At 45.0% G+C, this 143165-nt stretch overlaps 4 protein-coding genes across 14 annotated transcripts; 1 reads left to right on the top strand and 3 right to left on the bottom strand.

The window, feature by feature from the left end:
* Positions 1-3551: 3551 nt before the first annotated feature.
* Positions 3552-12449, bottom strand: LOC111838104 (exocyst complex component 3-like protein 4). Of its 2 annotated transcripts, none has more exons than XM_023800713.2 (13): positions 12327-12449; positions 10484-10561; positions 10015-10155; positions 9134-9755; positions 8804-8921; positions 8597-8716; positions 8325-8425; positions 7917-8012; positions 7443-7566; positions 6839-6958; positions 6586-6738; positions 6357-6478; positions 3552-4978 (listed from the first exon to the last, which is right to left on the bottom strand). In XM_023800713.2, the coding sequence occupies exons 2-13, from the start codon at positions 10503-10505 to the stop codon at positions 4792-4794; spliced, it is 1926 nt and encodes a 641-aa protein (XP_023656481.2). In that variant the 5' UTR covers positions 10506-10561; positions 12327-12449; the 3' UTR covers positions 3552-4791. The 2 variants fall into 2 exon arrangements, with proteins under 2 accessions (XP_023656481.2, XP_023656479.2); XM_023800711.2 differs by having other exon boundaries at positions 10015-10158.
* A 1139-nt stretch (positions 12450-13588) lies between these two features.
* Positions 13589-35148, bottom strand: LOC111838105 (exocyst complex component 3-like protein 4). Of its 5 annotated transcripts, XM_023800715.2 has the most exons (15): positions 35030-35148; positions 34661-34819; positions 28419-29130; positions 27831-27893; positions 27299-27409; positions 25597-26218; positions 23718-23835; positions 23308-23433; positions 22151-22251; positions 21007-21105; positions 19155-19278; positions 18719-18841; positions 15834-15986; positions 15395-15516; positions 13589-14120 (listed from the first exon to the last, which is right to left on the bottom strand). In XM_023800715.2, exons 3-15 carry the CDS (start codon positions 29119-29121, stop codon positions 13952-13954), a joined length of 2634 nt encoding a protein of 877 aa, XP_023656483.1. In that variant the 5' UTR covers positions 29122-29130; positions 34661-34819; positions 35030-35148; the 3' UTR covers positions 13589-13951. The 5 variants fall into 5 exon arrangements, with proteins under 5 accessions (XP_023656483.1, XP_023656482.1, XP_072555271.1 ...); XM_023800714.2 differs by lacking the exon at positions 35030-35148 and having other exon boundaries at positions 34661-34906; XM_072699170.1 differs by lacking the exons at positions 34661-34819; positions 35030-35148 and adding an exon at positions 34321-34339.
* A 12031-nt stretch (positions 35149-47179) lies between these two features.
* LOC111838102 (protein LBH) lies at positions 47180-64304 on the bottom strand. 2 transcript variants are annotated; one of them, XM_023800708.2, is made up of 4 exons: positions 64200-64304; positions 51120-51207; positions 49885-50068; positions 47180-48660 (listed from the first exon to the last, which is right to left on the bottom strand). In XM_023800708.2, the coding sequence occupies exons 1-4, from the start codon at positions 64259-64261 to the stop codon at positions 48590-48592; spliced, it is 405 nt and encodes a 134-aa protein (XP_023656476.1). In that variant the 5' UTR covers positions 64262-64304; the 3' UTR covers positions 47180-48589. The 2 variants fall into 2 exon arrangements, with proteins under 2 accessions (XP_023656476.1, XP_023656477.1); XM_023800709.2 differs by lacking the exon at positions 64200-64304 and adding an exon at positions 55799-56143.
* A 3977-nt stretch (positions 64305-68281) lies between these two features.
* cdc42bpb (CDC42 binding protein kinase beta (DMPK-like)) lies at positions 68282-115067 on the top strand. 5 transcript variants are annotated; one of them, XM_023800719.2, is made up of 37 exons: positions 68282-69082; positions 85343-85434; positions 90069-90152; positions 91938-92033; positions 93007-93155; positions 93328-93421; positions 94766-94966; positions 95503-95751; positions 95886-96126; positions 96204-96323; positions 96571-96704; positions 97015-97257; positions 97941-98051; positions 98690-98937; positions 99132-99237; positions 99333-99457; positions 99565-99670; positions 101427-101575; positions 102320-102417; positions 102703-102782; positions 104528-104608; positions 105017-105094; positions 105341-105446; positions 105709-105845; positions 107523-107662; positions 108042-108123; positions 108237-108453; positions 108992-109054; positions 109310-109906; positions 110269-110366; positions 110473-110557; positions 110673-110793; positions 110876-110993; positions 111359-111550; positions 112055-112160; positions 112262-112332; positions 113217-115067. In XM_023800719.2, the coding sequence occupies exons 1-37, from the start codon at positions 68908-68910 to the stop codon at positions 113346-113348; spliced, it is 5325 nt and encodes a 1774-aa protein (XP_023656487.2). In that variant the 5' UTR covers positions 68282-68907; the 3' UTR covers positions 113349-115067. The 5 variants fall into 5 exon arrangements, with proteins under 5 accessions (XP_023656487.2, XP_023656490.2, XP_023656488.2 ...); XM_023800722.2 differs by having other exon boundaries at positions 112076-112160; XM_023800720.2 differs by having other exon boundaries at positions 111362-111550.
* Positions 115068-143165: the final 28098 nt, after the last annotated feature.

The raw sequence follows: 143165 nt of genomic DNA on the forward strand, positions 1-143165 counted from the left end.
CACAGGCGGGAGTCGGGGAAGCGGGGAGGAGCGGGACAAACACGGGAGGACTGGGCTAGGGCTGCAAAGGAGACAAAGAGATAAACGCTCAGTATGTCGCATAGAGATCAACAGTACCTCGCGCCGAGGAGTGCGAGGTGAAGCCGCTGGCAGAGGTGGACGTGGTTCCGCAGATTAGGAATTGCGCTCCCTCCGTCGGGGACGTGGTTGGGATGTGACACCATGGATGACTGTACGTCACTCTTGTCTATTATTGCCCAAGCGCATTGCATCATGGCTGCTAACCCGAAGAGAGGACTTCTTCTGCCTGTTTTGGTTCTGCTATCAGGACTCGATTTTCCCAGCTGACCACCAGTGTCCCTGCCAACAGCAGTCCCCAAAAATCCCCGAGACCAACCTACACCAGGCCTCCGAGGTTGGGCAATCATATACTCTATTCTCTAATTTTTCAGCTTCCAAGGGGCTCCTCGCACGTTACAGAATGCTGTAGGTGCAAAGCTTATTGCAGGCGACTTCTATGCAAACAAGGAAACAATTCACACTTGAATTTTGTCAAGTGGAATTTTGCTATTTTTTTGCCATTGATTAATCAGTTATAGGGATCCGCATCCATATAATCATTTATTATTATTATTATTATTATTATTAATAATAATTTATAATAATCAAAAAAACAACTGGCATCCACTGAGTACAAAGAATAAATCCTTCACAGTGTTCTTAAATAATCCTTATCCTTATGATTGTGTTTGGGCTTCAGCTGTGCCAATAAGGGCACAGGGGAAACTTGATTGTTTAATGCATACAGTATATGAGACTGAACAGTCAGTGAGCATTGAGGAGCTATAGCCTGTGCTGGTTTGCCATGTGGGTGTGGAATATAATGGATTATCAAACAGTCTCTATGGAAGGACATCACAGACAACATCTGAACATTTGAGGTCTTATAGTCTAGTACTGTGATATGGAGCAGCGGTCTTTCCTCTTAGATATGTGGAAAAGTGGGTTGGATGGTTTTTGTCACAAAGGAAAAGGGTAATAAAGAGAAAAGTAATCAAGCTGGACAGATATTTTGACTAAATATAACCAAGGCCCTCAAGTTTCCCCAAAAGCTTGGAGTGAGATTCCATTAGGAGCAAAACGTGTGTCTCATGGTTAATGCGAGAGTCTAGAGAGAACAATCTGCTGCATTCATCCGATCCTGCTCTGCCGTTCCCATCTCACCTTCACTCCATCTGTGCGTGTATACATGTTATAACATGCTTGCTAATGACTTGCAGTTCATGAATGAAACGTTCTTTTGAACTGGTTCTTTTCAGTGAATTGGTCAAACTGGTTTACAGATCTAAAAGAACCGGTTAGTAAGTGCGGATGCCAATAGCCTTTGCGAACAGCGTTTGTTGTATTCTGTGTGTTGTGGCTTTGGTGTCGGTCTTTATCCTTTAAAGCATTTTAGACTGCATGTTTGCACATTTCTTAAGGCTCTCAATAGAGATGCGCGGATGGCGGTTATATCCACAGGCGCTGCGGATAATCCGCGGGTTGGGTGAGTCGGGTAATAAAAAAATACATTTTAATTAATTGTGGGTGGGTCGCGGGTGGATGAGATCAATCATTAATGATGCAAATATCAACTACATTCTCTAAAATACGAACATATTTTAAATGCATTTTTCATCAGGCAGACAGTCGCTAATTTGCGCTCTCGTTTTAAAAAAATACGTGCATGGCGGGAGGAGGGGGGTCCATTTCTTAAAGCAGAAATGGAGGCGAAACAGATCCGAGAGAGACTAAAAAAGGGAGAATTAAAAACAAAACAAAAGGAAGGAAAGAAAAGTGCTGTGTGGGAGCGGTTTAGCGAAGTGCCTATCTCCTGTTACTGTACCTATCGTCTGTATAAGTGCCTACGAGTTTTTTTTGGGAAAAAAAGTTCTTAATTGTTCTCTCTCTCTTTTTTTAAATGTATTTGGAAAGCATAATATTCTGTATTATTTGAATAGATAGGGCTAATAAATTTGCCGTTATCCAGTCATTGTGTGTTTATGTGTTGCAGCGACAGAAACGGTGATATTCCCATTATGAATGGAGTAGGCCTTGTTTATTTTATTGAGAAAATGTTGGTTAATCTGGCTAAAGTTTATAGGGTGACCAGATAATCCATGTCAGGGAGGACACTTTGAGCTACTTCAGGTTTTACAAACTACTTTCAAATTGAAAGGCTCCTGTGCTCGGCTAATTAGTTCAGCTCTTCTTGTGCTTTGACTGGTTTATTTCCTTGACTGAAAGACTCATCCAGCTGTTTCACATTAACATTAGTGACACATGCATGATTATAGGAGACTGACCAATCAGCACACAGCAAGAACTCAGTGCTCAAGTGAAATCCAGGTCCGTTTAATTGAAATGGTAATTTACAATTCCTGTCCTAGCTCAGAGTGTCCTCCCTGACATGGATTATCTGGTCACCCTAGCTAAAGACAAAATTTGTTTTATGAATAAATGTTCATTTAAAGCAGCATACGATACGCGTATTATTTTACTATCAGAGATGCGCAGATTAGCTCTAAAGTCACTGAATCTGCTGTTAAAAACGAAGAAGCGGGTGCAGATATCTATATCAGAGAAAATTATAGGTGCGGGCGGGTGGATGATTTGTTTAAAGCCGCGGATTCGGGTGACATTTTAGCTGATCCGCGCATCTCTAGCTCTCAAGTTTTTATCAGGCTTTGGAGGCTGACTGTTCATTTATATTTAAAACACTAAAGCCTGCTTACATGAGTGTGTTTCATTTTAATTTGGCCTTAGGCAATCAATGTATAGTACATTCAAAAGACTTGGAGATGATCGATATTTTAATAAACATGCAGTTTCAAGTAACTGAGCAAAGTGTAGCAGCATGTCCTCACCCCCCGCCCTTGAATCAAACTTTCAATTCATTTAAATGATTCATTTTGATAGGATCGGTTCTGTAAATTGAACCGAACTTCTCATCACTAGTGCTTGCAGCAGGATCCCATCTAACCTATTTTGGAATTAATTTTAAAATAACAAATTCTATTTTCTGATTGCCTGGAAGGTGGCTTGGTCAGTGCATGAGACCTGAGAGCCCTGTATGGCACATACCAAACAAGGTTAATCTCAAAATTAGTAGAAGTGTGGGCACATACAACAATGCCATGGTAATGCCATGACTTCACAGCACGGGAGGACAAGGCAAATGAAGCATGAAGCTATAAAGGCATTTTTTACATTTGAGGCCAATTCTAGGTATGTGGAGTTTGCATGTTCATCCTATGTTGCACAGCTTTCCTCTAGGACATGCAATTAGGCTAACTGGCATCATGATTCTGTACATGTGTAAGTCCTACAATGTAATATCTAGACTGTACCCTTGTGCTCTACCCCCTACCCTGACCAGGATAAAAGCAATGGGAAGATGGATGGTTATCTTTAGCTTTAAGGCTCGAGATTAGCTTTGAACCCTTCAGAGAAATGGAAGAACAAAATGAACAGCAAAGATCTGTTTTGAAGAATTTATAAAGGCTGGAAAAATGTAGGAGCTTGAGTGGGGATTTCCAGATGTTATCAAAGAACAAACAGTGTGATGAGTAAAGTCAGGGGTCCATGGCTTACAGTTGTCTGTGAGCATAATCTGGGATCAGATGTTATTCTTACAAAAATTGCTTCCTATTTGTTGACGATATTTGTGACTAGGGCTGTCAATCCAGCAACTAAACACAGTTGATTGTCCATTGTTGTGACAGTACATTTCTTCATATCATCAGGTTTCCTGTTAAATACTAAAATCTGAACAAGAAGAATAATATTACCAATGAGAAAACAATTAATATATATGTAATTTTTGGCATCAAACAGAAACTATGAAACTTTTGTGCTTTTTTTTATTGTTGGAAAATGTGGAGAATCTCTCTAAATTTCTGTTTTGCATGTGGTGGCTAATATGATGACCACATATATCATTTAGTGTGTAGAATTATTACAGTGGGAAACTACACCATCTATTTTAACCTAAAAGACTAAAGCAACTGAAAATTGTGACAAATGATGACAATAGTATAAAATCATTTGCATATATGTACAAAACGTTTTGGAAATTTGTGTGAAGCAATGAGAAATTATGTTCTGGTATGCAGAAGTGACATTGTGGTGCGGGGATTACACTTGTTGGTTTGCAAACATTGTCACTTGAGAAATGCTTCCAAGTAATCGAGAAAAAAACGGAATATAAGGGAACTATGCAATAGCAGAACAAATACATTAAAACTGAAAGTATAAATCACCAGCAAAGTTCTTCAAAGTAAATGAGTAGCTTCTGTGTTGTATTTCACTTTCACAAAATTTCCTCTTCCTCTAGCTTAGAAAAGCTAGAATTTATTTTTTGATAATGTTTTTTTTTGTCTTGAAGGATATACCATGTGTTCATATCTCTTCTTCAAGAAGGTTGCTAAGTAATCATCTCCAGATATTGGTTCAAAGAAACTTTGACTAACTGTGCATATAGAAAGTCAGCAAAAACCATGAGATGCATTTTCACTGACCCGGTTTCACACATAAACAGGATGGGACACAGATAGCTGAATTTGTTTATCATCAAAAGGAAAACAATTGCTTAACTCTCTCTACAGAGACATGTTTGGAGGTCATGATAGTAAAATTTTAATAACGCTTCAGATAGATAAGATGTTGATGGCATCATACAATAAGCCAGCTCATAAGGCAAATTATTAAATGCTCATATTTGTAAAAAAAGAAATATATCATAATACAGTGTTAGTGCCCAGAAACGCAGCAGAAGCAATGGATTTTCTTGATGGGGATTTCGCTGAAGAACTTCTGATTCTGGCTCTCAGCGTGTACTGGATTCTGATGCAGATTATCCAGGTGGTTCAGGATGGCCCATTTCTGTAGGCAGTTAAGTTTGCCACTGAAGTCCAACACAGCTCTGAGATGTTTCCTACTGCAAAGCCAACGAGAAAGTTTTTGTCCATGAGAAGAACTTGCCTGAATGCATCAGCCAAACCTTTTTTTTTATATATATATAGCTGTGGATTAAGATTTTGACAACCTGTATTTTTTATTCTATCAAAGGTATCCAATTATTGACCACACAATTTTTTTTTCTGTAACCGTTACGTGAATAAATCGATCCACACTGGTTTGATTTGTTTATTATGAGTAGTGCAAATTGTTATTAAGATAAATGCTTGAAATGCTACTAGGAAGCAGGGCTATTCAGTAATATCTGAATGATTATTAAGCATTGGGATAACAGGATAAAAAAATTAATATTGTGCTACAATAAAGGTATCTAATACAAATAGGGTAACTATGACCTGAGTTCAGTTTTTCACTGAGTTGGAAAACAGTGTCCAATTTTTTGGCATCATTTCTGGCACTGGGTTCTGTCATTTTATATCCTTTTTTGAAGCCTGGCTTTGTTCATTTTGAGACAGGGAAAGAATTTTCTTTTGTGTGGGATTTACAGCAGACGCTGACCTGGCCGCGTGGTTTTCAATCTGTTCCCACTGAAAGGTCAACTTTTTTGTGTTATTTTACTGTGTCCTCAACAGCTCAGGAGAGTGTTTCCTATGTGTCCAGATTTTGGTGGACTCTGGTATCAAACGCCTAATGCAGGGGTGTCAAACTCCAGTCCTGGGGGGCCGGAGCCCTGTGTAGCTTAGTTCTTTCCCTGTTCCACCACAAATGATTCAGCTCAAGAGCTGTGTGGTAATTAGTACAAGGAGGTGCAAGGACTTGAATCAGGTGTGTTAAATGAGGGGAAACCCAAAAATGTGTTGGGCTCCGGCCCCCCAGGACTGGAGATTGACATCCCTGGCTTAATGGAATGAAGCCGTGTTATAAGAATAATTAAGCCTTTAGGGGAAATTTTGGTGTACTTCTTTGGGGAAGCTAATGCAGCAAGAGGCTGCGCAATGACAAAGATCAAAGCTTTGTTGAAAAGAAGTGCAACTGCGGAAGAAAATGGTTTTGCAATCGCAAGTTCAACACCAGAAAGAAACATTGGCAATCTATTGCCCTTTAAATACTTTTGCTTCCTGAATCTGTTCACTATGTGGCTTTCCCAAGTTTATCTTTTCTTTAATTTCTCAGTATCTTAATGTCTTTGATGTGCATGCTCAACTTCCCTTAAAATCACGCCCGACAACCTTTCATATGACAATGCCCAAGGCCTCTGTAGTTTCTGACTGCATTGCTGGTATGTTAATGCAGCAGGTAAAAAAAGACAAACTCAGGGATATTTTATGTACCCAACCAATGTCACCCAACATTTTCTGATAGGTTAGGGTGCTGGTGAGGTGAGGGAGAATCCAAACCTGATATCTGGGTAATCCTTCACCAATGACTGTAAGACAATCTTAATATCCTCAGATTTCTTCTTTTCAATAATATCAACAAGGTGTTCTCCAGCTGGGTAAACCCAGTTCATGCTGGATGACTGTGAATGGGATAAAAACCAGCTGTCAGACATACAAGGGTCCCAGATAGATTACTTCATGTAGAGCTGTGCAGGAGATTGTATAGGAGCTGAAGACGAGCACTAACCATATTCTCAAAGTTTTCATAAAGCACTCCCCACTGCCTTCTGAGTGTAAACACTATCCTCTCATGGTCCCTCCGTCCGCAGGACCAGCGGCTCGTCATCATTTGAGAGATGTACTGCTTTGCCACGAAATAATGCATCTCGTCCACAAATTTCTGCCATACAAGTGCAATTAATGTCATGTTTTGCAATTCAGTTTATGTTCAGTTATTCACACGACAGAAACCCTGTCCCCTGCTTCCTTACCCATCTCACCTGCTTATATGGAGGCCTCATATGCTGGCAGAGCTCGGAAAGCACCTCTATATCATTCATAATTTCTCGAAACGGTTCATCACTGATCCACCTTCCCCTCATCAAGTTCTTGAAGTTCGGCTTCACGTAAAGTAGAAGATTTCAGATTTTAAATGAGAAAAATGAACATTATGTAAAACTCGCCTTTACATCCTGAGTGTGTTTGAGCCACCTGAACTGAATACATTAACATCAAGCTTAATAAATGAGTAAATGATAAGATGCTGTCCAGGCTGTTCATGCTTCTGTGCAATTTGTCACAGGACGATGGAGAGGATTTGAGGTCTGTGACATGGTGTAATATGTAAAACTGGTGGAGAAGCATACATGGGTAGGAGGGATGAATAATGGGGACATTTGAACTGATTGCATGTGGTGGGTGATTTTAACGAGTGTGATCATTTTTCATTTCTTAAATGTAAGCGTTTCATTCGCTAGTGGAGCTGCAGGCCCCAAATGGCAGCTTTTCATTCGCTAGTATAGCTGGAGGCCCCTGATGGAAGCGTTTCATTCGCTAGTGGAGCTAAAGGCCTCATGCCATTATGATATCCTCCTATCCCCTCACCTCTGTCTTTTCCTTGAACTTCTCCATCAGAGTCTGGCCTAGCTTGTTGACTTCAGCATCCATCTTTTGCACCACCTTCTCCACCTGCTCTGCACTCGTAGCTCTGTGCTTCTCCAGGTACTCCCTGAGAGGAGCAGACTTTAGGGACTGATGGAAAAACATCTATGTTTCCTCTGTGATGCATGAGGATAGGTTATAAATATGTTTCATAAAACCATTACCTAAGCATTAAGTCCTTAGAGAAAGTGAGTACATGACTAAGAATATACTTCATGGGATGTACATTTTAAATGACAAATTATAAATACATCCATCCATCCATATTCCAACCCGCTTATCCTTCTGGGTTGCGGGGGGTCCGGAGTCTATCCCAGAAGCTACGGGCACGAGGCAGGGAACAACCCAGGACCGGGGGCCAGCCCATCGCAAGGCATTAAATACATTTAAAATTCCATTATTATGACTTGCACCTACTGTATGGATATGAAACTGTTGATGTGAGCAATCTGATACTGTGCACACAAGGGCTCAGACATGTCGGTGTACCATTGCTCAAAGTCATTCCCAAACCTGCACCTCAAACAATGAACAAACAACAAACACAAATTAATGTTACAGCACACATCGCCGGGCTATTGCTGAATTGCCTAAACAGATTACCTTTCCAATCTACAAATGAATAGCATTGCTGTAATTAAGGCATTATGACTTTAAAATCTAAAATGTGAAAAAGAAATGTGTACCCCCATTGCTTCTCCTTTGAAAGAGCAGAATTATTATTTTCTTTCATTCTCTCTTTAAAGAACAAAGCAGATGGAACTGAAAGGTAAATGAGCATTTTAATAATCTCTATATATTTTATGCCTGCTTTCATTTCCGCACCGTTCTGCAAAGCACTGTAGCTCATCCAAGAAGATGCACAGAAGTTTTCCCTCCAGGTTTGCATTCATTTCTTGGATTCTGGTCATGTATTCATCTAAGGCCTAACACATAAGAAAGAAAAGGTTGATTGCTGATATAAGGTGTCCCTTACTTAGTTTATTACTATAAGCTGCTAGCTAAGGTGTTTAATGTCTCATCGTAAGAGCCACACAGCCTCACTGGTCCACTATTAACTAATTAAAACTACATCAGAGAGCAGTTATGTAGAGTACCTTACAGATATCGTGGTGCATTTCAGAGTGATACCAATCCAGGATTTCAGGCTCTTTCTTTTCAATCATGTTGTTTTGCTCAGTGTTGATTATTCCTCTAAAGATGTTCATAAATACTTCCTAAAAGTACAACAAACAACATGATTTTTTCGATTACTAAGGCTACTTTGCGCATGGCTATTCTGATTAGCCTGTAGGAACTCTCACCTTTAGCTGCTGCCAGTATTTCTCTTTGATCTGGTTCAAAAAGTCATCCTCCAGGGGAAGGACCATAATGTTATCACACATATCTGGCTGGAGAGTGGGGCTTCCCATCAATTCCTCGCTGTCGGCCAATGCAACTTGATCAGCACAATCAAATACTTGAAATCACAGAATGGTAATCAAATCATATGGGTTAAGTGAACTGTGAGTTGCAGATTTTGATCCAGATTCCAGTTATTGCATTATTCCAGCTACATTACAAGCTGCATAATGCAAAGTATGAACTAACGTTATTTTTTACAAAATTTTACTCTCTACACAACAGCAATTTACCTTTTGTAATCGTTCAGAATCCACTTCAGCAGAGCATAGGAATCTTTGGTTTCTATCTCCTTCTGGTAGATTTCCTTGAGGTGTTGGGCAATGGCCTGATGGTAGCTGTCCACGTAGGTGTTAAAGACATTGAAGCTGGGATGGTAGCACTTTTTTAGGTTGTTCTTCACGTTCTCCAAGTCCTCCACCACAGCCTTGCCTAGTTGGCCAAGGTGAACAGCCAGCCATGCTCTGTTCTGCTCCTTGGTGTCCAGGGTCACACTCTGGATCTTAGCCTTAACCCCATCCCTCACTGCCTCCTTCCAGGAGTCCCTCCAGCTCCACTCCCCACTGCCTGGGTCCTTCTCCCTCTTCTCCTCCTCCTGGATGATCTGAGCCACTTTAACCAACAGCTCTGTGTCACAGGGCTGCTCATTGTTTGAGTCTCGGACGACGCTCATCATCTTGTCTCGGAGGGCTTTATAGAGAAGATTAAGGTCCTTCTCCTTGTTTTTAAGGTGCATGGAAGGTGTTTTGGAGCCATTTTCCTCTAGTTGTCTCTTGAGCTCCTGCCGTTCAAAGATAAAACTCCGGTATGCCTTTTCAAGTCTCGTGCTCTGGATGAGATCGTGGATCTCCATAGCTACAACCATTAGTACAAAAAAGTCAAATACCACTACCCTTCTTCATAACATGCCGTACCAGCACATTTAATACAGGATGTTTGCTGTAATCATACTTGCCACAAAGAGCACTGCAATGATATATTTTTTAATGAATTGTCTATGATACAAATTGATAATGGTATCATTAGTCGACCAATGATGGGGCAGGGAAACCAATCACATAACTGCAAGCAAATTATAACAACGTGTGTTAATATATTATATATGTAACCTTACCAGAAAGCGATGAAGACTCCGCTGGGCATGTGTTACCCTCACCAGCTCGTAGTAGGAGGGGCTCATTTTCTCTATTATCATTTTTGTGAACTTTCTGAAATTTCGTCAGGTCAATATTGCTGGAATCTCCCTTTGTGTCCCCTGCTATATCAGCGACAAATCAAAACTTGACATCTTCAGCTGAAACCTCTTAAGAATACTCAACATTAGCGTCCGGTGCTTCTTTTGTACTTGCTCCTAAATAAGTGGGCTCTTTTTATAAAAAGATATTAAATTTTTTTAAAATGACAGTTGCCTTGGCATTTATAAGGCTGCAAATAATAATGAATCAATAATTTGTGACATATCCATGGAGACAAATTTACAAAATAAGATTTCAGGCAAGCCTCAAATAATAATTGAAAAAACTAACAAAGGAATGTGAAATGATTATCCATCCAGAGGATCAACATACAGTACAGTAACGTACCATTTGAAGATGAATTTCCCATCAGGCAATGTGGCTTTTTAAAGTGTTTACTTTTAACGTCAGCCAACCAGTTTCAACCTGAAGAAGAAACAAATAATACTGTGGGGGGGGGGGGGGACTCTTTATGGCAGGCATGGCGAAGGAGAGAATATCCACGTAGCAACTCCAATATACCAGGATTTTATTACATGAAACACAAAGGGAGAAGCAAAAAACAAGGGGACCTTGAGGGATCAAAGTTAAAGTAAGACAGGGAGCAACACCAGGAACAACAATACCAAAGGAAGGGAGGAATACAGGAAGCTACAATGACAAACACAGGGTAACTGTAACTGAGAAACACACAGGAACACAAGGAAACATAATGACCCACTGAGGAAAAAACATAGGAACTTAAATATACAACTAACAAGACACTACACAGGACAGGTGAGAACCATAACCAATCAAACCATCACTAAGGATTCAGGCCAACAAGGAACAGGTTAGGTAAATTACAACTAACAGGCACTAAAGACTAGGAAATCCTAACAAAGACTGAGGGCTACCTACAATAGGAGAGACTAGGGACACAAGTACAGCAGAACATAACTAAATGAGGCATGGGCAGGGTAGACCATAAACAGGGACACAAAGTACAGACATAGATTAACAATGCCAGACCTATAGGGATTAAATAAAACCAATATATTAAACAAAAGATGACAGAAAGGATGTCTGCTTCTGAGAAGGGGCTGAGATTAAAATCTGGGTCCCAGTGGTGTGAGACGACAGTGCTAACCACTGCACCACCCACGTTTTGCGCAAAGTAACTGTCAAAAATACAACATGGTGCACAAGACAGGAGTATAAACCACCTCATATTGTGTGTGTGGGGCATTTGTGAATGAGTGCTGAGAGAGGAGGCCGTGTGAAGCTGGGCCTGATGGGACAGGCAGACTCAGATAAGAGCAAAGCTTTGATCGCTGAAGGTAAAACCAGTGGCCAGTGTGGTTACCAGGTGCAATCTGAGCTCCTCCTGAGGCATAAAGGGGAGCCACGGCAAAGGGAGTATCTGCAACTGCCAAATGTGCACCAAAGTGATAACAGACCCTGAGAGTCGTGTTTTGAATTATATAAACATTCGAAGCAAGTGTTCCTTGGCATATTAATCTCCAGAACCACTGGGGTGCTATATGTATAAGGACTTTGTTCACGTCAGTCTGATTGGAGCCTTTCTCAAAGAGAATTTCCTCAAAGTCAATGCCCATTGGCGTCCCATTCAGGGTGTCCCTTTGTCTTGTGCTTCCTGGAATAGGCTCTAAACTCACCTGAACCTTGTACTGGAAAAGCAATTATGCGAGATGGATGGATGGATGGATGGAACAATGACATATGGGCCTAAAATGTTTGTACAGGGGGCGTGGATGCCTTGGGGTGAGGTGAAGTCAGGGATATACTCCTTCACCTCACCTCTGCTATACCCAGTCATCACACTGGATTTTCTCACAGGCAAATGACTCACTCGCAGGATTTTCTATGACCCAGTTCTGTGCATGTTTTCTTGCATGCTTCCTTATGTGCTGAAGCTCAGACACCTGACTTCGGGTTTCTAACCTGTCTCCGCCTTTGTCAAACCATCTCCACTCCCGTCTCAGAGTCCATACTCCTTCCCGAGTCAATGCCATTATACCCACAGCAGCTCTTACAGCAAGTTATAAATTCCCAGCACAAGTGTATTTGCTGCTTTGCTCTTCTGAACTTATATCTATAACATGATGTTTATTGTGTACTTACATCTGCAACTGAAGTTTAGTTTCTGGTAGAGAAGACAGGTATTAATACATAACAAAACTTGACTCACCACGTCTTTCACTATGAGGATGGATGCTTCTTTACGGGTCTGCTTGGGCTCCTGTTTCCTCGGAGTGGTATCATAGTGATTGTCACCCCAGGCTCTTCAGCTCAGTAAACCACAAGTGCAGTATCTCATGCAGCCGACATCCTGTTCTACTCTCGGTGTGCCTCCACATGACTTTAGCATAACAAGACCATGACAACCTGCATGGTTGAGGCTGCAGCTCCAAGAATGGGCTCATTATTGAACGAATCAAAATGTAATGATGTGGATGTGGACGAGGCGTGGATGTGTCAAAAATCATGTAAAGAGGTCTAGTTGGCGCGAGCTTCTGTGTGTGTTCTTTTGTATTTTAGCTTTTTTTTTTCCAAAATAGTGAAGGAGGCTGACCTTTACGGTCTTCAGGCCTGGGCTCCTGCTCAGTTCTGGCTATGCTATGGCATCATTTCTTATTAGCACTAGATGAAATTCAGAGGTGGAAAGTTCAGGTGCTGAAAGAAAAATCCAGACCAAGATTTTATTTCAACCAACCAGTTGCGTATAAAGAGTCACAGTCACAGAGTACTCAACTGGTTGGTTGAAACAAAATCTTGGTCTGGATTTTTACTTTCTGTACCTGAACTATCCACCTCTGATCAATGCAGTGGCATGTTACCGAAGCCACGCGATCAGTTATAGTTTACGAGAAAGAAGAAACTGCCTGAAAGTGAAATATTGCAGGCCAGACCCGGCCGAGTTTGGCTTCATGATTTTCAAACTGCTGGTAAATTTTGTTTCTATGCGTTGTGTTGCCATTACATTGTTTGCAAAAAACAAAAGAAAAAGCACGCACACATTCAATGAACAATATGTGAAAAAAGCACTAAGTCACACAAAGCATTCATGCACAGTAGAAACTGTACTTTAATGTACAGTATATTGATCGAGCAGGGCTTCCACTGAATGCCAGCCTACACTGAAACGCTGGCATTTGTCTCAATGAGAAATTTGAGAAAGTTGTTTTCAGCAGTGTCTGCAGCAGTGAAACCTTTGCGGAAATCGGAGATCTTTTTTTGTTTGTTTTGCATCTAATTTGTTTAAAACCACGACTTCCTTTCAGCGGAAGCGTACAGGTAATGTAAGTCACTGATTCCACCACACGGCTTTCAGAGTAAAACATGCAAAAAAGTGAATCTCTTACAAGTGTAGTCACACAAATTTCACGCATTTTTCAAATCAAATTCAGAATGGAATAACAGTTAACCAAAATATAACCACTGAGAGCATGGTTTAATATACCATAGTCTGGTGACTATATTTATTCAAATTCTTTTTCAATTAAATGAATAATTTAACATTTTTTTTTAAATAATGCTAAGCTACAGGACACAAGGCAGATGGAGACTAAAGGAAACTGGCCTATATTTTCTATGTTACTCACAGCAACCAAACAAGTCAGCGCGCTACACTGAACAAAAATTCACAGGGCATTTGGGGTCCTTTTACAGAGCACCGTATGAAGCTTACATGGGTATATATTTAAAAATCACAGTATAATATGATAAGGGTGACATTTGAGTTCATCTGTGCCCTGGCGTTTGTAGCTAACGCCCAGGGAGGGACAGGGATGCTCAGACCAGCGGCAGACTGGCCTAGCAGCACTTTCTGGCTTCTGTGTGGATGTTGCTGAAAAGTGCCTGGTCCTTGAAGCCCCCATCTCCCGTGGTCTTCTTCAGCTCCACCAGCTTCCGAAGGATGAGCTTCCGCTCCTGACCCTGTGTCACGCCTCGGAAGTCCAGGACGGCCGCGAGGTGCTGCTGACTGGGAGACGGGAAAGAGACTGCATGAGAGATAATGCAAAGTGAAACTGCAAATAAAGCAGGAGTCATCTAGCAGTTTTCACAGAGGATTTGGAAGCACCATTGGAAACATCGGTACTTCCCTCCCCCCGCCCCCCAACACTCTGGCCTATTTCCATTTCTTTTCCGTAATGGAAAATACTGTGGTTTCATTCAGAACCAACACAAAATTCCTGTCCCGCGAGTTACGTCAGTTACCACAACCCCATACAAATCCTGTTCTATCAGCCACAATAAAAAAAACCTCTAGAAATAAAAAATTTATGGCAGGCAGTTTCACAACAACCGGCTTCAGACACAGTTTCATCTCCGCCTGCAAAGTTTCTTAATACATTCCTTAAGTAATAACTTAAAGGAATGCAAAAAACCAAACAGTGCAGGAAAACTCTCCCAAGAAAATTATCTCTCGTCCTTTCAAGCAGTGTTTACTGGAGGATTACTGCTTTCTTCTTTGACCGAGAAACAAAAAAAATGACCCTGTTGCATATAAGGTCAACGGGATGAAGTTTAGTGCAGGGCCAACTCCCGGTGGACTGCCAGGAAAAAAATTAATTGCCTCTGACGGGGAAATTCCAGCTGCAAGACTCACGAAATGTGGGGAAGTACAGGAGGAAAACTAAGAGGCTGATAGGAAGGGCATCTTTAGGGGCCCTGGCAACTTTTTTTTTTAACAGTGCCTCTGAGTCAGCTGACACTGGCCCCAAAGACAATTAGATTTCTCTGGACCCCTCCATGGCATGAAAGGCGGTCTCTACAGGTCAGTCTTGACCACTGCCTTTGGAAGAAGTCTCGCTTTCACAGATGCCAAACTCACAGCCAGGGACTGGCAAGGGGGATTCCCTTTCATGCGACTACAACAGCCGTGCTGAACTTCAATGCCGAAGCACTTTTATCGTGCTGATACTCTATCCTGCTGGGAGTTTTTGCAGATATGGGAGAGACTGTAAACATGTCATCTAATATGACCAGTCTCAACTACACAGATTGTTTACTGAAGCTTGTTACACGGGGCTTGAGGTTTGGTGAGCAGGAGGGAACGGGAATTAGGGACTTTAATTGCTATTTTTGGTTGTTTTCGATGAAACGGAAGACAGTCGAGGAAGAGCTAGGCCTGGGACTCGGGTGCTTGTTAGTAATTTATGAAGAAAGGAGTGTCCTTATCTAAGGTCACTGCAGCCTGACTTCCAAACAGCTTCAGAATGCGGTAATGTGATGACTGACCAGGGCAGACAGTACCTTATATCAGGGTAGTCCCTGACCAGAGGCTCAAGGCTGTTCTTGATGTTTTTTTTATTGCTCTCTCCAATTATGTCGCTCAGGTACTTCCCAACGGGGTACAGCCAAACCGCGGTGGATTTCTGCAGGCCAGAACAGCAACAGTCTTTCAGAACAATAGAACAGTCGTTTCAGAACAGTAGGTGGTTTTCAAAGAAGTAGCGGAATGCAATTGTGAGGACAAATTCTGGTGTGTTTTTACAAAATTCCATGTTTGTCACTCAAACTGCAAACATGTCAACATGTGTTGGGAGATATCCTTATATATGGTCCTGTTCTTTTTGTTAGACATTTTGGGGCATAATACATTCATATATATTATTGAAATGCAGAGCAATTAAGTATTTGTTATAATAAACAAAACCGAATTCAGCGTGTTGATTTGCCGAGCCGGGTTCACCGTGTCCTCAAAGATCTCCTCCAGGCTGCTCCACTGCAGGCTCATCTTTTCGGCTGCTCTCTCGTGCTTCCTGCTCTTGCACGAGTAGTCGTTCTTCATCAGCTGGGAGATGTACTCTCTCACCACGTGGTAGTGCACCTTGGCCACAAACGTCTGCCACAAAAAGCAAGCGTGATGTTTCAGAGGATACCCACCAAAAGCCAGCCCTAGATGAAATGAAACTGGAGACATCCATCATCTGCTGCACTGAAAATGAAAGCCTGGTCCTTTCCATTAGTAACTCTTTCCATTTAGTCAAGGCTGTTTACAGCTTGGACTCATCTGATGTTAGTGTTTTAGCAATGTGAAAAGGCCAGGAGTTTATTACATTTACAGTAAACTGGAATAGAATAAATATGGCTCACTCTGTAGTGGGAATCACCAAATACACTCTTTATGGTAACACTTTACTTTAAGCAGCCATCATAATGCATTATAAATACCTTCATAATGCATTATAATGCATTCATAAAGCATTATAAACATGGCTATAACTATTTATAAAAAGGCACAACACATTATAGCCATGTTTATTATTCATTATGAAAGCTCTATGAAGCTCTCATCTATAACGCACTGATCATCTATACTGCACCTTCATAATGTATTATAATGGTAAGTAGAAGAATTAAGAATGTATTGTACTGCATTATGAAGGTATTTTTAGTGCATTATAGATGCATTCATAATGCATAATAAACATGCCTATAATGGATTATTGTCATGCCCCACTCATCCGCTCCTTCCATGTGCCACGTCCCCTCGTTAACCCCATGTGGATTCCCTGTGTTTACCAGCTGTTTCTGATTGTTGTCATTAGTCCAATGTATTTAGTTTCAGTTTGTTTCCCTAGTACGGTCATTCTGTCGTGCACTAAGGCACCCGGAGCACAGAAGGAAGCGCAGGATGACAGGGGTCCGGTCGTTGTATTGTCAGCATGAGTTTGCCTGCCAAGCCGTCTGTTAAACCCTGTGTTTTCCCCGACTCCTGGCGTCCTTCGCTTCTGTCTGACAATTATGCCATTTTATAAATAGTTATAGCTATGTTTATAACATTTTATGAATGCATTATACTTCATTATGAAGGTATCTATAATGCATTATTACATGACTGAAATTTTACCCTCTTCACTACATTACAATTAAGCAAATTACATTTGCTTACAAAACTGATGTAACAGATTATCTCACAACACTGTAACTTAAATCCATCCATATGTTATACTCCAGAGAGACAGTCCAAAATTATGCAGGAAAATAAAATGGTCAGATGGCTGAGTGGAGAGAAGATCATCCTAACAACTCATGAGTTTGTGCCCATGATTAGGAAACAGATGGGGGCCTTGCCCAGCACTCGGGACCTCCCCCATGACTTCTGCTTAGGGTGGCACTCTTCCTGTTATGCCTATTTGATCTCACGATGTTCCTACCACCCAGTATTAACCAAACAAGCCCTATCAGTTTTCAATTCCCTTTTAATAACAGAAAAAAAATGTTAGGTCAGGTTCCAAAGCTTTTCAAGATAAATGTTGCAAAAGACCTCATTGAGTTGTTCCCATTTTGTCACATGCATCAGTTTGCTTTGCTCAAGGAAAAAAACTGACATCCATAGATTCGAAAATGACATTTGAATAACTTGCAAGCTGCTGCAATACTGGAGTTACTGTACTCCAGTGTACTCCGGTGTTGAGCTAAGAGGTACTTCCCTAAATTGCCACTATACAAAGGGGAGGTGTTGGTTGATGAAACCTGAAATGAGTCTATTTCATCATTGTGGAAGTCCTGAGGAACCAGGAAGGGCTCAATTCTGTCAACATACAGGCCATGTGATAATCCCAGTTAAGATGTTACCAACAAACCCTGCTCACTTTCCATACATTCTCATGAATATCAGGCCAAGCTTCGAGAGAGGGCTAGACCTGCGGCACTGTCCATTCTTTTTAAGTTTTATGCAGTGAGTTTACAAGAAGCCATCCTAGAAAAGACAGATAATAAGGCAATCCAACTGCTTATCCAATAACTGGAACAGATATTGATTTAACTGGACGTTGGTGACTTTTACGCACTGTGGGCCACAGCTCTCGGTGACCTGCTGTGTTTTTTTGTTTGTTTTTTTTTTCACTTTCATCATCATGCATCTTATTGCCTCTGTACTTTAAGTCATTATTATGTTCATAGTTTATTGTGTGTCTGTGTGTCATCTGTTGTGTCTAATGTTACTACTGTTATTTGTGTTATTGCTCCTCTATGCCTTTTAAATTGCCCCTCGGGGACAAATAAAGTTTTTTGAAATTGAAATTGAAATTACTTTACGTGGTCTGTTACCATTCTGTGGCTGAGTTTGTTCTTCCTAAACGCTTCCACTTTGTAATAATACCACTTATAGTTAACCATGGAATATCTAGCAGGGAAGAAATTTTACAATCTAACTTATTGCAGTGGTGGCATCCTATGACAGTACCATGCCTGAATTGACTGAGCTCCTCAGAATGACCCATTCGTTCACAAATGATTGTAAACCTGATTGCATGACTAGATGCTTGATTTTATACACCTGTGGCAATAGGTTTGAATGAAACACCTGAGTGAACACCAGTATTCTGTTTTTCAGGATATCCTACTGCGTACTGTGTACCTTTTAATATGTTTGCACCATATCTTGTTGTTTGCAATGTTTCTGGTCATCTGTACTCGCTGCTGTATGCACAAGAATTTCCCCCTGGGGTCAATAAAGTTGATCTCAATCTAAATTACATCCACAGGGGTCTGTCTTTTTGTGAATGAACAAAAGCTGTACGATGCTTCGTTAGACAGTCGATGACCACCTTGCACATTCCTTGAACTAACCGTTACGTAGGGTGGTTTCATTCTCCTGCAGTGCGTGGAAATCTCCTGAACTCTGCACAGGATCTTCTGGAAGTCGGTGTCTGTGGAGAGCCACTTCCTGGTCATCATCCTCCTAAAGTATGGCTGCCAGCGGATGCATATGTGTCAGTAAAACAATGGGCGAGGCCAAGGGACCTGCTGCTGATTCCCGCTCATCCTGTGGAGGTTTGGTGTAGAGTCTCATAACCCAGAAACAATAGTGCCACGATATCCGGTATTAATCAGCCTTACGGAAAAAGAGTATCTTCACACATCAGCTTGCCCATGTGTTAAAATATCTGAGCAGGAAAGAACCAACATCATAGTGTGATACCAGCCACACAGCCAAGGACACACATGCAACAAACTCTCATTCCCAAGCAGGTCTTAAGTGCCAGTAATCAAAACAACGTCTTACCTCTAAGTCAGCCTTGAACTGGTCCATCAGCATCTGACCCAGACTTTGGACCACAGTCTCAATATTCCTCTCCAGATTTGTCACCTGCTTTGGGCTCATCTCTTTGCTCTCCTCTAGGTATTCCCTGGAGCAGCGCAAAAGGACAAAAAAATGAAGCAAGCGAATCTTTATGTTCCTTGATGTGTTAAGACCGGACATACCGTGATCACAGAAAAAATTGGGATGCTTGCTTAATCCTGCAAAAATATAGCAAATTTATTGCTTTCATAACTAAAGTCCATTGACCATCAATGTTTAACATATCTGCACATATCTTATGCACAGACAGACATTTTCTTTTGAAGTTTCATTATTTTTTTGACTGACTAATTCAGCTCTGTTCTTGTCATTTTGTAAGTAATTGCAATTGTAGTCATTGGCTCCTAAAGTGATACTAAACACAAATGCTACTACAAAGGTGTTACTAACTAAAAAGCACCCAGTGATACTTGTCAATAAACTTCAACTCAGAACAATTGTTTCAGAACTACAATTTGGAATTGAATGTATTACTACTTGACATTAATGTTTTACTTTACTTATCTACCGGTTGTTTGTGACACAGTACCAGTCAAAGGCTTGGACAGGCCAAGCTGCCTATGAAAGATACTGAGAGTGTCACATCACACAACCTGGCCACCTAAGATGGTTTTGGAGGATTTTGATCAGAGAGTGGAGGAAAAGTAGCCAATGAGAGCTCAGCATATATGTAGGACCTCCTTCAGGACAGCAGGAAAAGCATCCAAGGAGGTCACCTCAGGAAACTGGCATAGAGGAGAAATTAGGATCAGCCAGTCCCTGGAGCAATTGGGGTTAAGGGTCTTGCTCAAGGGTCCAATGGTGGGATCACTCTGCCGACCACGGGATTTGAGCTGGCAACCTTTGACTTCCAAGCCACAGAGCTGCCCCCCAAAACAAATGATTGTTTTTAAATGCTTCTTTGGTCAGTGCATAATTCCATATTTGTTATTTTATCGTTTTGATATCTTTACAATCATTCTGAGCAGTACAAATACACTTTTCTATGGGTATGTGTCTAAACTTTTGACTGGTACTGTATATATTTTGTAAACAGATGAATAAAGTAATGATTTTTGTTATAAAACCAATACATCTGCATTCTTTTTATTTAATTAAACAAGACTATCTGTGATCACTGTATGTCAGTTACTTTTGTTGCTATACCTTTAACAGATACTTTGGGGCAACATTTGGGCAATTTATTTTTATGAAAATAAAATTACATTTATTTATGAACGCAAAACAAATATTGGCAAACAGACAAAAAAAGTGAAGTGGCCTCTCTTCATATCTCGTGATGCATTACGGACCCAAACATCTTTGTGCCCATTACTGCAAACAAACACATCTCATCCCATCCTCAGTGAAATGAAATACTGGCTTCTCCTTGGCTGTCCGCCCAAGTGAAGTGGCATGTTTGGTGGTTTTCTTACCAGCTGGTTGAAGTTCAAGAAGAATTATCAAATTTCAATAATTAGCCAAAGATAAAGAATAAACCACATCAGCTTATAGTCAAAATAAGGGCAGACTCTCCTAAATTATACTGTCTGACCATTTACACCCTTCCTTCCAGTTAGATACTTATCCAGTAGGGGAATTTTAAAGAATTCTAGGCTGCCAGTGTGACCACTCTGGACGACTGGGGGCGGGAGTCTGTGGGCTGAGTGTGTGGGTGTGTGACCTTCTAACCCCACACAGAGGAGCAGGAGATCTGCAATGCTGCTGCTTTTTCCCAGTATATTCACAGGAATCTATCTTTCCACAATGTCTGAACCTCCTAATTGGGACGTACTTTAGGACAGTGAAACTGTTGATGTAGGCGACCTGATACTGAGCTCCAAGAGAGGACACCATATTGGTTTTTCTCCACTCACTGAACCGGGTTTCAAACCTGTATGAAAAAAGACGACAGGAAAACACAGGAGACAGATTTCTCATGATCTCACTTAACAAACTGTAAAATATAAATAATACAAATATTTTATATTTCATCATACGATGGACCTTAAAACTAAGCATGATATATCTCTCATATGTATATCATTTCATGTCAAGTATATAATCTGCTTTATATTTTTAGTCATGGTATTTCAAGTGTTTGGCATTGTCCACAAGACACTCTTTTTTTCTAATTGGGTTCCTGAACTCAAGGGGAAGCTCTGGCTATTTCATAACACAAAATGCCAGCAGACGTTCCATGCGACATACACATCATCTCGATACACATTATCTGGATACGCATTATCTGGATACGCATTATCTGGCTTGCAGTTTAGCTGAACGGGTGACTGTTAATCACACTACCCTGGGGATGTATATATGTGCAGAACTGGGCAGTATTTCTGATAAATATATTTACATATTTTAAATACAAATTTGGTATTTTGTAATAACTATTTGATCTGCTATATACATGTGAAGTGTGTTTGTTTCAGTACCACTTTATAAAAAGACTACCCTTAAAAAGGGTTTATGAATGGTTTATAATCAGGTTACTAATTAGGTTGTAACACTTTGTGAATCATTAATAGGCAATTACAAACAAGTTATAATACAGTTTTCTTTTTATTAATGACTTACTACCGTTCATAAGTGGCAAAGGGAGCCTTATTGTAAAGTGGTGCCATTTCTTTCTACTGAATATAGCAAAAACTATGTTTGTTAGTTATTAATAGGATAAATTCCCTTTTACCATTTTGGCGTGTCCATAGCGATGGATTACTAATTTTTATCATTATTTTACCAAAGAAAATCTGTCTGATCCTTCTGTTTGTGTTCTTTTTTGATACTGTATTAGGTCATTTATTTCAATACACTTACAATTAGACTATTTGTATCAAAATACAATATTTGTATGTATTTTTGCTCATCTATGGGCGTGTGCCTTATACTGAACTGGGACAATGGATTCATGGATTCATTGATGTGCCGATTACCATTTAGGAAAATGCATTAGTTCCTCCATACAGACATGCGCAACTTTCTCTTGCAGGTGTATGTCAAAATCTCTGGAACATGTAATGTATCCCATGACGGCCTTGGAGACAACATCAAAAACAAGTATTCAGTCACATTTTCAGGTTGGAAATAATGGAAATGTATTTGTCTCCCTCTAGTGGTTAAACAAAGAAAATAATATAAAAAAAAGTTACACTCACACCAGTATACAGTACATACACCGATCAGCCATAACAATAAAATTGCCTGCCTAATATTGTGTAGGTCCCCCTTATGCCCCTAAAACAGCTCTGATCTGACGAGACATGGACTCTACAAGACCTCTCAAGGTGTCTTGTGGTATCTGGGACTAAGACGGTAGCAGCAGATCCTTGAATTACTGTTAGCTAGAAGGCGGGGTCTCCATACATCAGACTTATTTGTATAGCACATCTCACAGATGGTCATTTAGATTAAAACCTTGGGAATTTTGAGGCCAAAGCAACACCTTGAACTCTTTTGTCCCTCAAATCATCCATTTTCTATATGGCCATCAGTGATGTAACAGAAAACATGACTCATTAGACCAGGCTACCTTCTTTCATTCCAGTTCTGATGCTCACATGCCCATTGAAGGCACTTTGGGTGGTGGACAGGGGTCAGCATGGACACTCTGACTGGTCTGCTCCATATGCAGCAAGCTGAGATGCATAGAGTGTTCTGACACCTTTCTATCATAGCCAGCATTATGTTTTTCAGCAATTTATGCTACATTAGCGCTCCTGCGGGATTGGACTGGGCAGGCTATTTTTCGCTCCCCACACACATCAATGAGCCTTGGTCACCCATGACCCCATCCCAGTTCACCGGTTGGCCTTCCTTGGACCACTTTTGGTAGGTTCTGACCACTGCATACGCAGAACACCCCACAAGACCAGCCGTTTTGGAGATGCTCTGACCCAGTCACCTTGCCATCACAATCTGGCCCTTGTCAAAGTCGCTCACATAATAAACAAGATAATCAATGTTATTCACGTCACCTGTCAGTTGTCTTGATGTTAAGGCTGATCGGTGTATATATCACTTTCAAATATTCATTTGCTTCCTATAATATCCATATAAACAGATTAAAGATTAAATAATAAAACTGCAATACCGTCCAGATATCTATGTGAATTTCAGAATGATAGAATCCGTCTTCTGTGTCAGGTTCTTTCTTCTCAGTCCAACATTCTCTCTCTTGAAGCTGTATTATGTTTTCCAGATTTATTTTCAAATTACCCTGAAAAGTGAGAATTTCTGTAACTGTAGCTCATCTAAACAGAGGAAACTGGCCTAATTCCGATAAACACCTTGCTGGTCCCTTGCAAATACTTGATAGAATTGCAGACACCTATCTCCCATGTGTTTAGCCAGATTGAAAAGAAGCTTGCGGAGTAATTCAATAGGGAATGAGACGGGTTGTGCTTTTGAAAGTGTTATGTAATGGAAACTGCGTAAAATGTGATCTTTTGAATAAAAATCGTCTCGTCTCTGGCTGGCATATTTCATTGCGGAGATCTTCACCTTTATCTGATCACAGTATGTTTCCTTGATCTGATGCAGAAAGCTGTCCTCAAGGGGGAGGGTCATGTTATCGTTCATCATGTCTGGTTGGAGGGTTGGGCTCCCCATCATCGTCTCGCTGTCTCATTGGTTTAGGCAATATTAGCAGTAAAGATAGCAAAGCAGACAAAATAAAAACATGTTCTCCAATTAATAACATGCAGGCATCCTGTTATCCAGTCATGTGATAACCTAGAAAGTCCCTGTTGTACTGGAGATAATCTTCTTACCAACAGCAGGTGAACAGTTTATTTTCTACAACATTCTTGGGAAGACAGCATCTCAAATAAAGCGAGTAATTTCCAAATTTACCAGCACGTTGATTAGATCACTGTTTCTCAAACTGGTCCTTAGAGACCAGTCCATGTTTTTGCTCCCTCCCAGCTCCCCGAGGACCAATTTGATAAACAATGGACTGGATTGTACAGATATACTCAAATAAATAGTTTAATAATACACTACAATCAAAACTTCGCTGCCCTTCCCATCCAAGGGGAACAAAAAAACTACAAAGCCTGTTTCATATTTCCGTTAAATAACCAGCAGTAACTGTCCCAGCTCAGAACTATCCTGGCATCAGAACAGGGAAACCAGTAGGGCTGCAACTAACGATTATTTTGATAATCGATTAATCTGTTGGTTTTTTTTTCTCCCTTCTTCAATTAATCGGTTATTTTTTTAGACAGCATAGTATGAGTATGCACGGAAGCACAGTAAATAAAACATACATAATCTTTTTAAGTAAATGACTGCTGATCTAACAAAGTACAATGAAATTAAATAAATGGACATTGGGTGATGATCCCAAGTGCTGAGAATAAAAGGGAAGTGCAATTAATATATTATTTGTCCAGATATTAAGTACTAGAGTTGTAGTCAAGACCACCTAAACCGAGACCAAGTCCTGACTGAGACCAGAGTGTGTCGAGACCGAGACAAGACCAAGACTCTGAAGGGCCGAGAGCAAAATCAGGGCAGGGACAAAAACTGGTCTTGAGTACTACAACATTTGTTATTACTATAAATTTCTATCATTAAGAAATGAAGCAGTGGTGTAGTGGTAACAAGAAATTTAAGGTGAGTAAACTATATGCACAGCAGTAAAAACGGTGGGTAACTATTCATATCCTTAACATTAGTGATCTCAAAAAAGGTGAGTAAACGCTGTTTTGTAAATTTAAAAGGTGCGTAAACGGCGTCTATGTGCATTTACCCTCCACTACACCACTGAATGAAGGATTTGCGTCTCCTTTTTCTTTTACGGCGGTCGGCATACAGCATAATAGTGCTTTACTGCCACCGTGGTTTTGGTTAGCTTACTGCTCCCAAATTAGGGGGTGGCTACTGTACTTATGTGTATAATAACATAGACCCAACTAATCGATTATTAAATTAGTTGGCAACTATTTTAATAGTCGATTTTAATCAATTTAATCGATTAGTATTGCAGCCCTCGAAACCAGTTTTTCTGTCAAATTCCATAGCTGCAAAGATCTCTTCCCAGTCTCAAACCATGTCTCAGTCTATCTTTGCACTTTGGCCCTCTGGCTTAAGTCTCTTCTGTACATACAGTATCTAATTGTCTGATTTTTGTAATTCCGTTTTTTGCTATCCTGTTTAAGTATACCGACAAAAAAAAATGAGACAAATGCCTTGTATGTGTAAATAAAGCTGATTCTGATTCTTTGCAACATGCATGCTACATAATTCCTATCTAAACGACAGTCAGACCCAAGTATCTGAATGTGTAATATATGATTTGAAAAATAAAAGGTATTATTTATGGGATTCCACACTGCTAGGCAACTTCCTAAAATAGGCGGCACTACAGGAAACTCACCTTTTGTAATCATTCAGAATCCACTTCAGCAGAGCATGGGAATCTTTGGTTTCTGTCTCCTTCTGGTGAATTTCCTTGAGGTGTTGGGCAATGGCCTGATGGTAGCTGTCCACGTAGGTGTTAAAGACATTGAAGCTGGGGGGGTAGCACTTTTTTAGGTTGTTCTTCACGTTCTCCAAGTCCTCCACCACAGCCTTGCCTAGTTGGCCAAGGTGAACAGCCAGCCATGCTCTGTTCTGCTCCTTGGTGTCCAGGGTCACACTCTGGATCTTAGCCTTAACCCCATCCCTCACTGCCTCCTTCCAGGAGTCCCTCCAGCTCCACTCCCCACTGCCTGGGTCCTTCTCCCTCTTCTCCTCCTCCTGGATGATCTGAGCCACTTTAACCAACAGCTCTGTGTCACAGGGCTGCTCATTGTTTGAGTCTCTGACGACGCTCATCATCTTCTCTAGGAGGGCTCTATAGAGAAGATTAAGGTCCTTCTCCTTCTTGGCCATCTCCTTGGAGAGGTACTCTGCGCTATTCTCCTGCAGCTCCCTCTTATGCTCCTGCCGCATGGAGAGCAGATTCACATGGGCCTCCTCGAGATGTTTCTTCTCAATCTCACAGTTGATCTGCATAACTGAGACACCAGTAAAATATGCAGCTCCTCATATGACTGTGCACACTGATGTATTAATAGCCAGCCCTCTATCATGGTCCTCCAACTCTATTACACTGTCTGTGAAATATGATCTTCTAGACACCAGCACTCACTGATCTTTTTATCCGCTACCCCCACCTTAGGAGTGAGAACCACTTTAAGAGTAAATGAGTTACATGTTCAGAGAAGCCTTTCTGCACACCACTATTGTACTGAGCTGTTATTGTTGCACTTGAATGTGACTTTGGCCACAGAAATGCCATTGACTGGATGTTTTGTGTAGTGCGCCATTCTCGGTAAACTTTAAGTATTGCTATGTGTGAAAATCCCAGGATGGTGGCTGTTTCAGTGATGCTGGGAACACCACAAGGCTCACCAACAATCACACCATGTCGAAAATCAAATAGATCACACATCTTAGCTGTTCTAATGCTTAGTCGAACAAGTGAACGTCTTGGGCTGTATATAGTGCAGCCATGCGATTCAAGCAGGCTGTTTGCAACAACAAATACTTAGACCTAATAAACTGGCCACCTAATGTATCTCTGTTTGAAACAATTAAACACTTATAAACCTGACGAGGCGAATCGAAAGTGTGGCCTGAGGTGGCCTTGGCTCCCCCTAGTAAATACGCGGCCACCCCAGTTGCTGCCCCTCACCAAAAAATAAAAACAAAACACGAAGCAATTAGTTCTGTAAACCAGAGCTGCCCAAAAGCAATCAGGAGATGATTAATGGATGATGCTCAGTTTCATCACTAGTGGTCTTCTGGTCGATCACGAGGGGGTCACCAGGAGCCCACCCCCCCACCCTGGTTGGCCACACATGGTGTGGCTTGGTCACCCCCAAAACTATAACTGATCCCTGATGACCACTGAAAACAGGTTGATTTTGATTAATTAAAAAACACTGAAAACAACCAATCTGGTTATCTTTCTCTAGCAGAGAAACCAGACTGGCGCAAAAACTGACAGAAACCAGACTGGTGACAAAACTGACAGAAACCAGACTGGTGAATGGAAAATAGATGTCCTGTGGCAGGTTAGGTACGGTGCTTACCTGACAGAGGCGTGTCTGGAATCTCCAAAGGTGGGTATTCTTCACATAAGATCACCAGCTTGGAAGGTTCATCCTGTAAGTTTCTCTTCACCAGTAAGAATTCTGTGGGGTCTTTTTGTAGAAAAGAACCTTATTTTAATTCCATCCATCCATCTATCCATTCATCCATCAAACCTTATTTTAATTCCATCCATCCATCCATTTTCTGTAACCATATGTCCTATTCAGGGTCGCAGGGGGTCTGGAGCCTATCCTGGAAGCTGCGGATGCAAGGCAGGGAACATACTAGGATGGGGCACCAACCCATCGCAGCCTATTTCAATTATATTATATAATCATGTGAAGACATGCTCTCTCAGTAAAAAACTGAAGGAATACTACAGAAAAAGGATAGAAACATGCCCTTTTTCTCTGTAATGAACTGTAACAGCACCAGTCAGAGACTGCAATACCACCAGAATCTGGCAGCAAGAGAAATTTTTCACTGAGCTACCCAACATACACGGGCCCTGCAGGCTTTATGAAACCTTACCAGAAAGCGTCCTGGAAAGACATTTTCTTCTGTTCTTGGTTGCAGGAAAATTGGTACTCAGACCTGGCAGAGAAAACAGAGCAACCTTCTGCATCACAGCAGGACCTCGCATGAACTCTCACGATTACCAAGGTAATGTGCCCACTTCTGTATCTGTCCCACACTGACCCAACAGGTGTGTCCAGTGCTCCAGCATCACAGATACTTTTGGCTCAGAGAAGCACAGACTGGGAAGTTCCCAAGGAAAAATATCGGAATGTTAAGATCAAAGTAGTGGACGTCTGTTTCTCATTAAGTTTAACACTGTGCTGGTGGCAAATATAGTTGCGATTGAACTAATGAGCAGTTTTTGACAGAAAATGGGCTGAAATACACAAAATGCATTCTGTACATTACAGTGCTGCAAAATATGGAAATCCACAAAAAAAGCGATCAGTGTACATTGAATAATCTTTAATTCACGCCGTTTATGATGTCGTGGCATGAGTAAGCATTAAGCTACTAGCCGCGGTGACCTTGAGAAAGCAGTTTGACTGGTCTGCGGTCAGATTAATTACATTTAACAAGTAGCCTGTTTGTGAGACTTACCTGGCAGTGGTGATTTAAGGTCTTCCTCTCCATCCATCTCTCCTCCGAAGAATTTTTCCTGCTTTATTCGCAGGGATTTTGCCTGCTTTCTTATCTTCCTGAAGGATGAAAGCATATTATTCCTCTTGAGTGACTTCATCTGGCCTTTACACTGGGCACTGCTGCTGGAAGATTGGTCATTCGTATCCAGATGAGGAGAGTCAGCAGCCTGACTCGGAGAATCGGTAGTTGGGGTCTGAGTTTTGGGGACGTTTTCAGTCTTCAATTCCTTTTCTTCCATTTCAGTATGGTGATTCTCGCCCGATTTGCTCTGGCTGAAGCTCCCCCTCTCCTCACTGAGGGACATATCTATTTCAGGTTTCTCCGTCCTCACCTGGTCATTGCACTGTGGGTCGCTGCCATCCGATTTGCTGTTCTCATCTGACACAAAAATACTTGCAGCTGTATTTGAAGAATCAAGCTTAAGAGTTTGGGTTTCGATAGAAATTTCGCCCTTTTGCCCATCTTCTGTTTCTGACAAGGAAGGCAACTTTCTTTCACGTTCATTTATCTTTTTCTTAAAGGAAGGGAATGACCCAAACTTCTTCTTGCTCTTCACCGGGCTATTGTCCTGTTTGTTGTCCTTTTCTACTGTCTCCTGCCTCCTTTCCACCTCCTGAATGTTATCTTGCCTTTGGTCAGCCTTTGCAACCACACCTGTCATCCTGTTTTCCTGTTGGTAGCAGAAATAAATGCTAAAATGACACTGCTGCCAAGGGATAAGTCTCTAGGGTCTGGATCCTCAGGAGTCTACTAGCAAAAACTACATTGGACTACTATTTACAGAAAACACAGGACAGTAAACTGTTGGGAGGAGCATAGCATTAAGAGTATAAGTTTGGCGTGTCCCCCCTGACCTTCTAAAAGGAAAAACACTGCAAGCAAAAAAGGGAGTAAGATCATAGAAGCGGTTTATTCTAATAAGACAAAGTCACATTGACTTCATGGGTGATTATACAAGGTGGATAGAGCCTCTCAGGCTCTCAAGTTTCATCAACAGTGTGGAGTGAGATAATATCTCTTAGGAGCAGAGCGGGTGTTTCACGTCAATGCCTGAGGTTCGAGAGCCCTGCTTGCCGCAATCTGATCTTGCTGTTTCACGTCCACCTTGTCTGCTCCAGTGGTAGGAAGTTCGGTTCAGTTCAGTTCACAGAACCGATTCTATCAAACTTTTTTTTTTTTTTTTTTTTTAAAAGAATCGAACGTTCGATTCAAAGTGTTGGTGGAGGGCAGTAGACGCTGCGGCACTCTGTTCAATTACTTTTAATCAAATTGTGTTTATTGAAATCTTATTTTTATTAAAATATTGGTCATCTCTGAGTCTTGTGAATGTATATCGATCCCCTCAGGTCTAATCAACATGAAAAACAATCATGTAAGCAGGCTTTAATGTTTTTAGTATAAACATTCAGCCTCCAAAGCCTGATAAAATCTTGAGTACCTTAAGAAATGTGCAAACATACTGTCTAAAATGCTTTAATGAATAAAAACCAACACCAATGTCACAACATACACAACAAACGCTGTTTGCAAAGGGAATTGAGATCTGTGGCCTGTACTACGAAGCTGGGTTACTGGCTTATCGGGGTTGGATTTAAGGTAGTCTGGGCAAAATGTAAGTGAACAAATATGAAGTCCATTTAAACTGTGGTACCTTAAATCCGTCAACTTACCCCAATAAGCCAGTAACCCTGCTTCGTAGTACAGGCCCCCCCACTTTTACTAACCGGTTCTTTTATATTAGAAAACCAGTTAGACCGATTCACTGAAAAGAACCAGTTCAGAAGAACGATTGGACTCATGAACCCTAGAGACTCATGAGATCACTAGTCTGCACTCCATGTCTGTGTGCCTGCATTTAATGATGTGCCTGCAGCGGCATCACATATAAGTCATTTTGGACTTTATCCAGAAACAACAAATACTATATTCTGATCGGCTGGTAGGAGTTACTAAGTCGGTCTTTGGTTGGCGTGTCTCGAGGTGAGACACAAGGTGTGGTGTGTGAGTGTGCGAACTGGTTGAAATGCATGTGTCTCATGGTCATCGAGTCTTGAGTGCCCTACACTAGTGCACTCCCTAGTGTTATACCATTGCATTTTCAAGGCCAGTTGCGGGGGGTCACACAATTAATGGGGTCACACATGGAGTCCACTGTGGACTCTCAAGCATGCAGTGATCAAAAGGTTATCGGTTGATAAGCCACTGTAAAATTACAGTTACAGTTTCGCTATTTAATTGCCATTAAAATCATGATCGATTACTGTGCTTTGAAGTATTAAGTACAGTGGTACCTCAGATCTCGAACTTAATCCGTTCAGAACTCGGGTTCGAATCCTAAAAAGTTCGAGTTCTGATCAAATTCTCCCCATAAAAAATAATGGAAAACCAATTAATTAGATCCCTGCCCCCAAAAATTACACCTAAATATGGTTTTTAGCATTGTTTTAGACTGTACGTGTGAGATAATTACTGTAAGTCTGCAATTAAATTCATATCAGAAAAGCAAAGTCCCTAATTGTCACGCCCAGCGTTATAATTTTATCACGGTAATAATTATTAAGATCGGGCAAGTTAAGCAAACATGTTGTTGTTACTAAATATATGGTAATAAATAACACATGACTCTATGGAGCAAAATATATGGGTAATAATCAATACATCATATCTCTGTGAGCTAAAAATACCATTATAATCAATAATACATGTCGTTATCTAGCAAAACATGCATTATTAATCTAATAAAACATCAGCAAAACAATTCTTGGCTATTGAGCTGAATTTACATTAATAATGTAATAAAAACATGTCAGTTATACTATCAAGCTAAATGTCAATGACTTTTTGAAAAAGTCAGTTTATGAAAAGCTACTATTACATATGAATAAACTCTCACTTTTTTAATGACATTTTTAATATGCGGAAAGTAATTTCCCCTACAATACTGACCAAAGGGAAGACTCTGAGTTTTTATTTTGCACTTTTTTGTATTGACAATATTGTTTTTTCTGTTAGGAAACTACTTGATAGGAACAAAATGATGCATGAAAAGGAATGAAGTGGAAGTTGGCGCGAGAACAGGTTGCCCCCATGGCATGTGATGCCACCATCAAGGCTGACTGGGCATGCTTACAGTAAGTCTCTCTTTTTAATCTTTTTTATTTTAGCTTGAAAAATGTAACCTTACTGAAGGTAAGCCTATGTTTTCCATTTTTCTCCAAAATTTCGTCAGCAGGATATAAAAAGCCTACACACCCCTGTTAAAATGCCAGGTTTTTGTGATGTAAAAAATTAGACCACAGTAAATCATTTCAAAAGTTTGACCCACCTCTAATGTAACCTATAACCTGTACAATTCAATTGGAAAACAAGCAAATCTGTTAGGGGGAAAAAAAAGTAAAATAACCTGGTTGCTTAAGTGTGCATAACCTAAAACTAAAACGTTGAAGCAACTTTTGATTTAATTTCAGCATTCAGTCTTTTTGGCTACACACCCGGCATCAATTACAGTGACTCTGATTAACTCCAAATAAAGTTCAGCTGTCCAAGTAGGATTTTCCTGACATTTACTCAGTTGCATCCTACAGTAAAAGCCAAGGTTTGCAGACAGCTTATCAAAGCATCAAAGCGATCTCATTGTTGAAAGGTATCAGTCAGGAGAAGGGTACAAAAAGAATTCCATGGCATTAGATACACCATGGAACGCAGTGAAGACAGTCATCAAGAAGTGGAGGAAATATGGGACAACAGTGACGTTACCAGGAACTGGATGTCCCTCCAAAACTGATGAAAGGCAAGACAAACTGGTCAGGGAGGCTGCCGAAAGGCCTACAGCATCGCCATAGGCCACTGTTTTCACATCACAAAAACAAGGCATTTTAATTTAGGTGTGAACACATTTTATATCCACTATAGTACAATATAAAACGATTGTTTCATAATCAGAAAAGTTTACAAATGTTGTAGGACGTGTACAGTTTTAATGATTTATATAAATCCGAAAGCATCACGAGCAGAAGGTAGCCAGAAATGGTGTTTTACCAGTCTAAGATGTTAAGACTTAAATAAATTAAAACAACTAGAAACAGCTGATAACAACAGGATTCCACACGAGGTAAACGAGGGGTCGTGGTACACAGGAGGATCGGAACAGTCAGGGCATGACACCATTGAAATTCTGAGCATTGAAGTTTGTGTTTCCATTCATCACGGACAGAGACAGCCTGCATAAGAACTACTTATGATCCAAGAAGAGCAATGTCTGGTCAGTTTCACTTACCTTTTGTTTTATGTTATCCTCACATCTTCGAAAATTTACATTATCAAATATTTCTCACCACAAGAGGAGGAAGGAACTTAACACAAACACAACATGCTGGCTGGTATGGGCTTGTTAATACATAGCACAGCTGCAGATTTGAACTTTGATCGGCTGTATATCTGCTCTCCACATAGAAAAATGATAAGCCCAGCTCAGCCATTCTGGGTTACACAAAGCCATCTGTAATAAACACATACCCTTTGTAGATTGAAGCTACCAGAAAGCCACCAGATACTGATCCCTGTTGCGTATCCCTTTAACTCCTCAGCTGCAGGACACGATCAGCTGAGATTTGCTCGTTATGTACTCATGCAATGCATAAACTTGTTGGACAGGAACTGCTAATTGTTTTTTTTATGCAGTGCTGCTTTGCTTTCAATATGAGCTTGAAAACCTAGGGACTTTTGCTGTCATTCTTTTGGGGGGGGTAGGCAGTTTTTTTTCCATTTGGTGCTCTGTTGCATTTTGCTTTCAGCTGTGTCCCTTACTATACAACAGGAAACTGGGTGGTCTGCACTTGATGATTGACAGAATAGTGTAATTCACATCATGAGCTGAGACTGTACCCTTGAGTAGTTCATGGCAACGTTTTGATCATCTCTGAAATTAGTCAATCAGCTTCTTAATTCACTAATTCACATAAGCATTCTTCCACTCAGCTTTCACAGATGGTGCTTTTCCACTGTCATACAGGAATCGACCCGTACCTGAGCCATGCCCTGAGTACAGCACGGTTCCAGTTCACTCCGGTTTTCCACTGCAGAAGGGTCAGCTCAGTGAAAGCATTGCCAAGTTTGGAGAGTGACAGTAACGTAAAACCAAAGAGATGCTTATCTACTGTTCACACGGTGTCTATTACGAATCCATTACATTCAACTGTTCAATAGTACATAGTGGGAGGTTAGACATTCTCAAGTTCTGAGTTTTTGAGAATGTATTGTGATGTGCGATACTACTAATCGATCAACCAGCCTGAATCAGCCGATTTCCAGCATGCTCGGCCCAGACCGGAGACCAGCCAGTTAGTTAAAATTGGAAATCGGAATCGGCCAAGAAAATCGCAATCAGTGCATCTCTAGAATATACGCCTTGTCCTTCAGGTAATCCATGCGGCAAACGCCGGTTTCTCCATGCATTTCGATGGGTCAGATGATGGTGACCCAACCAGCTCAGTTTGGTCACAAGGGCCATGTCCTTAAACTTTCGGCTTGAGTTCGACTCACATACTTTGCAATGGAAAAGCACCACCCCATGGTGCGGTTCGGGTACCGGCTCGGTTCATCGTGCCAGTAGAAATTAATATCTCTTATACAATTTTACTTTGCTTAAGACTTAAGAAATTGAACGCACGCATTACAGTAACATACATATTTTTTTAAATGTCAGTTTACATGCAACAAAGTCAGATCAGATTTCACTGGAACACAATGCAATGAGTGAAATTAGTAAATATTTTCAACCTAAACATAATTCATATTAGGGCTAAAGCTAATGCTTATTAAAGATGATACAGCAGTTGTTTTCGAACTGTGGTACACTTACGACAAGTGGTATTCGGAGAACCCAGGTCGTTTGTGAGAAGACAGTCAAAATATGTTACTGTTGTTATTAATTTTTTCACCCCTGTGGTAGTTGGCTACTTCGGTCTGGTCTAAAGTGGTCATTGGTACGAAAAAGTTTACGAACCCCTGTGCTATATCATTACGACATTAGTAATACATTATCTAGAGCACACATTTTCATTCTTCACATTGACGTAGGCCTATTTGAAAACCATTTTAAAATGTTGTACAAACAAGGCATACCTATAACTTAAAAATATATAATTTTACTTAAAAATACATGTAAAATGACTAATTACATTAATTAACTTGAAGCTCACCTGGATAGCTGCTCTTCAGTTCCTCATTGACCGACAAATGTGTTTTTCCCGTAAAGGTTACTGTACTTTCACTTTCATCTTCATTCAGGTATGAATTTCATTTGTTCAGACTTGTTATATGCAGGTGATTTCCAGTCAACAAGCAAGAAGAAATGTCCTCTGAAGAAAATAAGGACAAAATAAAGATAAACTGGAATTCGTTGCACAAATGTATTCCAGGTTGTGGCACATGGTCTCACTGTGAGGTGGAATCACCTTGGAACAACATTTTTGCAGGATGCCGGTTAATGTTTTACCGATGTGCTTGTGTAAAAGCAATGCTTGTAAAATGAGTAAACTATAGTAACTATTAACACGTTATATTCTTACAAGATATGCATCAGTTTAGCTGATGTTGCACGAGTAATCCATGCAGGTACCATACAGAAATGCAGAACCGCGTTTTTCTGATGAGCAGTTGCGGTGTGTAAAATGGCCAGCAATGCCCCATGAACACAAGTTGATGTTTAAATGTGACAATGAATTTTTCTGTACTTATAAAAGCTGACCACTAGATGGCAACCAATTCAAAGAGTGAGAAACCTCTTCTGACACATTACAACGATATACTTAACCTGGGAGAATCTGATAGCAGCATACCTGGCATGCAAGGTTGGTTTTCAAAGTGTACTGTCTCTCATTTTGTCAGAAAATAACCTGGAACTGTGGATTAGGTTATCAGGCAGAGAGAAAATCAGAAAACATCAAAACTTTTGTGACTGAGGAAGAAGTGGAACGCAAAATCTATACAGATAATCTCTCCCAGCACCCTAGTCACCAGACTCTTCATCCTGAAAAAAGTTGCCCAATCACAAATTATTTTAATACATTTAATGTAATTATAATGAATTCTAATTAATCTGTTTTAATTAATCAAATAAATGCTGTCATTGCCAGTTCAGTAATCCATCTGTGACGGATTTGTGAAGCGCTTACAGTAGGAATGCCTGCCTGCTGCACCGTAACTGTATGTTTGTGATTGCTTGTGTGGGTGGGTCTGCGTGCATGTGCAGTATCACTTTCTGAGACCTGCTTACGCAGGGATCCCCGTAATGTAGATGAAACCTGACAAGATAGTGTGCCACAAGGTGGATGTCTGGATTTCTGCCCGTTAGTGACCTCCAAGTCTGAGGACACAAATCCGCACCCTGTCGAATGCCTGTGTGACCGACTGGCAGAGTTTCAGGGGTGGAGAACCACCCTCGATGTCACCGAGTCAAGATCAAAAACCTAGAGTGATAAATCACTGCATCTGTGGTGGTCTGTGCGCAGTGCACTGTGCAGTAAAGGGGTCGCCACGCCCCTGGAGGCGGACATCCATTGTGTCCACTCTTTTTGGCTTGTAATTGATTGACAGCTGGTCCCCTTTATTGTAATTAGGTCAAAATATGCAGGGGAGAATTGTGGGGGATGGAACGAGCAGACAAGGGTGGTCTTCAAGTTCAGCAGGCCAGTAATGAGGTTGAATGATGAGTTCACATAGGCAGCAGCCCCCCACCCCCAAAGCTCACAGGATTAACTTTATTTCTGTGGTGATCAAAGGGTTCTCAGCGTTTGCCCAATATATATCTCATGTCAACTGTGTCTTTGTTGGGTGTTGCTCTCCCCATCAGCTGGTTACCAGGCGAGGCCATAATGTTGTCTGGAGTGACCATTGCAGTCACTCAGCTTCTTCCTGTTTTCTTACGGCTGACTGGATCAGCTTGTGCAGATCACACCAGCTAATCTATTGACTCGCTGCAATAGCATCCATGTTTTAGTGATTTAAGGGGTGGTGTTAATGGAATTATCTTCCCGAATTAGGATCTCTGTGCCTGTGGACAGAATTGAAATATGATTGCCATGTGTAAAATTGTATGCAGTGTGTGGTGTAGTGGTTAGGGTGCTAGTGTAAGTTATTGGTTTTTTTTTTGTTTGTTTTTTTAGTGTTTGTAGTAGTCTTGTCAGAACCCAGAGATCTTGTCGAGATCTGTGCCAGTGCTGCTGATTGTAACTATGGAGCAGATTCTCCAAGTCCAACCACTGGCATGGAGTTGGTTGTGCTTCTGAGCCCTGGGGGCCAGATTTGAAAAGAGTCAGTTAATGTGAGCTTCAGTGTGTGGTGCAGTGGTGAGGCTGCGAGCTTAAGTTGTTAGGAGGGGCTGATGAGGCAAGACACTCCAAGGCAGAATCAGCCAACCCAGAGAAGCTCTGAATGCCAGTAACTGCCACTTTCCATCTCGCCAAAATAAATACTCTCTGGATAAGGCTTCAGTTGCAATAAGAAGAAAATAAAAGAAAAACATTCCGAGCACTTTCCTCCTGTTGAGCAGATGCAAAACACCATGAGGAAGTCCTGCATGCATCCTGAGTGGCTCATGCATATGCAAAGACTCGCTGTTCGCTCTGAAAATAATACAGTACCTACTAACTGCAAGAATTCCTCAATGGGTGACGACAAGGCAAATCAAGATGGAATATGTAAATATTCTGATATAGGGGCCAACGGGGGCCCGACATAGAAGAGGACAGAAGTGTGGCAGGCTTGCCCCTCAGGTTGCCCCTGCTTAGAATGTCCAGGTTGCCCAATGAGGTCTATGACTCTGACAGACTTTATACATATGATCCGTCACCGAACCCGTCACCTAAAAAAGACCAAAGAAATACACATAAAAGTAAACCAGTATATATGCTTCCTGATTTACCAGAGATTATTAAAATTTGTGTACAATTTCATTATATGGATGATATACTGTATAGGGTTTAGAAATATTGCCTGTCGGGTGCTTTTCGCTTTTTAATGATTTTTTTTCAGTGTCTGTCAAGCCAGGAGTGGGGTATTTTTGTAGAGCTATTTTTCCTGCTAATCTCACCTTTTTCTGGGATGTGTTTTGGCACATTCCCACATCATGATTATGGGTTACGCATACGTGGAAATCTATTGACATTGTGTGAAGGGGGGGGTTTGGTTGGCTGGAATCCTGTGTTGTGTATTCACCTGAACCTTGTTATATGCATGTAGAAAGCCAGTTGGACGACGTGAATGGTGTGACGTTTGTCCGCTCGCTGCCGTTGAACATGTGAGCTGTGAGCACGGCAGATCATATCATAAGGCAAGCCGTGCCATTACGAGAGTGGACACGAGCACCCAGATGTAGTGCTGGAGATCTAAATACCAAGAAACCGCTGAGCCATTGACACGTGCTTGACAGAGTGCGACATTATCCTTACACCCATTACGCTTTGGCGCTGTTTGTGGCCAGGGTAGTGCGAGCCAGCAAAAGCACACCCTCCCCGGATCTCTCGACATTTCACCAGATGTGCATCCTGTCACCACAGCAAGAGAACGAAGTCCTGCCTAGAGAAGAGAAAACAGGACGTTTTTATGACTGTATGCGGGTATGTGCTTTGGGAGAGGGTGTAGCTGCTTCTAAAAAAGGGCTGGGTAGGACGTAATTTTGGAATTCATCCATCAGTTAGTTTCTTCTTCCTTGTTGAGAGCCCCCTGCCTGTCGGACCTGTGTAAGGCTCGGGGAAGGTTTGGTAAGGTCTTATGCAGACTCTCATAGGAACACATGTAGTGCTCTGTAACTTAACACAGTTGACTACAATGACTGGCACTTCTGTGCTAAAAGTGATCTTTACATACATTCATTAATGTTTCTGCCCACTGTATATTAGCACATCATCTTTTCCACTTTATTCATCTTTTAGCTTGTAATACTGAGCTGGGCTAGACTGAAAGCTTTGGTTCATACCATGAACAGGTAATCAATGACAATTTTTCTGGGGGTAAAATCTTTAATAGGATCACTGGACTTCAGAGGAACATCATCATTCCTGTGGGAGGGGGAAGGGCCAAATCATCAATGAAAACCCATTAGAACACATTGTACAGAAGCCCCATTTTCTCATCTATTTCTTTATTGGTTCCACTCGACCACATGACCAGATATATCACAAGAAAGGTGTGATATCACCTCTGTAGAAGACATACGCTTCGTGTCCCCCGTCCTTCGGAGGTGTTGAGGTTCCTCCCAAAGCTTAGGTGTCAGGTCTAGACTTGTGCCATGATGTAGTGCCTGTAGGAGCTACTGTGGACCCGGCTTAGGCAACTAAATATAGTGCCTGATTAGAATGCATGAATTTTAATCTCCCTCTAATGAATCCTCTCCAGCGTATTGCTGTCTTGTGCACTCTTTCACCCATCTCTGTCTTTTTCTTTCTTTCTTTCTTTCTTTCTCACATACCTGCAAATTGAAAATTACCATAGTATCTCATCTAGATGTTGTTGAGATTAATTCACCCTTGCTGCAGAAGTGGTTAAACAGAATTCTCACGTGGGGTAGACAACAGAATGATTTTTTTTAGCCAATATGGCAAGGACCTGATCATTTTGAACTTTTTAAGGAACGAGAACATCTGGTGACTAAATCTTGACATATATTTTTTATGGTCTGAAATTAAACAGATACCAGTACTTTTAGTTAAACAGTGTTTTACAGATTTGAGTTTCACAAATCATAACAGAAACTCATAAAATGACATGGATGTACTATAAATATACAAGAACACACTAAATAAGGTTATAAAAAAAGCAAATTTTAAGTGTGTTGTTTGTTTGTAGAAAAAAAACATACTCAAATTGGGCTGCCGCGATTAGTCGACGTCTAAAATGGTCGACGTCAATATTCTAAATCAACACGTCGTTTTTTAATCTTAATTAAATTATCGTTATGATTTCGAAAACGCTTCATTATAATAAATGTTTTTTCATTAATATCACTGTGAAATTATGAGAGTAGTTCAGATGCACACCGTGCAAAGTTTCGATTGCATGCCATGGCGGCATTAGTGCTAAGCACGAGGACCAAAAAAACCGACACAAGCGCTATTCTGGATGATGAACCACCTTAAGTGTTGTCTGTTCGTGGTTATTAAAATACCATTAGTATGGAGAACTTTTAAATATCTTTTGTCCTTGTAGCTGCCAAATACTCTCATTATTAAAGCCATAAAGTTGCTACCTTAGAATCTCCATTGAATAGGCCTATCTCCTCTTTTAAAAACTATTTTGGGTACTGAGCTGTCTGTTTCTTCATTGCCACTTAAGCACTTATCCCTTACCTGATTTACTAAAACAGTCGCATCTCGTGTGCTCCGCTAACGTAATTTAATAAGCATAAAGATACGCCGAAATTATGCAGATTACCAACTTTTCAGCATCACAATACGCATCTCATTAATATTTTAGGCATACTACTAATGTGATTCAGGATAATCGAATTGTAGACGAAAATAATGTCCGTATAGCCTAGTTACGAAAAGCCTGCGTCCATTATCTATAGTCCTGTAATGACATAGTTTGTTGTTGTCAAAATAAAATTTATCTTAAATTAAATGGTCAAGTTGATTTTCTGGAGAAAAATTAATCGTTTACATTAATCGACCAATCGGTAAAATAGTCCATAGATTAATCAGTAGAAAAATAGTCGTTAGTGGCAGCCCTACACACAAAAAAACTCTAGGTCCTAATTTTTTTTTGTGTTATAATACAATATTTCCATTTCCAGTGGATCACTAACAAATGTTTTATGTTATGTATGACTGCCTGTGATTGTGGACTCTAAAGTCTTCCTATGTCTTTCTAGGTTTCGTTCGCACTGGTACTGTATAGATCTCTCACACCATTTATGTCTGTCTGTCTGTCTGTCTGTAGTTGTCTGTCTATTTTTTCAGGGCTGCAATATGTGAAATTTACACAAGTAATATTGCAATATTCATAAAACAAAAAAAGGAGATTAAATTACCTAAAATATACTATAGGCAAATATACCTTGTTATTATCTGTTATTATCTGCCAAAAATATGTGTAAAACCTGATGCAGACATAATTCAGCATATGGCCTTAATTCGTAATGTGGTGTTTTGCCCAAAGTGTACATTGTTTCTTTGCCTGAAATTCCTCAGATCACATGGACTTTGTGGTGCCATAATTTGTTGGACATACCCGTTACTGGCTTTCACAAGAGTATACTACGGAAGTATTTCCTTTCCTGCCCAAATCTATGCTTAAAAAAACACACGTGCCTCATGGATCCGTATCAGCTGTACAAAGTATTCCTGCCTTATAGTTGGGTTTGCTGTCAGTTTGTTAGTGGCAGATTCCCTCCTCCCCAGGAACTCTAGTTAAAGACAAATAAAGTATATGCACATTCACCTGCAATGGAACATAAAGTTTTAGCGCGTTCTATTTTCCGAGGCCACATTTATTTCCAGAACTTACATTCATTGGGTTGTGCATGACCACCTTAGTATTCTTGTCCCAGGCTGTCAGCATATAGTGAAGCATGTTGTTGGGTGGGTCCTGCTCAAAGGTTCTGCTGAGTTGCTATTTTGGACTGATCCTCACCAGAACACTAGCGGCACAATGTCAGAACCTGCGTCTATGGCAGATGGTTTGGCTTTAACAATCCTCTGGTTTCACTATCTGCAGCGAGACAATTGTGGGCTCTCGGTAACCCGGCACCAGTCCTTCTGTGCATTTCAGGCGTATTCAAATGAGTCTGATTTGCATGCAGAGAGGCCTGTGTGCTGTGCCCAGTGTAAAACTGGCCCCCGCCTCAGCAGGCCCAGTGACTGCACTGCAGAGATAACTGTGGGAATTGAGGAAAGGAGACCATCCACAGTCCTGAGCTTCCTGTTCTTACTGTAGAAGGCTACGGGACTGGAGGGGCTCCTTATATCGACTAGCCTAACCCCCCGCCAACCACAGTCATACTGCACTTGTCAGGAGAAGAACTGTTGATTTTACTGGCTATTCAAAAGCACAATTATGTCGAGAACAGGACGAAATCAGATCCGCATTCTCTCATAATCTTCTCCGCATTGGTTTGTTCTTGAAGACATTATGAGTCAGAAAAGATAATTACATGTGTTCCATGTGTGTTTGTAGCGCTCTGTGTGCAGAAGTGCTTTCTTCTTGTCAGTTTGCAATTTGTAGTCTGACTAAGCGCTGTATGCTTACTTGTTTTGTTTGCAAACTGTTGAGTGGAGAAGCCTTATTGATTTATGCAAGTTGCAGATATGTCTAGATGGATTCTTTCAGCTGCTGACTGCATGTCTAGCGTAGGTCTCAGTCTCCTGGTTGTGTCCGAGTTAGAATGGCTGTTTCATTCATTTGAGAGCTAAAGGCCCAAAAGGTGCACATTGGACTCTCTTTCATTTGGGAGATTTGGGAGAATTTCCCTTGAAGTTCTGTCAGTTATGAAGCCCTCTGTGACCAGTTTTTCGCCATTTTCTCCACGTCGCCTCTCCTCACTGTCAGGACACGCTGGGGTGGAGGCTGCTCAGTGGGGGAGATCAGAGCACTTTGTGGTATGCGTAAGACCTCCCAAAGGCTGTTGAGACTGGCCTTGGTTTATCAGATACAGCCAACATCCTGAGGGCATCCATGACTGAGAGAACAATGAGCTTTCATTTCCTAATCCTCACAGACATGTCTGGCAAAAATAGACCATAATATCAATTTGGTGCTGTGGAAACACCATTGAGTGAGTACAGTAATAGCAATATAAATGGATTTACAAAAGCAAAACAGCAAGAGTTGCACAAACTATTAGCCTGCTATCAGTTGAACTGCATTCTGGATGTCCTTCACTGTGCTGAACATTGAAATCTGCATGTTATTTAATAATTGTGAATGATATAGGAAGCTAGATATGTAATAAATATGGATTGAATTAGGAGTGATTTGAGGCAGATGTGGGTTAATCAGATACTGGATGTCTGCTCTAAGCTCATATGCAGGTGCTGATTTATGGCAGTTTGAGGATTTCGTCAGTTGAAATAAGCCGATGTTGACCTAAAGAGGCAAATTAAAACATATACAACCTTTACAATATAACTTTCTTTTAACAGGAGGGGGGGGATTTGCACTGGAGATTATCAACACTGTGCAACCAGTCTAGGTTCTGAGATGAAAGTTTTCAGACATGAATGCTGTAGTACTTATTTATAATCTCTGAACTGACACAAATTGAACACAAATGTTGAAATGTGCCCATGAGATTGTTGGTGTGAAATAAACATTTTTTTTTCCTGATAAAAGTTACTCACAGTTTTCTGCAGGCATGTTCCTGTACTGCAAACGGATCAAAGGTGGGAGAGACATGAGATTCCCTTGCTTGGCCACATGAATATTTAAGCTCACTCCCCCATTCATCACAGACAGCCATGTTTCAGAGCTTCCAAGCGCTGGCTTTGTGTGCTGACACAGTTATTTTGGATGCAAAGGCTGCATATCAATCGTGGGTTGCCATAGAAGCGCTTCCTTTGCTTTTGAGTTGACAGGCACTTGAAAGTCGTCGTGTTCCATCGCGCCTTCCTCACCATCACCCAAAAGCTGCTGGAGGATGTTAGAGAGAACTGTCATGGGGTTGTCAGGTGCTCTGGGGTCTTAAAATAATAACCCCCCCCCCCTCGCATTACCTTCATCACTGCAGCCCAATGTATTTGATGATGGTACATTTGAGAAGCCCATGCTGTTCCTGTGCTGCTCCCACACCTCTGTCTAGATTGTTCCCCACACGAATAGCAGTCGGCATGAGTGCAGGCGGTAAGCGTCTCATGACCTCTGCCGGATTTGGCCACCTGTCTGCCGATAGACATGTGACATTTTACACCTTTGGATCAAGGTGACCTGCTATTCTACATCTACAGACACAGTTTTTTCTCCAGTAGTGAATTTCACAGCCTCTTGGTGATGTGACTGACATCGCTGACATTTCTCTGGGTACACAGGTGCACAGGCTGGAGGCCCAGGACACCTGCATGCTGCCCAGTGGGAATCAGCTTTTTTTTCCCAGGTCTTTTTCATCACTGTGTGTTGGACACTATCAAGATTTCTCCCAGGCTCCAGGTATTGTTCAGTGTTTTAGCCGCCATGGTCATAAGGGTAAATGGGACTCTGGATAAAGCTGTATTAGCCACTATGGGCAGGTGGAAAGTGGCAGGATTGGAGTGGGACACCAAGTCTCCTGGCGTTGGGTTCGAGGCCGATGTAGAAGGTACTACATGCCGGAGTTCGGCATATGACTGTTTCTCTCCTTATTGGCGCTCGCTGTTTCGCACACTGGGCAGCAGGTGGGGCTTGTAACCGGGCAGATAGTAAAAGCTTCCGCCGGGTTCACCGTTGTGTGCCGACAGAGGGCGGTGGAAACGTAGTCAGCTGTGCGGCTCCTGTCGATACTGAGTGTCCTTGTGTTGTAGTGGATCGGGTTTGGATCGGACCGCTGGCATTGGGAAGGCGCTCAAGGTGCCGAATGCATGGGTTTGCGATCAAATACTTAAGCCGGGTTGTCGGAGTAGGAAGCCGCAGGGGTCAACAAGTTGATTGGTTGTTGTTTTTAAATTTTATTGTAATAAATAGGGGAGCCACTACAGATTTTGGGTCCCATGAAAGCATATCATATTGGGCCCCAATCCCCAACCAATCGAATTCATATTCTGGATTTTTCATGGTCCCTGTCATTGAGGGGCCCTAGGATTCTCCCTAACTTCTCCCCCTTTTGGCGCTCCTGGTAATAAAGGCTGGTTTATTTTAATAAGGGGTTTCCTTTGTTATTGACTGACTCTGCACACCCCCTGATAAAAGAACTTGTGTTGCTAGTCAGTAGCTTGGGGTACCTGGGGTTCTAAGCACCAAATCTTAAATTTCTTAGATGACATAGTCGGCCATCTTGTGTAGCACCAATTAGCCGGGTAACTGTAATACTGCTACTGTTCTATATGAACATCATACAGCATGTAACTGCACCTTTATCCTCCTCACATGTAACTTCATGGGCCTTTGCATGACCAAACTGGAGTGTGCGTGTGTGCAAGGATTGCTTGGATGGGCTAATTTTTTATCCCAAGTTTCCCTTCTGAAGCAGGTTTTCTTGTACCAGTTCGGGGGGGTCAATGGGCACGGTGCCGGCAGGTTCTCACTGAAGCGGCAGGTGAGACCAAAACATGGAACAGGACATCACAGATGCACATTGAGAGTCACCAGCCTAAGTCACCCGCTTTCACGGATAGCAGCTAAAGCACAAACTGCTGCAGCATCAAGGAATGGTAAAGAGCAGGGAGACTTGGCGAGGAGCGAGGAGAAGTAGGACTCAGAGAATAGTGAAAGTGATGGGGGAGTTGGGTACGCCCAGAAGCAGTGGAATGGAGCCACAGAAAGTGCCAGAGAAAGAAACCCGCATGAGAAAATCTGAAAGACCTGGGGCCCCGGACTAGGCAGAAGATAAAGAAACTCTCTCCTATAAATCAAGAGGCCTTCAAGCACGATAGTCGCTCAGTGTTGCTGTCATCATGACTGAGCACCAATGATGTTCTTCCTGGACCACGCTGGACTGAAAGAAAATAAATGTTTGTTTCACTAATTGGGGAACTGGTTCCACTTTTGTAAAAGCCATTTCCCTTTGTCATGTAATTCATTATCTGCACATTCCCAAGCCAGTGAGTTAGCATGCCTGCCCATGCTGCGCTAATCTGTGGTCTGTCTCTCCAGTGCTGGTTTCAATAAGGTCCTTCTGCACGCTCACATGTACCCATAATGGTCACTAGCTATCAGGTGCTGTGTGCAGCAGCTGTGAGATACAGAAGCTTGAGGGGGGGGGGGGAGGCGGACTTGAGCAGACAGCTCCCACTTGAGCCAACACCTGGAATGGACTGTGGTTCTGAATACCTAAGCATTATTGGCTAGAATCTACCATGTGACTGATTCAACACCAGTCAGTTTGCATAGGGACAGCTGAGAAGAATCCGTGGTAACCAGCCTAAGAGCAACACATATGTTCTGACCAATCTCAGATATTAAGGCGATGTCATCGGTCAAATCGTATAGCCTTTGATTGGGGGACAACTGAGTAGCTCCACCTTTTGCGGGTGCCCACAGTCATTGGGGGTGAGGCTGTTGATTACACAGGTTCTGAAATGCAGTGAACGTGTCAGCTGCAGTTGTGTTTGGAGGCGGGGGGACTGGCAGGGGGCAGGGGTTTTGAGGCAGGGAGCTCTGATGCCTTTCAAGGGCCCTGTTTGAAGCCAGCAGGAGAAAGAGATAAAAGCATTTATATGAAACAGGCAGCTGAAAAATACCACGCCTAATAAGCCGTACCTTAATGGTTTCTATCAAAAGGCACTTTAACATCAACAGATTCATAAGTGTCTGTCTGATGTTGGGTTTCTTTGTACTGGAAAATGGAAACAAGAAAAAGCAAGATAAAAAAAAAAATACACAAGAAGTTCAAATGTGGCTTAAAAGTAATGACAACCAAAGCGGCGTCGGTGATGATATCGATAACAATTGCAAAAGAAGAACTGAAATCACAAATAGGTCAAGTGTTCCATGTATCGAAATGGGGACTTATATGTGATGCCTTTTCAACAGGCGATTACCATGGCGACGCAGCAGTAGCATGACGTCAAAAGATTAAAGCGTTAAAGGAGGTTCTTGAGCGAAGAGAAAAGAGAGTGCATTGGAGAGTTCACGGTTTCGACATGAAAGGGCAATCGCTGCTTAAATGAGGGCCTCATCTTCTCCGGCTTCTGCATAAGCTGACAGTCTATGTGTAATGGAGGAACGGTGCTGTTTTCAGGCCTGGTTTTGTTTGCTCGCCACAAAGCACGTTAATCACGCAGTGGAGGTGGACCCTTTGCAGATTTTAGTGAGTCCACCATATTGTGGTATCTCGTGCAGGGAATCTGGTAAGCACAAAAAACCTGAAGGCTGCTGCTGAAACAATGTATGGTCTCCCAATACTTCTGCTTTTTAATCGCTTCTTTCTTACTTGTCAGATGGGTTTGTGTCCCTGAGCTGGTATTTCACAAGGCTAAACCTTCAGTTAATTCAGGGGTGTTGACATTTGTGACAAACAGGAAGTGTTAGTCTCCACATCAGTTATCGATCCCTCTTGAGGAAGGGGATCACTTTGGATGTCACTGGCCCTGCCTCGACTTCATTCCCAACACAGGTGTCTGCCAGAAGGATGCTACGACCTTTGAGTCCCTATGGGCCCTGAATCATTTATGTCCCCCCTGCTCATCAGGGAGCCTCTGTTGTTTGTGTGGCTTTTATCTACTGTAGATCAGCAGCAGGACGTGATCAGCTGGCATTTCTTCTTGCCCCACATCTTTGGGGTCATCCTTCCTGTATTTCTGTCCTAAGAAAAGGCCGTCCCATCGATGATTTTTTTTCACCTTGCCTTTTCAGTGAAAGGTACAATACTATTGAATGTGCTAACCATAAACACGTGAATCAAGGTGATGGAGTCCAACCTATAGAAGAAAGGTTGATTGTCAGCTATTGGGAAGAATATTGCAGCCTAACATTCTACATGTGACGGGACAAAAAGGCAACCAGTGTGCTCATCCCAACTCAATAAATAAGCACAAAATTAGATAGAGTGGAGACTCCCCCTTTGATTCAGTCTCATAATAAACAGAAGTCCCTCCTTTCTAATCAACACTAGAGTTTATTATAAACTTGCAATTACCTTTATAGCAACATATACAGAAACCGAGGTGGGCTTTCATACAAGTCCTACTGATCCATAACCTTTATGCATGTAATTCAAAATAAAAAATATCTTCTAATATAATTTCAGCAATTGAGCAAAGTGCACATTTATCCTAAATCAAATAGACCTCTAAGTATAATCATATTATGCACATTTAAACTGTTTTCCTATAATACAAAGAGGAAAAGGTATTATTACTTAAGTAATCAAATGGACGTAGTTACTAGTGTAAGTTATTGTCCTGTCATATTCTAACCCTAACTCACACACACAGAAACAAAAGGCACACGACTCAAGCCTCAACACCATGGAGGACATATTGCGATGGGAGTCTGTGTCCAATAAGGCTTGGAAACAGGAGGTTCTGGAGCGGTGATCTGTGAGAAACATGCAGACTGACAATAAGAAAGACGGATCTTTTATGGACAGGAAGTTCCACAAGAAGGGAATAACAAGAAGCTATTCCCACTTGGAGAAACTAATGCATCTGGGAGTGGATTTCTTGTCCAGAAAATGCCTCGCTTCAGTGTCAGGACTGATATGCAGTCTATAAAAAGAAGTGGTGCAGGACACCTATTCCCAGTACCTATTGTACTGACAAGCACTCACATTTATGGAGGTGGCAACACACGGATGACAAAACATATTAAGGTCAATGGAAGAACCGTATGTTTTCAACAAGGGAACTATGAGTCTTCGCTCTCTGGTTGTGGTACGTCTAATCATTAGAGGCCTGCCATCCTCACGAGCCGAAAGTCTTATTTTCTAATGAGGGAAAGCAATAATTGAAATACTGCTTATGAAAACTCTGATATATACAAAGTGGCAGTGTCTTCTTCGCAAACAACAATGAACGGATATCATGGACCAACAACAAAATATGCGCCAGGCATACATCCGCACACACACTCATCGAGGACACAGGTTGACTTACTGGAATACTCAAGATTGAGAACCCAGAATGTTCTAGATCGAGACTGAAGATGGCTATTTCAAAAACATTAACGAGACACACGCACGCACACAACTCTACCTGTTCCATTATATGTGTGAACAAAATTCAACCAAAGAAGATACTAAAGATCTGAAAGGGTTGTTTGGGTATCTGTACTTAAACACTTAACCAAACAATGCTTATACAAAGTACTGTAGCTACCACCAGAGTTTGGCACATATCTATCTGAGTCAGTTTCACAGAGGTGTGTCCAAACTGGGGTCAGTCGATAGGTTTCCAAGCCAGGTGTAGACAGGTGGGACAGTCCCTCCTAGAACATCCTCTGTTCCATGCTCCTCTTTGTCTGGAAGTGTTCACAGTGAAAGCTGAAGTGGTGCTGACCGGGGTCTTTCAGTTGGAGTCCCCACCTATGGCTGTCCCCATCTCCAGGCTGTCCTCACTGTCCAGACCCAGCTTTTCCTCTGAAGAAAGACAAGTCCGGTGATGCCACTCACATGGACCCAAAGTGGGTGGGGGTTCCCTACCTGTGCATATGGATGCTTCCAGGTCTGCAGCTTGGCTTAGACAAGCAGTTGACACTACTGCTTCTCTAATATTGTTTAGTTATTTTTAGACTTAAATTATTTATTTTAGATCCCTTAAGTAACTTGGGCAGGGTCACAGCTGCTAGGTTTTCCAGGTACTTGAACAAAACATTAGGCTAATTGTAGCTTTTTCTGTGGGGGGGTTGTCTTAACTCCTAAATTACATTAGAAATTTCGGTAGTCTAATTTATTCTGGCTCCTCCATAGAATAATAGGTCTGACCATGACAACAGCATAGCAACTGACCATGGCAACAGTATGGAAAATGTAGAGGCACTGTTATTGTGCTAGACTTCAGGGGAAAGAGCGTTCTGATTCAAATCTCTGTAGGGGTACTGCTCTCATACTCAGAAGCAAAGTAACTGACATTTTGCGAATATTCTGAGTCACCTGGGGATTGGAGACCATGTGACGAACAAATTAATAATGTATAGAGGCGAATATGGAAGAGATGGTTTCCACTGCAACTGGGAAAGGAGCGCTAGGCCCCAGACTTGGGTTAAAATGGATGTAGGTTTTGAGTGTGAAAGGAAGAGTCGACCTCAAATACTGAAAGGCTAGAGAGACACATCTGGGACAGAATCAGGTTTGAAGCTACATCTACGACTGGGAGCCTTGCAAGAGCCAAGAACCTCAGCAGGCACCTGGTAAGATGGCTACATGCCAGTGCGAACAGGTGTTTACCTAGAAGACAAATCACTTTACAGGTTCCAGGCCAGGGTCCTAGCAACCAATGGACTATCTATTTCCAGTATAACACAAGTCAGATAGCCTACTTTCCTGTGTGAATAAACATAGAACCTAAGAGCTAAATTTGTGAATAAACATAGAACCTAAGAGCTAAATTTGTGAATAAACATAGAACCTAAGAGCTAAATTTCTTACCACGTGCAAATTCTCGGTTTTGTTTTTTTGTTTGCTTGATTCTTTTTGGTTTGTGACCTTCACATGTGCCTGTCTTTCCGGTACGGGCATGAACCTTCAGAATCCTCCAGGGCAGTGTTTCTCAATCTGGCCCTTGGGGACCCTCAGACGCTCCTGGTTTTTGTTCCCTGAGGACCGGGTTGAGGAACGCTGCTCCAGCCCGTGACATTTTCATACCTGTGGTCTGGCTGTGCACAGGAGGCAAGGCTGAGCTCTCACTGGGCACCTCAGTGGGCGTCAGGTCATCAGGGGGCCAGCGGAGCTCCCCGCTCTCCACCTCCCCCCCCTCGGTGGGCTCTACTACAATGGAGGGCAGCCTCTTGGACAGCTTGGGGTAGCGGTCGTGAGAGTCTGGGAAGACCTAGGCAGGAGAATAGGAAACATTGCTCTAAAACACAGGGTTATCATTTAGCAGTGTGTATTTTTTATGTCAATTAGTGTGGATGATTGGGGGTGGGGGGATGAATATCAAGTATATACTATATGTTTGGCAAAAAGACCTGACCAGGTTTGATCTCCCCACCAGCAGTAAGGCAGTAAAGGTACAAAGGATCTCCACATGCATCTCACATTGTGCACAAATTTGCTTGAGATAATAGGATTTAATTTAGGAGAGCAAGAAGCTGGGTGATGGGATATGAGTAATGAAGTTCACTCTTAATTTCTAAAGCCACTCCAATGAGAAGGGAGGGGTACGGATGAGACTGCTGGAGAAGACATTTGCGGTAATATGGCGGGGGCTACTGTAGATCTGACATCGCCCTGCAGAAACGGGACCACCAAGCTCGGCTGAAAAGACCAGCTTGCCAGGCTGATCAAGGGTGGCGAGGAATGGTCTAACAAATCATGACCTTTCCATTCCTAGCTGTGCTTTGCGCCCCCCTGCAATGTGTCTGAAACGATACCAGTGAAGAAAAGCCTCCAACCTCTGCATACAAGAGGAAAAGAAGCTTGGGAATCCAGATGTAATCACTGGAAGAGCCTTCATCTCCCTGTCAGCGATTTGTGGGGCACAAAAGTGAGCAGTATCTTCCGGATTGTTCCGGATGGCTTTAGAAGTGTGATTTTACCACAAACCTTGAGACGGAGTTTATGTGAACAGATGCGTCGTGTGTATCTGACGATTGGACTATGTGCAAGGATCGATGTCTGCATAGATAACAAGCTTGAATATAGACATTATGGGGTTATATTCATAAAACAACACATCATCTATTTCTGAGTTTGTTAAATAAAGATATGGATTGTCCTCACAAAGACAGGAATACCAGTGAGCGTTCATGTTTCTTTTTTTTGTACGTTTCTGTGTATTTGTGCTTGTGTATGTATCGCCGGGAGTACAGTTTATGAGAAATGATCATGCTGTAAACTTCGGTGTGTGTGTTCTGGTGTGTAGGTGCGTGTAAACCAACCTGGAACGACATGGCTTGGTCCTCTGAGGTGCTGCCGCCGCTGAAGTCTGCCATGCCCGGCTCACAAGTGTTCATGACCTGTGTCATCCTGCAGAGATGCACACCCATGCCTGAGCTGATAAGGTATGGACAACCCCTGTGCCACTCTTCTGAGTGACAGGGCACATTTATGGAAATTGCACCTTTCACAGGCCATGTAATTCAGAATCTCAGCCACCAACCTTTTGCATTAGCATTTTCACCCACTGATTAAGTGCAACGCAGTGAGATAGCATAGACTTCCTGTTAGCGGTTAGCTGCAGACGCGAGATCCCCTTATAGCAGTCGAATGTGCTAGTAACTGCTTTCCTCTTACTCATGTCATGGCCTCAGTTTTGCCGGTTAATAACTGACAGTAAATGGTACAGTATCCTGCCCTCAGGGACCCTTCCAGCAATGTGACCTATGGGAATTAGTCTTAACTGGTTGAAGCCATATGAAAATCTTAGTACCTCTGAAGAACTTCATGGGAAACTGGCTAAATGGAAGTTCTTGCTGTACTGAGCAGCAGTGTCACTGTCACCTGAGACTATAACAGCACTCGCTCTTTTTCACATCATCATCTAAGTTTCCGCCGCTTTAATGGCAGCAATATGTTGCCCATTTTTAAGATGGAGGATCCCTTCTTCTTCTGCAGCTCCAGAGATAATCCAAACCGAAAGTAGTGTCCTTGTATCTCTCAAAATAACACTGCATCTAATTCATTTCATGGAAATACACAGCATCCCGATTTTCATGATGGTGCAGTGAAACCTCTCTGAAACAAAGGAGGCTTGTTCAAGATTCATAATAGGCATTAAATTAAATAATTTACTTCAGCACAAAACAAAGATAACAGAAAGGCATCATCATCGAGAGGTTCTGGCAAATCAAGCCTAAAATGGCAATTGATTTAATTTCAAAATATGAGGCAAGAGAGACGAATTCACACTGAGACGTGATTGTGGTGTGGGTCACTCTGTTCCTCTATAATGCCTTTCAATGTGTCACATCAGTCATTCTGCCCCCACATGCAAGAGTCACGCTAAGGGTGGCAAATGCAGTGAAGAAAATCACTTCTAGAACATTCCATCAAAACTGCTCACAAGCTTCTAATTGCATTTCTGTCAGTGCTTGCCTGTTTTGTCTTGACATGGAAAAAGACAAGCATACCTATCCTTACTAGGGTGAACAACCAATAAGTTCCTCCTCTGATTTCAGACTGGGCTCTTGATGAAGAAAGTGTTTCGAATGGGAAATTCAAAATATTTTTTATCTGCCTTTAACTCCCAGGCTGTCTCGTGCGTCCGTTCCACTCTCATGCGATACCTCACGTGGACGTTAGATCAGACCACCAAGGCTGAGAACTCGAGCAGGGCATTTATCTACAGAACAGTAGTGGCGAGACTCCCACTCTCAAAGGTTCAGAAGGGCATTTCTAACAATCCACACTGGTTCTTGTATTGGAATAAATCTTACTTGCCTTTGAGGTTGCATATCATTTTCAAGTGCTACACCACTTCCTATCTGGGAAGGCTCCTTGACTCTGAAGTCTGTTGCTAATGCTTTGCTGTGACCATCGGCATTGTGGTTCATCAGTAATACCTGTTGTCCTCAGAGAGTCACTCTGGTGCTTTTCTAAGGCAGACTTATCCAGCACCGAAGGCTGAAAACGGACCACTGAGACAGGGCCTCAGCCAATCCAATTGACCCGTATCTCTAAAGTCCTGGAGTCTCTTGCCCATAATGAGACATACCAGCTGCTTTTTCCAGAGTTGGGGTCACGATAAAGATTAATGTATTACTCTGTGTAGCCCAGTGCAAGTGCAGTAGTTGGACTGGGAGTTCCCTGGCGAGACTCCCGAATGACCCTCCATCAGAACACAAATGTGGTTCCTTTGAGTTGCCATGGAAACAGGCAGTCAAAGCAGAATGCCTTTGATTGTTAGAACGGTGCACATCACAGTGTCAAGAGGACAGTCGCGTCGGTTGCTGCTGTCAGTTATTTGGTCCGTATTATGGATCAATTGCAATGAAGAAACTAAAACGGCACACTGGTGTCAGATTCTCCCCTGCCAACTTCAGAACTCTGATCTTGTCCATTTCAGACAGCCGAACGCCCCGGGGGTGTCCTGCTACTCGTGGACCCGCTTCCCGAATTACACCGGGCTGTCATGCGGCAGAGTGAGAGCTGTCGCAGTGAGTGAGCTGAGATCAGTGGAAGGCTTGAATAGAACTACAGAAGGGTCCATTTTTTTTTACTTGCAGATAAAAGTCGTGGGAGGAGCATTGTAATAGAGCACTTTACCAAGGATGCTTCTGGAGAAAAAAAACTCTGCAGACATGATCATGAATGAATGTACAAGGATAAAACCATTAACATGTTCAAAATATATATACAGAATTTCATATAGGTATATATTTCATGAGAGCTGAAAGCATATGACATAAATATTGTTCATTTTGTAAGTGATTCTGGAAAAAAATGCAAAAAATATTGAATGTTAACACACGTACGTGCATGGGGAAGCTTTCTGGAGACCTGGCTGAGAAATTAAAACTCTGCGCCTGTTTGGTGCACCAGTGTCTCCTGACGGAACACGTTGCGTGGTGAAATGCGTGTACGCAGACCTTCGAGTTGACACCCAGAAGGGCTCCTGGCAGAGAGGGCCCCCCAGGACGGAACAGGGCTGGTAGGTCTATGACAGGGTTATTCAAGTCACAGTCCTTGAGGTCCGAGCACTGCTGGTTTTCCAGCCTTCCTTTACCTGTCAGTCAGGTGTGAAGCCTCTGACCAATCAGAATCAGTAATTATTAAACAACTACCTGGGAGAACTGAAAACACGGCCTGGATTTGGAGTCGAGGTCCAGAGTTGAAGAACCCTGCGTATGTGCGTCTATATAGAGGGCCCTTCATCTCCCACAGATGCCTGCCATGTCTCCTTTACAGTGAGGGCACTGCCTCTATTCGTTGTGTGGGTACACTGGAAAAAACCCGGAACCCAGCTTCCACTGCACACTCACACATACAGTACACCCCCACCATGCCATACACAAGCAGGGATTTAATGGTGATCATCTAAATTAATGAGATGTTTAAGCAACAGTAAGAAGCCGGAACCGCCCTGCCGCTTTCCAGACGGGGAACCGAAGGGGGTTCGGGTGCCTTGGGGGTGCCTCCCCTGTAGGTGGTTCCTCCTGTGTCCTAAAAGGCTGCGAGCAAACATAGGCTCCAAAGAAGCTGGTATAGTTGCTGGGTATTTACCCAGCATCCATAGCAAAAGCAGCTTTGCTCAAGGACATGGCACCAGTGCCACTCCTGGGATTCCACCCCATTATCTTCTCTCGACGAGTCCAGTTGCTTGGAGCAGGCGATGAAAGCCGGGCCCTAACATGATCTTCCTCCGGCACAGAAACATGCCCGCGGCAGACATGCGAAAACTCAACCTGATCTGGCCACCTCCTATATTCATGAGATCATTTTTTGTTTTGCATCAGTCTAAAGACGGGTCTTTGTCATATTACCCTCCGACTGGACCAGTTCCATATTCACGCATAAAATAGGCTTCGGCGCTCCAATCTAAGCAGGGCAGTGTTTCCAATTTGGTGAAATGGTCTTAGAAGGAGAGTCTTAAAGGGATAAACTGTTCTGGTTCTCTGTAGAGTAATGGATGACCTCCCTGAGCACACACACATACCCAATGCTCTAAGATGGATCAAAGATGAATTTTAATGAACAGCATGAACCATTCCTGATATTGCTGTATTTGATGTTCCTTTTGCCATCACCAGCCTCCACCTTAAATTTGGCACCACAGAACTTGAACAAAACTGACTTTTATCAAAGCTCAGATTTGATCCGTTCTTCGGGCTGCGTTTACACTGGAGTGGGTAATTGCAGAAGCTTAAAATGCAATACATTAATGCGTTCTTTCACATTAAACAAAAGGTTCTATGTACTGGTATCAAGAGCAAATAAAAGAATAATGCGTAAAAATACAGATATACCTTTGATCTGTCTGTGATTAAGAGCAACAATTTAAAAAAATCCACACTTAATATCTTCAAGGAGTTCGCACGGTTTGTGCCAAGTACTGTGCAAAACCGAAGAGGACCACAGGAATGAATGTTATGGTGAAGAAGTATCGTTAATTAAGTGATAGGACAACGTAATAAGACACAGTAACAGTAAGCGTTATCGCAATTCGGCACGCACTTTAATGTAATTGTCATCGGCCCACTAAGCGCGACGATAATCATTATGTAGTTTTATAGCTTAATATTTAGGTTTAAGAATGCCGTCTCAATTTGAAACACGGTAGCAAAATATGATTTAAAAAATAATGCGTTATCAATATTTATCTTTTATTCAGAGGAATTATTAATCATCCTGGATAATAATTATTTAAATAGGCTATTTCGCACATCGCACTGTCACTCCTGGATTTATTATTAACGATGGATTGTGCTGAGAAGTTCACTCAGAGATGGTCATTTTGTTTTTCTTAGCAATAAACTGAATATTACTTGCGCCCGATTAATTACTATATTCTCAGAACGAATTCATAAGATTTCTGTGTCTGAAAGTCATCGCAAATCGAACTTCAGATTACTCTTAGGATAGGCGCGTTAAAATACTGCCCGCGAACTCAGTGGCTTACCTCTCTTATTTACGTTAATCCTGCTCTTCCCACTAACAAGCAGTATTCCAGGGAAAGACCCGAGCCGTCTGTCGCCAGGCACGATTCTAAAGTGCCGGTCTTTCCGATCCCAAGCGCTTCCCTGATGTGCTCGGATGGCGGCGTAAGGTGAGCTTCCAAATGTTGTTAAGTGGGGAGAAGCGGGGGAGAGAGAGCGAGCGAGCGAGCGAGAGCGAGAGAGAGAGAGCTGGCATGAAGAAGGAACAGAAGAAGGGAATGCAGACAGATGGAGCTATTGCTCTTTTTTTACAGCACACCTGATCCATCGACGAACAGCGCAAAACGCTCGCCCTTTCCGGGTAAAAAATCGCCCTATTTGAAATACTTGTTTGGAACGACGACTAATAACGATGTGCACTGCATGCATTCGGCCATTGAGTAAAGCTGTCTCCTCCCCACTGTGTTTTTATGAGGGCTAATTAACATAAAGAAATGGTGACCGTTTGCATTGTTTTGATTTCTCAGAATAAAATCTGCTCTTTTGTATAGTTTGTATATTTCGACAGAGGTATTAGATATAATTATTCATGAGTTTTGGTTTGTTAGCGAGATTCTCACGTTTAACAGAAAACGTATTTCCACGCCATATCAAATGTAATTAATTGTAGGCCTAATTACAATGACGATATAATTTGTAACCTGACCAGTTTTCAGATATCCAACAAAGGCATACCTTTCATAATGTGAAATGCTTTTAAGATAGAGGAATAGCTTAATACCTTATATTTTTATCCTGGTTTGAGTGGCACACATAAGTGTTGTAGCGAGACTTTACTTTAAAATAGGTTGAATGATGTTTCTAACATGACATCTGGACTGTCAGTGTTATAGTGTAAGATGAGGGCCCTGCTTTTGAGCAGAGCTGACTGGGGGCAGAATATCTTAACAAAATGGCAGACATTTTTCTACGAAAGGCTGACTTTTGGCAAGCATGTTTTCTAAACCTATCTTATGTAAATATCATGTTCTGCTCCACATCAGCCTGCAAATTTCACAAGGTAGGTTGTAGGCCGTCAGATCCATGTGCCTGGGAATGGTGTATCAGTCTTGTCAAACAGCCTTTGCAAATCTGGGCTTGTTCAGTTATGAGAGACGGGCAACCAGTGTATCAGTAATAGTCAGTACTTTGCACTCGCTTACCTGATAACTCCGAATAGCCCGGATCCACCTTCTTTAGGGTCATGTTTCTTCATACTGGATAAACAGCTGGCATCTCACTTTTTTAAGCTTGAATTAAGATTTTGGGGGGGTTAATAGGTGTCATTATTAGCTCAAATTTCCCCTCGTCTATAGAATGTATTTACATTTTTTTATATATTTGATATTGCTTATAACATTGATTGTTAGAGGTTCCCACTCTTTGTTCTGAGTAGATCTCAGAAACAAAGTTTCAACTTGGAATTTTGGAAACGTGTGGCATGCAAGTTACACCAGAGCTACACTTTGCTCAGCTGTCAGATGGCAGCATCCCTAAATGCTGGTCTTTGGGCTTTGTGGGGTGGCTCCAGGGGCGATTCTAGCATTCCACCCTTAGGGGGCCCTCTTGAAGAGATACGGGACATTACTCCCACCCATGATTAAATTTGCTGCGAGGCTTTTGATTGCCTAGCTGGTGGTACGGAATATGTACAAAAACACAGGATGAATCGCTAAATGGAAAAATTATATTTCAGGGGGGCTGAGACAAAAAACAGCGGGGGCTGAAGCTCCCCTGAATAGGGGCAAGAATCGCCTATGGACTGCCCCAAACTGGGATGAGTCAGGGAGTAGGATTCTAGCTGTAGGCAGAACAGGCAGTTGCCTTGGGCTCCCGAACTACCTTGTTTGCCTGAAATGATCGACATGATTGTCTAGGTAGGGGAGCCTCCCAAGTAAAGCTTTGCTTAGGACCCCTGAAAAGGTAGAGCCCTGTTAGGGAGCTTCTGAGGCAAGCAGCCAGGTTGCGTGTCAAGTCGCCGTCTTTCTTCAACATCGCGCAATGGTGCGGTGATGCAGGCCTGACTACATCCCGCCCAGGCCTCTGTCCTTTGATACGCTGCCGTAGGTCTTACAGTGGAAGCTCTTCACTTAATGACTGTCGTTAGCTGCTATTCCATGTTCATCACAGGGGTAAGGAAGATCCAGTGATGTATTCAGTCCTATGAATAAGTCATGAACCCATATATAAATCCTTAATAGATACTCGTTTATCTGGTTACAACCACTGAGTCAGATTGACTTACTGCTCGAGGAAAATCAAACGTAACTCGTTCGAACCTTCCTGACAAGATGATGCTTCCTAGGTCTGGATGGAAATTGTCAAACATTTATTCCAAGTTCCAGGTCTAGCTGGTGTTTATTTCCGAGCCCAATTCGGATCTTTCCTATGAGGTCATTATTCATTTTCTAACCATCCAGCAGAAGACATCACCGCGTCGTTGTCCATTTTCTGAAGACCTTCTGGGTCTCTGTTGGGTTGCTTCAGGGTGTATAGCTCACAGTGTGTTTCATTTTGTGTTCCCTCTTTCCCTCGAATTTTCACCCAATTGCAACTGTCTCCAGTTGGGTGAGTAAGTCTTGTGGGCACCGCAGATGTGCTATGACATGAGCTATGGGTGGTACAATTATCATGGCACTATAAATCACAAGGAACAGAGAAGGTGGAGGCGTGGCTAGCTAGTTTTTAGCACAAAGACGACCAGTCTTGTCCACTTTCCTTCATGCCCGAGTGTCAGCATTTTGGTCTCCTGCACAATGCCCTGTCCGCTTCACTCCAGCCTCACACCCACGGACACGCAGCTCCATGCCACCTTGTGCTGTTTCATTACCTTTCCTTCTTTTATTTACACATACTGTCCATCTTACAGGTGTATTTTCAGCACTGCGATGCACTGGGAATCTGGTCCCTGCGGCTAACCACCAGCACTTTAATAATATGTTCACCTCTTTTTATTTAACACTATCAAAGTTCAATGTTGTTTTGTGAAGCTAAAATCGTGTTTGATGGAGCCCTTACAGGGACTAGGAGAACAGTGACAGATACACGAATAAGAATGAGTAGAGATGAAAAAGCTGGAGGCGTTCCACATCACCTTCTGAACGCAGGTATTTTCTGAGCATGATGTCATACAGTAAGCTCAGACCCACTGGTAGTCTTCCCAGCTCTCACATACTCGTGACCTCTAGAAACCCTGGGGGCTGATCACCTTTCATCATGTTTGCGCTTAAGATGAAACTGGGCATGTAGGGGAAGAGAATGGGCCTGCTATGCACCTCCACGAAGCCCCGCCCATGTGCCTCAGCGGTCCAGGTCTGCATCTGATTGGCTAGCTCTCGGCTGTCTTGTCACGGCAAGAAAGCTCCAGTACCACGAAGGTAACCGGATAGAATGGGCCACACCCATTCCACTGCTCACCTTCGGGAGATTAATTGCATCTTGTGGATTGCAAAAGACGAGCTTCCAGCACTTGGCAAGTAAATTTTTCCACTCTCTCGGTGACTCATGCCCCGAGGTGACGCAGAACCGTCACCCATTCTGACATGTACACCGTCAGCCCCTAAATCTTTAACCAATCGGCTTCTTTAGAATTTCTCAGATGTTCCACCGCGATGAAGGACAAGGGGTGAGGCTAGGGCAATTAAATTCAACATAGGGTGACGCAGCACCCGAGTCGAAAGCAGAGCACTGATCGCATCGCCTCCCTGGGTGACCGGACCCTAAACCCATGGGTAGTAATTATGGGTGAGTGGGTCTTGAAATGAGGGTCCCTTTCTGTGTGGGATGGGGGGTGTCGGGGCTCCCAGGTGCAGTGGAGCGAGCGCCTATTACCTGTGAGTCAGCCGAGCGAGCGAGTGAGCGAGCGAGCGACAGTCTCAGCTGGTGCCTTTTCTCCACCGTACACTCCCCCACACCTTGCCGCGTTCGTTACACTTTAGTCTAAATTGCAGCAAAGGTAGGTTCTTGACGGCTAAACCAGAAATAGGGTTTTTTTTTTTGTTGTTGCTTTGCTTAAATTGGCATCAAATAGAGAATCAGCATTCTCTGGATGTGCACTGTTATCTGTCTTTCTGTCTCTGAAAGGACACACCGGCAATTATATTGTTTGTGGTGGTGAAGTTTTGGACAAAAGGCTCTCGTGGACAATGCAAGGCACTGGCTGTTGCCTGTCTTGCAGGATGTCACAGTGTCACCACTGGGTGCCAGCTCAGCACTGACACCAAGAAGCACAGAACCCGGGTGAGCGCAGAGGTGAAGGCCTCACTTTCAATCGTGTAAAGATGCCGACAGTAAGTGGGGGGAATAAACAATGATACGTTTAAGCCAACGTCAAGCCAATGTCAAGCCAACGTCAAGCCAATGTCAAGCCAACGTCAAGCCAATGTCAGATCATGAGTTTGTTAACGTTCCCCAGGCTGGAAATACCAGCATCTGTTTCTACTGAAACAAGTTGATCCTTCAGCACCGTCTACCTAACATGGCTGCCATGGTGCCAGGCCTGAGCTGCCCCTCAGTGTGTCAGGTAGCTGGAGCTGCTGGTCTTCTGAAAAACAGGTAGTGTTTTCCATTACCCCGTTCAGTAGCATTTGCTCTTTTGTAGAATTTGCGGTGTCGTTGTCGTCTTTGTGTGTTCCGCCGATGAATTTGTTGTTGTGATTCATTCAAGCCCCCCCCCCCCCCCCCCCCCCCCCACTGCTTCATTAACATTCATTTCTCGAGTGGACATGCGGCCAGCTTGCCTCGCTGCCAGTTGTTTCCTGGGTGGGCCAATCAGCGTAGGGCTGACGAAGACCCTTCGGCCCACAGGGAGCGAGGTGCCACTCAGCGATGCCGTTACCATCCCCTCCACAAAAAAAAAAAACCTCAAGAGTAGGAGAAAAAAATATCAAGCCCACAATCCACTGGAGCTTACGCCATCCCTCTCCAGCACAATGCCCATGACAACCGCATCATGGTGTTGAAAAGACTATATTGGTGTTATGTGGAGGAGCGCAGACCTTAAAAGGGAATTCTTCCCAAAAGCGATGCTAGATTTATTTTTCCCATCGTTATTTACAACATTACTTTTCCCAATGGCAGTTTTACCTTTAATTGTAAAGGCCATTGGTTTTAAAACAAAAGGTACCTCCCGACTGTAGTTCCTCAGAGGCAGTTCCAGAGCACTTTTTTAGTACCTACTCTAGACTAGGTCATTTTTATTCAAACACAAACTAGTGTGGAGGCACATACAGAGAAAGCTTGCTGATTGGTTGACCATAAGCACCAGCACTAACACGGAAGTTATACAGAAGTGCAAAGAAAAGAGATATAATTAGCAGAGCAGAAATTGAGCAGATGGAATTACTTTTGTACCTCAGTTACTTTTAATGCATCAATTATTACATTTTTTCCATGCGTCTCTATATTCCTGCATTGGAAAATTCGATCAATAACCAATATACTTTTGTGTAAAATTGCCATTGCTGGTGCTTATTAGCGGGATAACGTTACATAATTTAGCCTCATCATCTGACAGACAGGACAGACACAGTGATGGGGCAGGACGATGCCACACTTCACCATTCCCTTCTGTCTCTGTCCTGCTCTAGATTACCTGACATGACAGACTGACCCGGGGCTCTGGTCATTCCTACCATTCCTATCTGTCCTTCTTTCTCAAAATACTAATACAAACAGTCTGTTATGTCAACTCCAGGGATTTCACCAACAATTTACAAGAAACTACTGCATAAGACCCAAATAATTGGGTCCAGGTGGCCTTTATCACACTACGAGCCCTGTCCTGTTCATTTTCCCACAATGCCCTGATCCTCCGTATTCCATATTCACCAGCCTATGTACACTGTGCTGTGACCGACTCAGATTACGACTTTAACAGTAACATAGAACTGTAACTACAGATGAAATGGAGAAATAATCATTCAGAGCTAAATAATAATAAAAACATTATTGCTTTGTAGCTTGATGAAGATCTGCTAAGGGAAATGTATGGACGGATTTATTAAGGAAGGGATTTCGAATTTTATTCAGAAATGTTCCACCAAGTTTATTGTGTGAAGATGTACTATATTTGAGATGGAGTGTAGGGTTTAATACAAGAGTTACTCATATCACTAGAACAGGGTTCTTCAACTCTGGACCTCGATTCCAAATCCAGGCTGAGTTTTCAGTTCTCCCAGGTAGTTGTTTAATAATTACTGATTCTGATTGGTCAGAGGCTTTACACCTGACTGACAGGTAAACGAAGGCTGGAAAACCAGCAGTGCTTGGACCTCGAGGACCGTGAGTTGAATAACCCTGCACTAGAAGATTGACAAAACCCTCTAGTGGACAGATGGTGTATCACAAGTCATAAAGACAGCAGGAGTCTGATCAGTCCTTCACCAGAAGTGTCACAGACCCGCACTGTCCAGAAAGTCATCTGAACACTGACATCTGAACACCGACTTTAACTGAAAGGAAGCACGTAAATGCAAGTGAAACGTACTGGTCTTTTTTTAATTTGCTGAATGCATTGCTGTGTTTTGAATTTGCTGCATGACTGTAATAGGCTGGCTTCAACGTGACCATGTACTGCATAAGCAGTTATGGATGGATGCATCAATGGATGGCTGGATGGATATGGCATTATTTACAATTTTATTTTTGGGCGATGGATGGGGAATCAGAAGAGGGATTTTATTTCAAAACTATAAATGCAGTAAAACCTCTTATATTCCAGTGGCCACACTAGTGGTCAGGAGTGCCTGGAAGGACCTAGAGTCACCTTGGGCAAGCTGCACCGACCCACTATGACGAGTCGGGATTAAAGGGGTCAGCACTGCAGTACCGGTAGGGCTGTGAGGGCCATTGGCTGCAGGGTGTGTCAGTGCCAGAAGACACCTCTGACAGGCCAGGATTTTCGGGGGGGGGGGGGGGCAGTAGTGTTACTACTGCCATTTTTCGTAGTGGTGGGTCAATGGTATAAGTAGTTGAAGAGCAACACACCACAGAAAGCAAGTTATTCTAATCATTATATTTTAGCATCTTTTGGGGGGGAGGGCACAGGCAGTCATTTGGTGCCCCCCCCCCCCTTGGCATCAACACTGCTGCGGGGAGCGTTACCTGAATTGCTTTAATACCTATGTCACTGTATAAACAGCCAATAATGTGAAGTACATCATACAAGAATGGATAAAATGTTACATTCCGCAAATAAATAATCTAATGTATATCATCATGTACAGAAAGGCACTTTATCATTCATGAGCAGTGATAACTGAATGAATAGTTTAACTTCAGCCTTTTTCCTAGTCTCAGGTGCCACATCTGTCTGATCTCCACATGCCCCAGAGCATCCCCTGGGTTCCCCTCTACTGCAGAGTTGATTATTGCTTTGATATCATCTGCACACGTTCAGATACAGCTGCCTGCTTGCTCAGGGAGCTCTCATTCTCATTGCACGTTCGAGCAAAATCTGATAATTTCCCACATTAGCGATAAGGCCCCTCACTGAAGAAACAGAGCTCAGCTCCTGAGAAAACGCAATCCCAGTCATCATTAAATCCTAACATCAAACCCCGACATCAAACTCGAACCGTAAGTCACTAGATTTAAGTACAGCTCAGACATGTCGCTGCGGTGCTTCACCATCCTGAAACTGCAAGCGGAATTTTCAGCTTTGATGGAAGAATCGTTGACCTCAGCTTAATCTGCTGTCTTCACTGGGACAAACCAGGGCTCAGGGTCCTGCCTGGAGACAGTAGGAGGAACCGGTGCGATTTGTACTGGAGTGAGGCACTGACTTGGCCCTCAGTCTGGGGCTAAAAATGGAACAGTGTGACAGATTACAGTAGTGGCAGAGCAAGAGAGAGGGCTGGGAGAGGCAAGGGGAACTTTTCAAGCAATTAAACAAAGTAGGACAGTCAGGAAATATTCCACTTGGCAACACTGGCTCAGAGCACACCTTGGCACTCCTAGCCAGGACATCCTTGATTTTCGTTTGAAAATATATCAAAGTAAAATGGCTTCATGACACAAGGAGAAGGGCAGACTAAATGTCTTGCTTTATTTTATGTCGGGCACAAGTCACCAGATTCTAATTGGCTGGCGTGCGTTTGTGCTTTAAGACAAGGAAGTAACTGGCACGAGGCCAGCTGAACGCGTTTCATGTTGGCCCATTTTTTCCATCAGGTATTCATCACGGTAACATCACCCCAAGTAGGACCTAGAGCACATATGTTTTTATAAAAACTACACGCGGGTCGGCAACCCATGAATATGTATGTGCACTCTTGCTTTACATTGCGACACCAGTCTGGTGAATCAGTATTCCTCAGAAAGCAGCAGTTCCAAACCGTCCGTATTCTGCTGAAATCCTGGTGCTGAAGCACCTAGTCTACTTACGTGGGCTTGCAGCTCTTAGAAGATGCGTAAGCTGTTATGTCTGATGCTGCTGTATTGTTCATGACGCAGTATTAAGCGCAGCTTGGCTGACTAATTGGTCTAATGGACCCCGCGGTCCAGGAGCGGCGAAGGCGTGCTATGCGGCACCTCCGCACCGCGCTTACCGCCGTTCCCCAGCCGCACCGATGCCTCCCTCTGCCCAACGTATTTTTGGAAGCGGGGCTTGTCTGCATGATTTCTTACCGCCTTGACAGATTAGCGGTCACATCCTCAGCTGGTCGCGGGGGGACAGAGCAAAACTAATGAGAAGCGAAGGCAGCCGCGCGGCGGCAAGTGTCTGCCTCGCTCCGGCAGTTAATAACAGAGTGTCTATCAGAGTTGCGGAGGCTGTGCTGGGAAAGCTGGCTCTCTGCACAGCTCCTGCACACTGTCCTCAGTGCCTGGTAGTTGGGCAGTGGGTGTCAGGAGGTGGCGCAGACCACAGCGACTGTGCACAGGACACAGGGCAGTCTGAGGAGGACACCTGAATCTTTGATATGGGATTGGTTTCCTGTGCATACGTAGCTGATGACATTGTGTGACTGCAGGTTCACTCAGTGGTTTTGTGTACTATCAATAAATCCCAGTTGTTCCAGAGCCATTCCTGGTTTTCCTCTTGCCTTGACTGGTGCCACTAATCACACTTTATCCCCATTTTCCTGCCATGCGCTGTGCACAAGCCAAAGTTAGTCATAAATTGGCCTATTGGATCTGACCTCTCTAAAATTCCATGAGTAACCAAAATCATGTCTTTATTTAGGGAAAGGTCCATTCTCCCCCATGAGCAAACAGAAAACTTTTTGATTTGATTTATTTAAAACTGGTTAATTCTGAATCCGTTTTGCCGATTATTTCCTGTGATAGACAGAGTAGAGCTTAATCGAGATACTCTCTACAAAAACGGCACCGCTCACACATAGGCTGTTACTGTCCGCTAGAGGGCAGCAACACATCGAAAAACAACAACTGTTGCATATACTGTACTTTACATCGACGACTGCAATTCACCAATTTGACCAGTAGATGGTAGACATAGAATACATTTTAATGTGAATTATTTTGTTCTAGGCATTTACAGTAATGCTTTACATAGAGCAATCATTCTGCTAAATTAATATGTAACAGTCATTATTATTTTATAGCTGTAATATATTATCATTCTTATCACAAGTTAATGATCGAGGTTTGTCCTCAAACTCATCGGAGCATTCTTTAGATTCCTGAGTTTATCTGCTGTCTGCTTGGAATTAAAGGTCAGCCCCATTTCTTGTGTTTTGGTGTGGTGCGGAACCCAAAATGTGTGAAAATGCTACAACAATGAATCCAAATTTTGATGGTGCTGAAGGGAACTGCAGTTGTCATAAGGCTGTGATGTCCGATTACCTGGCAACCCAATTTATGTAATGGCGGCAAATCAGCGGAATGTTTTGTGCGGCCCAGTACGTCGCATACCTCAATGTCCTAATTAATACTCATGTCATGCTCTGCTGTGCAGCACTCCTGAGAAAGCCATTCTGCAATGACCTGTTTTGCATTCAGTCCTATTTCTGTGAATGTAGGAGTTTCATGCTGCTCAGTCGTGTCCCTCTGGTTAAGGAAGTCTAGCAAGTAAGTGCATAATAAAGACATTAAGAACAAAGGATATCCGATTCAATTTTTTTTCCTTCAGCGACAGAGTCTCAGCCGCCTACCTAGTGAGCTAACGTTGCTAATCCATCGCCGACGCCGGCACGTCTACTGACTCTGAGCGTTAGCATGCAGCATCAAACTGTCCCACCCCTGGCCCGTGCCACTTATTCCCCTGGTCTGGAGCCCAGCAAGGATTTACAAAGTCCAGCCCAGCCTGATAAGAAGACAAGGGACACCGTGATGCAAGGCAGATGGACTCAGGCATGGTAAACAGAGATAACGGACAACAGATCGCTTCCAAAGAAGGCCTTCCACTCGTTGACTGGATTTGGGAGCTTTGGTACAGCTAAACTATTAAACTATGCAATGTTGACTCTGAAAGTCAAATAGTACCTCAGGGTACAATGTAAACCAGCATATAAAAAGTCAACAAACAAAACCTCAGAAGCGAAATTAGAGCTGCCAGAGTGGCGTAAAATGGACTCACTCCGAAGTATACCATAACAGACAAAACAGGAAGTGAGTGAGTGAGTGAGGAGGCCCCACAATGGACAGATCAATGCAGGCACTATTCTGCTGACAAGGAGGGTCAACAAGGGCCGCCTGCTTGAAGTGACCCCTAACAGCTGGCATGCAGACACTTCAGCAGATCAATGCACCGTGATTACAGGTCTGACGGAGATCTCCGGCACACGCCCTCCAATGACGTTTAGCCACCTTGTCATTGCCTTGATCTGATTCAGGCATCCGATCGGTGTCCCGTCTTACTGCCGGACCAGTATTTCCTACCTATGCCTCCCTGTCAGTAATATCCATTAACACTGTCCCACTTCTGACATCCGAAGTCCACTCCTCAGCCTGTCCCACTCGCTTTCTCTCTCTCTCTCTCTCTCCTGCCGTCTCCTTCGCCTCAGTCAATCCAGTTCGCCTGTGTGCAGTGCCACAGCGCTGTGCGACGGTTCCGGAAGCTTCCCTGTTCCACTTTCTGCTTCCGTAACCTGAATAAAGGACCTTGACAATGACAGAGAGCTGAAAGCAGAGCTGGAGGGGAGGAGCACAGCCATCAGGCAAGGACCTGGGACCCTTCTTCCCGCTACAGAGGATTTGGAGGTTTAGACCCTGACTGGCATGAGAAACTGCACAAACTGTCTGTGATTCAGAGCTCTAGAGTATGACATACCTTTGTGTGTATATGTGCGACTATACAAGTGCATAGCGTGCTGTGGGGGGTGTGAGGTTCCAGAAAGGGGTCATTACACAATGCTGCCGCCCTACAGGAGAAAAGCAGACAATGCAGGGAGGGGCGAAATGTTGCGACACACTTCGATTTGTCATCCTCACAAACTGTTGCCTCCTGAATCCACAGCGGACTGTTGCTCCAGACACAGGTGATGAGATTTCATCCCAGATGCAGTCTGACAATGTGAGACACAATGAATCAAGCTACTGGCTCAGCAGTGGACTGAAGGAACAGCAAAGCACACATTGTGCGCCCTTGCTGTTTAGACAAAACATGCTTTTCTCAGTGGGTGGCAGTTACCCAGCGGCCAGTGAGAGGCTTCAAGGGGCAGCATTGTGGGGTCTCACCAGTGCCATTCGACTGCGTGTCCCACGCCGCCAAGCCCAGTGTCTGACCTGGTTCCATTTCCTCATACCTGCTCTCAACACTTTGTCTGACAAACCTTTGCACACGCCATTCTGTCCATCCCCAACAACACATGCATAGGTAAACAAGCAGAAAATCCTGTTTGTCACATGACCAAACACGAATAATCCAGCACACCACAGCGGTCCTGTGTGTGCCTGCCAGATTCGTTTCCTTGCTTTTTATTTACTCTGGGTGACTCAGTGAGTCTGGGGCGGGGGCTGTAGATAGGTTTCAATGTAGCGTATCAGTTGTTCAGTCGTTAAACCGGGACATGCACAGCACACATGATAAGGATATCTACAAAGGTTTGTTGGCTTCAAGGCATGACTGCACTGGGCCGATACTAATATTACATACGTTTAGTTTCTTTCTATACATAACACATAAAAGTTAGTCTTATTAAACACACAAATTAAGCACAGAAAATCGGAAAACGACATGCTAATACCCTTTGTTACTCAGGTTAATAATGATTACAGGAAAGAAAAATGCTGTCGTCTGCTCTGCCTGCGGCGAAACAGATCATTAACACACAGCAATACACGCCGGCAGTTTTGCAGTCATCAGCGTCCTCCCTACTCCTAAACTTTTATTTTTCCATTCGTGCTCATTTAAAATAAGAATCGGTATCTTTAATGACTTGATCCATTTTTTTTCGGATACAGCAGCTTGTGCGTGCGCCGGGTGTCTTTCAGGGATGAAGTCAGTGCCAGTTGTCTCCCGGTGCCTGTCAATCAGGCGATGACGTAATGGATCTCGGCAGCGTTTCCGGTGTGTGGGCGGGGCTCTGCGCTCCCGGTCCGGATTCCCTGTGAGTGAGTGTGAGTGAGAGAGATAGGGCTGGACAGCACTTCAGCCATATTCCACGCTGCTACCACCAAGCTCCGTGCGTTGGCCGAAAAAAAAGGTGGCTCCCGTGGCTGTAAAAGGAACTGGTGTTGCTGAAGGTCCCTACGAAACTCAGCAATTTGGGATCCCCGGATATTTTTCCATCATTCTTGTTCGCAGCCGGTGGAGCTTCAACGATTGGTCGACGAAAGAAACTAACGAGCGAAGAGATCTCCATTTCTCCAAAGTGGAAAGTGGAGATTTGTTTGGGATTAAAGCAAATGGGACCGGTTAGACGCTGAATCAGAGGGAAGCGAACATGGTGGCGACTGGAACAGACCCGAAAAAGTCTGGGCCGTAGAACAGAAATTTAACAAAATGTCGGATTTATTCTAGTTGGAGGAGTCCGGGACTTTAGCACTAAACCTCGGGTAGATAAATCCATTTTTTCTTTTTTTTGTGTGTTTGCGGGAGAAGGGGGAGGAAGGAGAGAAGAGGTGGAGGAGGAATTTGTCGGGGTGCCTTTTCTCCAAGAGAGGGAGCGGTGACTTGTATTCAAGGAAAATGTCAGCGAAGGTGAGGCTGAAGAGGCTGGAACAGCTGCTGCTGGACGGCCACCAGAAGGGCGAAAGTTTCCTGAGTGTGGAAACGCTTCTGGATATCCTGATCTGTCTTTATAACGAGTGCAGCAACTCGCCCCTTCGGAGGGAGAAGAACGTCTCTGAATTTCTGGAATGGGGTAAGTCCGTGGGACGGGGGCTTAGCCGAGACCTGCGCCCACTTCCTAAAATACACAAACATTATATAAGTGGTCAGACTGGATGGACACAATGTAACGTTTCCTGAAATCAGACGGACCCTTTGGGCCTCGATTGGCGATTAACTTTGAACCTTGATCGTCCGTGCTATGTAATGCCCAGATCGTAGTGTAGCAAAATACCACCGATCGATCGTAAGTTTAGACTTAACTTTCAAAATATTAGTGTTTTTGTTGCGGGGACAGGAACTGGGTGGCTTGTAGGGGTGGGAATAGCAGTATCGGTCTGTTCAAGGCAGCAGCTCCGTAGACCCAGCCCCACTGATCTGACACATTCTGTGCTTAGCTCCGGATTGCCATTGGTATAAATATTCGTCTGTTTATATACGAGATAATCTTTGGGTGTTGCAGTTAAAGCCAAAAAATGCTTCACCGTGATTTGCTCCTTCAATAAAAGCATTCGGTTTCTGGCATGTCATGTGGGGCGGCGTATCTCCGGGATGCTCTATAATCGGTATATAACGGGAAACACAACAGCATCCCGTATTGGCTTGTACTGATATTTCAGCGATGGGTTGGTGCCCCCAATGATGTGTTTGTTATACCGGCCGGTGGTTTTCCTGGTCCTCCAACGTGCCCGCTGTGTTCAACGGCCTGCACTCCACCCTCTGCCGCCGAGGCCTGATCCTTGAGGACAGTTTCAGGGATGCGCTAATGGATGTCAGTCCGCTTTCTCACTTCTTGCCAAATGAAAGCCAACATTGAGCCGTTGTTTGCTTCATATACTTGGCCCGGCTTTTTCCAGTGTTGACAGTCGTGTGTGTTTTTGCCTCACATATTCTCAGTTCTCTTTTGTATTGCTGGCCCATGCTCCCAGTGCTGGTACTGGCCTAACCTGACCAGATCTTACCCTGCCCCCCTGCCATCAGCACTGCCAGCCTTGCTGTCCTCCCGTAATCAGAGGATCCACTTCCTGTAGTGTGTCTACTGTTGTCATTAATGAGATTATAATCCATGTGGTTCAGCCTTGAGTTGCATCTGTTCTCTGCATGGCTGTCACTTCAGGCTGTCTCAGTCTCCAGGTTCATGTTATGCTTAGGGGCCTGTGTCTGTTGACCAGGGTCTAGGCCATTTGGATGGTGATGTGATTTTGGCTCTATTTCTGGCTTGGATCTGGAGTGGTTTTCACAGTGGGGCTCCAGCAGATGCCTATGAGGGACAGGCCATTTGGAGGGCAGCAGAAGGGCTAAGTCAGGTTCCCCTGGTTGAATTGCTCTTTATTGAGGATGTAGATCACGGGTGCCCAACTCCAGTCCTGGGGGGCCAGAGCCCTGCACGTTTTTGGGTTTCCCCTCATTTAACACACCTGATTCAACTCCTTGTGCTAATTACTGTACCACACAGCTCTTGAGCTGAATCATTTGTGGTGGAACAGGGAAAGAACTAAGCTACACAGGGCTCCGGCCCCCCAGGACTGGAGTTTGACACCCCTGATGTAGATGGTCTCTTGCTAAGAGAGCTGCTACTTGGCCACTGTAATGAAATATGAAGGTAGATGGAGTTGCGCACTGGGCTGAACTTGCAGTGTGCACTTAGGGCAGTGTGGTGTGTGGCTGTTCAGTGGACATAATTCACAATAACACTGCGGCTGCAGTGTAGTGGGGGAGCAGGTTTTTAACAAGGAATGCCCTTTTGAAGTGAGACTTTATTGCGGGGTTTGGCAGCACTGGTAGTGATATACAAGTGATTGTATATCTCCCTGCTACTTCAGCAAGTCAAGGCGGGGCGGGGGGGGGGGGGGCACACAGAGCATAGGAATTTAACTAAACCTCCCAGGATGGGTCTTGCTGCTGTTTTCTGAAGCACGGAGTGATTTCACATGGGCAGTTCAGCCTTCCAGCACTGAAGCTGGCTCCTTGATAGCTATATAGTTGGTGTATCTGTATGTTTAAAAAAAAATGTAACCAGCAATGTATTTGACTAGCCAATGTTAAGTTTAACAGACTACAGGGTCAAGTAGATGCTAATATCTTAAAAAGCACCCCCAGAGACTGGCCCTCAGTGTGTCTCTCTGGCATCCTAGCCCCCCCACCCCTCCCCACCGCCCACAGCCCTGCTGTGTGACCCAAATGGCTGCTGATAATCCACGTTCACCGAACACCACTCCAAGGTCAGGGGAGGAAGGGGAGGGCTGGGGGGGCGGCTGGAGTGAAGGGACCTCTGACCCGAGTATTGAAAGGCCGGCACTGTTCCGTCCTGTCCTGCCTCCCACCTTCCCTACACTGTGCTGCAGGCTTATTTTAGGCCCAACGGCTGTTTTTATCCAGACCGTTTTCCCTGTTCTCCTACTGTTTGATGTCATTGAAACTGTTCAAATTAAGCACATTTCTCAAGGGTAATAGTTATCAGCCCTCCTAGTTAGGATTTGAACTGGTTTTGAGTTTTTGTAGGTGATTTTCTTTGTGTGGTCCCCTCACCTGTGGCCTAGTGTCTGGTTTGTTCCACCTGCCGCCCTGCTAGGTAGTTTGCTGCTCCATGCAGGTGTGAGGTTGGGGTCTGTTTTGGACTCGCCCATCTCAGGTTCCCAGACCTCTCTATTTTCAGCCCTTCTCCCTGCAGGTTCCGGCTGCCCCCCCCCCCCCTCTCTCGGTTCCCCCTTCTCAGCTTGGTAGTGGTACCAGCTCCTGACCGTCCACACGGAGACTCTGTCCTGCTGGGATATGTTGCACTTACTGGCAAATATGCTGGTCCACTAGACCAGCGATCCTCAAACCCATGGGCTGCGACCCAAATTTGTGTCGCTGCAAGTTCTGAAAGGGTCGCGAGGCAGAGTTGGAAGTGTAAGCATTTTAAAACCAGCGAGCTCCTATGCTGATCCGTGATCAGATTTCCCAGCCCCAATCCTAGAATTAACCTATATAAACGGGTCTTGGATCTGCAACTGCTTAGCGCAAAACTAGTGAACATGCAACCGATCCAAGAAACCAAACCACAGATGCTTAATTTAAAATTCACTGGCGCATCCAATCAGATTTGTGCGATAGGCATTGATTGGCTTGAATTGCAGAGTTCACTACGTGCTTGAACATAGCGTTAATTTAAAGCTATATTTGATATAAGGTCTCGACTGAGCTGGTATGGTAGAAATTGGGTCACACTGCAAAAAAAGGTTGAGGGCAAGTGGACTAGACACCGCTCGGTGTGCCAAATTGTGCCCTGCGTAGTAGCGCGTACTGAGCATGTGCACATTCACGGCAACGTCACGGCGGTAGTCAACGCGAGAGTCCTGCAGACTAACCTTCTTGCCAAGTAAGCAGTGGTTCCTGTGGCGATGCGGTCCGGCCCCCCAGTCGGGCCACACCTGTTACGTGGGGGGGGAGGAGAAGTCAGTGCCGGAGTGGCACTCGTGTGGCTCTTTAAGAGCATGGCCGGTTCACACAGCCCAGCTGCAGTTGCCATGGTTACGCAGACCGGCCAAGTTCTCATCGATGGCTGCGCAGCTGATCCGGACAGCTGAAGAAAGGCCAGTTGGAGTGATCCAGCCTTGGCCCCGCTTCATAATTCCCATGTTCTTGGGCTAGCAGAGATGAAGTGCCGGCGGTTGTGGCCAACTGCCGGGTCTCTGCGGCCTTCTGAGGAAGCCCCAGTGGCGTGCTAACTGGGAAATAAAGGGCTCGGAAAATGGCGTTAACCTGGAAAGCATGTTTTCTAGTGAAGAGCATCGTTCTTGACCTCTGCAGACGGAGTGATCAGATCGTTTCCCAAAAAGCTTCTCTTTGCAACTTACGTAGTTGGAACTGTTGAGTCGCATTGTTCCAACTATATAAGTTGCTCATGTTGTTAGGAACTATGATTTCGGGAGATGTACCCCTGACTTTTCGTTGTCGGATATTGCAAAAGTATCTCCAGTAAATTTTTGTGATGAAGCCTTTCTGTAGTAGTAGTAGTGTGAGGCAGGACCTGCAGTGTTGGCATGTGTCCGCTCTCACCCATGCTGCGTGGTGCAGGAGGTTTATCTAAATGATAGAACTTCACTTAGGCAGGATCTTCACAACTCTGTTACCAAAGGTGTTACCTAAGAATCTTTGCTGTTAATCAAACCAAAAGTGGCTGTGAAGGGGGGGGGGGCACTGCAGGGAGATGCTTCCAGTGGGGCTGTTATTTGTGCAAATGAAGAGAGCGCAACAAAGCAAACACAAGCACGGTATGGTAGGCCGAACCGGGGAGGAACAGGCACTGCAGCTACATGGTTATACAGTGGTATCACTGGGGGTTACAGTATGCAGTGTGCGTCTCCCTGTGTAAGTGTTGGGCAGTTAGGTCTCCTGCCAGTGAAAAGGCTCTCCTGTGTCCATCTGCCTCGCCGTCCTCTTGCTGTTCCTCACTCTGTCTCAACGGAATGGGAAAACGGAAAATGCCGTGTTGTTTCTACCGTCGCGAGTACTTTGCGTAACGCAGTGATGGATCGCAGGTGAGGAAAAAGTAGCAACAGGACCTAGCCTGTCGAGGAATGCCTGTTTGTGGGGGGGGGGGGGGGCATTGGAAGTCAATCAATCCCTGGACACGTTTGAATTAGCAACGTTTCCTTTGCCTCTTCAGACCTGTTCTTTTTAAGAAGAGGAGTCACCTGACTAGCTGTCCTCTGTACGTCCGGAGAGGATTCTGCTCACTGATGTTCATCCCCCCCATCCCCCTCCCCCAGCTAGTACAGCCCAGATTAGGCATCCAATCCTAGGGCACCTCCTGCAAATCGCTCCGTCAGTCGCCCAAGGGGCTCTGCGGTGAGCACACAAAGTCACACTGGCATGTGGGGGGGGCGGGGGGTCGCTCTCGTCGCATGCCTGTGATGTAAACCCCCCCCAGACCCACTAAGCCTGTATGGACAGGACTGTTTTCTTCCGTTTGTATCCTTGTTGCCAGGTGATGAGACCCCCCCCAACCCCCCATCCGGCTCAGTTCAAGGTCGCTTTCTGCAGCTCCTAATGGGAGTGAGAGGGTCCCTCTGGGTCACGCTCCGGACGTTTGGTGGCGCCGGCCCATTTTGGCACCCCCCCCTATTGAAATTTCATGGCTGCCCTCCCCTGTTAGGCGTAGTCTCTCAGGAAGCAGCTGGTGCAGGGAGCCTGGTGGTTGGTGGTAGTGGGGGGGGGGGGGGTTTATCTGAAACTGGCTCTCTGAGAAGCTTCTCCTGTTGACTAATAGGCCTCGGTTTGCTTTGTCATGACCTGGTCCGTGACGTTAACTGTTTTTCGGAAGCTGAAATCTGAGAGGTGATGAACTACGACACCGACTGGAGGGGATGAGCAAGATCCTAAGAACAGAGGCATATCTGCAGGCTTTCTGACATCTCACCCTCTTGATAAGATGATGGCCATATGGTGGCGCTCCGTTACAGTCCTCTGGGACTTCAGGATATCTCCGGCTGCAGCTTGTGTGCTGCCCCACCATCCCTCGCTATGTGCCCAGTGCCACAAGGTTCACTCCCAGCCACCCTGGCAGGAGAGACAGGAAGTGACAGCTGCCCCCTGCGCCTGCCTAGCAGGAAGTGTGTCAGTTGCCACAGCCTGCCCTGTGTTTTCTCTGCAGTGCCATTCTGCCTGGTCTGTGTACGTTCACACGTAGACTCTGTGCTGGACCTGCCGGAGGTGGTCATGACCGGACGAAGTCGGTCACGGACTGCGGTCCCGTGAGGATTGCCGTTGGAGACGATCAGTCAGCTGTTTATAAAGGACACCTGCGGGAGGCCTTGTTTGCGGCACTGGGTGCTCGGCGTGTAAATGCGCCGCGGAGGATCCCGGGCCTTACCGCGGAGGGTGTGTCTGCTTCACGCTGGCAGCCGTCCCAGCTTCTCCACCGCCGGTACCAGGTTGAATTACCCTGTAAATAAACCAGTATAAATGGTTGCTTCTTGCAAACAGGTGTCCGGGATGCTGACTCTGCATAAGCGGTGATTGGTTTAGTTACACCCACGCTGGTAATTGTTTTAAATGCCGATGCTCACAGCTTCCCAGCCTGCCTTGGAGGGCTGCTGGTGGGGGGGGGGCAGCAGCATCTGTTGGGAGGCTCCCTATTGGTAGGGATCTCCCCCACAGGTCACTGTGGCAACCAGTGTGGCTATTCCGTCGTTGGGGACCTGTGACGCATCCGGCAGTTCTGACAACCGTTAATGGTGTCTGCTTTTGCTCGTAGCGGGTGGTGATTCCTCCCCCCGCCCCCCCCCAACTCCCAGCCCTACGCCATCCAAGCCAAGGTTTACAAGCCTGTCATGTTTCTCTCCTCCTCAGCTGCTTGTTTGGTTTTATGATTTGTGGGGAGTCTGGAAGTGCTGGATTGAGGGAGGACTTTGAGGCAGACCCCCCCCCCCCCTTGATCGCTCTCGTTCTGCCAAACCGGAGGTTGCTGTTTTTTTTTTTTTTAAACTTACGGCTTCAGTGATCTAGCTCAGTGTTTCTCAATCCGGTCCTTGTAAACACACACACAGTCCACGTTTTTGCTCCCTCCCAGCTCCCTACCAAACAGGGATCTCAGAGGGAGCAAAAACGTGGACCGGCCGTGGGTCCCTGAGGACCGGATTGGGAAACACTGATCTAGCCTGTGCTCTTATTCGGAATTCCTTGTTTGTGTTTTTTTTTTCTCTAAAATTAGTTGGACAGTTACTTGCACTTTAATGTCCACAATATTTTTACAGATGGAGAATTTCCTTTATTTTATTCCTGTTGAACCTGCAGCCTCCCTGCTGCTACTCCGTCCGGTGGCTTGGGGTGAAGGCCTTAGGTTACCTGAGCTGTATACCTGACCTTATGAAAATGTAGTTCTGAAGACCTCAGCTGACCTCACTTGTAGGTCATGCTCTGTTAACCTTCTCCTGTACCCACAGTCGCTTACGGGGCGAAACCGGCCACAGTTGGCGATCGACATGGAGTGGCGAAAGATCTCCCTGTGAGATCTGTCTTTTGCTCCGATTTATTTTTTTTAGGACAACTCCTACTTTATATCTCTGTTCCGTTTCTTGACACGGCAGCCCTGGGGAGGATGGGCCACGTTACAAGTGCCGCCCTGGTGGGTACGGCGGGTCCCTGGTGGTGCCCCCGTCTCCCCAGTGGACAGTCGCACAGAGGATGCATCTTTTGGCTAGATTGGCCCGTCTGGGCTTTTCCATACCAGGGCTTAGCTGCCATCTCTGCGGTTTTACTTTTCCTTTTTTTGCCACTTTGAACGTGCTTTTTTTAATGCCTGTCTCATTAATACTTCTGGATATTTTTAGGGAAGTAATTCAGGTTAAGCACCTCGCTTAAGGGTACAACAGACATTGTGAGAGAGCAGCCTGCAATCCTATTGGTTTGTTATTCTGGTTCTTCAGAAACTCCTGACACCTGCTTAGAGCCCCACCCGGGGCTGCTTGGGGTAGCGGGTTGTGTGAAGTGGGGGGGGGGTGCGTAGGATGGAGGCCAGCAGGGGTCTGCTAAATGGCTGCCTTCGGGGGGGGGGAGGATGTGGCAGCTGGTGCCAGATAATGGCTTAACCCCAAGCAAGAGAGGATTGGGCTGTCTGCTTTTAACTTCAGTCGCAGTGCCGGCCCGCCCCCAACACTTAGCCGCGCTCCGATGCGAATCGGAGTCTCCATCAATGTTTAACGACCCGGTTGTGGGCCTCTTACACACGGGCCACGTGAACTCAGCCAGTACCAAGCCTCTGGGGCCGCGAGCCCTCGCCTGGTCAAAGCACAGAGGGGGTCCTGTTCCACCTTTTCTCGGGGGTAATCTCACCACACGTGGAGATGCAGCCCTGACTGTCACTTCTAATGGTTCTGCTGCCCCATTAGCTCTTTATCTATGATGAGAGATGATCCGGAAGGTAAGTAGATCCTGGCGTAGGGCACGCTGCTTCTATTGGTCGTGAAGCTCTTTGCAGAAGACAAAGCAAAGCCGGTCCATGCCGTATGGCGGCCTTCTATCCTCTCGGCGAGTATAAAGATGTGTGCTTGGGCCCAAAATGGGTCAGTGCCGCTTTCTGGTACAGTTTGCTTGATGTGTGCTGGTTGGGAGGAACCTTCATGAGATGCCTCCAGAAACAGCACGTGGAGCCAGGATAGGCCAAACAAAAGTACCCTGATATTTTCGGACAATATTTATAACTGTTTTCATATGTACTTATTTCTTGTCAAATCTGAGCCATGTCTCTGTTACGGAGTCGTTCGGAGCATCAGATCCAGCAGAACCTTGCTGTGCTGCTGGTGGTTTAAAAGTCGAACACGACTCCGATCCTTTGCGCATAAATGGTGCTTTTTCAAAAAACACCCAACCTGGGACAACACCTACAAAGTCTAACATATGTAGTTGAAGGTTAGGCAAAGATTGCACTTGAGCTGGATTGGCGCAGCCTGGGTAGATGATGACACGGCAAACTAAAATAGGTTAATGATTTAAATCAGGATGGCTCTGTCTTTTGAGGTCTTAGCCTCTAAACATGTTAGTCACTTCAGGTAATTATTATATTTTTCCTCCCACTGTTGTATTGATGCTGTGGTAATTTAATGCTAATTAGTAGTTCTGTTGAGTGCCTGCAATTTGTTGTTATTCCATGAAAGACAAACCATTTTAGGAAGAGATTTGTTTTGCCCCATGTTGGAACATCACAGTATTAACAAGTGTCCATTCACTCAACGAGCCGTGGCATGCTAATGCTAAAGGATAGTCTCGCTAACAATAGCTAGCATACCGGTCTGGAATCACCGCGGGCTTGATGGTTTTCTATGGTGAGATGGTCCTGGAAGGGTATGCTATTGCCTACACGACATGGACGGTGGTGAAGCAAGGACCGACAGATGGAAAGCGCACAGTCCTGTGATGTCTGCTCAGCAGCATGCAGTGTGAAACTGCACTCACAATAATGCCACAAGATGCCTCGTGCACAGGCAGGTGACTGGGCTGGAAAATGATTTAGACCTTAACACTGAATGGGGAAGATGCCGATCTCCTATGGATGCTCCACGTGTTCATGTGGAAGATGTCTATATGTCTGATAGAGGACAGATGGTATAGTGATGCACTGCCCTCTTGGAAGCCTGTGTGTGACTTACGTGGGTGGGGGCCAGATTTCAAGGTCTCAGATGTAGAATATTATCAAAGAGAGTTTCATTTTACTGCATGTACGACTGCAAAAACAATGATTTTAATAATAGATTTATCTTGTGATATTTCAGAAGTGCTTTAAAAAAAAAAAAATCAAGGTATTTTTTTAATTTACAGTCGTAGTGAAAACTTTACACAGTGTAGAGAATCTTTAAAGTCCACAATGTGGCATAGAAACAAAGATCAAAGTTTGATCAAGCTTGCACATAACATTTCTTTAGAAAAACATACAAAATAACTTGCTTCACAGTTTCCCATGACGAGAATGAGTGCATAACAAAATCCCTTCTTGGCCTTGTTGGGGAATACTGACTTTTTTGATGATGCAAGATTTAAAATGATTTCACACACTTCGGATGTTTTGGTCTGGTATGAACCCTCCACAGATGAACTCGTTGCCTCTGCCATAATTAGTTGAACACGCCAACTTTTAAAATTAGTAGGTGGTGATGCCATTATACACAATTTGCGTAGAAAACCACAAAAATGGAACCAATCAATAGCAAAAAAGCTCCTTTGTTTACTGATTATTATCGAAATCGATTAATTGTTGCAGCCCTAACTGCACGTTTTTCATTTGGCCAATGGGTTAGCACTTTGGGGAACTGGCTAAAAGTTGAGGTGTTTATGAGGTCTAAGGCTGTTTTGCTTGATCTTTGGGTTGATACAGTGCTTCCCCTGAGTATTGATGACATGTGTAATGAGTCTCATCCAAAATTGAACTTATTCATCGCGAGTAACAGATGGAAATGTTACCATCTGGTTCTGCTGAGAGGGTCATGCTGCTATGGTGATGAGCTCTGTATCATCCTCTGCTGATCCATGTAAGGTCGTCACGTTTGAACATCAGGGTTGGTCAGGACCACAGTGTCGTCAGAAAGCTATAGTCCTCCATAGGGTAGTCAGTGGGCCCCCACACCTATGGTAGCTGGCAAATATTACACTAAAGGACCCTGTTTCCTTCATTAGATGCTTTGATTTTTCCTAGTTTCAGACATATTCTTTTTGGAGGTGCAGCTCAGCACATTCCTAAAGCCAGAGGTGGAATTTTCAGGTCCAGAAAGTACAAATCCAGACCAACCAGTTGAATACTCTGTGACTGTGACTCTTTATGCTCAAACTGGTTGGTTAAAAGTAAATCATGGTCTGGATTTTTACTTTCTGGACCTGAAATTGCCACCTCTGCCTGAAGCAAGAGCTTTTACCAAATGCAACATTGTTTCACCCTGATTTTTGTGATTTTTTTCGCTGCAGGGTACATGCCCTGACTTTTCAGGTGGGATTTATAACTGAGAAAAACCTGCAACACCCACTGCTTTGGCCCCTCTGCTCTTTGTGTGTTTGGGCATTTTTCCACCGTACCAGATTCCAAACTTTTGGTACTTCAAGAAAGTACCTGGAGAAATTAAAATATAGCAAGCGTTGCAATTTTAAGTATTATTCCTTTTGTAGATTCTTATATGTTTAAAGAATCAGTTTAAAGTTTACCTCTGCTGCTTTCGCATGAGCGCTGCATACGTTCTCTGAGACCATTACAATCATTTTCATCTTTGCCATTTAACTCGAAGATGGGTTTGCTAGATTTATCAACTCCTTTTTTGTTTTATTAATGCCCCAATATTTATTGCAACTATATCACATCGCTAGGGCACCACTCTAATTTTGTACTGTTAGGCTATTCAACAAAATGCTTTTTCAAGGTGGTGTTTGTCTTGTGTTTGAGGCAGGCTATTTGCATAACCAGTCGACTAAAGAAAGCGTTTCAAATCCCACCTCAATGTACTGTAGTACCAAAGAAGTATCCCAGTTGTTTTGGCACTTTTGGTACTAGTGCTCATCCAGAAGTCAATGGAAAAGCGAAAGTACTGTACTTGGTGCAGTGAAAAAGCACCCTTTGTGTGTCTGTGACCAGGTGACACCCAGCAAGACCTTCAGACAGTCAGTACGTTTACATGCACAATAAGAAAATCAAATTATTTTGTTAATCTGACAAAAGCCAGACTTTAAAAGCACATGCAAACGTGTTCGTCTGCGTAAAATCATATTAAATCAAATTTCTCAAAGTTGGACTAAGACACCCAGATAATGGGAGTTGATTTACTTCTGCATGTGTACATTAAATCCGACTGAAACTGGCCTAGGTGCTCTGCACATGCTCCAGTTTCCCCCCTGGTCTGTGACCCTGAAGTAACAGAAGAAGCCGCTACACCGAAGAAGCTTGGAGCACAGCAGAGGTTGCGTTGTTGGCACACTCCAGCACTATATGGAGGTGTCGTCTGCCTTCGGATAAAACCACAGCCACAAGGAATAGCATCTTGTTTGTAAAAAAGAAAGAAAAAAAAGTACAACGTACAGCGCATATCAAATGTACTGCGCTGTAAAGCGGTCCGATCCGCCACTCCACTAAAGGGTGCTTTTACACCACACCATATACCGTACTTTTGGTACTTCAAAAATGGTACCAAAAGCGTGATACTTCAAGGTATTGATTTTACATTGGCGCTGAATGACATCACAACGCGGGTTGGGGTGTTTTGTACCCAATTTGAAAAATGGCTGTAGCAGGGATGGACAAATTCCTTCTTTGTTTCATAAATTCCCAAATATTTATTACAACAAAATCACATTGCAATATTTGAAAAAATTCCAATACCCTGCTTTCATAGTATATTATACAAAATACTTTATTTCTTGTTATGCTGTCCTGATTTTGTTGTATCTCGTCTTCTCACCAGATCGCAATTAAAGCTTGCATCACTTAATTTGTCCACGCATCCATTATTATTAATTTAATTTTTTACATATGTAATGTGTAATAGATCACCTGGAAAAAGCTCAATACTGACAAGCTGTAACGAGCCATATCGCCACCTATCGTAGCGGAGTCAGACGTACTTCAGTCAATAAATCGATTCCCCTCCCGTGCATGTATACTGGGACAAGGACAGTAGTCCGATTTAAATGGCATAATCGAGCTATAACCGTAGCTCGACTTAGCTGTGCATTTAAACATAGTTAGTTCTTCTTTTTTAAAGTAAACCAGTGTTGTTTTTCTAGCCACATTACCTTCCCCCCATTTCTGACGCACATGCCGTGACTCGCAGCCTTGCCGCGCGGCGCTTGGTGAGCTGGGCGTGTGCCCAGGGGTTTGCAGGTTCTGAATCTCGGCTGCGTTGAGTTGGGTGGAAAACGAGCCCGGTGAAGTCGGGCACAGAAGACCGTGTCTGTACGCCGGCCTGGAAAACCACAGATGAATAATACATAGGTGTATGTGTGTGTCTGTCTGTGTGTGTTTGAGTGTCTGAGATAGGGAGTCGAGCTCCAGCTTGTGCCCCCCTCATCTGACCCAAAACATCAGAGGAAAACCCAGTCTCTCACTTCCACTGCATTCCTGCTTTTGCTTGGCAGGAAATCTGACGCCCGGCCAATCAGCCCAGGATATGCCGGGAATCCTAATGGGTTCCCCCATTTCTCTTACCTCCTGGCTCTTGTTATAGACGGCCTGGCTGATGGATGCCTTTTTCTCCTTTTCGGTATCGGGGCACTCGTGGCAACACAATCACCAAGCCTACCAGCAGAAAATCACGCACACTTATGAATCTGGCAGCACCTGACGATCAGGGATCGAGTCCAGCAGGGACTGTCAGTCTGAAAGCTCCGTGGGAGATTGAGTTTGGTTTTGTGCTCTTGCCACTGTAACTTTATAGTTTTTTAACCTGTTTAGTAAAGAGAACACGTCCTCTCAGGGAAGGCCCCGAACTCGTGACTCAGAAAGAAAAACATTGTTCGGGGTCATGGTGTTTTGCACTGCTGCTGTGCTGGCCGGTCCTGACCCGACGGGCGACCAAACAGAAGATGCAGTGTTAGCGTGGTGACATGGGGGTGGTGCTGCCCCCAGCCCCCCAAAGAACCGCACAACGGCCGGCTCTCATGCCGCCGCAGGCCACTGTGGTTCCACCAGCAACGGCTGAGATTTTTTGCAGCATGCTGGGGGAGTGATCATCGCATGGGTAAATTATGGCAGCTTTCTAGAAGAGTGCGGAGACTCAGTGCAAATGAGCCAAAATTATAGTTGAAGGGCTGTCGCATGATGGTGGTCCAAGGTTTCTCATTCGCTGGTAGAGTTTGACACCAACAGGGGTAAATGGGCAAAACTGTGGATTGTAGGTCCCGGCTTCAAGACCGACTATGAAGCTCTCTGTCCCTTTCACCATAACCGTGTTCTGGTTCGTTTGGGGTGGTCAAGTACACTTTACTTGAGGGGCTTGTTTTCATTGGGTGACCCGAGCCTGAAGGGTTCACCTGGAGAGCTTGTCCAGTGAAAATGCTGATCAGGTTATAAATAGGACACAGCAGCTGCTTCTGCCATCCTGGTCAGCGTGCAGATTAGCCAGGGATAACTGGAGCATAGGTGGGAGGAGCTGGGATCCATGGTTTGAGGTTGACTCACTCCTCTCCAACAAGGCCTGCCGTCTTGTCCTCCAGTCGGAGGTTTGGAGTTCAGTTTTCTGAAGCGCTTGCTTGTCCTGTTGGGGCTGAGATAGTCCAGGTTTCATTCTTGAGTAGGAGAATGTGGGAATGGGGCACTGGTGTCTTCCTTTCTACACTCATTCTTGGAAAACCGTGAAAGTCATCTTGAACAGCACTGTGGGCAGGTTGTGATGCATTTCCTAATAAGTTCCAGTTCATTTTGGTTTGTCACAACTGATCAGATCAGCCCTGTTGCAATAGTTCACAGTTAGTTTGCTCTTAAATGAACAACCTGGCAAAGGGCTTGTTTCTGATGGGTCCTCCTGTTGCTCTGAGGGCATTTTTGGACCATGGTTTGGCTGCAGATTTGTGTGCTCTCTGGGCTGTTTATGGTCTCGTGTGGCTGGTGGGAGGCTTTGTGGTGTGTGGAGCGCGTTTACGTAAAGGCAACGATTGTGCAAGACAGCCTCCTCTCGAAAAACCGGGTGGACTCCCAGCCGGGGCAGGGCTTGGCTGTGGGTATGACTGACTCATGTCCTCAGAGATCCCTCTCCTGCTCATACCTGTCGGCAGCGCTAAGCTGGTGTGTGCTTCAGCCTGCCCTGCTCTGACACAGCTTGCTGTGTGGTATTATCCTAGAGTTACCTTCCCCAACATTACCAACCTGTCACTTTGGATCCTGCTCTTGATTGGTCTCTCGGTGATCTCTGGATTAGTGGCTGCCATGTTGCTTGATCAGCTCTGTTTAACTGGCCTTCGTTTTAGACGTGCTTATTGTTTTTGTTGGGTCATGAACTTCTGATTAAAGGCTGCCAGGTGCCAGTTTTGGGGGAATTCTGCTGATTAAATTCTTTTTGTAAGCAGGGAGCCTTAGGGCGCAATTCCACAACAGACCAGGAGGGGCCTTTTTTTTTCCTTTTTCTTTTTTTGCTGTGTGTTTTGTCAACCTTCTGTCAAAGGTCATAATACAAGGAAAGGAGAAAAGCAGGGTAGAGCTCTCGGGATTTTGAGGGAGGTGCTGAAGGGGCAGCTGTTGTGAAAGGCCAGTTTTACGATACGCTCAACAAATTGGAGCTCACCTGCTCAGTGTAATACCTCCAATGCAGCGTATGTGTGTTAGCTCACCAAGGAGTGGGGTGTTTGCTGTGTAATCTCCCTCGGAGCCGTCAAACAGAAAGCCCCCCTCCTGAAAAGGAGTTCTTTTCCCCCGTCTCATGGGTTGTCATTGCCATATTTATTCTGACGGCAAAAGGAGGATGTCAGACGGTTGACACGCTCAGTGCCGGTTTGCACTGTTAACGGTGATTACTTGTGAGTTGGAAGATGGTTTTTGAAAGTGAAGAATCCTTTTGTGAATTGGTGAATTTGCGTTGTCAATGGCCATGGTCTGCCCAGTAACTTTACTGTGGGTGAGTCCTTGTTTGGAAGCTTGGGTTGGTGTCACAGCTTCTTGGCACTCGTGGTTCTGTCCATGTGCTTGTGGGTCTCTATGTTCTGTCTGGCTGCCCCCAGCACCCCAGCAGGTCCGTCCAGCTTGTGGGTGGTCTCTGTTCCAGCGGCCCTCTGCTCTTCCTCACCTGAAAACGCAGGTCCCACTTCAAACGGCTTCTCACTGATCCACTTATCTCTCTCTCTCTCTCTCTCTCTCTCTCTCTCTGAGAAATGGAGCCCCTAAGAAGGGGGGTGTTCTGGAGGAATTTCTACAGTGGGCTCGGCTACCCCCTGGCTCACCTTGTGCAGGATTGTACCCTGGATGAGGCACCTGTGTAACACCTTGCATTTTTTTCTTTTTGCGGTAGAGCGTCAGGGCACTCTGGGATCGTGTGTGAGCATGGTAGTGGGTCCTGTGTTGAAATGATGCCCGAAAGGGATAAATACACCCATGCACCTCTGGAGTTGACACGCTCTCATATTGTGAAGAGCTGCACCACTGACAAGCTCAGACAGGATTGTGTGGGGAACAGGAAATTTGTTTTCTGAGGAACAGGAAATGGGTTTGGGAGGAACAGGAATAGGAGTTGAACATGATTTTGAGAACAACAGGCGTAGAGAAGTTGTCTCGGGGGGAACAGGAACCGGAGAGGGTATGGTTTTGAAAATGGGTTTGGGAGGAGCAGAGACGAGGAACAGAAGTGTAAGCTTTCGGGACTCTGACTGTTGCATTTGTATGGTTACTGGATGACCTGCCCTAAACCCCCTTGAATCACTTTTGCCTTGATATATGTCTCTGCTAAAGCTAGAGGTAGAGCCACCTCTACATTCCCCGGGGTATAGATGTATTTCCCGGATCTGTAGCGTGGGGGTGACATGGGGGGGGGTGGGGTGGGGGAGAGAGAGACCCAGCATCTCACGTTCTGAGCTGCTTCTCCCGCAGCTGCTTTGGGCGCAGGGAGCTGAGAAATGCAGTGTGCCTTGATGTGGAAGACTGTGACCCCAAAGTGGAATCTGAGAAAGCAGACGACGGGAGTGGCAGCACAGGGCCTTTTGCCCCCGGTTGTAGCCACCCCCCCCCCCCTCGCCCCACAGTCCCATTAAGTCTGCAGGGAAACAAGATATTCTGGTTTCTTGCAATGACATGCTGTCAAACCAAGGTTAAGGCATACCCTTATGCCCCCTCCCCCACTCTCTCTATCCCCTGCAGTGAAGCCGTTTACCACCACTGTGAAGGATATGCGGCTGCACCGGGATGACTTCGAGATGCTCAAGGTGATTGGCAGAGGGGCATTCGGAGAGGTAAGAGTCTGTGAAATCTCATGCTGACCCACTGTCTGCACCGTACATCATGAGGCTGTGATGAAGAGCCAGTTCATTTAACAGCTTACACTAGACTGAGGACTTAAGTCACATGGTTTTGAGTCCCATGGTTCCCTACCTGTCACCCCCAGCAACATGTATGTGATGGTTGAGATGACATATTCTTTCAGTATGTATGTAGAGCCAGTGGCTAATTTATCAGGTAAATCTACTTGCTGATGCAAACAACCTGCTTCCCCAGAAAGCACATCACATGACTGCAACTGAATACATACAGCCCACGGACAGGGTCAAAAGGTTCACTTATTTTTCGACTAAGCCTGAGAAACGACCAAGACACCTGATCCAAGTGCTTTTGCACGTGGTGTAATTGTTAGTGCCGCATGTGGTGGTTTCGCCGTCTCAGGAACGGCCATTCTCCGGAGATCTTCATGCAGAGTCCAGACTTTATAGAAAATGTCGTGATTAACAAAAAAAATGGCATTTTGTGGCCGACATCTTAAGAAGAGAGGAAGTGACCACTGGGCGCATGTATAAATATCTGAGAAATCTAACACGCTCCCGTGTTTCCATGCTCTCTAAGACGTGGGCATTGAAGCAAAGCATTGTGGGACTGGTGGGCTGCTTCTGCAGCTCTCAGGAGTTTGCAGTCAAGTGCAGTAGCACTGCGTAGTGGTGGGGGAAACGGGGAGCTACAGGAGAGCTACAGGAAAAGGTTGTTTTTATTCTTTAAGAGACAGGAAACGGATAAAATTGTGTTTCCTTCAACTGATAATATGCTTCTCGCATACATTTGTTGACAGGCGCACACTTTTAAGAGCGTTGACACAGCTGAGGGGATGTTCATTTGTGTTTAAGATCAGCATTGTCCTTTTATTATTGTTCTTAAGCCCCTCTGGCTTAGATTTAATATCCTCCTGATGAGAAGGGATGAGAGAGCATCTCTCTTTCAGCTGTGACATCTTTGCCATGTAGCAGTACGAGGGACTGACAATTAAAAAGACCCGACCATCAGAGCAGAAGCCCCACAGTCAAACTGAAATAATTTGTACCCGGGGCGCTTTGAGCCTACATGTACCACGTTTTGGTGTGCAAGTTTTTAAATTTTATTTTCTAGGAGGTTGAGGTTGTTCTTGAAGGGGTATGGGTTTCTGTGGTACAGCATTATAGGAGCGGCAGTGATGCGTCCTGGATTACGTTTTATCTTCTATGGCTCTTGTGGAAATATATGTGTGCAGTGCATGCTGGGAACTGTAGTCTTTCATGTGGATCGCTAGGGAAGCAGTTGATTTCCACAAACTGTACAAAATAGAATTTGGCAGGTAGTGCTATGGCTAATTCCAGAAGCCTATATCAGTGCATGGTGAGCAATCTGCCTTCACTGGAGCAGGTCCAGTATAGGGTGGGGCTGTTTTGATGGATGAGGCTGTGTCTCTTTAATTAGGCTGTGTCTCATTATTGTGTCTCATTAATTCACTTCTCATGAATAACGCTTTCTATGTTTCTGCCTTGTTCTGAAGCCACATCCACTGACAAGGCTCCAGACTGTGACTGTTTAGTTGTATTTCGTGACCATTTTTGGAGACGGTGCGTCTAAATTTTATAAACAGGCACAGCAGTGCGACTTTCTTATAAAACCATCATGGTATATCACGTGAAACACCCGGAGAAAGTGAGAATTTGTGTGTGTGTGAGAGAGAGAGACACAGGGAGAAGGCGCTTTCCCACCGCAGAAACTTTTTCTCAGAACCAGGAACTTCTGTTGTTTTTCCACCAGAGTAACTTGGTCCAATTTGTAATTCTTTGGAGGAGCTACTGGGGAGGAATTCACAGCGATAGCTTGCTGTTTGGTTGATTACCAGCACTGCCGCTAACATGAAAATTACACAGAAATGCAGGGGGAAAAAAGCTAATTAACGCAGCAAAAATTGAGCAGATGAAACGGGTTATTTTTGTTCCTCAGGTACATTTAATACATTATTGAGTACCCTTTTGCTTGCGCCTACATCTTCTGCATCGTAAAATTCAATCAATAACCGGTATTCGTTTGTCTAATATCTTTGGTGCCAGTGGTGAAACTTGCCAGTGCTTATTGACAAAATCACGTTACATCATTTTTTTATTCAGTGGGAAAACGAAAGATCGGTCTGCTGGCCCGATTTTGATAATGATATCTAAACGTGTCACGGTTTGCATGAACCAGGAGCTCGGTTCCTGAATTTCAGTGCCTCATGAAACACTTGTAAAACACAATAGCAGCTTGAATCATAAACTATGCAGGAACAGATGCACTGAGGGGGTAGAGGCTGATGACATACCTTATGTTTATCCTTGTAAATTTATTATGTGGTGTTTGTTTTAAAAAAAGAACCATTAATGACTTTTTTCTCTTAAGCATTACTTCACTTTGTGACTTTTTCCTTTAAAATAAAACCATTTTTTCTGTATATAATATATTTAGTGCCAAAGTATTCATTAGTAATACAGTTAAGATAGAACAATATGAATGTGTTGCATTGCATGTCGGTTGAAGTAGTGCATCTAAAATGTTCCTTAAGGAGCACCAGTGCTACTAGTAGGAAACGTTAGTCTGAATCCCCGGCTGATGGTCCCAGGCCTCTGATGTAGGTCTTCAGCAGGTCTAGTGCTTTTCATGTTCATTATGCAGCTAGGATGCCTGGATTGGCTATAGAAGCGATGGCTCTGGGTGCTGAGCCATTTACTGTGTGGGAACCAGTCTGGGTCATGAGCCAGGCGAGGAGGAAATGTGGGGGATGGTTCTGAGCACAGGGCGTTGAGGTTTGTTTAGTAATGAGGTCATTTTTTCTGGCGTGGTAACAGGGCAGGGTGGCACTGATTTGGAGAGTGAGGTTGTGTGTATGAGGAGGGTGTTACTGGGGCAGCACGTCTGGGCCTGGTTCTGCTTCACCTCCTGAGTGAACATCCTGTTCTCGACCCGTGATGAGAATGTTTCCAGTCGCTTCTACCCTTCCAGAAGACGCGGACCGTCCTACTGTATAACCACATGCGTGTGAGGAAAGCCGCGGAAGTGACGTCTCGATGAAACTCCCGCCAAATATGGACAGAGCATGAAACGGCTGCCCCCCGGATAGCCGGGCGTCACACACTGCCCACGCTGCCAGCGGTCACACGGACCCGAGAGCGGCGGACCAGGCTGGCGGTGAAGGGGGTGGAGCTCGACGCGGCTGTCCGGATAGGCCCTCAGGGGGGGGATCGTTAGTGGGCCAAGTAATTAACTTTTTGCTTGCGTTGAGCTGTGGCTTGAATGTAACACACAATTAAAATGGCATTAAGTGGGACATGATAGTCCAGGGCTACTCTGTCAAATGGGATAATCTGACTTTAATCTGACTGGCTGTTAGAACATTGTCAACCGCACACTTTCGATTAACAAAATATTAATTTAAATATTATCTGGATATTTATCATATGTTTCACCTAATACTACCTTATTTTAACTTAGTCATTACTTCCGGCACGCATGAACCAATCAACACCTAATACCTGGAACAAGTGTGTTAGTGACCAGTAGGGAGAAAAAATATATGGATGGTCTGGGGGTCCCCGAGAATTGGGTTGAGAAACATTAGTTTGCATGCTAATTGTGGTATTTCATGGGGGGGTGCTCTTCGGAACAGCAGTTAAGTTTGCAGAGTTATAGATTGCTCAAACAAATTCAGCTTATGTTGTGTATGGAGTACATTGCTCCATCAGAACAAAAAGGTTAATTAGCTAAGGCTTAATGACCACAAGTATTCAGTTACCCAAGAGGAGTTTAATAAACACGTTAGAATGACTATCTTGGTCTGCCTGCAAAAGGCTGAAACACCAAGGATTACTGTATAAATAATTACCTTAAAGAAATCAAAGCGTGCATTTCCTGTGCTACCTCAGGAGGGCAGTGCTGAGTGTCACTGTATACCACCCTCGGCTTCACTTTCCACAGCCGCCTGGAGAGCCGTATGGCTGGCTGACGCGTGGTCTGTCCACTTCCACTGCGATGCAGGCCTATCGTCAGTGCCTGCTGGTCACTGTCTGCCCTGCAGGTCGGCCTCCTTTACCACGTGAGGCCTTCTGAGACTGTGCTGCCTCGGTGACGCCTGGCCCACTCCCCCTCCTCAGTCTGCCTGTCATGCTTATAGTAATCATCAGCATCATAATCGCCCTTCTCACATCTCACAGCTTATAACTGAAAGCCTGGCCCAGTGTTGCAAGGAAGAGACTAAATGCCGGCCTGCCACTGAGGTCAGTGGCGTTATCTCTGTGTACAGGCGGATAGTTGGGCAGCCTTGATCTTCAGACAGGGGTTACACCTGGGTCACCAGCCAAATACCCCTGAAGTTTTAATGAGCACCGACAGCCAGTTTGGTACCACTGGGTCAAACATCCAATGGGATTTCTGCTCCTGGGTCCCCCCCTCCCCCCGCCCTGCAGGAGAAGGCGGTCCTAGTGTAAGCTGGGATAAAAACGTATCCGAGATCCTGCCCTTCTTAAGCTAAAACCCAGAAACGGGCGATTTGGCTTTCAAGTCACATGACCTGAGCCTTCCTCTTCCTCGCTCCCATTCTTCCCCCCCCCCCCCCCCCTTCCAGGTTGCCGTGGTGAAGATGAAGCAGACAGAGAGGGTCTACGCCATGAAGATCCTGAACAAGTGGGACATGCTGAAGAGAGCCGAGGTAGGGGGTCCGGAACGTGGCCTGGAAATGTCCAAACGACCACAACTCTCCCCCCCAAAATACAAAAAGCTTACAATCTATAGTCTGCCTCTCACTGAAATGTAGCTGTGTGACCTGTGTCTTTGAATAGAAATAATAAATAAAAATATAGAATGTCCTGTGTTTAGCATAGCAGATTTAAATTGGGAACCATACGTATCTCAGTTTCTAAATATAAGTAACTCCAAATTTATATTGGCGTCTTATGAACCTTCGGGATTTAGTGCAGCAAAGACGGCTATAGGATCACACCTGTGAGCCATGTAAAGACGTTTAGGATTAAGGAGCCAGTCAGACTGGGGGTGTCTGTCGTGAGGCTGGTGCTTACTCACCTGCCTTTCTCCTACTCCGTCTCCGGCGAGCCTGAAACGGCATAAAGCTCTTCTCCCAGTCTGACCCAGTTTCCCCACCGGCAGGGCTGTCAAGCCCCTCTGGGCCCCCAGCGGCGATTCCCCGTTGGGGGGTGACCCTTTGTCGTTAATCCCTAAATCTCATAATGTGCCCCCCCACCCCTGTCGTCACACACACATCGTTCTTTGACTCTTTGTTAAAGCACTTCATTTTTCTGTTTGTTGCCCCCCCCCCCCCTCTGCACCCCCCATCATGCTGTATTGTTTTAACTCTGTAAAGTAGCCCATTATCAATCAGGATTGACTAGTCTGCACACCTCATGCCCGATGCATCCGTCTGCCATAAGTGCCTCTCGTCTAATGGGGAAGTTAGACATGTCATGCAGAGGGGGGGGGGGGGGGGGGGGATGTGTGGGTGCATCAGTGCAGCTGGAAGCCATTGGCTCTTATCTGTCTATCTGCGTTTGTGGGTATCTGAGTCTGTGTGTGTGTGGGGGGGCAGAAGGGGCCATGGTCTTCATAGGAGGCAGTATCTATGTGTGTGTGTGTGTGTGTCATGTTTTTCAAATTTGGTTGTCGTGTGTTTAGAGGAACACAGATTCTTATGACACAGTTGGAGCAGAGGGGACAGATGCATGTGAGACATAAGACGGGTGCATGGCGTGGACAATAGGACAACAGTTCAATAAAAGACGAAACAACAGTGCAGTCAAAGTCAAGACAATTCATTGTCATTGAACATGTCATTGAAACCAACTGATTTAGTTATAAAGGATTCCAGTCATTTATTCGTTACACTATTTTTATTGTAAGAAATCATTGTATTAGTTCACAAGATTTTTGTTTTGTATTTAGATGGTTTGCATATATTGTACTTGTCCACTAACTCTTATGGTAATTTCTAGCTCCTAGTTGGTTACCTCCACTGTCAGCTCAGTCCCCTCGGTTCTCTGGAGCTCTCCGTCCGCCTTACTCTTATCAGAATTTGAACATGACTTTGCCAAAACCTATTGGCCACAGGCAACATAACTGTCCCACGTATCTAGTTTTTGTAAATATAGTACTGAAATTGCGAACGCATGAACTGTGATTCATCATCGCAACCTGAACCTCAACTCGTGAATTAGGATTCATGATTGTAAAATGAAGATTGTACTCGTGAAATTTAGGCGGCGGCCGGAGATTCTCAATTACGACTCTGAATATGGATTTGTGTCTCATAAAATTACAACATCTTCATGACATTTAAGTACAATTACTTTAGACATAAATTTATCTCCTTAGCAAGTGAACAATAAATGTTTGTCTCCTTATCTTTGATTGAACGCTCCTTTGTGCTTTGTGTGCTTGTCATACCTACACAAGCGTGACCCATGTAATTGACTTTCCCCCCTAGACGGCTTGTTTCCGTGAGGAGAGGAACGTGCTGGTTCATGGAGACTGTCAGTGGATCACAACGCTACACTATGCCTTCCAGGACGACAACTACCTGGTGAGCAGGAACGCAGTTTGTCCGGAGCTCCTTCCTGTCCCGCCCTCCCTCCTCCCTCAGGGTCCGCTTCTGAGTAATGACTGATTCCTGTGTAGCATGTGCTGTGATGAGCTACAAGCCGGCGAGGAAGCCTTCCTTGAGATGATTAGGAATTTTCTGGATTGGTCACGGCTCATTTGTGTCTGGATTCAAAGTACTTTCGTAGTGGAACTGTATTTTTCATGGAGTTTTCAAAAGAAGTGAGAGCAGCATGTTGCAGTGCAAAAATGTAGAACTTACGTTCTCTAAATTCTGCCCATTTTTATGATTTTATGCAGTTGGCAGTGACCTGTGTGCAATTTGCTATTTTGCACTGAGTTGCATTTGTTAAAAGAAAAAAAAAAAATGTTGCAGAGCTCATTGCGTGATGGGGAGGAAAGACCAAGAATTCACTGATTGCTCCTGAAATGGCATAATTAAATTAGCAAATTTAATGTTCGAGGGCATGGAGTTCAGTCATGCGTCTGTCCTATTTGCTTCAAAGTAGCTCCCAGATGTTTGTTGTTAGATTTTTATTTTCCCACCGTGGAAACGTCCTTAAATTTGAATACTTCAAAAAGGCAATTGATACGTACCAAGACCCAAGAATGTGTCTGGATCATCAGACTCCTTGGTGCATCCTGAACGTTACCAAGGTCAAACTGTACAGGAATTCTCCATTACATGATAATGATTGTTGCCTACTGATCTGCATAGAGCTTATGGTTTTGTGTCAGGACATCCAGGGTTTAGTCAATCATCAACTACAGAGCCTGACGCTTCTGGTCTTGGCCAAAGAACGAGCGCAATTTGTTTTTTGTGCTTTTGTTCTTGGTTTATGCTAATTAGAGGCTGGGTGTCATTTTTTTCTTCAGCAGCTGTATGTTTATTCTTTACCATGTTCATTCTTAGCCATGCGAGCTGATTGGTTCACGTCTGCACTCCCTAATCGCAGTATCTGGTGATGGATTATTACGTGGGCGGAGACCTGCTGACTCTGCTTAGCAAGTTTGAGGACCGTCTTCCGGAGGACATGGCGAGGTTCTACGTGGCCGAGATGGTCCTCGCCATCCACTCCATCCATCAGCTCCATTACGTGCATCGGTGAGCAGCGCCCATGGGAGATGCCATATTTTGGAGATGTTTTATATTCCCTGGCCCACTTTGCCCTCTCATTAGCTCGCTTGATCTGCTGTTATAGGAGGATGGTCTCTGGGGAATCGGTTGTCATGGGAACCATTGCTGGGCTGACTGGTTGATTCGCTTTGCGTTTCAGGGACATAAAACCGGACAACGTGCTGCTGGACATGAACGGCCATATCAGGTTGGCAGATTTCGGCTCGTGCCTGAAGATGATGGACGATGGGACGGTGAGTGTCCACCCTGGCCATCCCTGAATTCTCCTGGTGGCTGAGGAGTTGGGCTTTTGTTTTGCAGTGAGGTGTGTAGATATTGATGATTGATGGATGACAAGACTTGCAGTTCCCCTTGACGGCTATGGATCTCTTTGCACAAGAAGGTTCTGAAGACCATCTTGAGAACTGACATTGGGATCTATAATTCTCGTATGCCGAAAACTGGGAAACACTGGTGTTGTGTAATTCAGTTCAATTCTGTTCCATTCACTTTAATTTTATTTGTATAGCGCATTTTCACTGCATTACATTGTCTCAAAGCGCTTTACATTATCCCTGCCCAAAGCCCTCAGTGAGCAAGCCAGAGGCAACAGTGGTAAGGAAAATCTCCTTAAAAGGAAGAAACCTTGGGAGGAACTAGACTCAGAGGGGGCCCATCCTCTTGAGAACAGTGGAGGGAGTCAAATTAACGAAGTCCTGATTTATAGCTCTAAATTTTTAAAGTTTGGGTGTAAATGCAGATGGTCCAGTGATGTTATGGATGATGGTGTTAGAGCAGTCGGGTGATAGGATGAGCGGAGGTGCGGTCCAGGCAGGAGGTGCGGTCCAGGCAGGAGGGGCGTCACAGGAATCACACATGTAAATGGTAGCTATTCATGATGTGTATCCCCTCTGAGAGACTTCAACTCCATATGTGCAGAGAGCACATAAGAAAGAAAGCGAATCGCATAGGTCACCTGAGGTGCCTGTCACCAGGCAGGACTGCATGCTAGCTGCTACTCGCTAACAGTCCTGCCTTGATAGTTTTAATTCTATCTGTCAGCATACACCTTGTTTTCATCACTGAATGTCTGTTTTACGGAACACAGCTAATCCCCAGCAGGAGGCCTGTAAATAGGCCTTTCGGTCGTCTTCGCTGGCTTCCCCATCCTCCCAGTATGCTGAAGCGCCATTGTTTAGCCGAGGTATGGCTGATGCCACTGGGTTTGTGATGTCCCAGCAAAGCGATATTAACTGGGTTTTAGTGTCGCCCTTTTGAACTTATATAGTCAGCCCTGAAAGCTGCCTCCCTCATTGATTAGCTCAACCACAGAACGGAGCCTTTTTATGCATGATGCTGTGCAGGCAGGTTCCGCTACCATTGTTGGGTGTTAATCAGCTGACAGTCGCTGAAAGCATCAAGGCAGACAGTAATACGTGTCTTGCAGCCCTGGGCAAGTGACTCGCAGAGGCCGCCTTAACGCATGGCTGGTTTCGGATGCACGATGATTGGCGGTTTCTTGTCTAGCCACGCAGGCCCAGCTGCCTCCGCACGGTCTCTCGCCCTGCTGCGATTAGCGCCCGCTTGCTCCCTCACAGGTGCAGTCTTCAGTTGCGGTCGGCACGCCGGATTACATCTCCCCAGAGATCCTGCAGGCCATGGAGGACGGCATGGGGAAGTACGGGCCCGAGTGCGACTGGTGGTCGCTGGGGGTCTGCATGTACGAGATGCTGTATGGCGAGACGCCCTTCTATGCAGAGTCGCTGGTGGAGACCTATGGCAAGATCATGAACCACGAAGTGAGTAATACACTGAGCCTAGATCCTAGCTCTTTGTGCAGGACTGGATGCTAACTTTCCTGGAAATGTTTTTCTTTTTTGTGTGCTCTGAGTTATTTGTCGTACTTGATCTGTGTATTGCGGCCATGGCCACTGTTTCCCGTGGTGCAGAGCCAAAAAAGAGGGAAGTTAGCTTGCTGTCATTGGCTGGCTCTTGGCTCGCTGTCATTGGCTGGCCCTTAGCTTGCCGTCATTGGCTGGCCCTTAGCTCGCTGTCATTGGCTGGCCCTTAGCTCGCTGTCATTGGCTGGCCCTTAGCTCGCTGTCATTGGCTGGCCCTTAGCTCGCTGTCATTGGCTGGCCCTTAGCTCGCTGTCATTGGTTGGCCCTTTAGCACAATCGGCCCGTGTGGTACGGCAGACACTCAGAAAGGTTCCCTATGTGAAACCTTGGAAGATCCACTCTCAGCAGAGGGAGTTTGTTGTCAGTCTGATTAGAAGGGCTGGGTGTGAGGCTGGCAGGTATTCAATCACATTACGCGCCACCCCCCTCTCCAGGAACGCTTCCAATTCCCGTCCCACATCACGGACGTGTCGGAAGATGCCAAGGACCTGATCCAGCGGCTCATCTGCAGCCGGGAGCGACGCATGGGCCAGAGCGGCATCGAGGACTTCAAATGCCACCCGTTCTTCAGGGGCGTGGATTGGGAGCACATCCGCCACACGGAAGCGCCGTACATCCCCGACGTCAGCTCACCCTCCGACACCTCCAACTTCGACGTGGACGACGACGTGCTGAAGAACCCGGTGTGTGACCCTCAGAGTTCTCGCGCTCTGGCCCTCAGCGACGCCCACATCACATGCCTGCCACCCGCTCCGGTTTATAGTTTCTACTGCAAGTGATCACAGCAGTTATCACACTCATGTGCATCTCCATCCAGGACGTGGTTCCCCCGATGTCCCACACGGGGTTTTCCGGCCAGCACCTCCCTTTTGTGGGCTTCACCTACACCACAGAGAGCTCCTTCTCCGACTGCGGCAGCATGCAGAGGGCGATGACGGCGGCCAGCCCGGAGGGGGAGGTCCAGCGAGACGCGGACGGCGGCCTGCAAGTGGAGGCCTTCGAGCGGCGCATCAAGCGGCTGGAGCAGGAGAAGCTGGAGCTGAACCGCAAGCTGCAGGGTACAGTGACGCTCGCACGCGCACACTCCAGATGCACAAGCGGGTGTCTAACTCCTTCGTACCTCTCCTCCTCCCAGAATCCACTCAGGCCGTGCAGTCGCTCCATGGGTCATCTCGCGGGGTCGGCACGCTCGGTAGAGACAAGGAGATTAAGAAGCTGAACGAGGAGGTCGAACGGCTGAAGAAGAAGTTGGCAGGTGAGCCGTCGAGCCAGGGAGTGTCACGCGTGCGGGGCGCAGCGCTGGGTGCCGGGACTGGGTCTGCTGGGGCCCATTGGGCTTTTAAGCATCACCAGATACTGGTCAGGGGATCCCCCAACTCTCAGAATCGTCCAAGTTCAGCTACAAGTCAGATGGTTGCTGATCCAATGGGAAACAACCAGATGTTATTAGGGGGTAGGAGATGTTTGATAAGCCATGTCTGATGAACCTGCTCCTCCCTCAGACTCTGATCGACTGGAGCACCAGCTTGAGGAGGCAGTGACCCTCCGACAGGACTATGAAACATCTTCCACCAAGCTGAAGACTCTGGAAAAGCAGGTGAAAGCCCTGCGACAAGAGAGGGAGGAGACCCAGAAGGTATGGGCATACCGATGCTGTTTGAGATGCTCCCTGTAGCTCCCTCGGGGTGATTTGTGGTTTCATCCAGTCTCTTTACCGTGTGTGTGAATGACTGTAAACAAACGCCATGTTGAGTTTGATTGGTGCACGTGCGGAATGAACATTAAGCAATCTTAACTTGTGAAGGAACCTGATCCCAGGTCAGTTTTTAAGTTTAATTTTCCCCCACAATCTGCAAGGAAAGGTCAGGCTGCCGCCTTTCTGTCCCTCCCCCCACCTCCCCCCCCGGCCCGATACTGACCCTGTCTGGTCTCCATCCCCCGGCCAGCAACTGGCCGACTCCCTAGAGCGACTGAAGTCGCAGACCAAGGAGCTGAAGGAGGTGCACCAGCAGCGGAAGCTGGCCCTGCAGGAGTCGCAGGAGCTGAGCGAGCGCGTCAGCGAGCTGCGCTCCCAGAAGCAGCGGCTCTCCCGCCAGCTGCGCGATAAAGAGGAGGAGATGGAGTCGCTCCTACAGAAGATGGACGGCATGCGGCAGGAGATCCGCCGGACAGAAAAGGCCCGCAAGGAGGTACGCTGGGGGAGGAATCCGGCAAGGCGTAGCGCACTCGGCCTCCCCCCGACAAGCCTTCCCCTCCTTGAATGCCAAACATTTTGTATCTTTAACTTTTCCCCCCAGCATCCCCCATCCCCCGCCCCCCAGATGTCCCCCCCCTGCTGATCCTGGCGCGCGGCGGGCTAATGAAAGGCGCGTGCCTCCCTGTTCGGTATGCGCCCTCGTGATTTTTACGCTCTCAGGCGGAGAGCCCCGCCAAGAGCGCCGGCTTTATCTGCCGTGAATGTGGTCTCCGGGGGCCTCAGCAGGAATCTGCCGGCGTCCCTCCCCTTGTCCCTCCCCAGCGTGGGCCTGGGCTCTCCTCCCCGGACAGCCTAACTCCATCCAGATGGAGGCCAGTGACCTCTGCCGTGACGCGCTGGGCAGGAATGTGCTGTTGTGAAGCGGGAGGGGAAAAGATTAACACACATATATACACACACACACATACATACGCTGCTTATGGTTTAACCGGAAACATCATCGTTTGGTGTGATGCCAGGATGGGAACTAATGACAGGCAGCAGCCTTCAGGTTAGCTTGCTGGGCTGAACAGTGGCAGCCAGTACCACGGCGATTCAGGGAGTGAATATACCCAGAGGGAGGTTGGTTCACATCCCACGAGGGCCCTGATGACTCATGCTCTCTCCCCCCCACAGCTGGAGGCCCAGCTGGACGACAGCAAGGCCGAGGCATCGAAGGAGCGGAAGCTGCGTGAGCACAGCGAGACGTACTGCAAGCAGCTGGAGGGCGAGCTGCAGGCACTCAAGGTCAGAGCCCCCCCCCCCGCCCCCTACATCACTGCACTGGATACACAGGAGACCCCAGACCACAGTCGCTTGATATCAGGACTCCGCCCCCCCCCCCCCCCCCCTTCGGTCCTAAAATGGTCTTGGAACATGTAGAGAGAAAAGCTGTCTAACTGGGGGGGAGGACGTCTGTTGTCCCTGTCCAGCTGCAGACACCCAGTGCCCACCTGCGCTCTCACACCGTGACGGTCTGCCCCACACGTCTGTCCCGGGGGGGCAGCTGGCACTAGGCAGACGGCAGGGTACACAAACACAGCCTCAGAGTGAGACGCATCGCTCCACAAATAACAGACAGCAGGGAGTCAAGAGTCATGTCTGTCTATCGCTAACATCTGCTCCCGATTCCAAGTTGCGCAGCTGATCCGTTTAGCATCGGGGGGAGCGGAAGCCTAGAGCTAACGTCTGCATGTAATGGGTGATTATGGGAGGACCGGGACCCCTGCAGATGGACTGCGTGAGGCTGCAGTGGGGATGCTGCTCGCTCTTTCAGGTCATGTGACTTGGTGAAAAATGCAGCAGTGACCGTTAGCCGTGTTCGCTTTGACGCCCTTGCGAATGGAAACGCCAGTGCTGAGACTCGTGTCGATGCCCCCCGGCAGGTGAAGCAGGGCAGCGGTCGGGCCAGCGTCCTCAGCCCGGAGAGCCAGCAGGATCTGTCCAAGGTGCGGGTGGAGCTGGACCGGAAGGCGGTGTTGTATGAGGAGGAGCTGGGCCGGCGCGAGGCCACCCATACCGCCGAGCTGAAGAGTTTGCGCAAAGAGCTACGCGACTCAGAGAGCCAGCAGCTGGCGCTGCAGAAGGAGGTGCTGCAGCTGAAGGACAAGCTGGAGAAGGACAAGCGTGAGCGGTGAGTCCCACATGCCCCGCCCACATCTCTGATAGTAGCCCCGCCTCCACCGCCAGCCCCGCCCACAGCTCGAGTAACACTCCGGGACTGGGACCCCCACCCCTTACACATGCAGCCCTCAGAAATGGTGGATATTTACATCTAGACGTCTTTGAGGGAGGGTGTGACAAAGGCCGGTGTGTCCGTGCGTGCAGGCAGAGCGAGATGGACGAGGCGATGGGGACTCTGAAGGAGAAGTACGAGCGCGAGAGGACCATGCTGGGAGAGGATAACCGCAAGCTGACCGCAGAGACCGACCGGGTGAGACAGGCCAGAGTTTGGCCCAGAGGTCGCCCTCCTGGGGAGGAGGCTTGGTTAATGACACTGACCGCCCTGCTCCCCACCCACCCCTGCAGCTGTGCACATTGGTGGACAAACTGACGGCCCAGAACCGGCAGCTGGAGGATGAGCTCCAGGATCTGGCTGCCAAGAAAGAGAGCGTGGCTCACTGGGAGGCACAGATAGCGGAGATCATCCAGTGGTGGGTGTCCCTAGTGGGGGCGCGAATGTGTGTTTGTTTCCCCAAGACTCTGTCTCTGTGTGTGATGTGATTATGTGCCCCCCCCCCCCCCCCCCCCCCCCCCGCAGGGTTAGTGATGAGAAGGACGCCCGTGGTTACCTGCAAGCCCTGGCCTCCAAGATGACGGAGGAGCTCGAATCGCTGCGCAGCTCCAACCTGGGCGTCCGACCCATGGTGAGTCATGACCCTTGACCTTTGCCCCTTAACCCCGTAACCCAGTGACACTTCACTGCCCGTCTCTTCATGGTCAGTGCGAATATTTTCAGCTTTCCATATGAGACTCTTGTGTGCATCTCTGTAAACCTCTTACGCAGTCGCTCCAGCAAGCTTCAGGAACAAACAGTCCCTTTCAGAGGTCTGTCTTTCCTTATGGGTGGGACAAGCTGGTGAGTGCCCCCCCACCCTAAAACAAAAATCCCCCTCAAATCTTTGCCGTGACACCTTGCCCGCCAGATCACGAACAGCCCGATTAGGATCTGCATGTCATCACTGTCCTCATCCCAATCATTAGCACGTCCAATCGTCCACCTTTGCCTGGGAGGAGCATGTGATAATGTCCACCTTCAGACCAAAGCAAACAATCACAGAGAGCAACCTGCAGTGGGTGAGAGGGGTTGGACGTGGGAGGGGGTGCCCCTCTGTGGTGGGATGCATCTGGTCATTCTGGAATCTCAGGTCCTTGTTCTTGTGACAAACTAAGGGAATGAGCTTCTTTTTGAGCTCCCTCCGCCTCTTTTTAAGAAAACAAGTTAAAAGTTATTAGAATTTACGACCGCTTTTCCCGAGCTGTTGTCCCGCTCCAGAGTCATCGGATGGATGGTTTTGAAGTTTTGCAACGTTGCCTCCTTATCTTTCCTTCTTTCTGGGGACATTGTAAATAATCCTTTGTGTGTCAGTGGTTTTAGTAGCAGAGTGAGTGAAACAAAGCAGAAGGGAGCCGGGCCCTTAGCCAGTCACCTGGTAGATGTTGGTCTGTTCAGATTAAACTGGGGATCTTGGATTGGGGATTATAGGGCTTTTCTTGATATAAGGCCGACTGATGTTTGCGCAAAGAATGCAACCAGAAAAGGAATCCAGCCTCCCTCTTGGTAGTCGAGCTGTTAATGTCGGTTGCTGTGCATGTAAGAGGTCAGCCCAAGTCACATGTCTGATGTCAGATCAGTCACATGTCTGGGTCTCTGACGCACTTGCTTGTCTGGCCAATAGGAGGCAGCAGAGATGACACCCCTGGCCTTTTCCCTCTGCTGCCCCTGAGCGCATGGGTGATTCTGCCCCTGTGGGGTGGCCATGATTAGATGCATTGTTCTGCTTATGCTGCAGAATCGAAGCGTGTGGTACACGGTGTGCTTTTCCTATTCGATGATTCTGCACTGCTGTTTGTTAAATGAGAGGAATCGGCTCGGAATGGGCAAAGTCCTGTCTCTCAGGTTGATTGGCTTTTCCACTATTCGTGAGATGCCATCCCTAGTGGGGACACACTTGTATTGATGTTTGAGATGAAGCGAGAGTTGGAATTTAATGCTCTCCAAGATGGGGGGGGGGGGGAGGAGGTAGGGGATCAGACATTCCTGCAAGGACAAAGGCCTGCTTCCGGAGCATGTAGATGAATCAATGAAACCCCAGACCAGAAGCAGCCAGCCACCCAGTGTTGTTATGCGACTCAGTCCACAAGTAATGCATTTACTGAGATTCATTTCCAAAACAAATCTGATCAATATTTATCCTTAAATGACGCTTGAGCTTGTTGACATCAGGAGATGTTTCCTGTTGTTGGCCCATGGTCGTCTACCAACACTGGCCTCGTTGAGCTTCTGTGCTGTATGACTCCGGTGCCTTTGTCCTCCTGGCTGGGGAGTGAGTCCTGCCACTGGAAGCCAGCACCCCAGGCAGCTCGATGACCCTGCCCCCCCCCCCACTTTCTCCCTCCCAGGACCCCCTTTGGAAAGTACGGCGCAGTCAGAAGCTGGATATGTCAGCTCGCCTCGAGCTGCAGTCGGCACTGGATGCCGAAATCCGGGCCAAGCAGCTGGTCCAGGAAGACCTACGAAAGGTCAAGTCTGCCAACATCTCCTTGGAAAGGTGGGTCTGCACCCCAACCAGCTTGGGTGATTCATCCCAGGCCTGCCTCTAAGTTTTGACCCCTTTTCTGAAGAGGTCAAAATGGACAGTCAGACTCACTCTGAGCCTCTGGTGCTAAATCCCCGTTAGTCTGGTCCCTCTGTGAGCTCAGGGAGCCAGTTGTCTGCATCAGCATAAACATGCAGTGTTGACCTGCAGTGACGTGTGCTGTGCAAGGTCCATGCTGACAGTTTAAATGGACCGTTCCAGCACCAGGAGCCTGATTGTAGCCCAGTGTGAATTCTGTTATTATGATTAAACTGGTGCATGAGTGAATGTCAAGCTAATATCTGAGGGACTCTAGCTCTGCGCTTCCAGAACAAATTAGTGCACGGTTGGTCGATAGTTAGACAAATCACTGTTTTTGAATCCACTCGCAGCTTGAGGCAGTGTGAACTGGGGAAAGCCGATCTTCTTGTATAATTGTGCTTAGTAAGCTATCATCAAGCTCTCGGCGAACGCGGAAGCGTGAAAAATGGCAGGGGGTGCACTTAATGTAAATCGGAATCACCGGGTTCTTTTCGCTGGTGCATGTGAGGTGAATTTCCTTTTCGGTGATTATAGCATTTCTGGAGGCTGCTGTTTACGCTACACAAGAACAAAAGCAAATACAAACATGCAAAGGCTTCTTTTGGTTCTGAAAATTTGCCTAATTATAGCCCCGGTGCTTATATATGGTTCTCTCCTTCCACCCCCCACCCCCAGCAAACTGAAGGATGCAGAATCCAAGAACCGGGAGATGGCTGACCAGTTGGAGACTGTGAAGAAGGACCTGGAGGACAGCCGGTCCCGGTCCGACAAAGGTAACGGGCTTCTGGCTTTGGTGTGACCAGGCTGCAGTGCAGAGACTGAGTCACTGATTAGCTATGACTAAGTTGCCGGGAACCTTTAATTAGTCTGATTTAAAATGTTTAGCAAAACCTCTTAGTTGCTTCTACAAAGAAACGCAACTTCATATGCTACAGTTCACAATCTCAGCTAAACTTCTATATGAAGTAACCAGATTCTTCTAGTATTGACCAACAGACCAGCGTACTTGACACACTGGTGAATGTGCTTCCTGCGTTTTCTTTACCATTTCGTTCTAGGTTTAAAACTTCCACACTTCCAGGACTCCATCTTTGAGTACTTCAACACCTCCTCGCTTGGCCGTGACCTGACGTTCAGAGTAAGTCCCTCCCACAAGGTAGAATTGGTGCTCTGGCAGTGAGAAAGTTAGGCAAACCTTTGTCTTGGGAGAACCGGGGGCTGGTTCTCACTTTAGCACCCACTACCTGCCAACACCCCCCCATGTGCACACGCCAGGGGGGAGATCAAAGGGAGTAGCCCCCAGAGGTCAAGTCACCCGGCCAACTCCTCCCCTCTTGTGATCTGCCTCATGGACCTTCTCACCAGGCAGACTTCAAACGGCCTTCTGCGGGGGTCAGACAGGGCAGCTATACTGTACAAAGCCCTCCTTAGAGAGAGCCCACCCCCTCGTAAGCCCTGGGGGTTGTTTTATGATTAGGCACAGTTACTGTGGTTGGCACAGCCAAGGAAATGGATCCTTCTGTCTGGAAAGCATTGTTACACTTACGCTTAAGGGTCATAAGAGCAAAACTGTAATTTTTTGTGTGTTAGGATCTTTTTGACCATAATGTTGGTGCAGCCCAGGTGTCTCTCAAAACAGGAATATGTTTCTCTGTGTAGTGTTGAGGTGTTGATGGACCACAGGCAAGTACATCATGGAGGCGGTATGGTCAGCTCCGGTGCCGCAGAGGTCCAAAGTGCTGCTTTATCCGCTCGTCCATGAGGGCTTAAGTGCAGATTTGCAGTGTTAAGAGAAGAAAAAGTCCTTTTGGGTTCAGTGTAATTCCTGGGTCGCCCTGTCACTTCTCTAAATAACTAAAAATGCACAAAAACAAAAGACAAACCAAGGCAGTGTGGTTTTGTTTTTGTCTCGCACGTCTGTCACCAAAAAAGGACTTGGTCTCGTCCTCGTCGGCATCCTCCCTGCTAGCATTTTGGGATGAAGTAAGTCTGGCTGAAAACAGCCCCCCCCCCCCCCCCCACCTAGTCACCATCCCCTGGTGCTTCATTTTCTAGTCTTATAGTTAAACTTACCAAGTAGCCTTCCCTTCCACCATAACCTTCATCGTTATCGGGTAGGGAGGGGGTCACACAAGCCCACCTGACACCGCAGCCGCTAACCCCCCCCGCCCCCCCACCCCAACTTGCCGTTAAGCTCTCATTAGTCGTCTTCCCTGGATGGGCCACATAGCTCGTTAGCGTCCTGCCATTGACAAGTGCTCACGTACGTAATGACTAATTTATGTGGCTCAGTTACGATTTGCTTACAGACCGTGATTCGCATACCAGAGGAACCCCTGAAGCGATTTATCATCGGAGGCTGGGTTTGTTAGGCATGGGGCCAGGAGGTCTGTAATCTGAGTGTCCTTAGCGAGTGCAGTGTGCAGCTCGGGTTAATGCAAATGGTATGGAACCAGAACATGGGGATTGACTTAATGTGCATCCGTAAGTCACCCCTGAGTCTCAGCTGTCCCAGTGTGTAGCTGCCATTGGATCTTTGCTGGTGCGGGTTTTGCTGGGACTTGGTTTACTGAAGCACACGAACGTCATCGCTGCGCATTAGATATATACCACCTAAGTGTACAGCCAGAATTCAAAAGCCTGGTTCTAGCCTCAGTTTGTGTGTCAGTGTGCGCGTGCGTGAACATGTACGCACCTTAAACCTAAGGAGCTCTGCCTCTGATCCAGCTCTGTGGTGCCCCCTGCTGTTGAACTGTTGTACCAGGACACGAACAGATTTTAAATGAGTATGTTGTGCCCCAGCCACCCTCCACTGCTGACGACCAACTGTGTGACTTCTTTCTTATCTCTGGTCTCAAAGTGTGACTCTTTTTCTCCCCCCAGACCAGCTCCATCACTGAGCTCGATTCGGCGCCCCAGAAGGCCGACGTCCCTCCCTCCCCCACGCCAGCTACAGAGCAGGACGTGAGTGACCTCCAGTACAGTAATGCCCCCACTCCAGAGCTCTATCTCCTGATCAAACCCACTTTGAAGACCTTTGACAAGCTAGACTTCATGGTGGGATGAAAACACATCAGCGTTACAGTTTAATTAAATTCAGTGATGAATAGTGCTGTACGAAGGCAAAACTGCATATTTTATGAAAAATCAAGTAATACTGGTTCTCATAGGCTCTCTTATCTCATGACAAAATATCTTTTGATGAATCTTTAACTATACATATGGGTGGCCAGTCAAAAAAACATAGCCGCCCCTATTCACTGTAGTTACCTCGTCTTGCCTGTATTGTGCTTCCAAATTTTTAGTTAACGTCTCTAACAGGCCTATGTTGATTTTTCTCATTCGTCATGAATATTTGATCCCTCCCCCCAGGAGCCAGACAAGCCCGCCCCCGCTGCCCCGGTGGTCACCCCCTCTGTGTACCAGTCCTCAGCCTTGACCTCCCCAAAGGTAGGCACCGTCTGTGACCTCAGAACGTTGCTCGGGATGCTGTGTGAGCACCGTGCTCCCCTAGTTCGCCGCTCTGTACGGTCCTTTGCAAGCCTCTCTGACTGGGATGAGTCGCGGTTCGTCTGAAGCCCAGGCCGTCACCTGTAATGGATAATGCTTGAGGTGCAGCTTTGTGAGAGCCTCAGCTCTGAATCATGAGCTGTGACTAACGGTGGTGTCCCTGTGTGGTGTCCCTGCGTGCCCCAGCCCAAAGCTCACCAGCTGAGCATCAAGACCTTCTCCAGCCCCACCCAGTGTACTCACTGCAGCTCCCTGATGGTGGGTCTCATTCGCCAGGGCTACGCCTGTGAAGGTAAGTGTCTGCCCTGCCTTCCTCCCATCTCATTTTAACAGAGGCGGACATTTCAGGTCCAGAGAGTAAAAATCCTGACCAGGATTTTGTTTCAACCAACCAGCTGAGTACTCTGTGACTGTGACTCTTTATGCTCAACTGGTTGGTTGAAACAAAATCCTGGGTTGGATTTTTACTTTCTGGACCTGAAATGTCCACCTCTGCATTTTAAAGTAAATAGACGCGTGAATAGTCTTCTCATGCTGTTTTTGTCATCCTGCAGTTTGCTCCTTCATCTGTCACGTCTCCTGCAAGGACCATGCCCCCCAGGTCTGCCCCATCCCCCCAGAGCAGGCCAAGCGGCCCCTGGGCATTGACGTGCAGCGGGGCATTGGGACGGCCTACAAGGGCTTTGTCAGGGTGAGTGTCGTCGCCACGGCGACTGTGGTGGTCGTCTGATGAACCGTTCCGGTATGTGATCCTACCAACACCGCTGTGTACTGACGCTGCCTTAGCATTGCCTGAAAGATTCGCCTGAATGTAATGGCCTTCCCCTGGGTTTGATGGGAATGTGGCAGGTGCACTCCCATCCCAGCATGCCTTGGGCCGGACTGTAAAGCCAGTGTGTCACCCTTTGAGTACAGTGTACTGACACATCCCTCTGTGGTTAGGAAGGCCAGGAATTTCCGAAAACAGGTTGTTCTGGCTCTTTGTTTACACTCAGATACAGTTGCTTCTCCTCAACTGTCCCTCCTTAACCTTTGTGTGGACGTCATGGAAGCCTCAGTGTGTCCCGTGGGGCCGGTTCCCATAAAGCGCCAGCGAACCGTGACTCTGAACCTCAGAGTGCTCATAATGACACACGAAACGGCTCTATCTGTGTCCCGCCATGTGCCACGGGGAGGCCGCTGCCTGATAACTGAGCGTGTGCCTGTATTCTTTTCCCCGATAAGGTGAAACCAGACATAACAAAGCGAGCCGTATTGAAAGGCCAGAGTGGAGGGCCTGGCGGGATTTCTCAAGGCAGCATGTGCCTCTCTGTCCATGTGCCACATGGATGCCCATGAGAGTTTTACTTACACAAAAAAATGTTATGAGGGCCGAAAGGAGAATCATTGGTTCAGAGATATAGCCAATCAGATTGTGGAAGGGGTGGGTCCAAGCAATTATGGGAGGTGGGGCCAAAACACTTGATTGGTCAGTCTTGCTTGGATCCACCTCCTCTACAATCTGATTGGTTTTCTCTCTGAACCAGTCATTTTTCTTTCTGCCCTCAGAACATTTTTTTGTAAGTAAAACTCCAACAAGCCACATGGATAGGTTAGCTCAGAATCTGAAAAGCTATTCATTAAGCTTTGTTTTTTTCTTCCTTTGTGCGCTTAGGTCTGGCTGGCAGTGCTTTTTTGCAGCGGTATCCTCTGGTTTGGCATACCAGAATCTTTTTAGGCATTATTTTCAATTTTTATCCCTCTTAAAAGTCAGTGCTTTAGGGAACTTGTACCATAGATTTTTCTTTTATTTTGTAGGTTTGTAACAAAATGGCGTCTGAAGCTAGAGGGCGCCACCTCAGCTTAACGCACATGCTATGTACGCAGAGTTACTTAACTCAGGTTAATTTTTACCAAACCGCTACCTTTGATTTTCCCAGAGAAGCTCCTTGGGTTGGAAATCATTAACTGCCTTAGTAGAGTCCGGTCCACACATGCACAGAAATGTGAACGTCGACATTCCTGGACATTCTCCTGGTTGTTCAGACTTGTCTGCGGAATCGAGGGCCTGAACGTCCCCTTCAGATGTTGCCATGTAGCTGCTTTGCTGGCTTCTCCATCTGAAGGGCCCTCACTTCACCCTGCTGAAGCCAGTCGGGTCACTTCACCCTGCTGAAGCCAGTCGGGTCACTTCACCCTGCTGAAGCCAGTCGGGTCACTTCACCCTGCTGAAGCCAGTCGGGTCACTTCTGTAATGGCTGTCTAGCCAGCTCCCTGGGTAGCTCTGTGCACCAGCCCCATGGAGCTCCATCAGGCCTTGTGGAGACGACCCCCACCCCCGCTCCGCAGATAAGGCTCTGAAGGGTTCTGATCTTCCTCTTCCTGTCAGATCCCCAAACCTACAGGGGTGAAAAAGGGCTGGCAGCGGGCCTACGCCGTGGTGTGCGACTGCAAGCTCTTCCTGTACGACGTCCCTGAGGGCAAGTCCACCCAGCCGGGCATGGCGGCCAGCCAGGTGCTGGACCTCAGGTGGGCTTCCGCCGTGTCCCGCCATCTTGTCCTTGTTTCAGTGATACTGATGATTTCACAGGTGGGTCTCGGGTCAGAACATTCCACAAGTTGAAAGCTTGTCTCCTGTGGCATCTCGTACTCGGTGTACATTGACATTTACTTTGACTGAGCAGACGTTTTCGTCCAAAGTGACATTCAACTGAGGCCAATAGCACAATACATACAAGTATGCTGTCAAGGACCTTGGAATCAGAGCGACTAGGCTGGGCCTAAAGAATGCCTAGTTACCCTGTTTACCCTGTATGTGATTCATCCTTCCCCTGTTGTAGTACTGGTGTGTTTAACAGCATGGTCGGCATGGTGGTGTTCAGGTTCCGTTTCATCCTGTGTTTGGCAGAGATGAGGAGTTTTCTGTGAGTTCCGTCTTGGCGTCAGACGTGATCCATGCCACTCGAAAAGACGTCCCCTGTATATTCCGGGTAGGCGCCGTCTGCCGCCGCTGTCGATTCCGAATTCATAAGGCCTCCCGGCAGCTGGTGGTTATGTACGCTCACCTGCCCGCGTGTGTCCCCCCCCCCCTCCCCCGCCGCAGGTGACGTCGTCGTTGTTGAGCTCGCCACAGCGCACGGCTTCACTGCTGGTGCTGGCGGAGAGCGAGACGGAGAAGAGGAAGTGGGTGGGGATCCTGGAGGGCCTTCAGACCATCCTGAGCAAGAACAAGCTGAGGAACCGTGCCGTGCACGTGGCCCACGAGGCCTACGACAGCAGCCTGCCCGCCATCAAGACCACCCTGTCCGCCAGCATCGTGGGTGAGCTTGGCTTGGCGATGGCTCCTCTGTGCTCTGTACGCTGGTTTATGCGCTTCCTGTTCTGCGGCTGATGCTGCTTCAGTGACTGGCGTTGAATTCAGCCCGCAGGACTAATGCCTTGGCGCATTTGGAGGTTGCCGTGGCAACGTTGTCCTCTAATCCCCGAGCCGCATGTGAAATTTGCTAGCAGGAGAGCGGTCTGTTACAGGCATTACGGGCATGTCTGATGCGCTACCGGTAGTGCTGTGGTCTATTTCAAAGACACCGGCGAAAACCTCAATGCTGTGACAACCGCCACCACAAAGGGCTAGAGATTCGCCGCTTCTGATTAGCCACGTGATGGCGCAGGGCGTCTGCCAGCCTGGCCCCCGCCTTAGAGACAGGCGCGGCTGGCTCAGTCAAATGTCCGTCAAATGTCACCACAGAAATGCTAAGGGATGAAACGTACAGCTAATTCCCACCTCTGCGTTTACGAGTCTCTCATAAAAGCCCTGGTAAGTAACCTGTGTTGACGCCTCCATTCCTCTGTCCCCTGCAGACCGTGAGCGCATTGCCCTGGGCACAGAGGAGGGCCTCTATGTCGTGGAGGTTACCAGAGATGGTAGGTATCTGCTGTCAGCTGAGCGCTCTCCTTGTGTACTTTCTTTTGCCCGTTCCTCCAGAGACTTGTTGATCTTTTGAAGTGCTGCTTGCTTGAATGTGAAGTTGCCTTGCCGCTTGATAGCATTCAATGGCCTACAAAACCACTTTGTAGCCATGGAGAACCAACCTCACCCACTCTCACCAGCTTATAGACGTGACGTCGGCAGGCTGTGTGTGCGGGCGTAAGTCTGAGGCGACCTGCGTGTCTCCCCAGTGATTGTTCGGGCAGCCGACTGCAAGAAGGTCCACCAGATCGAGCTGATTCCCAAGGAGAAGATGGTAATCTTGCTGTGTGGCCGCAATCGACACGTGCACCTCTACTCCTGGGCCGTGCTGGAGGGTGCCGAGTGCAGCTTGGACCTGAAGCTGCCGGAGACCAAAGGCTGCCAGGCGCTGACCACGTGCACCCTGCGACCTGGGGGGCCTGCCTGCCTGCTGGCTGCCATCAAGCGGCAAGTGGTGTGCTACGAGGTGGCACGCGCCAAGCAGCAATGCCGCAAGCTGTGGGAAGTGCAGGCGCCGGGCCCGGTGCAGTGGCTGGGCATCTTGCGCGAGCGACTGTGTATGGGCTACGCATCCGGCTTTGCCCTTCTCAGCCTGCAGGGGGAGTCGTCGCCCGTCAGCCTGGTGGGCCCCACCGACCCGTCGCTGTCCTTCCTCAGCCAGCAGCCTCTGGACGCCCTGCACGCGGCCGAGGTCGGCACAAATGAGTTCCTGCTCTGCTTCAGCGAGCTGGGCATCTACGTGGACCTGCAGGGGCGCCGCTCCCGCGTCCAGGAGCTCATGTGGCCGGCTACACCAATCGCCTGCAGTATGTTCTCTTACCTTCAATATTATCGGTGTTTGGTCAACAGCCATTGGGGCATAACCTCTGATACAGATGCTCTGTTCCCCTGACCTTTGAGCTGTTAGGCTGAATAAACATCGAATAGTATCAGCGGAGTAGAATAGGTGCATGACAGCAGCCACTGCAAGTTTATATGGAAGCCAGTTAAAATCGGTTTAGTCGTGATGGGTTTTCGTTTTCCTTCTTGAATGGTTACTTCCCTGGTTTGTGTCTGATGGAATGTGCTTTAGTTTTAAACTGATCACTGGTGCGATGGTGATCCCAGCATGTCGTGGCTGGCACCAGAAGGAATGACCCATGTTTGATGGCCCGTTGGTGTCTTCCAGGCTCAAATCTGTCCTACCTGACAGTCTACAGCGACTATGGCGTCGATGTCTTCGACGTCAACACCATGGAATGGGTCCAAACCATATCTTTAAGAAAGGCATGTGCACCGTGTGGCTACCTTGGGAGGTCTGCACTGTGATATGGTCTCATCATGGATTATTATTGGCGATGACTGTAACGAACGTCTGTCCCCTGCTTCTCAGGTTCGCCCCCTCAACGTGGAGGGCAGCTTAAATCTGCTGGCCTCTGAGCAACCTCGCCTTGTGTACTTCAGTAACAGCTCAACAGGTATGCAGTCTTACTACCTTCTCTCCCACTTTTACAAATCCATAAACATGGAGTCTGGTTGGGGTGAGGGAGGGAGGTCTGTAACAGACCACCTGAAGAATGCACCCTTCTGCAGAGGCCTCAGACCTGGCCGTACCCGAGACGTTCGACAACAGCAGGAAGCTGATGGTGAGGACGCGCAGCAAGAGGAAGTTCCTGTTCAAAGTACCTGAAGAGGAGAGACTTCAGCAGAGGAGGTAACTCACACTCACACTCACGTAGCCTTTTCACACGTCTCGCACGATCACGCTCGTCACACGGTTTGGCTTTTCCTCGCAGGGAGATGCTTAGAGACCCAGAGCTGCGGTCCAAGATGATCTCCAACCCCACCAACTTCAACCACGTGGCCCACATGGGCCCTGGAGACGGCATGCAGGTTCTGATGGACCTGCCGCTGGTAATGTGTGCTGACCTAAGGGGCAGAGCAGATTGACATGGGGATGGGGGAGCGGTGGGGGCGAGGTGCTCGCTGGTTTTCTTTTAGGTGTGCACTCCGGTCACTCACCAGCTGTGTGTCTGTGTGCGAGTGTGAAAACAAGTCAGTCAAGACGAGTCGAGACTGAGTGCAGTGGTGCTGACATAGGGGCTGCTCACAGTCCCCTTGCCTCCGCCAGTGGCATTTACGTACACTGTGGCTATCCTGTTGCTTCCAAGTTCCTTTTTCCCTTTTCTGTTACTTCCTGTTTCCTGTCCCTTTCAGAATGGGCTGAATACTGTCTCTCTCTCTCTCTCTCTCTCTCTCTCCCCCTTCGGGTGACCTAGCAGAGTGAGATCCCCTCCCCTTCATCCTCTCGACACCATGCCCTGATATCTCCTCCAACCAACTTTGAGCACGTCTATCACATGAGCCCTATCTCTGCCGAAATCTATCTCCAGAAAGAGCCTTCCTCACTGCACGGCCTGTCCCAGCTCTCCTCCTCTTCTTCCTCTCCTTCCACCTCCTCCTTAGGAAGGGTAGGCTAGTGTTCCCTCACTCCCCTCATCACCTCCTTGACCCTCCTTCCCATTCTAGTCTACCTTTCTGTCAGTGACCTTTGCCCTCTGTCACATGGTGTACTGTAACGATCGACGAAGTTCGGTCGTTCGGTCACATCTGTCTGAAAGCCTGTTCCCCGGCTGGACATCTCGCCACACCGGTGTCTTCATGCTTTGTGTATGAGGTCAAGGAGGAAAAAAAAAAAAATGAAGACTTGGTCTGTCTTTGTTCCCTGCGTTATTCCATCGACAGTGTACTGAACGCAACTGCTGGTTGGTTAATTCTGATAATCTTGGTGACATTTCACATTGACATGGTTACATCAGCACTAACCAATGAAATGAAAGTGCTGCTATGGTAACGCCTGATGGTTGTTATAGTAACATGTGTGTGTGCATTCGTACACTTGTTTGTGTGTTTGTCTTTGTTGTTCTGCCTCCTTGGACTGCATCCACTCACCACGTCCCTGTCTGGCATCACAGAGTGTTGTTCCAACCTCCCAGGAGGATTCTGGGAAGGACAGAGTGCGTCCTGCCTCCAGCATCTCTCGCTCACAGAAGAATAAGACTTATACGCGAACCGCCTCAGGTGAGCTCTTGTGTGCATTCATGTTCATAGCAGGCAGTCGCAAATTGAGCCTTTCCGTTTGGTCTTGTTGACTTAAGCTCTCGTTCACGGCTGCTCTTCAGGGGCCGGGGACTTCAGTGGTGCTGGGTTGTCCCGCCACATCTCAGACCCTGACCAGGAGTTTGAAAGAGAGGTAAACGTCCACCAAGAGTATTCGATTCATTAGACACGATTCATATTGTGATGAGAAGGACATTGCCATTTGAAATGGTTATGTCATTGCTTGCTATACAGGTACAGTTGTTGGGGAAGTTTCTGACTGTGCATGTGAAATAATTGAAAATCTTCAGGTTTTGTGATTTAAAATAAATGTGAAGGTGGTGAATTGCCCAGCGTAAAACTATTAGCTGGGGCTGTTGGGGCAGTAACACAATAGGACCATGAGCTGGGGGGGTCCGCATAGCTGGGTAAGGGCAGTGACGCGGCATCGCCTGTGCGTCGGGGGAGCAGCGGGCCGCCTCCCTGGGGAGGCCGGCAGGAAGGGGGCCGGCGAAGCAGGAGTGCGGCGCTCCAGGCAGGAAAACACGTAACACGGGATGAGCTTCCACGACGGCATTTTTGGTTCTCCTAATTAAGGCTTAACGAGAACCGAACAAAGGGTGCTGAAGCGTGAAGAGCAAATCAGATTATTTTTACTGCAAGGGAAGGGGGAGGGGGGATTACCTCAGGAAAAGAGAGCAGCTGGAAGGAAGTGGAGGTCAGAGCTGGAAGCAGAACATGCAGGAGACTCCGAGGGACACAGGAATGCTGTAGTCCGTGTATTGTTAGGAAAGGCGGAATGCAGTGGGTCTGTCGCCATGGGGAGAAGCAATGGGATGTGTGCAAAGGGGAGGGCAAGGATGCAGGGAAGTGGGGGGGGGGCTCGATGTGAGCTGAGGCAGGTAGGGGTCAAAGGTCACCTGGCCTGCATTCAGGAGCTGAAGGGAAAATGGCATCTCTTGCTATGCAGAGCACTACTGAGCGAATTATCCAGTGGACGTCGCACTAAGCATGTTTCTCTCCTCTGCTTGCCCCCAGCCTGACTCGGACTCCACCAAGCACTCAACCCCTTCCAACAGCTCCAACCCCAGCAGCCCCCCAAGCCCCAACTCACCCCACCGCAGTCAGCTCACTCTGGACGGGCTTGACCACACCACCTTCGACGCCTGATGCCGCCTCCCTGTCATCTCCCCATATTCAACTTCTGTTGCTTCAAAGTGCCAAGAATAGATCCTCTGTTCTCTTGCTCTCTCGACTTTCAGAGCCTCTCCAGCCCAGTTTAATTTCACGTTCCCTAGCTCCTTACTCAAGATGGTCACTCGATGTAAAATCTTGGTTGTTCTGCAAATCAATCCCAACCAAAAATTGGTGGCAATTTTTCCCCCCCATTTTTTTTCTTTCTGTCCAGAAAACAAACTTAAAAGAGAGCCTGAAGTCTTTTCATGTAAAAACAAAATGCTTATTTTTTTTATGTCACTCTGTGAAAAGGATGTTGTTAATGTGGGACATTAATTCCCCATAAAGGGCCTGGGTGATTTCAGATCCAACAGCTCCAGCTCACTGTTGAAACGTCGCGGATGATTTGAGCCAGGATTGTCCTTGGTCTGTATGTGAAATGGCGCCCTCTGTTGGTACATAGGGCATATATCAGCTTCAGGGTAAAATGTCCATTCTGTCAATAGATTATTACAGATATTTTTTACCCACAAGATTTTTTTTTATTTGATAGATTTAATATCGCTGAGAAGATGGAGATTTATGTGGGGATCTTTTGAGGGGGGCAAAATAAAATACTAAAGATGACACTAATGTTCAAGATACCCTTATCACAGATGTTTGTATTTCAGAAAAAGGAAAAGAAAGGCTTTTTTAATGTACAGTATATGTATGAATATGTTAAAAGAGCATTACATGGCTAGAAGGGAGATGAGCTTTTCTCAGGAGCTGGGAGTTGGTGTCTGATGCGTGGCGTCCCGCCTTTGATTGGACGGGGGCAGGCTGATGCAGGGTACATGCATGGTGGCCACGTGTCACGGTTGAGGTAATGCGGCTGCTGTGGGCTCCCCTTTGACCAAGTCTGTAAGTGAAGCTTTTTAGTGTTTTATGACTCGAGCCCTGACCTCTGCAGCAGTTCTACTTGTAGGTGAAACACTGCATATTAACTGACAGATGAAAATGGCTGTTAAAAACAAATGAAATCTAGCGGTGATGTCGGAATATAGACAGGAGTTCTCATAGGAATTGCTACAGTTCTTATTACTGCTGCTTATTTTAATTGAAATGTAAAGAAATGCATGAACATCCCACTCACCGAAACCCTCGGCTCCACTCTTGTTGTATTAGTCACTTAGGAACAGTGTTGAACATAAATGCTAGCTCCTGTCCTCATTGCCGCCAGTTATTCCGCCTGTCCACCAGGTGGTGCTGTTTTGTGTATATTTTAATCAGTGTATTATAAATTTGAATCCAGATGTTTGTGAGTACGGACATGTAATTAAAGGCCATGGTTGGCATATCAAGTTTGTCACTCTAGTGTGCCTTCAGTGCCATTTTATAAGACTGTATGACATCAGTTCTATACTTGCATATATCTTAACATTACGGGCTAATAGTGACACTGCAAATTGTGGTGTTTTTTTCTGTTTCAGAAACACTGTATCAAACTTGCACATTTCTTTTAGTTTAAGAAAACCTTGATTTTATGTAAACTTAATACCCATCACTGTAATCTGCCCAGGTTTTATTTCCCCCCTCTCTCTGTTCAGTCTCTGAAAATGACTCCATTTGTTAAAATACTACTGCTTTTTTAAAATCACGTTGAAACCTTTGTAATTATTGAGTTGTGATCAAGTATTTGAGCAGGCAATAAAAAAAGAGGGAGGTACCTAACCCATGGCTGTTATTGGTGTGTATTTCATTTGTTAACAGAAGGTTCAGGCCCTGTGGTGCTTTAATACCCCACAGTGCCATGAGTGAACAGACACTGGACTGTGTTCACCGTTTGGGATTCCTTCATGTTATACACCTCGATGCTTGGGGGATACACAGCCTTTTCTGGGCTCATACCTCAACAGAAAAGTATGTTGGTCTTAATCATTCCGTACCTCAACACTCTTCACTGTTGTCTATTGCTTTCTGAATACCAGAGCATCACTGCAAATAATGTGGTAGTACTTCAGTGTTACTCTGCATGATGTAGTATTTTGATGTAAAAATAATTTAATAATATAAAGTAATTATGATGTATCCATTAAATTTTTATATTTCTGCAGAGCAACATTTTTAATTCTCAGGATCCAAAGCTCCCTTAGGGAAACATGATTTTGTTCATGAAGATGTAATCTACATGTAATACTGTACTATTAAATACTGATCAAGATGAAAAGTCAGTCTGAAGTGATAAGTAATATCTCTGAAACTGGGGTACAGTATGTTTTTCAACATTTATTATTTTTATGTGCAAATACATTGATTACATCAGATATGTGGGAATACAAACAACCGGAACCAAAAATGAAACCTGCAAATGATCAATAAAAGATATATTTACAGATGTTTTATTTTGCACTTTTGCACTTCGCAGTTAATTTATAGTGTCTGATATTTTAGCCGGAATAAACATACTCTATAGGTTAATCCTTAGCTACCCATGATTTTTAAATGTAATTTTACAATTTTGTTTTGTTTCAAAGTATGTTAGTGTGCATGTCATTTCAGTTAATAATTTTAGTGAAGCTTAAAATTAAAAACCAGTCAGTTACTTACATTTACCCCAAAATAACCTATATAAAAAACTGATACCAATAAAATAGTTTCCAAGCCAGTTGTTATGCTTACTATGGCAGTGGATTTGTAATTTGCATTAATGACTGCTGCCCTCAGCTGAAAAAACAGATGAATATATTTCGGCATTTTTGCAAGTGAAAAAACTTTACAGTTAGTTATTCTGATCTAGTAGCAGATATATCTATATACTTGCATAAATGATAGACTATAGATATGTGAACAAAGTGGGGTCTATAAGAAGGCAGGAATTTGCACTAGACCCTTCTATCTTCTTTTAGTAGAGAGCGGTCATGTTTCTGCGGCATCAAAAAACTTCATTTTCTCAGAGTGCATAGTATCTTTCAGCTTTTTGACAGCAGAAGTGGCATCTTTCCCATCAGGGTCCTCGGAAACTGCATGGGCAGCATGAGTGACCTTCTCGGTTATAACGACGGTTCCCTTGTCATCAACCATCTTCTCTTTTATTACATGCTTTTCCACGACCACCTTTTCTCCGGAGGACTCCTTGGCACTTTCAGTAGGTGCCTCGACAGTCCAAGGCGCGGCAGCACTTTTAAATGAGCCTCTGCCCAATGGTACGGTTTCTACTGTTTCAAACTTGGTAATAATCGTGGCATGTTCAGTCCCCGGTAGTGCTTGTATGTTTGACGTAACGATGTGAATGTCCCCTGTGTCTGTCAGGGTGTCCTGTGATGGTGACGTGACACATACAGTGACCGGATCAGGCAACTGTGGCTCCAGGCGAATGAGTTCAGTTCTTGCCGTGGAGGTAATAACATCACTGGGTGTTTTAACCTGTCCAACCCCCACAATGACAGATGGTTCGGAGTATTTCACTGTAACCTTTTCAGGAGATGTCTCTGAAAGGCCAACCTGCTCACTTGTGATGGTGGAACTAATGTCAGCAAATGCATCCGATGATTTCACTGATGAGGTCAGACTAATGTCCTCTGCAGCATCACCCTCCGTGCCCTTGTCCAGGTTTTCTTTGGGATAACTGACTTTTATCTCTGTTTCTTTGGGTGTCTTGGATGGTGAGGACATACCAAACGTAGGAAATGTAAACCAGCTGCCTTTCTCTTCCTTGGCGTCTGTTTTGTCTTCATCTGTTTCCGCCTTCTCTTGAGTCCCAGGCAGAATGTCCCTCTTTTGCTCAGCTTCTTCTAATGTGGGAACGTGAAACTCAAGATCTAGGCCCTTGAATATATCACCAAATGAAGGTAGACTAAATTTGGATGATTTTTCGGGTTCCTTGATTTTTTCAGGAAGATGACCTTTACCTTCTCCAGGGGCTTCCAATAATATTTCACCTGTGTGATGTTCAGTTTTGTCAGAGCCTAAAGGGGGCTGCTTTCCTGAATGTGTGCTGGGGCTCATATCTCGACTTCTAGGTTTCTGAAATGAGAGGCTGAAACTAGATGTTTTCTCTGTGGAAGCATCAATGGTTTTCTTGTCCACTTCAACACTTTCATGTGTGATTTCTGGAATTTTATCATCAGTATCTGTTTTTTCAACATTTGCTTCTGCGTCACTAGGTTTTCTCTTTACTGGTGAGAAGGAAAATTTTGGCATTTTGAAAGTCGGGAGTTTAAATTTACTTGGGGAGGTGTGGGGTTCTGTTCTTGTACTCTCAATGTCTGAAATGTCAGATTGTACCTCTGTCTTTGCCCCAGGCACTGAGATGGTCATAGTTGGGCCCTCAAGCTCAGTATCAGGGGCCTTAACTTCAATTGCAACTTCATCTGATGGAAGCTCAAATTCAGGTACATTAATGTCGGCACTTACGTCCACACCAGCAACTTTGCCTTTTGTTGCTCCAAATCTAGGAAGTTTAATACTTGGTAGCCTGAATTTGCTGGGAGAATCTCCAATGCCAGCATCTGCCTTAACATCTACATCTGGAGATTTTATGTCCACTTTGGGGGCTTCCACTTCTACATTCACCTGGGGAAGAGTTATTTCTCTTTTAGGAATATCAGACTCAGAAACCTTAACTTCTGTTTTTGAAAAGCCAAACTTCGGAAATGAAATCTTTGGTTTCTTGATCTTTACATCCGTTCCTTTAACATCCATCTCAGGTATTTCAACTTCCCCCTCAACTGAAGGTGCCTCCAATTCAGTACTGGGTAACTGGGTCTCTAATGTTGCTTCGGGCAATGTCACGTCAACATCTGGCTTTGAGGTACTGATTTCTGATCCAGCTGCCTTCACTTTTGGAAATGAGATTCCAAATTTGGGCATCTTAAATTTACTTCCTTGTCCATCTACGTCAGGGCCTTCAACTTTAACACTTGGGCCTTTGATGTCAACTGAAGGTGCCTGTCCTGACACCGTCAGCTCTGCTTCTGGAAGTTTCACATCCACTGATGGAACATCAGCACTGACTTTCGGGGCCTCCATGTCGATGTCTGGTTTCTTTAGTGAAATGTCAACAGAAGGTAATGTTTGGTCCCCGGATAATTTTCGACTTTTCAGTTCAGGCTTGGAAATCCCAAAAGAGGGAATTTTGATATGAGGCATTTGAAATTTTAACTTTCCTTCTGGTTCGATTGCTGGAATATCAGCTGTAGCTTCCAAAGATGGACCTTTAATGTCAGTTTCTGGCTTTGATACAGAAACATCTGTTTCAATCTTTGGTCCTTTGAGATTTATCTCTGGTCCAGACACTTTGGGTAGAGATACATTCATGTCTGGCATTGTCACTTTGGGAAGTTTAAATTTACCTTTTGTTTTATCCACTTCCAATCCCATTCCCTCAGTATCAGGGGCCTTAACTTCAATCGCTAATTCACCTGATGGAGCCTCTACTTCAGGTACATTAATGTCGGCACTTACATCCATACCTTCAACTTTCCCTTTTGTTGATCCAAATTTAGGAAGTTTAAAACTCGGTAGCTTAAATTTGCTGGGAGAATCTCCAATGCCAACATCTACTTTAACATCTACATCTGGTGATTTCACATCGACTTTGGGGCCTTTCACCTCAACACTGGCCTGGGGAAGAGATATTTCTCCTTTTGGAATGGTTACATCAGCTTCTGGAGCTTTAGCTTCTGTTTTTGAAAAGCCAAACTTAGGAAATGAAATCTTTGGTTTCTTGATCTTTACATCTAGGCTTTTAACATCCATCTCAGGTATTTCAACTTCCCTCTCAACTGAAGTTGCCTCCAATTCAGCACTGGGTAATTGGGTCTCTAATGTTGCTTCAGGCAATGTCATGTCAACATCTGGCTTTGAGGTACTGATTTCTGGTCCAGCTGCCTTCACTTTTGGAAATGAGATTCCAAATTTGGGCATCTTAAATTTACTTCCTTGTCCATCTACGTCAGGGCCTTCAACTTTAACACTTGGGCCTTTGATGTCAACTGAAGGTGCCTGTCCTGACACCGTCAGCTCTGCTTCTGGAAGTTTCACATCCACTGATGGAACATCAGCACTGACTTTCGAGGCCTCCATGTCGATGTCTTGTTTCTTTAGTGAAATGTCAACAGAAGGTAATGTTTGGTCCCCGGATAATTTTCGACTTTTCAGTTCAGGCTTGGAAATCCCAAAAGAGGGAATTTTGATATGAGGCATTTGAAATTTTAACTTTCCTTCTGGTTCGATTGCTGGAATATCAGCTGTAGCTTCCAAAGATGGACCTTTAATGTCAGTTTCTGGCTTTGATACAGAAACATCTGTTTCCATTTTTGGTCCTTTGAGATTTATCTCTGGTCCAGACACTTTGGGTAGAGATACATTCATGTCTGGCATTGTCACTTTGGGAAGTTTAAATTTACCTTTTGTTTTATCCACTTCCAATCCCATTCCCTCAGTATCAGGGGCCTTAACTTCAATCGCTACTTCACCTGATGGAACCTCTACTTCAGGTTCATTAATGTCGGCACTTATATCCACACCTTCAACTTTGCCTTTTGTTGATCCAAATTTAGGAAGTTTCATACTCGGTAACTTGTATTTGCTGGGAGAATCTCCAATGCCAACATCTGCTTTAACATCTACATCTGGTGATTTCACGTCGACTTTGGGGCCTTTCACCTCAACACTGGCCTGGGGAAGAGATATTTCTCCTTTTGGAATGGTTACCTCAGCTTCTGCAGCTTTAGCTTCTGTTTTTGAAAAGCCAAACTTAGGAAATGAAATCTTTGGTTTCTTGATCTTTACATCTAGTCCTTTAATATCCATCTCAGGTATTTCAGCTTCCCTCTCAACTGAAGGTGCCTCCAATTCAGCACTGGGTAACTGGGCCTCTAATGTTGCTTCAGGCAATGTCACATCAACATCTGGCTTTGAGGTACTGATTTCTGGTCCAGCTGCCTTCACTTTTGGAAATGAGATTCCAAATTTGGGCATCTTAAATTTACTTCCTTGTCCATCTACGTCAGGGCCTTCAACTTTAACACTTGGGCCTTTGATGTCAACTGAAGGTGCCTGTCCTGACACCGTCAGCTCTGCTTCTGGAAGTTTCACATCCACTGATGGAACATCAGCACTGACTTTCGGGGCCTTCATGTCGATGTCTGGTTTCTTTAGTGAAATGTCAACAGAAGGTAATGTTTGGTCCCCGGATAATTTTCGACTTTTCAGTTCAGGCTTGGAAATCCCAAAAGAGGGAATTTTGATATGAGGCATTTGAAATTTTAACTTTCCTTCTGGTTCGATTGCTGGAATATCAGCTGTAGCTTCCAAAGATGGACCTTTAATGTCAGTTTCTGGCTTTGATACAGAAACATCTGTTTCCATCTTTGGTCCTTTGAGATTTATCTCTGGTCCAGACACTTTGGGTAGAGATACATTCATGTCTGGCATTGTCACTTTGGGAAGTTTAAATTTACCTTTTGTTTTATCCACTTCCAATCCCATTCCCTCAGTATCAGGGGCCTTAACTTCAATCGCTATTTCACCTGATGGAACCTCTACTTCAGGTACATTAATGTCGGCACTTACATCCACACCTTCAACTTTGCCTTTTGTTGATCCAAATTTTGGAAGTTTCATGCTCGGTAACTTGAATTTTCTGGGAGAATCTCCAATGTCAACATCTGCTTTAACATCTACATCTGGTGATTTCATGTCCACTTTGGGGCCTTTCACCTCAACACTGACCTGGGGAAGAGATATTTCTCCTTTTGGAATGGTTACCTCAGCTTCTGCAGCTTTAGCTTCTGTTTTTGAAAAGCCAAACTTAGGAAATGAAATCTTTGGTTTCGTAATCTTTACATCTAGTCCTTTAACATCCATCTCAGGTATTTCAACTTTCCTCTCAACTGAAGGTGCCTCCATTTCAGCACTGGGTAATTGGGTCTCTAATGTTGCTTCAGGCAATGTCACGTCAACATCTGGCTTTGAGGTACTGATGTCTGGTCCAGCTGCCTTCACTTTTGGAAATGAGATTCCAAATTTGGGCATCTTAAATTTACTTCCTTGTCCATCTACGTCAGGGCCTTCAACTTTAACACTTGGGCCTTTGACGTCAACTGAAGGTGCCTGTCCTGACACCGTCAGCTCTGCTTCTGGAAGTTTCACATCCACTGATGGAACATCAGCACTGACTTTCGGGGCCTCCATGTCGATGTCTGGTTTCTTTAATGAAATGTCAACAGAAGGTAATGTTTGGTCCCCGGATAATTTTCGACTTTTCAGTTCAGGCTTGGAAATCCCAAAAGAGGGAATTTTGATATGAGGCATTTGAAATTTTAACTTTCCTTCTGGTTCGATTGCTGGAATATCAGCTGTAGCTTCCAAAGATGGACCTTTAATGTCAGTTTCTGGCTTTGATACAGAAACATCTGTTTCCATCTTTGGTCCTTTGAGATTTATCTCTGGTCCAGACACTTTGGGTAGAGATACATTCATGTCTGGCATTGTCACTTTGGGAAGTTTAAATTTACCTTTTGTTTTATCCACTTCCAATCCCATTCCCTCAGTATCAGGGGCCTTAACTTCAATCGCTACTTCACCTGATGGAACCTCTACTTCAGGTACATTAATGTCGGCACTTACATCGACACCTTCAACTTTGCCTTTTGTTGATCCAAATTTGGGAAGTTTCATGCTCGGTAACTTGAATTTTCTGGGAGAATCTCCAATGCCAACATCTGCTTTAACATCTACATCTGCTGATTTCATGTCCACTTTGGGGCCTTTCACCTCAACACTGACCTGGGGAAGAGATATTTCTCCTTTTGGAATGGTTACATCAGCTTCTGCAGCTTTAGCTTCTGTTTTTGAAAAGCCAAACTTAGGAAATGAAATCTTTGGTTTCGTAATCTTTACATCTAGTCCTTTAACATCCATCTCAGGTATTTCAGCTTCCCTCTCAACTGAAGGTGCCTCCAATTCAGCACTGGGTAATTGGGTCTCTAATGTTGCTTCGGGCAATGTCACGTCAACATCTGGCTTTGAGGTACTGATTTCTGGTCCAGCTGCCTTCACTTTTGGAAATGAGATTCCAAATTTGGGCATCTTAAATTTACTTCCTTGTCCATCTACGTCAGGGCCTTCAACTTTAACACTTGGGCCTTTGATGTCAACTGAAGGTGCCTGTCCTGACACCGTCAGGTCTGCTTCTGGAAGTTTCACATCCACTGATGGAACATCAGCACTGACTTTCGGGGCCTTCATGTCGATGTCTGGTTTCTTTAGTGAAATGTCAACAGAAGGTAATGTTTGGTCCCCGGATAATTTTCGACTTTTCAGTTCAGGCTTGGAAATCCCAAAAGAGGGAATTTTGATATGAGGCATTTGAAATTTTAACTTTCCTTCTGGTTCGATTGCTGGAATATCAGCTGTAGCTTCCAAAGATGGACCTTTAATGTCAGTTTCTGGCTTTGATACAGAAACATCTGTTTCCATCTTTGGTCCTTTGAGATTTATCTCTGGTCCAGACACTTTGGGTAGAGATACATTCATGTCTGGCATTGTCACTTTGGGAAGTTTAAATTTACCTTTTGTTTTATCCACTTCCAATCCCATTCCCTCAGTATCAGGGGCCTTAACTTCAATCGCTACTTCACCTGATGGAACCTCTACTTCAGGTACATTAATGTCGGCACTTACATCCACACCTTCAAGTTTGCCTTTTGTTGATCCAAATTTGGGAAGTTTCATACTCGGTAACTTGTATTTGCTGGGAGAATCTCCAATGCCAACATCTGCTTTAACATCTACATCTGGTGATTTCATGTCCACTTTGGGGCCTTTCACCTCAACACTGGCCTGGGGAAGAGATATTTCTCCTTTTGGAATGGTTACCTCAGCTTCTGGAGCTTTAGCTTCTGTTTTTGAAAAGCCAAACTTAGGAAATGAAATCTTTGGTTTCTTGATCTTTACATCTAGGCCTTTAACATCCATCTCAGGTATTTCAACTTCCCTCTCAACTGAAGGTGCCTCCAATTCAGCACTGGGTAATTGGGTCTCTAATGTTGCTTCAGGCAATGTCACGTCAACATCTGGCTTTGAGGTACTGATTTCTGGTCCAGCTGCCTTCACTTTTGGAAATGAGATTCCAAATTTGGGCATCTTAAATTTACTTCCTTGTCCATCTACGTCAGGGCCTTCAACTTTAACACTTGGGCCTTTGATGTCAACTGAAGGTGCCTGTCCTGACACCGTCAGGTCTGCTTCTGGAAGTTTCACATCCACTGATGGAACATCAGCACTGACTTTCGAGGCCTCCATGTCGATGTCTTGTTTCTTTAGTGAAATGTCAACAGAAGGTAATGTTTGGTCCCCGGATAATTTTCGACTTTTCAGTTCAGGCTTGGAAATCCCAAAAGAGGGAATTTTGATATGAGGCATTTGAAATTTTAACTTTCCTTCTGGTTCGATTGCTGGAATATCAGCTGTAGCTTCCAAAGATGGACCTTTAATGTCAGTTTCTGGCTTTGATACAGAAACATCTGTTTCCATCTTTGGTCCTTTGAGATTTATCTCTGGTCCAGACACTTTGGGTAGCGATACATTCATGTCTGGCATTGTCACTTTGGGAAGTTTAAATTTACCTTTTGTTTTATCCACTTCCAATCCCATTCCCTCAATATCAGGGGCCTTAACTTCAATCGCTACTTCACCTGATGGAGCCTCTACTTCAGGTACATTAATGTCGGCACTTACATCCACACCATCAACTTTGCCTTTTGTTGATCCTAATTTGGGAAGTTTCATACTCGGTAACTTGTATTTGCTGGGAGAATCTCCAATGCCAACATCTGCTTTAACATCTACATCTGGTGATTTCATGTCCATTTTGGGGCCTTTCACCTCAACACTGGCCTGCGGAAGAGATAGTTCTCCTTTTGGAATGGTTACCTCAGCTTCTGGAGCTTTAGCTTCTGTTTTTGAAAAGCCAAACTTAGGAAATGAAATCTTTGGTTTCTTGATCTTTACATTTAGTCCTTTAACATCCATCTCAGGTATTTCAACTTCCCTCTCAACTGAAGGTGCCTCCAATTCAGCACTGGGTAACTGGGCCTCTAATGTTGCTTCGGGCAATGTCATGTCAACATCTGGCTTTGAGGTACTGATTTCTGGTCCAGCTGCCTTCACTTTTGGAAATGAGATTCCAAATTTGGGCATCTTAAATTTACTTCCTTGTCCATCTACATCAGGGCCTTCAACTTTAACACTTGGGCCTTTGATGTCAACTGAAGGTGCCTGTCCTGACACCGTCAGCTCTGCTTCTGGAAGTTTCACATCCACTGATGGAACATCAGCACTGACTTTCGGGGCCTCCATGTCGATGTCTGGTTTCTTTAGTGAAATGTCAACAGAAGGTAATGTTTGGTCCCCGGATAATTTTCGACTTTTCAGTTCAGGCTTGGAAATCCCAAAAGAGGGAATTTTGATATGAGGCATTTGAAATTTTAACTTTCCTTCTGGTTCGATTGCTGGAATATCAGCTGTAGCTTCCAAAGATGGACCTTTAATGTCAGTTTCTGGCTTTGATACAGAAACATCTGTTTCCATCTTTGGTCCTTTGAGATTTATCTCTGGTCCAGACACTTTGGGTAGAGATACATTCATGTCTGGCATTGTCACTTTGGGAAGTTTAAATTTACCTTTTGTTTTATCCACTTCCAATCCCATTCCCTCTGTATCAGGGGCCTTAACTTCAATCGCTACTTCACCTGATGGAACCTCTACTTCAGGTACATTAATGTCGGCACTTACATCCACACCTTCAAGTTTGCCTTTTGTTGATCCAAATTTTGGAAGTTTCATACTCGGTAACTTGTATTTGCTGGGAGAATCTCCAATGCCAACATCTGCTTTAACATCTACATCTGCTGATTTCATGTCCACTTTGGGGCCTTTCACCTCAACACTGGCCTGGGGAAGAGATAGTTCTCCTTTTGGAATGGTTACCTCAGCTTCTGCAGCTTTAGCTTCTGTTTTTGAAAAGCCAAACTTAGGAAATGAAATCTTTGGTTTCTTGATCTTTACATCTAGTCCTTTAACATCCATCTCAGGTATTTCAACTTCCCTCTCAACTGAAGGTGCCTCCAATTCAGCACTGGGTAACTGGGCCTCTAATGTTGCTTCGGGCAATGTCACGTCAACATCTGGCTTTGAGGTACTGATTTCTGGTCCAGCTGCCTTCACTTTTGGAAATGAGATTCCAAATTTGGGCATCTTAAATTTACTTCCTTGTCCATCTAAGTCAGGGCCTTCAACTTTAACGCTTGGGCCTTTGACATCAACTGAAGGTGCCTGTCCTGACACCGTCAGGTCTGCTTCTGGAAGTTTCACATCCACTGATGGAACATCAGCACTGACTTTCGGAGCCTTCATGTCGATGTCTGGTTTCTTTAGTGAAATGTCAGCAGAAGGTAATGTTTGGTCCCCGGATAATTTTCGGTCTTTCACTTCAGGCATGGAAATCCCAAAAGAGGGTATTTTGATATGAGGCATTTGAAATTTCAACTTTCCTTCTGGTTCGATTGCTGAAATATCAGCTGTAGCTTCCAAAGATGGACCTTTAATGTCAGTTTCTGGCTTTGATACAGAAACATCTGTTTCCATCTTTGGTCCTTTGAGATTTATCTCTGGTCCAGACACTTTGGGTAGGGATACATTTATGTCTGGCATTGTCACTTTGGGAAGTTTAAATTTACCTTTTGTTTTATCCACTTCCAATCCCATCCCCTCTGTATCAGGGGCTTTAACTTCAATCGCTACTTCACCTGATGGAACCTCTACTTCAGGTACATTAATGTCGGCACTTACGTCCACACCTTCAGCTTTGCCTTTTGTGGTTCCAAATTTAGAAAGTTTCATGCTTGGTAACTTGAATTCGCTGGGAGAATCTCCAATGCCAGTATCTGCCTTAACATCTACATCTGGTGATTTCATGTCCACTTTGAGGCATTTCACCTCAACACTGGCCTGGGGAAGAGATATTTCTCCTTTTGGAATGGTTACCTCAACCTCCGGAACTTTCACCTCTGTTTTTGAAAATCCAAACTTAGGTAAAGAAATCTTTGGTTTCTTGATCTCCACATCCGATCCTTTAACATCCATCTCAGGTATTTTGACTTCTCCCTCAACTGACAGTGCCTCCAATTCAGCACTGGGTAATTGGGTCTCTAATGTTGCTTCAGGCAATGTCACGTCAACATCTGGCTTTGAGGTACTGATTTCTGGTCCAGCTGCCTTCACTTTTGGAAATGAGATTCCAAATTTGGGCATCTTAAATTTACTTTCTTGTCCATCTATGTCAGGGCCTTCAACCTCAACTCTTGGGCCTTTTACATCAACTAAAGGTGCCTGTCCTGATACCATAAGCTCTGCTTCTGAAAGTTTCACATCCACTGATGGAACATCAGCACTGACTTTCGGAGCCTTCATGTCGATGTCTGGTTTCTTTAGCGAAACATCAACAGAAGGTAATGTTTGGTCCCCGGATAATTTTCGACTTTTCAGTTCAGGCTTGGAAATCCCAAAAGAGGGTATTTTGATATGAGGCATTTGAAATGTTAACTTTCCTTCTGGTTCGATTGGTGGAATATCAGCTGTAGTTTCCAAATATGGACCTTTAATGTCAGTTTCTGGCTTTGATACAGAAACATCAGTTTCAACCGTTGGTCCTTTGAGATTTATCTCTGGTCCAGACACTTTGGGTAGAGATACATTCATGTCTGGCATTGTCACTTTGGGAAGTTTAAATTTACCTTTTGTTTTATCCACTTCCAATCCCATTCCCTCAGTATCAGGGGCCTTAACTTCAATCGCTACTTCACCTGATGGAGCCTCTACTTCAGGTACATTAATGTCGGCACTTACATCCACACCTTCAACTTTGCCTTTTGTTGATCCAAATTTGGGAAGTTTCATACTTGGTACTTTGAATTTGCTAGGAGAATCTCCAATGCCAGCATCTGCCTTAACATCTACATCATGTGATTTCATGTCCACTTTGGGGCCTTTCACCTCAACACTGGCCTGGGGAAGACATATTTCTCCTTTTGGAATGGCTACCTCAGCTACTGGAGCTTTAGTTTTTGTTTTTTGGAAGTCAGTATTAGGAAATGAAATCTTTGGTTTCTTGATCTTTACATCTAGGCCTTTAACATCCATCTCAGGTATTTCAACTTCCCTCTCAACTGAAGGTGCCTCCAATTTAGCACTGGGTAACTGGGTCTCCAATGTTGCTTCAGGCAACGTTATGTCAACATCTGGCTTTGTGGTACTGATTTCTGGTCCAGCTGCCTTCACTTTTGGAAATGAAATTCCAAATTTGGGCATCTTAAATTTACTTCCTTGTTCATCTACATCAGGGCCTTCAACTTTAACACTTGGGCCTTTGATGTCAACTGAAGGTGCCTGTCCTGACACCGTCAGCTCTGCTTCTGGAAGTTTCACATCCACTGATGGAACATCAGCACTGACTTTCGGGGCCTCCATGTCGATGTCTGGTTTCTTTAGTGAAATGTCAACAGAAGGTAATGTTTGGTCCCCGGATAATTTTCGACTTTTCACTTCAGGCTCAGAGATCCCAAAAGAGTGCATTTTGATATGAGGCATTTGAAATTTTACCTTTCCTTCTGGTTCAAGTGTTGGAATACCAGCTGTACCTTCCAAAAATGAACCTTTAATGTCAGTCTCTGGCTTTGATACAGAAACATCCATTTCAGCCTTTGGTCCTTTGAGATTTATCTCTGGTCCAGACACTTTGGGTAGGGATACATTTATGTCTGGCATTGTCACTTTGGGAAGTTTAAATTTACCTTTTGTTTTATCCACTTCCAATCCCATTCCCTCAGTATCAGGGGCCTTAACTTCAATCGCTACTTCACCTGATGGAACCTTTGCTTCAGGTACATTAATGTCGGCACTTACATCCACACCTTCAACTTTGCCCTTTGTTGCTCCAAATTTAGGGAGTTTCATAGTTGGTACCTTGGATTTGCTAGGAAGATCTCCAATGGCAACATCTTCCTTAACATCAACATCAGTAAATTTTCTGTCCAATTTGGAGCCTTTTGCCTCTATGCTGGCCTGGGGAAGAGATATTTCTCCTTTTGCAATGGTTACCTCAGCTTCTGGAGCTTTTACTTCTGTTTCTTGGAAGTCAATATTAGGAAAAGATATCTTTGGTTTCTTGATCTTTACATCTAGTCCTTTAACATCTTTCTCAGTTATTTCAACTTCCCCCTCAACTGAGGGTGCCAGCAATTCAGCAGTGGGTAACTGGGCATCTAACTTTGCTTTGGGCAATGTTACATCAATATCTGGCCCAGTTGCCTTCACTTTTGAAAGTGAGATTCCAAATCTGGGCATCTTAAAATTGCTTCCTTGTCCATCTACATCACGGCCTTCAACCTCAACTCTCGGGCCTTTGACGTCAACTGAAGGTGCCTGTCCCGACACTGTCAGCTCTGCTTCTGGAAGTTTCACATCTATTGATGGAACATCAGCACTGACTTTTGGAACCTCCCTGTCAATGTCTGGTTTCTTTAGCAAAACATCGACAGAAGTTAATGATACTGGAATCACAGCTGTAGCTTCCAAAGATGTACCTTTAATTTCAATTTCTGGCAAAACACCACAGACATCTGTATCAGCCTTTGGTGCTTCAAGATTCATCTTTGATCCAGCGGCATTCGGTAGGGATACATTTATGTCATGTTTCAAAACAGTAGGAAGACTTTCAAGCTGTAAACCACTTTTTTCAGTACTAATATCTGTTTTAGTGATCTGATGAATATCAAGGTCTGGATGTTTCACTTTTGGAAGTTTGATTGCAGAGTGTCTTTTGGTGGAACTGATCTCTCCTATTTCAGTTTTTGTCTTCAGAATGGTAGCATCTGTTTCTCCGCTTCGAAAGCTTTGCTTCACTGATGTCTGGATAGTTGCTGTAGATACACTGGCTTCCATCCCTGGTATTTCAATGTCCTCTCGCTTTGGTAGTTTTATTATATTGTCTCGCTCTTTAATTTTAGTCATCTCAGTACTTACTTCCCCAGCATCTACCTTTGCCTTTTGTACATAACCTTCTTCCTTTGAGCCAGAACTTTCCACGGTGATTTTTGAAGATTCAATTTTTGTCATGGCAATAGGTGTATGGGTATCTGCATCAGGAAATTCAGTCCTTGGTAGTTTGAATATGGGATGTGACTGTTTACTCTCTTCTTTTATCATATAATTTGAGTCAATCTTGAACTCTGGAACTCTTACGTCTGTAATAGGGGCCTGAATAGGTACTGTTCTCTTCACATCCAGTGGCTTTTCTGTTATCTCAGCAGGCCTAGATACACTGGCAGCTTTAGTCAGTTTTACTTTTTCAGCATTAATATCTGTCTTTGTAATATGTTGCTGCAAATCAATGTCTGACAGGTCAGCACTGGGCAGCTTGAATGATGCAGAATCTCTTTCGGAATATTGCCCCTTAATATCATGTATCTTCTGCATATCCATAGTCATCCTCACGCCTGGCATTTGAATATTCCTTGATGGAACTACAGCTTCCATACCTGGTATCTCAATGTCTTCACGTTTGGGTAGAATGTTCATGTGAGATGACTCAATTATATGTATTTGCTCTGTGGTTGGATCCCTAAGTTCTGCCTGGATGTCTTTGATTTCCAGTTGAGTTACTGTTTTTTCTTTGTCTGTCTTTAAAATGGGCTCATGCATACTGAAGTCAGGTTTATCCATTTTTGGCAGTTTAAACTTCACAGGTGCTTGTTTTTCGATTTGTCCTGAAATGTCTTTGTTTATGTCTTTTGTAAGTAGTGGAGGTTGTATATGTAACAATGACTCTTTGATGGCTCCATCAGGTGCCGTTGAGACATCATCATCTTTACAACTGACTTCTGTCTTCTGGGTTTTTTCGCTGTGGAGTGTTGATGTTGCTGTGGAAGTTCTGGGTCTGTTTATGTCTAGTATGTTTTCATATAAGCCACAATCTGTAGGTTTAACTGCACTCTCATCACTTCTGTCTATCATACTTGTTTGAACTTCATTTACTGAACTCACATAGTGTGATCTTGCTATGCCAATATCAGCCACTGGACCTTTGCTTCGGATTCCATATCTCTCCAAATCAGAAATAAGTATACTTCTTTCTTTCCACTGTTTCCCAGAATCCATTTTTGGAGGTTTCTTTTGAACGCCTACATTTGATATTAACACATCTGCTTTCAGCTCTTTTATATCCTCAGCTACTCCAGTCCCAGTAAAAGGTGAAATGTCTTCTTCTCTTGCACCTTTTTGGTCTTCTTTAATGGTGGGTTGGTAGCCACTTATACTCTGAGTGTTGATGTCAATGGCCATTTGCTGTTCCTTCAGCTGAGTGTGCGATATTATTTTGGGACCCACCTTGCTGTCTGGTGATACTGATAATTCTGGAGTTCTGGCTATAGTGGGTGATGCTGTTAAATTTCGGGGGGAGGTACTTATTCCTGGGGCCAGAGGGGATTTAGTGAGGTTATCAGGACTCAAGTCGTCCTTCTCCTTTCCCTGAATATTTACTTTAAGTTCTGACCTCTGTTTTTTTTTCCTCTTTTTCCCATCTGGGGAGCGCTTAGGCGAATGGCGACCTCGATCTGCAAGAGAGTTTGTAATGTCAGTGGTTTTCAGGGTCTTGTCCAGGCTAATGAGCTCTGCTTTATGTTGGCTAGCTTCAGTCTCAAAGTCTGGCATGTATGGAACAATACACTTCTTTTGTATTCTAACTGATTCCTTCTTCTCTTGGTCATCCAGCACAAATATGTGAGGCATCTTAGATGGTAAGCTCTCCTGTTTTTCTGGAGATGGCTGACTGGAAGCCTCCTCTAGAGGGTGATGCTTTTCCACAAACTCTAAGAACCCCGTATGTGTTTCTACGGCGAGCCGTTCATCCGGGTCGACAGATTTGCTCCTCAAGCCTGTCTTCTTCAGCTTCATCTTCGCCTTCTTCGTTTTCGCCTCTGCATCTTCCTTAGTCTTCAGTGGGGACTCTGTATCGCTGGTCGATGGGCTCATTTCCAGCCTCTTCTCATCCTCTGCCTCGGATGTACTATGAGACCTCTTGAAGACGGCCTTGCGCCCCTTGCCAAGGGAGGAAAATTTCGGCCATGAAATCCGCACATCATGTCGCCTCTGTGCTTTTCGTCCTCGTTCCTCTGGACCGGTTCTCTCCTCTCTCTGAGGAATAATACACACAAAATGTTCACAAGAAACTGACACAGAAAACATTTGGGCAAGACCATAACCCTCACGTAACGCACATCTGGCTGTACATCTGTGGTCCTTTCAAGGGTAGATACTGTAGAGGCAGGCCTCTTCCGCTTCAGACACATCTCCATTCTGTATGCCTGAGCATGCTTCAGGATCTGGAGAGCATCTTCGTAGGAGATGTTGTCAAAATAAACTGTCGCACTGAGTATTTGGTCACCTGTAATTTGAACACATACAAACAAACAGGTAAAGCTGAAACTCAGATTTGAACTGTTGGCCTAATACTTATATAATACTTACAACGATTTAGTGTAACTACAATCAGTGTAAACTGAGTGAAATGCAGATATGGGTTACCTTCTTTCACGGTGAGGTGTTTTGATGCTGGTGAATCTGGTTTCACTTCTTTAATGAATATTCCCTCCTTGCCCCCACCGCTCACCACCAGGCCCTCTGAAGCGGCTTTTTTTACCGTTCGTACAAACACTCTCGACTCAGATCCTTCTGGGTCCTGCATGCAGGATGAAATGGGCTGAGATCTTTAGAATGCACATCATACATTACATGCAGGGTTGGCAATTAAGCTCTTCCTCCCGCCTGAGGCAATTCATTTAGATGAAGGGCAAGTGCAAAAAGCTGAACGCTAGCCCTCTGGCAAGTAAAGAAAAATGCATGCTAGGCTACATTTTTTACTAAAGTAGCCCAGTTGGCTAGTAGCAAAAATTCCAATGGCCAATCCCTGCTTATATGTGCATAGGAAGAAGGCATGACCCACCTCCATTTGACTTATTTTTGCTGAAGAGCGTTTTTCAAAGAATGAACCAAATCCAATCCTTTTTCCTTTCTTGATGCTACTGCTCTTGTGGTAGGGGTCATATATGTCCTCTTCAGCCTGAAAATGTTCAGTGATTGAAGGGAGAGAATTCATACAGAGATACGATGCTCTTTCTTTGCTGTCAAATGCTACAGCTCTGAGACTTTCAGGGTGATCATACCTGTTTGTCAATATCTGTGTACTTTTCAGTAGCAGGGTATTCATTGACTGGCGAGGAGCCTTGGGGGCGAGGTCTCTCCTCTTCTAGAACTTCGGATGCTTCCTCACAAATCTAAAAGCATCGTGGGATATGGGCATGACTTTTTCTAATGACAATTTAAAACCACTTACTTGGATGTGTAACGCCATACCCAGATGTCAAAAAAGAAGAATCAGATTTTTTTGCTAGAAAAATATGACAGACCACAGCAAAATTTTCAGTTTCACTCATTTCTCAATTTATGGGCAGGATTCTGTCTAAAATATACATTTTTCGGTAAACTCCAGCCTAACTGTTCCCTGCTTATCTGAAGGTCTTCTTCCTTGCTTTATGGGTATTCAGTCCTGCTTCTAGGAAACTGTTACATATTGTCCTAGCAGTAGACGTCACACCACTTAATGTTTCCCATTCTTTTTGAAGGTCACTTGAGGACATCCTCTGATTTATGAGGCAATGTCATCCCTGGCATTAGAAAGTTTCTTCTGCCCTCTACCTGCCTGGATTTTGGTCATTCCCAATGTCTCCTGCTTCACCTTTTTCTTGTGTACTGCAGTCTTAGAAATTTTGAGCCTGGAAGCAGCCTGCCTCACAATGAACCAGAATTAAACCAGGATTTAACAATTCAGATTTTTTTTTTTAAATATGGAGTGGTCTCTTAATTTTTTCCAAAGCTGTATATTTGTATAGATTTGAAGAAAATAACAGCATAGAAAGTTTGGTATGTGCATTTGAAACTGTAAAGCAGCCTTGGTTATTTGACGTACATCCATTACTCTTGGGATCATTAGAGCGAGAAACTGCATCTTGGGTGGTCATGTTCCTATTATGCGACACGCCTTTTGTGACACTTACTGAGTCATCATCCACACCTGGCTCTGGTCCTTTGAGGCGTCTCCCCGCCCCTGTTCAGAAACAGGAATACAAGCTGTAAGTAATCTTAGTGAATCTGCAGAACAGACCCAGAGCTGCTTCTGGGCACTACTACAGCGTGTATTAGCTTATGGACGATATTCACCTCTGACTGTGACGCTGGAGATTTAATCATGCAGCGAATAGCACTCCATTTTACAGTAAAGGCAAAAAAACTGACTGTGACAAGGAACTCGGCATCAGCCCATGATGAGACAGTGGGACAGAATAGAGCAGGTTAAAAAAAAATGAGTATTCATACATCACATTGGCAGTTTCCTTATGACTTGGATTACTGCTGTCTGCAATGAGTGGGAATGAGCTGAGAACAGCCGTGGGAGACACAATGGAACCTCTGTGCCTCATTCAGCTTCTCCTAGCAAAGCAAGGATTGGCCTTTGGCCCTGCACATAGCACAGTGAAGAACCTATCTGGAGTTCCCATTACGGGGTCTCTTTGACCCATAGCCAGGGCCTAGAAACCCAGCTAACTCTTTTGTTTGGCTGGTTAGCTGTAGCACAGTGGCTAACAAACTGGTCCATAGGCAACTAAATGTGTCAATGCTCCTTAGATGGCTCTAGAGTTCCCAGTTGAAGGCCAAAATAAAGCAGTGAAACACACATTAGAACAGTTTACTGCAGTGAATTTAATGACCACGGTTCCAGGAATAGAACCCTTATGAGACCAGCCTGCCTGGAAGTTTCCATAACTTAAGTTAAGTGATCCTTTCTATCGATCCTGAGTATTGAAGCTCAGCCATTTGAGCTGCCTGGGGAAAAAATAAAGATTATTACTGTCCTGCTAAAAAAATTATTTTAGAATGTCAGTCTCCATTTTGCTATCACGCTATAAATCACAGTCATGCAATGCAGTACGTTTAGACTTAGAAATAAAAGAAATACCAGCCAGGCATGGACTTTGAGCCCCAGTGTCTTTGTTGCATATGTTCCTAAGTACCCTAAAAATACTTAGACAAATAACCATCACAGTATCACATTTCATTTTTAGAAAATAACTTACTATAACAGTTCAATCTATGGTTTATTTTTATAGCTACATTATCACTTGCACAGGAGACTCATCTACCATGGACAGCTTGCATAATTTATATAATTGTTCATAACACTTTACTTGAAGCAGTCTACATAAGGGAGACATGTAACCGTCATAAGAATGACATGACACATGTCATGCATATTAATGACATATTATTGATGTTTATGACTGTTGTCATAAACATCACTGTTATATCTTATGACTGTTGTTATAAACATCACTGTTAATGTGTCATTTGGTTTTTGTCACCCTTATGTAGACTGTTTCAAGTAAAGTGTTGCCAGTTGTTCTTTGCCTGATACTTTGCTGAGAGTCTAACTTCTAACTACCGGTCTGAAACTACCCGTCACAATAGGATAACCCAGATGGTTTATTTGTGCAATTGCTTCCAAAATTCTGCAGGATTTTTTTCGAGGATTTCCAAGCTCCACTGTATCATTAACCTCATTTGGTGTATCATTTGGTACTGAATCAACAAGAGACGCAGCACATTCTTCTGATAAATAATAAGAGGACGTTTAATGTAGTATTTAACAGCCAGTTCCTTAATCACTAGGCCATCTTCTGGACAAAGTCAAGTTGTACATATAATTCACAGAATGGTGGGTCTTGTCGATGAACTCAACATATGTAGGGGGAAAATGAATTACGTCTTAAAATTATCTGCCATAGAGGGTGAAGCGGAAAATGTGTCTTCATGCCGTCTGAAGGGGAAAAACAGACGTGTGTAATGCCTGCATGACGTGTTGGGATCAACAGTTACGTGCCTGGAAATATTGCAATTACAAAGGTTTGCAAAGCAACAATGGCCCCCAAGATTAATGCCATCTCACCTTTGAGTGGAAAACAGTGAGTTGGAGCATTAAGGGAAATAATGTCCTTTGCAGAACATCTAGTCTACAGGATGTCAGTAACAAACCTTCAGAGTATTTTTGTGATGAAGTTGTTACACAATTTTTCTCTTGGTGCAACAGTAAAAGTAGCCAATGGTAACTAGTACTGGACACAACATGACTTCTAGGACTGATTGTGGGATAAATCAAATTAAAAATCTGTTATTGTGACCTTGTGGGCGCATTTTTTTGGTCCTTGCAAGTGGCGACTGAATTTTATAAAAATCTGTGAATGCAATCAAAAAAGTTAAAATACTAGTATTTTGTTTGGTTATTTATAATTTCGATTAGGGCTGGGTAGGTGTTAACCCCCCCCCACCACCACCATCAGAATCTATAACAGACTATGTCAGACTGAATTATGATTTGTCTGGCATCTCTGTACTAGCAGAATGGACGTGGAAGTTCTGTAAGGTGCCTGGCTGAAAGGAGTTGATTGTCGAAGGCATTGGGGCAGCCATCCCGCACCCAGATATGTGAGATATGTAAATGTGGGCGAGCCGCAATACACAGTGACAGGGTAAGTCTGCAAGAGGGACGTGTCACTGCTGTGAGGAAACAAAGCATCATGGGAAGGGAGCCGCTGTCACAGTTAAGTGCCTCCGTCATCTCGGTAATCAAAAACATTTCGCTCCTTTGCTCTGCGTCAGGCGAGAGGGCACATAGGTCATTTTAGTGTGAGTTTTTGTAATTAATGTTGGAGAGAAACATTTCCAGTTATCGAGTAGCTAGGCATGCATTGTCAGAGTCGGGCTGTTCTGTTTAAAGATTATTCAAACAAAAGTCAGATGGCGATAATATTTCAGTGACACAAACCATTCCTGAACCTTCCCCACCTCAGCCATGTGACTCACATCCAAAGACATGGTCTTTGCGTTCATAACCATTCCTATGGTCTAACAGTCCAGTTTTAAAACTTAGTAGCCTAGAATGATGTAACTCTGGAACGGAGCAACGTCAGCAGTGATGATTCCTGGCAACAGCACTAGACCACTGCGATTCCACCAAGGATTTTCTGCACCGTGTCTCAAAACTCACAGTAAGAGAGTGAGTGAGAGTGTGACAGCAGGCGTGTCGAGGCAGTGCACAGAGCCACGTCCTCGCCCAGGGCATCTCCCTGCCCACTACCTTGGGTGTGAGGACCATTGCACAGACCTGCAGTCCACACCCACATCACAAACTACACCCTGGGGAACACTCCGTTGCACCATTGTACATAATGGAAAACTCATTAGGTAAATAAACTGTAGATTTTTCACTAGTTTGACTTTTGGCTTGAAAGGCCTGTCACTGTAAAAAAAAAAAAAACATAATAATTTGGATTTCTACTATAATAAGCATATAAGTAAATCTGTCAAAAATATGTGCATACAGTCAATGCTTAGATTGTTTGAAAGCCACTTTGCAACAACAAGCAGAATGACAACGACGTCCCTAACGTCCCAAGCTTAGTATGCACCCGAGCAAGGCATTCGAAACTTAATGAAAAATGCAGTGCAATATTACAGGTTCCCACTGAGGAATGCATGCTGCAGTTAGACTGGCTTTTCTTCTCAGATTTAAAAACCCTCTGCTCTTTTTTGGTAACAGGGCTCAGAGGCTGTGATGGACTGAATGAGGATAAGGGCATGAAACAAGCTGAGGGCAGGTACATCCTGGCCAGCTCACCATTGTTGACGGACAGTGGGTGTGTCCATGTAGTTCAGAAAGCATTACCAGCAAATCGTGCAAATATGGCGTCACGTGACCCTTCCTACCATGTAGGAAGAAGAAGCTCAAACATGTGAGTAGAGTATGTCCATCTCATCCCAGGATATAATATCAGCCCCCCTCTCTAAGTCTGACCCAAGGTCATCTATTTCAAACTCATACTCCAGCAGATTTCAATACTGATAACCGCAACATCACAATGATTTCAGGGTTTTCAGGTTCGGCAACTAAAACTAAGAACATCTTACAGGTGCAAATGGAATGTTGGAGAACCTGTGAAAATCTGGGTGCCCTTTAGTCCCCTTCTGTCCATAAAAATGTTATGGTTTTATCAAATGGCATGCATGGGTTCTATTCTCTTTGAAATATTCAGTTCCTCAAAACAAACAGTACACACCCCCCTTCGTATCACATACCCCCAGGGATCTCTTCAGGCTTTGAAGCTGTTGGCTTGAATTACCTGACTGCACAGTTGGGGTTAAATACTTGGATGGGCCTGTTCCTACTGTGTGATATAATTCAATTCAAGCGCAAAATTAACTTTCCATTGAGATATTTGACTCCTACAAATAAAAGAATTCCTCCTGTCAAATTTGACCCATTGCTTTTAAATCAGATTTTAGTCACCCCATAGGTGTGAATGCAAATTGCTTGGAGTAGTCCTTTGATTAGTCTGCAGACACGTAACACTTAGACACTTGTTTTTTGATTGACCTGGATGGCAAAATGAAGCTTATCTCTTGTGAAGCTTTGCAAAAATGGGAAGCATTGCAGACAGAGACCACAAGTACATCCATTACGGCTGCCCCACTAAGATATCATATGACTATAACGAGATGATTTATTCAGTGATTTCAGTTGAAGTACCAGCTTTGACCAATAGGGGGAGGTGTCTTAGACTGTTACAAAAATTTTTAAAATGCAAGACGTGCTGAATTGTACTTCAGGTATATATGTGCAGTCCCACCCAGTGGCACGTTAGCATTATATGCAAAGATATACGAGGTTTTTTTTTGCCTCTGGCAGAATGTTTTTTTTTTTTATGCTCGCGCATAACAGTTGGCAGCCTCGTTAATTCTAACTATTTGTTGTTTTTTTAGGTATGGAAGAACAAACTTCTTTTAAGCCAGGTACTGATACTACATTAGCAAATAGAACTTTAAATTTGTGAACCTGTGGAACATAAAAACTTATCATATTAACATGTTCTAAAATGCAATTCTTAGAGATTGCAGAACTTTATTCAGCTGTTGCTGCATTTACTTTTTTAATTGTCCAGTGTATGATATTTGTAACATTTTTTGCTTATAAACATTGCCGCCAATATTTGTGCAGTAATTTTTAAAGCGTAGGCGTTTCCACAATTTTGGCCACTAGTGTGCACTGAGCATTACTGTGGACACTTCTGGGTTTGCAACAGACTTAATAAGAGTAGGAAAGGTTCACTCAGGATTTAGTTCTAGAGTTTAGGTCCAAAAGCAGAAGCATGGGATTTACAAGATCTGATTCCCAGAATGGGTGTGTAAATTGGAACATCTGCTCGTGGACGATTTTAATGCGCAATGCAACAGGTCAAACTACTGTACCAAACTGATGCAAGTGACATCTAGCAACACCTGACCTGCTCTCCAAAAGAGCTCTGAAGGTGCAGCAAGAAAGATGTGCAGCACTGAGAATAGTGGGAGCTTCCCCTCGTACAGAGTACTCACCGGGCAGAGACTCTCAGAGTTTGTTTCTGCGTTTAAAATCCCTGGAGCCAGAACACCTCCTCTGTGCCCCCTCTCCTCTCCTCTCCTCTCCTCCGTCTATCACTGTCACTCTCCGCTCAACTGAAAATCCTCCGAAAGAGACAGAGTGCTTCAATCCAGAGAACTGGAGGGTCGTCCCACGCTGGCCAAATAAGGCTCGGTGCAGCCCCCACCCAAATCAGAGGCCTGTCTTAAATGTCCTTCTCCGCAAGCACTGGACCCATGAGGGTGCTGTCAGGCTGAGAAGATCCACCCTGATCCTGAGGTGGAAGGAGATGTGCAGGAGCAGTTTTAAGTGTTGAAGCGCTTTCCTGCCCACATTCTTCTTCCCTCCCTCTTTTCTCGCTGTGACTCTCCCAGCCCTCCAGTGTGAGTCAGAGCTGAAAGTGAGGTTAGGAGGGAGACTTCGCGAAGGAACCTTGCCCCGCTGAAGCCGCTGCCTGCTTCTTCTCTCTTCATTTTTTTTCTGTTGATGTTTAAGTCCTGCATGTCTACTGGGTGGAGACTTGGAACCAGAAAATGAGAAAGGAAATGTTCTAGTGAGGGCTGATAACATATCGCTCCCACTGAACGGACTGTAAACAATGCCGCTCTCTTCTGAAGCTCTTGGACAATGTCAGGCCTGGGCAATGTTGGTGTCGCTTCCGCAAAAATGTGCCAGACTTTAGTCTGAAAGGCCACTTGGACCAAACCTTCACAGGAAACCAGAAAGAGGTGACGATATTGTCTGGGATTTCTGATAGTACGCACCTTTTTCCTCTAGGTCAGGATAACAACTTGTAGGTTCTACAGTAACCTGTGCACCTTCATTATGGCACACGCCAAATTGCCATCCATAAAACATATGAGCAGAATTCCCCTATCCAAGGCCAATTCAGTGATACCTGAAGGTGGTGCCATCCAAGGCCGTAGGCAGGATTTTTTTAAATACCAGGGTCAAAAGTGTTAGCCCTTCCTGGGTGTGCCCCACAAAGGATCATGGGTATTGGAGTTGCAGAAAAAATACTGAGGACTTGACCTTTGTGTCCTTAATGGTAGGTACGGGCATGGTGGCCTCCCTTCCTGAATGTTCCCTCGCCTTGTGCCCTATCCTGCATGGAATAAGCTTCAAGCCCACCCCCTAACCTTGTAAGTGAATAAGCAGATGGATGGATGGATAGATGGAGGCTCGTGTCCAGCTTTGGTGCCAGTGACTGTTTACAACAACAGTATCCTGAAGGATGGTGAGTCTAATCACATTTTGTTGTACCTTTGAATGAAGTCCCAGACCTGAATTGCTCAAGAAATCTTTCAACCATTTAAGTGAGGTAAATTACTCATATTTACTCTTAGTGTGAAACTAAATTTGCCCAGGGTATTGCATCACATTGCTGCTGTTTCAGATATGGAGTGAACCTCTAACATTAATGGTGTCAGGATGGACCACCAAATCTTCAGTGGTCTGCAAAAGAAGAGGGCCAGCAAGGCACCATTCCCCAAGTGAAAGAGAGTTTTCTTCTCATAATACATGAATCTTGGGTTCACTGGGAAGCAGCAGGAGGCAGTAGAGGCGAAGGAGCCTGTCGTTCCGGGGTTACCACGGTACATCAGCTAGGAGTGTGACATCACCATCACATCTGGGTGGGTGGGTACCAGTCATATGGGTAACAGTGGGCGCCACATGCTCAGTTGACAGGGGAGAACAGCGTGTGCTTTGTCCCGTCCGTAGACGACCAGGATCAATGCCAACCTGGGGGTCGCTTTGTGGCTGGCAGATCTTAGGTGTCCTCCCAGTGTCACTCGGGATTGTTTAACAAAGATCAGCCATTTGGTTTCATGACGGTGTTACCGCTTCAGAAAACACATTTCTTTAAGTAAGACGCAGATTTGGGAAAAGAATAGAGTGTCTCACGTTTGAGATACTCCCTCCTCAAATATTTGCTGTGGTGGTGCAGCTGTGAAGCGATAGCAGCTGGAGCTACAGTGTTCCTGGAGGACGATGAACACGGTGATAAAGTCAGTTTAAAATAGTACAGTGATAAAACATAGCAATGACAAAAACAGTCCAAATAATGTGTCGTATGAACAATTCTTCACAGTGTCCATTGAGCACGTTCCCTGATTTCTGTGACCAATCATGTCAGTCTTCAGTTCATAGTAATGCAGTAACCGACCAGTTAGAAGCCACTTACTGTGCCACATGAATAAAAATGACAAACATCTGCTACAGGTTCCACAACATACAGCTCCCCCCCCCCCACCATCAACACATTTAGGGTTTGATGAGGAGCCAGAATCCATCCAATTGTGGAGAAAAAAACATCGTGTCTCAACACTGGGTGCTGTGCCATCAGGAAAAACACCTTGTCAGTAAACTGGTAGATGAACAGCCCCCCTCCCTCCAAAAAATGCAGTATCTAACCCCATAAATTCTCACAGTGGCATATAAACATGATCAACCTAGTACAGCACGTCCCTGTTACTCTGCCTTATTACCATATGCAACTCTGTTGCCCTACCATATGCAACTCTGTTGCCCTACCATATGCAGCTCTGGTACCCTATTATATGCAGCTCTGGTGCCCTACCATATGCAGCTCTGGTGCCCTACCATATGCAGCTCTGGTGCCCTACCATATGCAGCTCTGGTGCTCCCTCTGCAGCTGGGGTCACTCTGATCACAACCCATTAACTGAGCTTATGTGATTAAGTGACATTGAATTAAAAGCACAACAATTCCAGGTTATGGACCACAGACACAAGTGCCTTTCTAGCGGGAAGCTGTTTATGTCCAAAATATAATTAGATTTTCATCAAGAAACAGAATCAGATTTTCCCCTGTTTGTGTTAACCAACACTGGATCTCAAAACCACATGCTTCCGATATACAGTAACATTAATAGCATTCCCATGAGTCGTCCCAGAGGCAACCCAGCATTGCGCCATAGCAAGCACTGAGCAGCATTGTGTCAGACCTGCCTTTCAGCTGTCCCACCCCAGGTAAACATTGCCTTACAAAGAAGCCAATCAGATGAATCAGCGTGTGTGTGTGTGTGTGTGTGTGTGTGTATGTGTGTGTGTGTTTGTGTCTTCAGCAGGCACCCATCCATCAATCTGAAGTACAAGCACCTTAACAACTGCAGACCACAAAGCCTCCTCTGAAAAATACTTCCCTGTTATCCACCTAAACACCACCCCCTCCCCAAATTAGCCTGTCACACACATTACCTGGCATCTTCCTGATCATCATCTACTCGGGGGCCTTACAAGGGCTGTTTAGGAGCTTTTAGGCCTACTGAAATGCCCCCCCCAATAAATCTATAGTGATTAGCTTAAATAAGGTGTCCAATTTCCATCAGACCCCCCTTTTCATAAATCTCTAGAGACGCTTCAGTGTGTACTATAACCCGGGCTTGAGTGCAATTGCAGTCTGCTGCATGGGATTCGACACACGTCCTGCCTGCATACACTGAATGGCCCCCCAGTTACAAATACACACCTTGGAATTCATAGGAAATCATATTTGATAGGGCATTACCACCATTAGTAATTTTTTCATGCCATTGATCACAAGCCAGAGCCATCTCATAGGGTATTGCCTGCGTTAGACTGGGGTCAATGATTTGATTGTACTTGAGTTGTACTTTAATTTCATAGGGATCCTTCTGTGTTTAGCAGCCAGGAACCAGCGAATTGTTATCTGTAAACGCCAGAGCTCTACGGCCTCAGCAGACAGCAAGTCCATGAGCCAGCCATGTCTTGTTCCCCCCCCCCCGCATTCTGAAATTGCGTGATGCTACAACAGATGAATCAAGTGTGTGAGTTGCACCATTAGCTGATTTGTTAGCGTGTCGTGCTCCTATGATGCGACACGCCGCAAGCTTTGTGGGCCCAGAAATACAGACATCAAGCAGCGGTGGAGACCGCAACTCCATATGACCAACCTGCGTGCCGTTAATCAAGTCCTAAGGAGGAGGACCATCCCTGTGTGTCCCAGGGACACAGGAGTTTGGCATGCAAGTAAAAACCTGCAGGCAGGTGAGTCAAGACTAGGAGAACGCCTTCATCAGAGAACAGGGCGCAAGAACAAACCAAAACACGACCAAAACAAATAAACAGATTCCACAGCCAAATAAGTTGCCTGGTCAAAATCACATTGATTGTGAAATAACATAAACAATTTATACAGTAAACAGCCACATCGACACTGTC

Source organism: Paramormyrops kingsleyae, chromosome 14 (genome assembly GCF_048594095.1).
Source record: "Paramormyrops kingsleyae isolate MSU_618 chromosome 14, PKINGS_0.4, whole genome shotgun sequence".
NCBI lineage: Eukaryota > Metazoa > Chordata > Actinopteri > Osteoglossiformes > Mormyridae > Paramormyrops > Paramormyrops kingsleyae.

Coding starts and splice junctions, on each gene's coding strand:
- LOC111838104 (XM_023800711.2), bottom strand. CDS start 10,505: ATGGGAAATTCATCTTCAAATG. Junction 8,717..8,803: donor AATACTGGCAGCAGCTAAAG/GTGAGAGTTCCT, acceptor TTGTACTTTTAG/GAAGTATTTATGAACATCTT. Junction 8,013..8,324: donor CTACAGTGCTTTGCAGAACG/GTGCGGAAATGA, acceptor TTTGAGGTGCAG/GTTTGGGAATGACTTTGAGC.
- LOC111838105 (XM_023800715.2), bottom strand. CDS start 29,121: ATGACAGGTGTGGTTGCAAAGGCTGACCAAAGGCAAGATAACATTCAG. Junction 15,987..18,718: donor TGAAACCACCCTACGTAACG/GTTAGTTCAAGG, acceptor TTTTTGTGGCAG/ACGTTTGTGGCCAAGGTGCA. Junction 15,517..15,833: donor AGGAGATCTTTGAGGACACG/GTGAACCCGGCT, acceptor TCTGGCCTGCAG/AAATCCACCGCGGTTTGGCT.
- LOC111838102 (XM_023800708.2), bottom strand. CDS start 64,261: ATGAACAATACAGCAGCATCAGACATAACAGCTTACGCATCTTCTAAG. Junction 50,069..51,119: donor ACCAAGCCATGTCGTTCCAG/GTTGGTTTACAC, acceptor TCTCCTGCCTAG/GTCTTCCCAGACTCTCACGA. Junction 48,661..49,884: donor TGTGCACAGCCAGACCACAG/GTATGAAAATGT, acceptor GTCTTTCTTCAG/AGGAAAAGCTGGGTCTGGAC.
- cdc42bpb (XM_023800719.2), top strand. CDS start 68,908: ATGTCAGCGAAGGTGAGGCTGAAGAGGCTGGAACAGCTGCTGCTGGAC. Junction 92,034..93,006: donor TCCAGGACGACAACTACCTG/GTGAGCAGGAAC, acceptor CCCTAATCGCAG/TATCTGGTGATGGATTATTA. Junction 96,705..97,014: donor AGAGGGAGGAGACCCAGAAG/GTATGGGCATAC, acceptor TCCCCCGGCCAG/CAACTGGCCGACTCCCTAGA.